The 144,179-nt window shown below is 36.1% G+C and overlaps 2 protein-coding genes and 2 pseudogenes across 9 annotated transcripts in view; 2 read left to right on the top strand and 2 right to left on the bottom strand.

Moving 5' to 3' along the window:
- Positions 1-5,598: 5,598 nt before the first annotated feature.
- Positions 5,599-5,696, top strand: LOC123647908 (annotated as a pseudogene).
- Positions 5,697-42,035: 36,339 nt separating this feature from the next.
- Positions 42,036-125,146, bottom strand: STK31 (serine/threonine kinase 31). 2 transcript variants are annotated; one of them, XM_045564345.1, is made up of 24 exons: positions 125,097-125,146; positions 123,159-123,205; positions 123,019-123,071; positions 117,268-117,366; positions 112,442-112,516; positions 110,479-110,637; positions 104,649-105,007; positions 103,507-103,681; positions 91,774-91,889; positions 90,206-90,365; positions 84,464-84,586; positions 79,245-79,424; positions 78,665-78,781; positions 77,508-77,627; positions 76,318-76,449; positions 74,682-74,783; positions 73,319-73,399; positions 68,543-68,668; positions 67,795-67,920; positions 67,524-67,610; positions 66,673-66,822; positions 63,532-63,654; positions 53,414-53,482; positions 42,036-42,410 (listed from the first exon to the last, which is right to left on the bottom strand). In XM_045564345.1, the coding sequence occupies exons 1-24, from the start codon at positions 125,144-125,146 to the stop codon at positions 42,183-42,185; spliced, it is 3,057 nt and encodes a 1,018-aa protein (XP_045420301.1). In that variant the 3' UTR covers positions 42,036-42,182. The 2 variants fall into 2 exon arrangements, with proteins under 2 accessions (XP_045420301.1, XP_045420302.1); XM_045564346.1 differs by lacking the exon at positions 53,414-53,482 and having other exon boundaries at positions 42,183-42,410.
- LOC123647492 lies at positions 53,516-54,843 on the top strand (annotated as a pseudogene).
- Positions 125,147-133,151: 8,005 nt separating the features above from the next.
- Positions 133,152-144,179, bottom strand: part of FAM221A (family with sequence similarity 221 member A) — a 21,174-nt gene continuing 10,146 nt past the window's right edge. For 2 of the 7 annotated variants that reach the window (XM_045564337.1, XM_045564344.1), the window contains 3 exons: positions 139,595-139,702; positions 137,643-137,725; positions 133,152-133,673 (listed from right to left, as the gene is read on the bottom strand). In XM_045564337.1, coding sequence (XP_045420293.1) covers positions 133,605-133,673; positions 137,643-137,725; positions 139,595-139,702 — 260 coding nt within the window. In that variant the 3' untranslated portion in view covers positions 133,152-133,604. The other 5 variants (XM_045564342.1, XM_045564343.1, XM_045564338.1 and 2 more) reach the window with 4 other exon arrangements.

Raw genomic sequence — 144,179 nt, 5'->3', positions numbered from 1 at the left:
GATCTCTGCTTTTTCCATACAGAAAATCCAAGTGCAAAGAATAACACACATATGTTTGAAATTTTGCCCGGCATAATCTCTGCTTTCCGCCCTGACGTCATGTCATACCACTTTCCCCAACCCACTCTGACCCCTCACTGTTCCAATAGGCCATGTGCCTTCCCGGCTTAGGCCTTCACACCTGCTGTTCCCCCTGCCTGGCACTCTCCTCCTCCTGGTCTCTGCATGGCTGTCTCTTTCTTATTCATCCTGAATGTCTTGTCTTGCCCTAAATGTCATCTCCTAGCCCTTTCCTGGACATCTGCTCTAATGTAGTCATTATTTTTCTGATCTCTCTTAGTTTTGTGCATAGCACTTACCAACATCTGATGTTTTTATTTTTTGTTTTATTTATTTATTTATTTGCTGCTGTTGTTGTTTTTCAATTGTTTGACTTCTAGACTAGAATGGGAAGGGGAACTTGTCTTGTTTACCCTGGCATTCCGGACACCAGACACCTTAAAATAGGGCCTAGCCTATAGAAGTTACTTAATAAATAAGTATTAAATGAATGAATCCTTGGACCCGCAACTTTACATAAAAGGTCCTGCATTGTGTTTCAGTGAAGGATTCTCCCTCTCTCTCAAGACTTGTTTCCCATCCTTCTCTCCAACTAATGCTTTGTTCCAGCCAGACCCATCTGTTTAGCATTCTCCTTTCATGCATGCTGTTTCACCTTCCATTCCTCTCCACATAAAGTCATGTGCCACATAACAATGTTTCAGTCAACAATGGACCACATACATGACAGTGGTCCAAAAGATTATAATGCCATATTTTTATCATACCTTTTTTATGTTTAGATACACAAATACCATTGTGTTGCCATTGCCTACAGTATTCAGTACAGTAACATGCTGTACAGGTGTGTAGCCTAGGAGAAATAGGCTGTACCATACAGCCTAGGTATGTAGTAGGCTATATCATCTAGGCTCATGTAAGTACATTCTATGATGTTCACCCAATGACAAAATCACATAAATACACATTTCTCAGAACATATCCCCATTGTTAAGTGACATATGACTGTACTATTCCCTCCCCTTCTGTTCCCACCCCTTGCCTGAAACCCTAGTTTCTCCACCTAGCAGCAAAGTTTGGTTCCAACAATATTGTACCATTTGAAACAAATCAGCAAGGTAAAGAAGCTGAATAGATGGGTACTGCAAAAATTAAACGAGCTTCAGAAGAGAAATTGTCTTCAAGCTTGCCTTTCTTTGCTGTCACAACATAAAGGTGAACCATTTCTATATGATATTGTTACATGTGATGAAAATTGGATGATTTTTGACAATCACAAGCATTTGGCACAATGGTTGGCTAAAGATGAAGTGCCAAAACACAGTCCAAAACCGAATATTCATCAAAAAAGGCTAATGGTGTCTGTTTGGTGGTCCAGCACTGGTATTATCCACTACAGCTGCATGAAACTTGGTCAATCAGGTACAGAGGATGTCTACTGCAACCAGTTAGACAAAATGATGAGGATTAAGCAGCTGAGATTGGTCAATAGAGACAGGCCAATCCTCTTGCAAGACAATGCTCAACCATATGTCACACAAACAACACTGCTCAAACTACAGAGGCTGGACTTGGAAAATCTCTGTCATCCACCATATTCACCAGACCTTGCACCAACTGACTACCACTTCTCCCAGCCGGGCGTGGTGGCACACACCTGTAGTCCCAGCTACTTGGGGGGCTGAGGCAGGAGGATTGCTTGAGCCCAGGAGTTTGAGGTTGCTGTGAGCTGGGCTAATGCCACGGCACTCCAGCCTGAGCAACAGAGTGAGACTCTGTTTCAAAAAAAAAAAAAAACAACATTACCTTTCCATGAAGAGAGGGAAATGAACCACTCCCTCCATACAGAACCCAGGTGCAGTGAGCAGAGTACTATTGGGTGTGTATTCTCCCTGCAAGCCTAGAACTGGTTGTCCCACAGCTCACTTGCACCAAAAGCTCTTGTTTGGGAGCAGAAGTGGCTATATCTGCAGCACTGAGTAGTTGGAAGAGGGGAGGTCCCTGTCTGCACATCCCTTCCCAGGCTAGCCAGCTTTAAACTCCCAAAATAATACCGTGGACCTGTGACCCAAGAGAGTGGGACCTCTTACAAGCAAGATGCTGGGTGGAGTGCTGTCCACTCCCATCTTGGTCTCACTGCAGCTTGTAGCAGGGCAGTGAGAATTGTCCTAGGAGTATGTAGGAGAGCTTGGGCTGCTGTGTCCCTCCTCAGCTGGGCAAGGCTACAGCTCAGCACAAGGGTGGGGCACTGCCCAGCCTTAGACTCCCAAACACCTTGGGCCTGTCTCCAGAGAGGGTGGGACTCCTTCCAGCAAAAGGCATATGTAAGATATGAGGGGAGTGCCGTCTGCTCACAACTCAATTCCACAGCAGATGATAGCAAGGTGGTGGGAATTGTCATAGGAGACAATGGTATAGGAGAACTCGGGCTCCTTGTCCCTCCTCAGCTGGGTGAGGTTTCGTCAGCTTGAATTCAGCCCAAGGGCTAGGCGCTGCCCAGCTTCAAACTCCCAAAATGGAGCCCTGGGCCTGTGACCAGAGGTGGTGAGGCCCTTCTCAGGAAGGCTGCACCAGCAGGAAACTGTTGAGAGTACGGTTTGCTCAAGGGTTAGTACTATAGCAGCTGGCTGCAAGATGGTGGGCGCTGTCCAAGATGCATGCTGAAAAGCCTGGTTTCTCTGCCCCTCCCCAGCCATGTAGGGGCTGCAGCTACATCAAGCCCAAACCCAGCCTGAGGGCAGGGCACAGCCCAGTGTCAAACCCTCAAAATGGCACCTTGGACCTGTGACCAGAAAGGCTGAGGCCCCACCCAGGTAGGCAACATGGGTGAAAAACTGTGGAAAATGCTGTCCACCTATGTCTCAGTCTCAGAAGCAGCCCAGCAGGGTGGTGGGGACCTTCCCAGGGGTTTGTGGAAGCACCTGGGTTCCTCTAGCCCCCCTTAGAGCCACACAGTGTGAGCCCACAGTTCCTAGGCATCTAGGCTCTCAGAATGGCGCCTAGCTCAAGCTACTCTCAGCTCAGATGCCTATGGGATTCTGTGTGAGCTCCCTTTCTGGAAAAATGTCTCTATGCAATCTCTAGGCAGCTCCCTATGTTAGACCTCAGACCTACATGGACTTGGGGGTTCTCTTGCAGCCAAGATTGTAAAAGCTCATCTGGGAGAGTGGAGCCCCAGGGGCTTCTGTTACTGCTTCACCGAAGCCAGGAGCTTCTCTTGGCTGGTCCCTGGCCAGGCAAGTTCCCCTAAACCCTCTCCTTACCCACTTTCGGTGCTTCCATCACTTCCCTGGTGAATCCTCGCATTCTCTCCTATGTGATCTGCTCAAAATTTGAGAATCTGCTTACTATTCTGGTTCCTGTCTGTGGAGGAAGCACATACTACCTGTGTCTACTGGGCCATCTTGATCTCAAAATCTATATACTTATCTATAAGCTTTTTTCTATTTTTAGAATTGTTTTGTTTTATGCTTTTTAAATTTTTTTTGTTAAAAATTAAGACACAAACACACACCTTAGCCCAGGCCTACACAGGATCAGGATCATCAATATCACCATCTTCTGTCTCTATGTCTTGTCCCAGTGGAAGGTCTCCAGGGGCAATAACACTCATGGAGCTGCCATCTCCTATGATAACAATGCCTTCTTCTGGAATGCATCCTGAAGGACCTGCCTGAAGCTGTTTTACTGCTAAATTTTTTTATAAGTAGAAGAAGTACACCCAAAAATAATGATTAAAAGTAAATACCTAAACCAGTAAATAGTCATTTACTATCAAGTATTGCGCACTGCACGTAATTGTATATGCTATCATTTTTATGACTCACAGCACAGTACATTTGTTTACATCACCATCAACATCATTACTCACAAACAGGTGAGTAATGCATTGTTTTATGTCATTACAATAGCTACAAAGTCACTAGAGGATAGGAATTTTTCAACTCCATTATGATCTTATGGGACCACTGTTGTATGAGGTCCACCATTGACCAAAACATCCTTATGCAGCGCACGACTGTACCTGCATTGACTATGACAGGAAAGTGCACCATGTACTGGCCGTTCTGGGCCCACACCTCCCTAGGGCTGCAGAGTGGTGTGGGGGCAGGTCAGGAGGAGCACCGAGTCCAGGTGCAAACATGGCACATGTTCCTAATGCTCAATTTTACTCTGAGATTTGGAGAGGGGAATGATGTAAAAGAATAGCAAGTAGCTTAGAACATAACTTGGTATAAAAACAACATTGAACATATCATGATGTTTAGTGCAATGTGTCCATGAATTTTAAAACTCTTAAATATCATGGGCTTGCTGTAGCAGTTTCAGGTTTTGACCCCAGTCTCCACTTTCCCCATCCTAACTAGGCTGGTGGTCACTCTCCTTTGCCTCGGGGTATTTTGCAATGGAAAAGTTTGAGAAGGACTGAAAATCCCTATAGTTATTCAGAAACACTGAATGAGGGCTGAAACCAAGGGGACATTTGTGTGTACTTTAAATATATAGAAAATTCAACTAATCAGAATATAGCATCTCTTCTTTCCAGAGTCTGTCCTCCTTTCTTTTTGCTGCACCAAAGTCTCTCCCCAACATCCCTTGCAAAAAGAAAACCCCCACACATATTCCCAACTGCCTCCAAGCATTCTGAGTCAGCAAAGCGTCATTTGCACTGATGATAATGTGCATTACTTGTGGACACGTCCATCTACACTGACATCTTACAATCCCTGTGCTGGGCACCCCCAAGGATACAAAGATGAGTGTGAATGTTATCCCTATGCTGGAGAAATTCACAGGCATGTGAGGAATCCAGATATCAATACTTTCAAATGACTTTATAATGTGATAAATTCACTGATAAAGCCACAAATTGCTGTAGGAGCAGAGCAGGAGGAGTTCCCTGCTCCTCAAGGGAAGGGTGGTCAGGGAAGATTTCTCAGGCAAAGCAGCTTTGGAGCTCCAAAACCAGAGTCTTTGCAACAGCAAAATGAGCCTCCTGGGTGGAATCCAGATGTGCTCTGGAAATTGCTCTGCCCAACTGGCTTCTTCCTCACACCCCTCCCTCACCCCAGCCCTAAGTGCCCCCTTTGCCTGTACTTCACTTTTAGCCCAAAGACATTTTTCCTAATTTTTAAATCATATTTCATTGCACCAAACATTTGTTGAACATTTGCCCTGTAAAAGGCTGCCCTTGCATAGCTTTTACTCTAACATTTACTCCCAGGAAACATATTTTGTTACTGCTATTTCACTCATTGAGGCCCAAAGAGAATATTGCCCAAAGTCACAGCCAGGACATGGTTGTTCTGGGTTTCAAACCCAGATCAGTCTACACTCATTCCACTGCACCCACTGTCTCCCTTGGTTATAAAGCTGCCCTTGCCTGTGGGTATTTGACATGCCTATTTTTATGAATGAAATGTCAACATCAACTCTGGCTAGTAAAAAGATTAATGAAGGAGAGGGTCACTTTTTGATGGAATGGATTTTTAAAATTTTTCCTTTCCACTTTTACATGTTTCAAAAAAGTTTTTTCTCATTCCTTTGTGGTTCACAAGCCTAATGATTGGGTTTTCACACTACTGTGTGAGAGGTGCCTCCCTCAAACCTTGCTACTACACATTACCCATTTGATGTGAAAAAAAATTTTTTTATCTTAGTTGGAGCATGTATTATTTATAAAATGGAAATTGTGCATTATTCATTTCTACTGAAAGAAGCAGTGTCATGCATAAGAAGATAATAGAGGAACCCAAATTAAGAGGTGGGTAGGGAAAGGGAGGTAGAGAACAAGAGAAGGAAAAAACAAACTGAGCAGCCAAAGACATGAAGTGAGGCAGCTTGGAGGAAAAGGTCACATAGCCCACTCTCAATGTCCTTTGATATTTAAAAGGCCCAAAAACAATATCCAGAAAATACTAATCTAAAACCAGGAGGCATCTGACCACAAACCTGAGAAATGTCAGCGATGCAAGGCACCCAAGCCCTGTGGGGTCAATGGTTCAACCAAGCAACCCCTGGGTGCATGGAGCTCACAATGCACAGTTGTGCTCCACAGGGTGGCCAGCAGGGGGTTCTGCCCTGCCATCAGATGTGAAGAAAGAGCTGTCCCCTGTGTTTGTGGTGCTGTTGGCTCCTCTGAGCTTGGATGCAAAGCCAAAGCTGGTAACACGCTGCCCAGCGCCACTGGGCTCAGGGTGAGATCCGTACTGCATCAAAGCTGGGATGAGTACCGGGCCAACTTGGGGTGCCAAAAGTCTACAAGCCAGGGGACAAACATGAAAACATCCTCCCCTTGTCAAATCCCTGCCTTCTACTATGTGCCTGAGGTTGACGAGGGACAGCACTTTGGCTGCCACTTTATCAAAGAGCATTTCTCAGGGTGGATTTGTCAGAGCTTTCTGCCAGAGTCCTCCTCCTCTGACCTAAGTGGCTACAAGAAGCCATCTCAAGCTAAAGACCCGTAAACAAGGAAGCTGAATTTGACATTTTCAACTCCTCTTTTATTTCCATTCTATCTCTGTGAGGTCCTTTTCAAAATCCATGCAGGTTCATTAAATGCTTCCATAGATCTATTAGAAGTTGAAGAGGAAAAAAATTAGTGACTCAACCAAACTCAACCAAGTCACATCATTTCTTTTTTCTTTATCTTCTATATCAAGGAGCTGGTGGATATGGTCACATTTGCCATTTCTCAGGAGCTGGTTATCACATAGGAAAAGGATTTTATTTAAGGTGAAAAAATAAAAGCCAGAAAATAAACTAATTTAAGTTTCTAGGAAGCAGCAAATGCCAGGGGCTGGATGCAGATAAGATTATCTGAAACTAAAAGTGTGGCAGGGATAGGCTATCTCCTAGTCCGTTTCTAATATTCCATCTACTGATAAAGAACTGTCAATTAAAGAAAACCTCAGGCTGGGCGCGGTGGCTCACGCCTGTAATCCTAGCACTCTAGGAGGCCGAGACAGGTGGATTGTTTGAGCTCAGGAGTTTGAGACCAGCCTGAGCAAGAGTGAGACCCCGTCTCTACTAAAAATAGAAAGAAATTATCTGGCCAACTAAAATATATATATACAAAAAATTAGCCGGGCATGGTGGCACATGCCTGTAGTCCCAGCTACTCGGGAGGCTGAGGCAGTAGGATCATTTAAGCCCAGGAGTTTGAGGTTGCTGTGAGCTAGGCTGATGCCACAGCACTCACTCTACCCCAGGCAACAAAGTGAGACTCTGTCTCAAAAAAAAAAAAGAAAAAGAAAACCTCAGCCTTATGCCTGTGTAATACAGAAGGAGAGTCAGTCAATAGCCAAACTGAAAACTCAGATGAAAGGATATCAGCAACACCCCAGGAAGGGAGTTGAGAAAAAAGTGTATGTATGTATGTGTACATATGTGTGTGTGTGTGTGTGTGTGTGTGTGTAGCATCAGAGAGTAGTCCTGCTGGTAAAAACAGATGCACAGCTCTGAGGTATGATTAATCCTTACTTCTGTAACCTCACCAACGCAAAGACTGTTTTCCACCCAAACCCTGAAGACCTTGTTGAAATGAGTTAGACTGGCTCTCCTGACCCAGTTCTCCTGTTATGATGTCGATAGAAAAAGGAGACATGACACAGATGCAGAGTGCTCATGATACAGAAAAGAGGCCCTCTTCATGGGGCAACTTCTGTCCCCCACTCGGTGACAGTTACAGTTAACACTTTCATATTTCTAGGAATGCTTCATATATAGAAGGTGAAATACATCCTTCTCAACAGTCATGACCCTGGAAAAATGAGCCTGAGCTGTCTGATCCTCCCGTGAACCGGAGCTCATAAGGAGCATCTGTGTGCTCTCACTCTGCCCAAGAGTCCTGCACATGGCCTATGTGTCTTGTCTTATTCTCACAGGGTCTCTCCTTGTAGTAATGACTGCTCCTCAGGAACAGTCAGTTGTCTTCTCTTCTCAGTTTCTGTGAGCTTCTATCGAACTCACTTTCCCACCTCTCAGGAGGGATGCTCTACAGGAAGGTGATAGTACAAAAAAACCTCACTGCAATGCAGCATTTCCCCCAAGGAGCAGTATTCCAGAACACAGCAGGGCCATCTGTACCTGCAAAAGAGTAGGAGCTGCCTTTGTGGTATGACTTCAAAGTTGCACCTGTGTTAACTCAAACTGGCCTATTACGGAGTCTGAATTCTACCATTGACGATGATTGCTAGAATAAAACATAATCAAAAGTACCTTATAAAATAAAATTCCACAAATAGAGAACACTTAAAGTAGTTATTAGTGTGAAACAATTTATTTTTCTCAGCTATGCTGTGTGGGAATCTGACAGAACGAGGAAACACTTTTTGAACTTCTACTGCACCCCAGGAAATCCCCGTTCCAGCCCAGCTCCTCCCAACTGGTCTACCTTGGTGCTCAGAAGTCCACAAGATAAATCCCAAAGTATCTTTATATGCAACATCAACTTTATGTAAGTTTTATGTTTCAATACAATATTAAGCTCTCTTCAGCCTTGCATGCCGTTGTTGCTTATTACTGGCCTTTTCCCACCAGTGGTGCCCTTCCTGAAAAACTTCATTCTCCTTCCAGCAACTCCCTAACAAGTATTTTTTCTCTTTCTTTCTCTGTCTCTCTCCCCCTCTTCTTCCCCACCCCTCTACCCTCCTTCCTCCTGTTACCCAAACTTCCTTCCCTTTATTTGGCAAAACTGGGATGAGTTACACTATCAAATATACCACATGAAGCTTTATCACAAATGGATTTCCAAGGAATTAAGAAAAACTTGGAGATAACATTTCTTGTGTTTCCATTGTGCTCATTAAAACCCAGATTTTCATGGCAGATAGTAAGACCACAGGAATGTAACTGACTGCCTAAGGATTGCACTCAACTCTACTAGTAAGGAGTGGGAAAAAGCCTGTGCTTTGGAGACTGTGGGACTTGGGAGGCAGAAACAACTAGACTCAAGTCCAGGCTCCACCTGTTAACAGCTATACAACTTTGGACAAGTTGTTCAATCTTTCTGAGCCTCAGTTTTCTCATCTCTAAAATAGGAATCAGAGTTGTATTAAATGAGGCAATAAATGTAAAGGAATGTAATCAATGTAAATAGTCTTTTTAAAAAAAATTTACTCCTTTCTCTTCCTCTTGATCAAAGTATCAATTTTTTTTTTCAATTTACAGAGCAGAGAGTTCAGTTTCCAGTTCCATTTCTAGGATCCTGTGACTACAGTTAAAAGTGTGGCTTACCACATGAGCACTGGGTATCTAAAGTTATGATATAATAGGATGAAACCAGTGTCAGATAAAGGACATGAAATTAGATGGAAAATCCTGCTCAGGCTCTGTATCAAACTTCTCCCTATTTTTATTGCTAGAAGAGTCTACTTAAGTGATTAAAATCAGCTAAAAATCGCCTCCTCACTGAAGCTCTGCATGATTCATCCTCCCCACTGATTCAAAAGTAGTACAGTCATCCGGACACATATGCTGGGATTGGTTTCAGCCCCTCCCCCATACCAAAGTCCTGAAGTCATCCCTGTGGAACCGAGTATCGCAAAAGTCACCCCTCCATATTCCTGGGTTTTGCCTTCTACCAATATTGGATTTTCAATCCATATTTTGTTGAAAAAATCCATGTGTAAGAGCACTACACAGTTCAAACCTGTGTTGCTCAAGGGTCAACTAAAATTGAAGGTCCTCTGTAGCCAGTAGACAATGTGGATAAATTAGTGAGACAGATATAAGCCCTGCCCTCTAGAAGTAATTATGTATTTACAGATAGGCCTCTTCCACAAGACTCCAGAGTCAGGACCAAGTATTATTCATTCCAAGCTTGGCATATACGTGTTCAAATAAAATTTTTGAATGAATGAATGAATGGTTGACTTCAACCCTTTATAAAGGTTGTGCTTTTCTAAGAGGAAGAAATCAGATCTAGTTTAACTACATTTTTTTTTTTTTCTTTTTTTGAGACAGAATCTCGCTTTGTTGCCCGGGCTAGAGTGAGTGCCGTGGCGTTAGCCTAGCTCACAGCAACCCCAAACTCCTGGGCCCAAGCTATCCTCCTGCCTCAGCCTCCCGAGTAGCTGGGACTACAGACATGCGCCACCATGTCCGGCTAATTTTTTTCTATATATATATTTCAGTTGGCCAGATAATTTCTTTCTATTTTTTTAGTAGAGACGGGGTCTCACTCTTGCTCAGGCTGGTCTCGAACTCCCGAGCTCAAGCAATCCACCCGCCTCGGCCTCCCAGAGTGCTAGGATTACAGGCGTGAGCCACCGTGCCCGGCCTAGTTTAACTACATTTTTTACTTTTAAAAATTAGTAAGTTTATTTCTAATACATTCCTAGTAAATTGGTTTTTGTCTTAGTCTGCTTGAGTTGCCATAACAAAATACCATAACTGGGTGGCTTAAACAGCAGGAATTTATTTCTCACAGTTCTGAAGGCTGAGAAATCCAAAGGTAAGGTACTGGCTCATTTTGTTCCCCAGTGAGGGCGCTCTTCCTGATTTGCAGACAGCTGCCTTCTTTCTTGTTGTGTGCTTACATACATGGTGGAGAGAGACAGAGCTCTGGTTTTTTATTCTCTTCTTATAAGGACACTAATCCCATCATGGGGCTACCTTCATGACCTCATCTAAGCTTAATCACCTTCCAAAGGTCCCACATCCAAATACCATTACACTGGAGGTTAGGGTTTCAACATATGAATTCAGGGGAACTCAGACCTTCTGTTCATAACAGCTACAATCTTTCTTTACCCAAGAAAGGGACACTAGAAGTTTTCAGAGGAGATTTTTTTTTAATAATTAATTTGTTTAAAATAAATTTTAAAAGAAAAGAAAGGTTCCCAGGGACAAAAATCACATTTCATGGAAAAATCAGAGCTAGGAGTAGTAGATTCTAACACCAACTCTGCAACAAACCATGTTAGATTTTGGTCAAGTTACTTCACCTCCTTATTTCTAAAAGGGAAGGAGCTGGACTGAATGATCCTCCGGCTCCTCTCCAGTTCTGCCATGCTGGGATTCTCACGAGTACCTACCTTAAACATTATTTTTTAATTAGTCTCTATTGTCACCTTTCCTCGCTAATCTATGATAAAAATTTAACAGAATCCCAGAAATAAAAATGATAGCTGTTTTCATTCAAGGCTGCCCCATCCATCAGGAAGCAATTGCCGCTCCCCTCCCCCCCCCACCCCCGCCCCGTGTGTTACCATGTCTCTAATTAAAGCACTCAGAGTCCTTCTGGAGGCAATCTGCACTCCCCTTATTTAGTGAAAAGGAAAAAATGGAAACCAAATTGAAAATCTTGCTGAGGGTACCCTGAACTAGAAAAAAATACCTAATTCCACCTATATAGGAGATACTCCTTAAGAGTTTGTAGATGCTTATGTTCAAGCATAGTATCTTTTTTTTTTATTTCAGCTCATTATGGGGGTACAAAAGTTCAGGTTATATATATTGCCCATGCCCCCCCATCCCCCCGAGTCTGAGCTTCAAGCGTGTCCATTCCCTAGACAGTGCTCATCGCACTACCAAAACCATAGAACTTCTCAATTTTTAAAAAGACTGAGGCTGATGTAGTGCTGTAGTTGACATGTACTGTATTTTCTGTTTTGAATTCTGCAAATGTGTGATTGCGGTCAAGAAAGATATACCCACAGAATCCTCAAAGAACAGAAAGCCCCTGGTTAGAGACCTACTACATAGAATATTCATGTTACTAGTTCAGGTTTCCTCTCTGTGTTTCTCCCAGATAGCCTTAATCTCAATTGAGGATTTTAATAGAGGTAGATTGGCAATAAAAATTAAAAGGACTTCTCTCTTTCCCCCTGCTGTTTTCTATTAGCAGTGCATTGCATATTATTATTTTCTAATGTTTACTTAAAAGAGCTCATAAATATTAGATGGAGACCTAAACTGGCAAGAATAGTGACCACAAAATAATGAACAGCTAAAGATTAGAAATTTGAACAGAAAAAGTTTACATAAGCCATACTCATGTGCACACAGGCAGCCCCCACTTCATGCAGTGTATATTGTGAAATCACATGGGAAAGAAAAGCAGATTTATTCTCTTTTGCACTGAACCCTACAGTTACTTCCTTTTAACTGATGGTGACCCTGCAGTTAAAGTCGGAACTGTGAAATCAATGATAAAATTACAAATCAGCAGGCAAAGTGCATACCAATAAAACTGCCTGTTCCTGAGCATCTACCCCACGGCAGACCCTGAGCCAGAAGCTTCCACATATACTTGTTAGGTTTGTTCCAGGTGGGAACCGGAAAAGTATGTATAGGATGGAATGCAGTTAATGGAAAACTTAGGCTTGTAAAACAACAGCCACAGGAGTCTGGACAATCCCTGGAGGTTGTAAAATCTAACAGATAGCTGCAGATGCTGGCATTCCTATCCCCCCTGATAAAGACGAAGCTACCCCAGCCTTATCTCTACAGGATGAGACCAACACAGGGGTTCCACAGATTGGTTGTTTAAAAAAAAAATTTATTACAGCGGCTGTTCTGGCTCAGGTACTCACTCCCACCAGAGAAACCCTCTGTAAAACCCAAGGTTCTCCCCTCACTCGGGAGTGGACACTCTTTTGGCCTCCACCCATCTGCACCCAGATGCTCAAAATAAACAGCATTTTGCTATACATGAGGCTTCATGTGTCTCTCACTTGGCTCCGGACCTAACAATACTGTCTCATACAATTCTCACAGCAGTGTAAAAAGGCAGTACTCTCTCCATTTTACAGATAAAAAAACTAAAAGAAGTTGAGCAACTTTCCCAAGGTCACTCAGTTGGTAAATGATAGACACCCAGCTCTGATGGATTCCTAAACTCGTGTTTGGGGATCTAAACTCTGTACTAAGAACAGGAAGCACAGGTGTCATCATAGCTACTGAGGGATGAGAAGACACCCTATGCTATGGACTGAATTGTGTCCCTCCAAAATTCATATGTTAAAACTCCAACCTCCAATCTGATTGTATTTGGAGATAGGGCCTTTATGAAAGTATTAAGGTTAAATGAGGTTATAGGGTGAGCCCCTGATCCAACAGGATTAGTGTCCTTATAAGAGACACCAGAGAGTTTGCGCTCTTTCTCTCCAGGGAGTGGGGGCAGAAAGAAGAGGTCATGTGAGCACACAGCAAGATGGCGGCAGTCTGCAAGCCAGGAAAACCATCCTCACCAGGAACCAAATCAGCCAGAACTTTGACCATGAACTTCTAACCTCCAAAACTGTGAGAAAATAAATTTGTTTTTAAGCCACCCAGTCTATGGCATTTTGTTATGGCAGCCCAAGTAGGCTAAGACACCCTACCTATCCTGAGAACCCACTCACCCTTCTCCAATCTGGTCATTTCTTCCCTCATGTGTCATACTATCCTCAGTCCATTGTCTCTCCTGCCACCAGCATGATCTTTCTAAATCTGATCCTCTCTCTTCCTGAAACATCTCCATTGGCTTCCTAATTGTCAATAATAAATCCATTCTCATTGAATAAATAATTTCAATGTAATTGGGGGAAATCAGACAGAACAGGCATAAAATCCAAACTCCTGAGTTTATGAGGCTCATCACAAAGTCCATCTGCTTCTCCAGTGTTATCTCTGACCACTCCCCCCAACATATACCCTAACCAAATATAATACGTTCTAAAAGATGTTTCTTATACCATAGTCTCTTCCCCAGACATGCAATTTCCCTTTACTTCATACACTCCTTATCTACCTGGATTAACTCCTATTCACCCATCAAGGCCCACTTTATCTCCTCCTTGAAACCTTCTCTCACAAAACCCTCTGTCCCACCAGGATTCCATAATGTAACAATGTTTGTCAGATGATAAGTATTTGTATGTCTGGTTCCCCAACTAGGCCTTGGCATTTACCCTAAAGCTGAACACATAGAAGATCCTAATGAATGGCTATTGTACAAATGAACAAATGTGTTTTCTAAGGAGATTAAACAACCTATATCAGTGGTTCCCAAGTTTTGCTGCACATTGTGCAGTGGTTCCCAAACTTTATTGGAAGCTTACAAAATTCTCATTGTCCAACCAGTACCCCAGACCAATTGGATCAGAGTGTTTTGAGGAAGAACCCAGGGATCAGTATTTTTTAAGGATGTGCAAGTGATTCTAATATGCAATAAGGTTTGGAAACCACTGGACTATATCTTATCTTACGGACTTGACAGTAACACACATAATAAATGTGGCATAGGATGTTTTCAAAAATGCATTTATAGTTACTATTAATACCTTGTAAACTTGATGTTAATTATATAATATTCTATAATTGTTATATGTGTGTTTTGTCCAGTTTTACCAACAACATTGAAAGCTTTATGATTACAAGTCCTTCATACCCAACGTGACTCTTCTCCTGCTCCTACTGCCCACAGAACACAATGTCTATATTGTCCTCTTGCTATGCTGAGAGGGATGAGGGCAAAGGAATCATTCCTCACTGCTGGGTAGAGAAGTCAGGAAGGCTCTGTCTCACCAGAAGAAAGGCTGTAGAGAAGGAAGACCTTTTACAATTGAGACCACAGAGCAGGAGAAACGGAATGTCTTGGGGGAACTCAGAGACGGCATGAAATACATTTCCAGATCCTAGTCCCCAGTCAGATTGTAGTCCATGTTTTCCCATAGAAATAGTAAGAAATCATAAAACAGCAACTTCGTACTTATCCTCAAGATTGCTAATTGTATTCAAGACTATTCAGAACCGTGTTGTCTAATATAGTAGCCACTAGCCATACGTGGCTATTCCACACTAGAATTGTGGCTAGCAGAAATTGCAATGTGCTTTAAATGTAAAATACACAACAGATTTCCATCTTAGTACTTAAAGAAAGAATATAAAATAGTTCATTGATAATTTTTATATTGATTATATGTTAAAATAGTACTTTAGATATATTAGGTTAAATAAAATACTTTAGAATTAGTTTCACTTATTCCTCTTTATCTTTCTAATGTGGCTACTAGAAAATTTAGAATTATATATATGGCTCCCATTATATTTAGATTAGATGGCACTAATCTAGAATATCTCATTAACGAGAGGAAAATAGATTTCACAGTGACTTAAGTAAGGAAGTGCCTCTATTTATAAGCAGATCTGATTCTGAAAGACTGGTTCTAAGTCCAAGTGTCATGACTTCTAAGTGAGAGTGTCAGTTGGGTTCTCTGGGAAACAGATACCAAGAAGGTGTTAAAAGTGCAAGAAATGTACTGGAGATAAAACCAGTGTAAGATAAAGGAAAACCTTTAATCCATGACGTGGGTCTGACCCATATGAAAGGAGAATGGGGAGGAAGGAGGACTGGACAGCAGGAGGCTTGGACTACAGTGCAGCTCTGAGAAAGTTTTCGCCAGCTCAGTAGGGAGCTCTGGTATCACAGCCGTGTGCATCATTCCTGAGGCTTCCCACGTGTGGGAAATCTGAGTCAGATCTTTAAGACACCTACAACTGGAGGCTATCAACTTACTGCACTCCTTGTGGCAAGTTCTCTCGTAAATAGAGATCTGGCAGCCATATCTCCATGGCCACCACAATGAGCAAGAGGGTTTTCACTTTGTACTCCTTGGATATTCTCCAATATATAGGGACTACTTGACCCACCCCAAAAATTTCCTGTCTCAGATATGATACCTCCCAGTTGGTTGTTACTCTAAAAACCAGCAGTCACCTTTGATTCCTTTCCTTTTCCCCCATTCCTAATCATCATCATCAGGTCCTGTCAGCACTATCTCCAAAATGAATCCTAAATCATTCCAATACCACCTTCCTCATTATAACTCCAGTTCAAGTCACATTCTTTCTCAACTGAGTTACTCAGTAAACACCCAATTGGTTACCTATTTTTACCCTTGGAAATTCTTTTAAACTGCAGATAAGATTATGTCACTTTTCTACTTAAAACTCCCCAATGTCCCCTTATCATACTAAGCATAAAACTCAAACTCCTTTCCATGACCACAGGTACTGTGCCATCTGACACTTTGCCACTCAAAGCATGGCAAGGACCAGCAGCAGTACCAGGGAGCTAGTCAGAATGACATCATCTTGGACCCCCCACCCAGATGCAGTGAATCAGAATCTGCATTTTAATGAGATCCCCAGGTGACTGACGTGCTCCCAAAAGTTTGAGAAGCATTGATACAGTGCTGCTCTCCTCCAGCCTCTCCTCCTACCAATCCTGTCCTCAGTCATTACACTTCAGCCTCATGATCCCCCAGCTGTTCCTTGAACACACCAAGTATGTTCCATTTCTGGGCTTTTCTACTTGCTGTTCCTTCTGCTTAGAATAGTTTTCCCTCAGATCATCACATGCTTATTCCTGTCATTATTCAACTTTTTCTCAAATGTTACCTCCTCCAAGAGGACTTCTCTAACTATTTACCCAAGCAATGAATGTAATGACTGCATAAAACCTCTGTTGCCATTACCTACCTGTTGAAGGAGAGCAGATATGATACACTTGGCTCTGGAGTGTAGTTTTGTTCCTAATCTGTGACATTTAAGTAAAACTGTGGGTAAAAGAGCTTCTGTAGCAATAACTAAGACCACACATTCTTCCTTGTGGAGCCCCTAAATCCTCAGAGCCTGTCTGATTGGATTATAGGCAACTCTGATGAGTAATATTCTCTGTGTTCTCTTCCCATAAGATTGAGAGTAGCACATAATAAAGTTAGAATCAGACACTAATAACAGCCAGAAGTGATGCTTTACAGGAAAGGTGAGGCATCTAAACTATAGAAACAGAAAATAACTCTAAGACCATTTAATGTGGAAGAAGTAGCCTTATATAAGTAAAATGCTCCTGAGGGTGCCATTTCTCACATTACAGCACCAGTAGCTGATGAACCAGAGTCACTAAAATACTAAATTATGCCTACTCTGTTCTTTCTAAGAAGGCAGGACACAACAACAACAACAAAAGGGTTTTTTCCTACTTTTAAGAAGATAGGGAATACCTTGAGAAGGACTTTCATGCTGTATTATCTCATTTAATCACCAGTCACTTTGGGCAGACATATCATTCTCACGTTACACGTGAGATTCAGAGAACTTAAGCAATTGTCCCAGGGTTACTCAAATTCAATCCTAAATGATTCCAAAGTCCTTGTTTTTTACATTATAGCACACACTGTCTCTCGTGCCATGCTCACTGCTATATTATGGATTAAACTGCTATGAACTGACCCAGGAACTTAAATCTCTGTTCATAACATCCTTTCTGTGGGACGAATGGGTGACCTGTGTCAAACAACTCACACATGAACTTTAAAAACCCAACTTACTCACTCCTTGGGTTCTTCCTGTGTTGCAATCGTTACCCCTTAAAGACCTACCTAGCACAATGCAGGTAAGAGAAAAGGCTCTATAATTACTTGCTGGGTTTTTAGACAATTTCCCATGTCTTATTACCATCCATTTTACTGTCCATTTACTTTCTTATTACTATCCAGTTAGACTCCTGTTTGGGGTAGATCCATACAATTTTCTAATATTTGGTGGAAATGTTCTTTTTTATGGAGACATTTTTGTCAATTATATGTTATATATAATTGAATGAAAGTATTTCCTTCCTTAGATTTATTGGCAAAAGTTTCTCTCCTAGAATAGTGCCAGACACACAGTAGGTGCTTTAAAAAGTGCCAATGAATGATGCATAAATTAATGAATATAGAGTGTGGTTTACAAAAAGCAACTCAACTTTGGAAAACTCAACTTTGGTTTGCTTGGGGGATCAGAACCTGGAAATAGACCAATTTACTGAAAATCAATTCACTGAAGGAGCAATTTGCCAATGTCATGGCAAAAATTAAACAAATTGTTGAATTGATCATGTGACAAAATAATTTGGTAAATTGATGTTGGCAAACTAGTAATCAGGTAAATTGGTCACTTGAAAAATGAACTATTGTTTTTAAAGCACTTCTTGATCAACAACTGAGGCTTGCATTAAAAGCAGGGATTTAGCCTCTATGGCAATGTCTGTCTGATCAAGTATATGTCAAAGTCCAGCTATTTAAGTTCTCCTTTCTTCCACCTGGTAACTCTTTTCTTCCCTTTTTTGTGTTCTTCCACTCCTCTAACTACTGCCTCCTGTCATAATAAATTGCCCTTTCCCTTATTTCTGGCATATGTCTCCATCATTCCTATCAGGTCTACAAGTTTGGACACAAAATGTTGAATGTTTATTTCCTTTGTGCTGCCACTCCCTCTCAGCCTAGTTCCACTCTAACCCATCTTCCACATTGTGGACTAGTTGAGGCAAACATTTGTAAAGAGAGAAAAAAAATGTATGGTTCAATCAAACACTATGCACTGTCTAGAAGATACCCCTCCAGGTCAGCTGATTCTAGCCTTTCATTGCTGGGTACTGCCTATATACAGCACATCCTGCCAGGTTATCTGATTCTAGCCCTGTTCATTATCATTAAGCTATCTTACAACTATGTATAAATACGTCTATTCTTTGAATTCTCTTTTGAACCAGTTATTAATACAATATCTGCCTAGTTTCCTCATTGAATGAGTTAAATAAAATCTTTAACATATGTTCATTTTCATATCTGTATAAGAATCATGATTTTATTCTTTTTTGAAAATTATTCTTTAACACATTCCTTTTTCCTATAGCCTACTTGCCTTTGCACAGTATTAAGAGTATTGTCACTGTCTATGGTTTTGAATAGCCATTACAAGCCAGGGTACCTTGGCGCACTGGTGACCTTGTACCAATTACTACCAGTGCTCATGGTTTCTTCTTTGCCTTTGCTTTTTATTATAACAAAAATATGTGCAAATATTGAACCCTGAGTTATTTCTGACAGCTTTATTGATACATAATTCGCATACCATAAATTTCACCCAGTAGAGTATGCCATTCAATGGGTTTTGGCATATTCACAGAGTTGTGCAACCCTCAACACAAATTAATTTTAGAACATTTTCATCATCCCAAAAAGAAACCCCATGCAGATTAGCAGTCATTCTTCATTTGCCCTAACCTCCAAGCCCCTGGCAACCACTGATATACTTTCTATCTCTATGGATTTGCCTATTCTGGCTATTTCAAATAAATGGAATCATGTAATATGCAGTCTTTTGTAACTGACTTCTGTCAGCTAGCATAATGTTAGTCCATGTTATAGCATATATCAGTATTTGATTTCTTTTTATAACCAAATTATATTCCATTATATGGACATATCACATTTTATTTATCCATTCATTAATGATGGACATTTGGATCATTCTATTTTTTAGCTGTTATGAATAATGTTGATGAGAACATTCACATACGAGTTGTTATGTGGGTGTGTGTTTTTATTTCTCTTGGGTATATTCCTTAGGCTGGGTCATATGGCAACTCTATACATAATTTTTTTAGAAACTGCCAGACTGTTTTCCAAGGCAGGTGCACCATTTTATATTCCCATTGGAAATGTATGAGAGTTCTTGTTTCTCCACATTTTTGTCAACACTTGTTATTGTCTGTCTTTTGGATTGTAGCCATTTTGGTAGGAGTGTCATAATTTTGGTTTTACAATTTACAGAGTTGATTTAATCTTCTTGTGACCATTATATTACTTGTGACACTAATTTTTAAAATACCCTCTAGAAAGTTTTTTTTGGAGGAAGGTGGAATATATGCCCTATGGTACTTATTTGTGACTACTGTTCCTGCTATCTTTCCTCTCCCTTCCTGCCTATCCATGAAGATACTGCTGTTCTTCACTACCATTAGCTATAGAGGCTCCATGTTATCTAACTTAATGTAAAAGGGTGAGAGAAGTGAGTTGGTCTCGTGCTCATTCTTAACACCATTTTGGAATGATCTAATTGGCACATATATCTGATTTCTTGACATAGAAACTATTATTGTATACCGTTCTCTTCAAAGTGCTGTTGCTATTGCTTGCCACCATGCAGAAAATACTGTTAGTTATCCTACAGTACTCATTTTCTCCTACTTCCTTCATTAATAGAATACTCAGTTTCATCTGGACACATGGTCACCCACTAAAGAATCTCAACCTCCCTTACGGCTAGGTATGACCATGGGACTAGAGATTATGCGCACAACTTCTGAAACGTTGTCTTAAAAGAAAAGGATATACCCTTCCTTTTCTTTTTTTTTCATCTTTCTTAAACGTGGACATGTGGATACTGAGCCATCTTTGAATGTGCAAATGAGGGCACCACCTAGGGATGCTGAGCAGCAAGAGAGGAGCTTGAGTCCCTGACACCGTGGAACTGCCATAGCATCTTTAAATTATTTATGTTCAGACTGCTATGTGAGAGAGGATAAACCTTTGTACTGTTTAAGTCATTGTTATTTTGGTCTATATTATGGCAGCCAAATCTAGACCCTGGATAATATTAATATATCCTATCACCATAACTCCCCCAACACTCACTTCCTGGCCCACTCGCAAACTTCCTAGGTAATGGTTTTGAATACCATTCCACCCTTTATAGATCTCTTCAGTGATCACGCACACACCTCTGTTGATAAGGTCTTTTAGTCTTGAGATTTCTCAGCTACTCTTGTTCAACAGAACCTGCACTTCCACTTCATATCAATAAAGTGCCAACATATGCCAACCTTAATCAGCTTCTTACCTCTTCTTTCAATGTTCTATTTACCTCTTCTTTAGCATATTCCTGAAAATAGCATTTCCCCTTTTGTGGTAGGTCTGTTTTTCACTTCATTTCACTCTTACACTTCTCAAAAGAGTAACCTATAAATGATATCCCCTTTTTACCCCACATACTGCCTGTACTAATCATGATTCTTCAGAGAAACAGAACCAAGATTGAAGAGAGAGAGAGAGAGAGAGGGAAAGAGAGGAGAGAGAGAGATTTTAAGGAATTAGCTGATATGATTGTGGAAGCTGGCAAATCCAAAATCTGCAGGCTAGGCAGGCAGGGTAGAGATCAGGGAAGAGTTACTGCTGCACTTTGAGTCTGAAGGCATTCTGCTAACCAAATTCCCTCTTCTTCTAGGAGGTTAGTCTTTTTCTATTAAGGCCTTCAACTCATTGGATGAGCCCACTCATATTATAGAAAGTACTCTGCATTACTTAAAGCCTACTGATTTAAATGTTTATCTGATCTTAAAAATATCCTCACAGAAACATCTAGAATAACATTTGACCAAATATCTGGGTACCATGGCCTAGCCAAGTTGACAATAATACTGACCCTCATATTCTCCCCCTTTAATTCCATGAAATCTCACTTCTGTTCCTTCAGCTCTACAAAAATTGTGTCTCTATCCCAGAATTAAGTTGGAGACTACAAAACCTTAAATGCACCCAAAATTTCAAGTGTTTGGAATGTAATCTTTTTTCCAGTGAAAGTTCATGAAATTCTCAAAAGATTAAAAACCACCATCCTAATCATTAAACCCAGTGAGTGTTCTTTCCCATCATCCTATCCCTTGATGTCTTGCCTCCCTGTGGTTGTTTAAGAAGCCAATAAGGTCCATTAATTGTCCAAACTACTTTAGTTTGATTTCTGTCACTGAAAACCAAAGGACTAGTGACTTATCCTCCCAGGGTTAGTCCACTGATACTCTTGCGATACATCTTCTTTGGGAGATTTTTTTCCCACTCTCATAGCTGTAATCCAATCTCTGAGATAGTAGTTTAGAAAGATCTTGGGTATGAGAGCTTTTGGACATCAGTTTAAGCCCCAGCTCAGCCCAAAGCAAGCTCATAATCTTCTGAAGTCAATTTAGCCTCATCATAATTATATTAGTCAGAGTCCCAGCAGGAAACAGATGACACACTATAATTAGGATAATTTGAGGAGAGTTTAACAAAAGAACTTTTTATAAAGATGTTATCAAGGAAACCAATCAACTTGCCCGGAGTCAAGGCCTTCTAGAAGGTTGAGGGATATAGCCAGCCATCAGCAACCAGAAGACTGGGAGATAAATAACCCAACTTTACTCTCCTTACTCCCTCTGATTTCCTGCAGGTGTCCTCTGTAGACTGCATGGAAACCCACTGATGTAATCAACTTCCACAACACAGAGCAAGGAGTGGAAGAGTAGAAGGTGAATCTCAAGGAATAAAGATATTTAACAATGTGAACTATAGTAAAAGTTCTCTAGTTCCTCCTAGGAAATTATACCAAAAGTATTTTCAAATGATTTAATTTGAAATGCACCAAAACCCAAAATGGATTAGAGAGACAGATAGATAAAGCAAGTATAATAAAGAAGCATGGTAACAAGTCAGTTGTAGGATTTAGGGTTGGGCATGTTGCTGTTTACTGCAAAATTCAACTTTACTATATGACTGAAATTTTTCATAATTAAATACTAGGGAAAAAAGTACTTTAAAGAAGCAGTGAAAGTTTCCTACATATATTCCCTATCTTTTCCCTCCATACTCTTTATATTTTAAGTGTAGCTTTATGTTTCAGTTTGTCATAACCAGGCTTCTGAAACCTCACAAGTAAAGTAATTTTGAAACGGTTAGGAAACAAAATATTCATCATGTGCTTATTGTGGTTGTTGTTGAACATCCTATAAATGTGTATATGCTTCTTCCACAGTAGATATTCTAGTCCAATTACACTAGCTTTTCTCTAGTCTTAAAATGTTGGGAGATAGAGAGAGATAGAATGAGAGATCATTTCAAAAAGAGTAGCTTGAGGGTGAACAGGAATTCAGAAGACAGACTGTTCATAAAATGAAGCTTAGCAGCATGAGTTGCCTTTCACCCTCAATGTTTGCAATGCTGTCACAATAAAAAATCAATTATGAAATACTTTTATGCCTCCTAAAAGCCAGACTCTGAAAAAGACTGATGATCTATGAAAGTCCAGTGGCTATTTTCTACTGGCTAGATGTCCATTTTACAATTCCTAGTACTATCATACATATCATGGATTGTGGGGAAGGGAATGTAATGAACTAATTAGATATGAAATGAAATCATTCCCTGCCTTCCTCTCTTCATCTCATGGCAGTGCAAAAGAGACCATTCATTTTTCATAATACTGTGGTTATAATACCTTTACATCCCTAATGAGGAAATAATCTTAACTATTATTATGATGTCTGTCCTGTCTTATGAGAGCAGGAACCATTCATATCTTGTTCTATCATGTGTTCCCAGCATCTGGCATACTGCTAGGCACATGGAGGAAAGATGACTCATAAATCTTTCGGCATGTATTTTGAATTTACAAAACCACAAAGATGGGGGAGGTAGCATTGTTCAGTGGAGAATGGAGAAATTAAGAAAAAATCTCAGTAGACACACATATGGTATAGAGTCCCCTGTGAGCCTAGCTGACTTCCAAGCCAGCTGACCAGACAGGCTTCTCTTCATAGCTGGCTGACTAATCCCCTCTCAGTCTGACACATCTGGTCTTATGATTGATTAAAATAGTCAATCAAATTATAGTTATGTGACCATAGGAGATGACTTTTCTGAGTTTTATATTTTCATTTATAAAATGAGTTCACATTTTGTATGGCAAATGTATGTATAACTTTATAAGAAACTGCCACACCAGTTTTCAAAGTGGCTGCAATATTGTACATTCCCAGAAGTTCCACCTCCTTGCCAACATGTAGTATTTTCAGTCTTTTAAATTCAATGAGAATCTTTTCTAACTGATGTATAATAGTATCTTACTGTGGTTTTAATTTGCATTTCCCTGATGACTAATGTGCATTTTTCACAGGCTTATTTTCCATTTGTCTATCCTGTTTCATGAAGTATCTTTTTAAATATTTTGCCCCCTTTAAAAAATTTTGGGGTAGTTTAACTTCTTAATAGTGAATTATAAATGTTCTTTGTATATTTTGGATGTAAGTCATTTGTCAAGTAGATGTATTATGAATATTTTCTGCGAGTATGGTTTGTTCACCTTTTCATTTTCTTAATGGTGTCTTTTGAAGGGCAGAAGTTTTTTAATGTGATGAAGTTCATTTTTATCAATTTTTTAATGGTTCATGATTTTTATGTTCTATCTAAGAAATTTTTGCCTATTCCAAGGTCACAAAAACAAAGATTTTTTTATGTTGTCCACCAGCAATTTTAGAATTTTTTAGAAAAAAAAGGCAATTGACCAAAATGTGTGGATCCATTTCTAGACACTTTATTCTGTTCTACTGATGTACATGTGTCTATCCTAATGCTAATACCACACTCTCTTGATTACTGTAGGTCTACAGTAAGTCTTGAAATCAGGTAAGTCCTCCAACTTTGATCTTGTCTTTCAGAATTGTTTTGGCTATTCTTGATCCTTTGCTTTTCCATGTACATTTTAGAGTCAGCTTGTCAATTTCTACAAAAATGCTTCTTGCAGTTTTGAATAGAATTAAAATTAATTTGAAGATCATGGACATCTTAATGATATTGAGTCTTTGGATCTACAACCATGGTATATCTCTCCATTACTTAGGTCTTTAAAAAAATTCTCTAATCAGTGTTTTGTAGTTTTCAGGATACAAGTTGTGCAGATATTTTGTTAAATTTATTCTAAGTATTATTAGTTTTTGCATGCTATAAGTAGTATTGTTTGCTTCATTTGAATTTCCTACTTTTGATAGCATATAGAAAGACCACTGATTTTTATATGTTGACCTTTTATCCTGAAACCTTAATAAACTCACTTATTAGTTCTAGTAGCTTTTTTTGTAGATGCCATCAGATTTTCTGCACAGCAACAACATTGTCTGTAGTCAAAGACTATTTTACTTCTTCCTTTCCAATCTTTATGCCTTCTATATCTTGTTCTTATCTTATTGCACTGGCTAGAACCTCCAGTATAATATAAGACAAAAGTGGTGAAAACAGAACTTGTCTTTCTCAAATTTAGAGGCAAAGTATTCAGTCTTTCACCATTCGGAATGATGTTTTTCATAAATACCCCTAATCTGGTTGAAGAAATGCCTTTCTATTCCCAGTATGCTGAGAGTTGTTATCATGAAAGGATATTTAATTTGGTCAAAGGGTTTTTCCTGCATCTACTGAGATGATCATGTAGTTTTCCCTTTTTAGTCTGTTAATATGGTGAATTTTATTGATAAATTTTTAAATGTTAAGCCAACCTAGAGTTCCTGTGATAACCTCCACTTAGTCATGTTATATTTTCCTTTTTATATATAGCTGAATTTGATTCACTAATATCTTTGTTAAAGATTTTTGAATCTATGCTCATGAGGGTTATTGATCTGTAGTTTTCTTTTCTTCTAATGTCTTTTTCTGGTTCTAGCACTAAGGTAATTCTGGGCTCATTAAAGTTGGGAAGAATTACCTTTTCCTCTATTTTCTGAAACATTTTGTGTAAGATTGATATTATTTTTACATTAGATATTTTATAGAATTCCTCTGTGAGACCATCTGGGCTGAGTTTTCTTTGTGGAAATATTTTGAATTATGAGTTCAATTTGTTTATTTGATATAGAGCTATTCCAGTTTTCTATTTATTCCAAGAGAGTTGTGGTAATTTGTGTCTGTCAAGGAATTTTTCCATTTTACCATTTCATCTAGATGGTTAGATTTAGATTTACTGACATAAAATTGTTAATAATATAATCCTATAAACCTGTTAATTTTGGTAGGATTTGTAGTGCTGTTCCTATCTTCATATCTAATATTGGTAATATTATAACTTCTTTTTTTCTCTTGATCAGTCTAGCTAAAGATTTATGAATTGTATTGATCTTGCCAGTGAACCGGCTTTGAGTTTCACCATTTGTATATTGTGCTTTCTTTCTATTTCATTGATTTGCACTCTTCATACAACCCCATTTCTACTTCTTTTGGGTTAATTTGCTCTTCTTTTCCAAGTTTCTTAAAGTGGAAACTTAGATCACTGATTTTAGAGCTTCCTTCTTTTCCATTAACATTATAATACAACTATTTAAAGCTGTAAATTTCCCTGTGAGCACTGCTTTAGCTGCATTCTGAAAATTTTGATGTTGGTTCATTTTCATTCAATTAAATTTACTTTCTAATTTGCCTTGAGGTTTCTTCTTTAATTTGTGGGTTATTTGAAAGTTTATTGAGTTCTCAACATTGGGGGATTTTCCAGACAGTTGTCAATGTCCATGGAGCATGGAACATTATAGTTTTTGCTAATCTTGTCCTAGACCTTGATCTTTAAGCTGCTTCTAAATTCTGCTAATTTGGAGAACTTTAATAATCATTAACTCAACAGTTTGGAACCTAGACTCCTGTTCCACCTTCTCCTACTTCCAGTCCACCAGACTAACCTAATCCTACTATTTCCTCCTAACTTGATTAAACAAACAATATTCACGAAGTTAAATGACCTATGGCATATTTACTTAAAAGAATACTTTTAAAGTCATTTTTTAAAAGGTTTATGCAGACTTAATTATAATACAAAAAAATAGCTATAGTAGTCTTAACCAAAAAGAATAATTATACATACAATATCATAACAACAGGTTTAAAAAAAAAAAGGCTGTGCATGGAAAACACTAAAATGTAAAAAAGTGATTTTTTTTGTAGGTGATTGAAATGCAGTACTTTATTTCCTCTTATTTCCATTCTTCTAGGTTTTTCAATATGTATGCACTTATAGTAATAAAAAAATAAGCATTATAAAAAATATAACTTTAATAAAAAATTCTAAGGTAAAATTTAATATATCTCATTTATTAATTTTTAAAAAGCAATACATAAATAATCAAATTTTCCTTTGTCAATTCAATCAGAATCCTCCCATCATCAAAAGTTCTACCCAGAAGTTGATTCTCAACTTCCAGGCTACCGTGGTCTTCAATGGCCCCAGCTTCTTTATTGCTAGAGGCCAGTTGTCCCTTTGTCCCGGCACCAATTGGTCTCTTTATTCCTTGCCATGTAGGACTGACTATCTTAATATATGCCATAGCTCATTAGTGTACCAAAAACCTTTCACGAGTGAGCCACCACACACACAAAATTTATTTTTGCTATAAGTAAGGATATAAGGATACATACTGTTACAATAATATATATTACACTTATGGATAATATGCAAGATTAGTTCAGAGAACAAACAATTTGCTCCAAGTTAGATATAAGAGGCACAATGCAGCATCTGACCAGTGACTTTGCTAGAACATGATAACTCAATGTCTCTGAGTATGCAGGAGAATGTAGACAAAACAGTCAACAGTTTTAAGCAGTAATAATGAAGTATACAATAACTGTAATACGTATTTTTTATTTCCCAAAACTTTAAGAAAAAAAATCACATCCATATTCTAAATCCATCAAATGATCTGCCAAAAATTATGCTCTTCAAAAATATATAACAAACACAAAATCTTGGGGAACACTGAGGTGAGTTAACAATTCCTTTTTAATCTCACCACATATGATAATGTCTCTGTCAATTACAATGCCTCTCTTTCTCTGAAACTCTTGATAATAAAGTGAAAGCAAAAACTATCTAGCATATGTACTGTGTCTGTTTTCCCTCAAATTGGTATAATTAGCTTACTTTAATCTCTTACTCGAGCCAGAACTGTCTATTTTGTGTTTGATATTTGCTCCACAGAAATAGTCCCTAACAATGGTTTTACCCTAAAAACTTTACTTCAGTTACAAGCCATTTCTATTAAAGAGACCATATCTTCTACAATAGAACATTTTGATAAAAAATTAAACATGCATGGAAATTAAAATTTATTTTTATTGTATAGTGAATCTTTCTGTCAGTTATTCAAGAAAATGATCCTTAAACTTGAAAATAACAAGTTTCTCATTTACCAAGGTGGTTAAGTAATATATGGCTTGATATCTAAGGTAAGAACATTTTATTTCCTGTACAAAAGCTATCCTTCCATGCCACTTCAAGAAAATAGGGGAAATAATCTACATTTTAACACTCTCGAGAATGTAAGGGCAGTAAACAGACTCACAAAAATAGTGGCTTTGCACTTCATTTTGGGCTCCTCTACTAAGATAGAGAGCCTGAGGTCAGCTTGACAACCCCAAGATGGATTCACTTTTGCTGGCAGATACCACTTTAAGATTAATGGCACTTAGAAAGTGATTCTTGACTCATTTTTTCCCCCACAGATATACTATGCCTCAACCATACTGAAGACTTTCTAGAACAAAGACTCATACCTCTTAGTGTCTTCAGCATTTATCCTGGTGTCCCACACATAATTTCAATTATGATAAACGTGATCCTTGCCAAGAATCTAGTTTCTCATGCTTCACTTTCCTTCTTCCTGTGTAAAAGAGGAGTAACACACTTTATAGGGTTGTTGTGAAGATTAAATTAGATAATGTAGGTGAAATACCTGGTACGTACCCCACCTCACTCACTGTGGTAATTGATTCTGTACAGCCTTCAATTATGAAAAAAAATAACATTTCCAGACTTTATAAGTTTTTAACACAAAAGGAGGTGAGAATTGAAAATAATAGATTTAAATGACTGCCAAAGTACACTTTTAAATCAACAGTTATATCAGGGTAAGAGGGTGTATTTAATTATATTGAAGCTGTTTATGGCTACTCAGGCTCAGGTTTTCACTCTAAATATGCTACTTTCATGTTACAACAAACTACATCTCTTCCCAACTTGCAAAAATACAATGACACAATTTTGTCAAGCTCATTAATTAATAATTTTAAAATGACCTCTAAGCATGACTTTATAAACACAATGAAACAGGGCAGGAAAGCATTCATTTAGTAGGGAACAGAGCTTATTGTTAGTTTAAAGAAAAAGAAAATGCTTCTGAAAATTTTTATAGCAGCCCAAAGGAAATTATCTAGGTTTTCCTACTAAAACATTTTCATCACATTTATCTTCTGTGGCTGATGCTTATGTGGGGGTTGAAAAGGATGTAGTGGAAATAAAATTTTGTGAATCATAAATTGGATTGCAGAAGATGATGCAACCCGTGACTCAGGCAAGTACAATAATCATGATCAAAATTATGCTTGCATTTTTCATATGCAGTTTGTCATAGCAATTGTAATTTGCAGTTTACCAGTTGATTGCTATAAATGGAGCTGATATCAGATAAAAATGAATCATGACGTTCAAGGAAAAGCAAATAAATGTCAAAACATTAATCTGCATAATATTTGGGGGCAGTTATGAAAACATGATGGTAATAACTTGAGTCAGGCCCTTAGTATCAACTTTTTCAAGAACTATTTTATGTTTCCAGAATATCAACAATTTAATTCTTTCAGTAGTAACTAATTATCTTTCTCTAAACTAGTAATGGCAAAATGGGGGGGTAAGGAAGAGAAAAGAAGGGAAAGAGAAATAAGGAGAGCAAGAAGGAAGAAGGTATACAACACACGTGTGCAACATAGACATTACTTACCTTTCAAGGAAATGAAGGACAGAAAAGACCATCAAAGTTCCAGCCTTTCAAGCTATACATAACGGCTCTTCCTTGTCAATAAAACTATCACTTGAAAGACTACATGTAAAAGCAGAATACAATGATAAAACAAAAATAGTATGTCAATAATTTAATTCTTGAGCTAAGTATGCTTCTGACCTTGTTTCTCTCTAATCTCCCCTTTCTGTAAAATAAGTCCTTCTAAAAGCAATGGCTCTAATATTTATTCTTGTCTTTTCCCTTGATGAATCTTTCCATCATCCTATCAGATATTCAAAAACACAACACTAAATTTCTTGAGACAGACACCTCCTTAACTTATATAAATATTCTCCTAAGACCTTTTACTCTGAATAACTTTATTTTATGAAAAAAACTACTATATTTCATATACAGTTTATCAATTGCCTTTTCTTTAAAAAAAAAAAAAAAAAGACTTTAAATTAGAAAAACCTTCCTCCTGGTTATTCCAGTAGACAATTTAATTTACCTGACCACACTATTGGATTTTTGCCTCCATGATTTCATTTCCTGGTTGGTGGAAATAAACTGACAGTTGATGATATCCTAACATAGAAATCCAAAATTCCTTTAAGGGGAAGAAAAAAAGAAAATATTTTTGGTTAAAATGGATTTCAATATACAGTTAGGTTCTACTTTCCTTTTAAAACAGCTATATTATTTTTTACAACTAAAGACAGAAAAATATTTTTGTCTAGGAGCTATATTTAACTATAAAGTTTATTTAAAGTTGATCATTAAAAGAAAATAAAAAATGGAACAAGCACATTCTTAAGGAGTAGATATACCAACTGTTACAGAATGGCCTTCTACAGTAAGTTTCAAATCATTCTTTCAATTTATTCATTCAACAAATATTTACTGAATGCCTGGTATTATGCTAAGTACAGTCCCAAACTTTATGGAGTTTATATTTAAAGAGATCTAGGCATTATTCAAATAATCACACTAAAGAAAAATTATAGCTGTGATGAATTTTCATTGTACAAAAAGCCTGAATATTTACATGCCCATGACTTACTTAAATCTTCCTAAAATTATCATTTCAAATAGATGCTAAAATAAACATATTTGTTGCATAACCCCAAAATTTTTACCCAGAGGCTGTAGAGTAGAAAAGTCTTGTTTCAGTTAAGAGAAACTGTGGTAGAGACTTTTTGAACAATAAAGAAAATGTATAACCTAAATCAAGTTCTTAAAATCCTTCAAGGAAGCAGTTTTTGATTCTGTATCAATTTTATTATTTTAGATCTTAATGAAGGATAAATTTATTGTGTCCTCCCTCACCCTAATAAACAAAACAAGTCTAATTTCATTTAGGAGTTGCCTTTACTAAAACCTTTTCTGCAGATGCTCATTGCAGGATGCTATGGGTCCAGAGCGACACCTGGTGGCCATACACAAACTTACAAGAAACTGTTCTGAACCTCTTAACAGAAAAGTTTAAGTTACCCCTCTGTTAATCAAAAATCTCTCAAGATAACAGCACATTATTACTTGATAGCTGGGGGAAAGTTTAAACTATTAATGAAAAAAATATATTAAAAGATTAAAGTAGATAATTATATGATAAAGTGTAACACCATGTTAATGGTAGAATTTAAGTGATGGGCTGGGCGTGGTGGCTCACGCCTGTAATCCCAGCACTCTGGGAGGCCGAAGCGGGAGGATCGCTCGAGGTCAGGAGTTCGAGACCAGCCTGAGCAAGAACGAGACCCCATCTCTATTAAAAATAGAAAGAAATTATCTGGCCAACTAAAAATATGTGTATAGAAAAAATTACTTGGACATGGTGGCACATGCCTGTAGTCCCAGCTACTTGGGAGGCTGAGGCAGAAGGATTGCTTAAGCCCAGGAGCTTGAGGTTGCTGTGAGTTAGGCTGACGCCACAGCCCTCTAGCCCAGGCAACAGAGCAAGACTCTGCCTCAAAAAAAAAAAAAAAAAAGAATTTAAGTGATGAGTATACGGATAGTCACTGTAAAATTCTTTTAACTATGTAGTATTTTGGGAAATGTTCATTATAAAATGTTGAAAAACTAAGGAAATATTTATTTATTTATTTGGCTTTGGTTTAGTCACCTCCTTTATTTTTTATTTCAGCATATTATGGGGGTACAAAAGTTTAGGTTACATATATTGCCCTTGCCCCATCTCCCCCCACCTGAATCAGAGCTTCAAGTGTGTCCATCCCCTAGACAGTGCTCATCACACTCATTATGTATGTATAAACCCATCCCCTCCCCCCCATCTGCCCAACACCCGATTAATGTTATTCCTAAATGTGCTCTTAGGTGATGATCAGTGAATCCAATCTGATGGTGAGTACATGTGGTGCTTATTTTTCCATTCTTGAGATACTTCACTTAGTAGAATGGGTTCCAGCTCTTTTCAGGAAAATACAAGAGGTGCAATATCACCATTGTTTCTTATAGCTGAGTAGTACTCCATGGTATACATATACCACATTTTATTAATCCATTCATGTATTAATGGGCATTGGGTTGTTTCCACATCTTTGCAATTGTGAATTGTGCTGCTATAAACATTTGGGTGCAGATGTCTTTTTTATAGAATGTCTTTTGTTCTTGTTGGGTAGATGCCCAATAATGGGATTGCTGGATCAAATGGTAGGTCTACCTGTATCTGTTTAAGGTATCTTAAGGAGATATTTAAATTAAGGATTTTCATTCATTTTTTACCACAAACACCTATTATTTCCTTTATGTAAGAGCATGTGTGTCTTCATAGTTCATGCTGTGTAACAGTCTATTATACTGATGTACAATATTTTATGAAACAATTCCCTCATTTTACATTTATTCGATTTCCAGTTGGACATTCACACATTTATTTTTGTTTCTGTTAAATCATGTTCTTAAGACAAATTTTTTAAGAATGGTATGATTGGGATCAAAGGAGATAATCATTTTTACGGCTCACAAGACATATAACCAAGCTACTTTATACCAAGCTCAAACTGCTAACACAAATGAAAACCTGAACCAATGTAACTGAGATTATGACCTAGACATTTTTAAATTTTGCATGCTTTACTAAGCATGACATATACTAAAGGTTAATTTGCGTTTCTTTGAATTTTGAAAAAAAATTTACATGTTTATTTTTGCATTTATTGGAATTTTTTTTATTTTTGAGACAGAGTGTCAACAGTGTATAGTGAGTTAGGTCCCTCAGCTTAATCTCTGAGATGGTGGGTGGTACTTGTGAGTACAAATCAGCCACTCCCTGTTTGCTTGAGTTGGAAGGTGCTACGCTTAGGTATGGGGTTGTTCCCCCATCACTGATTGAAGTTTGTGTGGAAGAGCCAGTTGCCGAGATAGTCTTTTGTGCCTGCGGTAAGCTCTGGTCCCCCAGGTGGGGCACACAAATGCCCCAAGCTTTAGGAGGGACCCTGTGGCTCCCAGGGGGTTGCTTGGTCTCTCTGCCCCCTGAGGTGGGGAGAGAAGCAAGCCAAATTGTAGTGGATTGTGAGAGTCTGAGAGGCTTTGCCAAACCTCAACGGGGTTCCGAAGTTACTTATCCAGCCGCTAGGGGGAGCCACTGGTATGAAGCTCAGGGCAATCTTTCCAACGTGGGAAGGCTGTTCTGGAGGGAGGGGCCTAATCACTTGAGTGCTAAGGCCCCAGGCAGGGCTCTTTCTGCCCTGGTCCATTAGCACAATTTCTCTGCTGGGTAGGATGAACACCCTCCCTATTTGCTCCCTGGAACTCCACAGCACTCTCCTATTAGTCTGTGTGAGTTCCCTCACTGTGGGAGACCAGCTCTCAAACTATCCCTCACTCTGTGTGTCTGACCCACTACTATGAATCTCTGCAGGACATTGGCGGGTAGGGGGATCCCCAATTGTGCATGTCTCTTCCACCACAAGGCCCCAAGGGGAGAGGGGTAGGCCTCTCTGTCTGCAGGGGCATGCTCCTGCTGGGGAGAAGCAGCCACTCACAAGTTTCTTGGCTCAAGCTGCACTCCCTATTATAATGAGAAGGGGGGAAGGTGCTGCTCCTGTTCATCCAGCGTGCCTAAGGCATTCAGTTGCCATGGGAACCAGGGCTTAGGCTAATTCACTCCGAGTGCCACACCCCTACCCAATATGGTGGTTCTCCAGCTGGGATGGGGGTGGGCGCGCTTACAGATCCCACTTCCTCAGCGCCCCTCCACACTCTCGCATTGGATATGTTGGTGAGGGCCTCCTCACCACCCAAGTCCAGCACAGAGAGCTCTCCCCTGGGTATCCCTGCACTGTTATCATGTTCAGGGGGTACCAGGTCTGGCCTGCCTGTCTAAGCCACTAGCATGCCATCCTGCAAAATGCCAGCATGCAGGAAGGTCGCAAATTGCAGGGGCCGGGTTCTCAGTGGTAGGCTGTGCTGGGAACACGCACCTACAAGGCTATGGCAACCAAAACAGCATGGTACTAGTATAAAAACAGACATACAGATCAATGGCAAAGAACAGAAAACCCAGAAATAAAGCTTCATACTTACAGTCAAGTAATTTTTTACAAAGTTGACACGAACATATATTGACATATTGGCAAAGGACACACTTTTCAGTAAATGGTGCTAGGAAAACTGGATTGCTCTTTGCTGAAGAATAAAACTGGATCCCTATCCCCTACCAAGTACAAAAATCAACTCAAGATGGATTAAAGATTTCAATGTAAGATCTGAAACTATAAAACTAGTAGAAGAAAACCTAGGGAAAACTTTTCTGGACATCTGGTCTAGGCAAAGAATTCATGACTAAGACTTCAAAAGCACAGGCAGTCAAAATACACAAAGGGGACTTAATTAAAGCTATAAAGTTTCTATACAGCAAAAGAAATAATCAACAGTGAACAGACAACCTATGGAATGGGAGAAAATATTTGAAAACTATACATCTGACAGGCCCTAATATCTAGAATTTACAAGGAACTCAAACAACAGCAAAAAACAATTAACCCCATTAAAAAGTGGGCTAAGGACATGAATAGACCTTTTTCAAAAGAAGTCAAACAAATGGCCAACAAGCATATGAAAAATTGATCAGCATCATTAATCATCCGAGAGATGCAAATTAAAATTACAATGATATATCATCTTATACTAATCAGAATGGCTATTACTAAAAAGTCAAAAAATAGCATGTTGACGAGAATGTGGAGAAAAGAGAATACTTATACACTAGATGAGAATGTAAATTAGTGCAATTTCTATGGAAAATGGTATAGCGATTTCTCAAAAAACTAAAAATAGAACTACCACATGATCCATCAATCTCATTACTGGTTATATACCCAAAGGAAAAGAAATCAATATATAAAATATATATCTGTAGTCATATATCTATTGCAGCACAGTTAATAGCAAAGGTATGGAATCAACCTAAGTGTCCATCAGTGAAGGACTGGATAAAGGAAATGTGGTATATGTACACAATGAAATATTCACAATAGACTATTCAGCTGTAAAAAAGAATAAAGTCATGTCTTTTGCAGCAACATGGATGGAACTAAAGGCTATTATCTTAAGCAAAAACAAGTCAGACACAGAAAGACAAATGCCACATGTTCTCACTTATAAGTGGGAACTAAATAATATGTACATATGGAAGAAGAGTGTGGAATGATGGACAGCGGAGACTTGGATGGGTGGAGTGATGGAAAGAAGCTGGATGATGAGTGATTGCTTGGTGGATATAATGTGTGCTGCTTCAGTGTTGTATGCACAGAAGGCCTTGACTTCACCACAATGCAACATATCAAAGTAACAAAATTGTATTTGCACCTCATGAATATATGCAAGTAAAAAAGGAGGGGAAAAAAGAATGTGTATTCTGTTGCTGATAGATGAAATGCTCTGTATATGTCCATTAGATCCATTTGGTCTATAGTGTTGTTCAAGTCTCCTATTTTCTTATTGACTGTCTGGCTGATCTATCACCATTGTTGAAAGTAGAATATTGAAGTCTTCTACTATTATTGCATTGCTGCTTCTCCCTGCAGTTTCGTTAATATTTGCCTTATATATCTAGGTGCTTTGATGTGGATGCATGTATTAATAAATTTACAATTGTCATCACTTCTTGGCCTTTTGCTAAAGTCAAATGTAGTATTTATAGTTGTCATAGCCTCTTGATGAGTTAACCCCTTTGTCATTTAATGACCTTCTTTGATTGTGATAGTTTTTGAGTTAAAGGCTACTTCACCTAAGAATAGCCATCCCTGCTCTCCTTTGGCTACCCATTTCATGGAACATCATTTTTCATCCCTCCACTTTCAGCCTATGTGCGTCCTCAAAGATAAAGTGAGTCTCTTCTAGGCAGCACATAGTTGCACCTTTTTCTTTCTTAATCCATTCAGCCCTTCTTTTGATTGGAAAAGTTAATCCACATACATTCAATGTAATTATTGACAAGTAAGGACTTACTACTAACATTTTGTTAATTGTTTTTTTGGTTTTTTATTTCTTTGTTCTATTCTTCCTGTCTTCATTTGTTGTTTGATGATTTTTGTACTGATTTTGGCTTTGATTTCTTTTTCTTTAACCTGTATGTATCTACTACAGGTTTTTGCTTTGTGGTTACCATAAAGTTTACATAAACTATCTTATAGTTACCAACAGTCTATTTTAAGCTGATAATACCTTAGCTTCAACCACATATGAAAACCCTACATTTTAACTTCTCCTTCCCCCACATTTTGTTATTGGTGTCACAGTTTATATCTTTTATATATCATGTATCCATTAGCAAATTATTATAGCCATAGTTATTTTTAATATTTTTATCTTTTAACTTTTATACTACAATTAAAAGAGATCCATACACCATCATTACTGTATCACAGCATTTTGAATTTGACTGTATTCTTATCTTTACAGGGAGTTTTTATGCTTTCATGTTTTCAAGTTCATAGTTAGCACCCTTTCACTTTAACATTTCTTGTAAGGCAGATCTAGTTGTGATAAAATTCTACAGCTTTTGTATATATGCAATAGTCCTTATCTCTCCTTTATTTCTGAAGGACAGCTTTGCAGGGTGTAATATTCTTGGCTAGCAGGGGTTTTTTTTTTTCTCTTTCAGCACTTTGAATATACATCATCCCACTCTCTCCTGACTGCAAGGTTTCTGCTGAGAAATCCACTGATGGTCTTATGAATGTTTCCTTGTATTTAACAAGTTGCTTTTCTCTTATTGCTTTTAAAATTCTATCTAGGCTTATGAGATTTATTATGTGCCTTGGTGAAGATCTCTTTATATTTAATCTTTGGGGAACTAGTTCTACTGAGATGGGCCTAACCTTATGTCTGCTGGAACATGGGTCTGCATGTGCTAGCCTGGAAGCTTGCTCCACAGATGCTGGCATAGCACTGAAGCAGGCTAGAGCATGGGGTTTCCCTGGAGCCTAGGGTTGCTGGAGCTAGCCTGGCACTGGGGCAGACTTTGAAGCTGGGTCCTCAGAGGCAGTTCTTCAGCCTGTACCTGTGACAGATGGCCCAGCACCAGGGACTAGTTGAATGGGGCAGGACTCTAATTCTGCTACAGTTTGGGGTCACAGGGGCTGGCCTAGCACCAGAGTCTACCTACAGCCTGCTTCTGGGGGGACAAGCCTGGTGATGAGGTGGGCCTGAAGTCTCAGGCAGGTCTCCAGGCCTGAGTCTGCATTGGCCAGCCTGAGGCCACTGGAGTTAGCCTGGCTCTGGGGCAGGCCTGGAACTAGGGTGAACCTGAAGCCTAGTGCTGCAGGGACTAGCCTGGTCCTGGGGTCTGTTGCAAAGCATGGTGTTCACTTAACTCCCCCCAAGCAGAGATTACCTCTTTCTATGCTGTGCTCTCTAGGCTTGAAAAGAAAGTTACACAGATCAGGTGGAACTGTTCTCCTTACCCTCTTCAATGTGTCTTTTCCTATTTCTGTGGCATACCCAGGTGCTGTAATCTCTCTCCTGGATTCCTTAGCTCTCTGCAAAGGTATTTTCACATATGAATAGTTGTCTAATTGATGCTTCTGCGAGGAGACAAGCACTGGAAAGTCCTATTCCATTTTCTTGCTGATAGCATTCTCTCTGCCTCCATGGCTTCTGATAAACTGCTAATCTTATTGTGGATGCCTTGTATAGTATGAGTCATTTCTCACTACTTTCAAAATTCCCTTTTGGCTTTCAGTAATTGATTATGATGTGTCCAGTTGTGGATCTCTTTGAATTTATCGTATTTGGAGTTCACTGAGCTTCTGGGATACAGGAAATTTATAGCCACTACTTCTTCAAATATTCTTTGTTCCTGCCCCCAATACTGTCTCTCCCTCTGAAATTCCCAGTGTTATTGATATGTTTAATAGTGTCCCACAAACCTATGAGGCTCTGTTTTCTTGATTAGTTTCTATTCCTCAGACTAATCTCAGTTAACCTATCTTTAACATCACAAATTTTTTTCGTTTGTTATTTCAAATACGCTGTTGAGCCCCTCTAACGTTTTTACTTCATTTATTATACTTTTCAGCTCCTTAATTTCTATTTGTTCTTTCTTATAACACCTATCTCCTCATTGATATTCCTATTTGGTGAGATATTATTCTCTTGCTTTTCTTTCTCTTTCATGTCGTTTCCTTTGAATTTAGTTCTTTGAATATACTAAGTCCAACATCTAGGCTTCCTCAGGGACAGTTTTTATTGGCTGCTTTATTTTTCTTGTATATGGACCATACTTTCCTATTTCTTTGCATGTCTTTTTTTTTTTTTTCCTCAAAATTGGAGTTATTTTTTTAAACAAATGCGGTCTTCCTCTGTTGCCTAGGCTGGCCTTGAGTTCCAAGCTCAAGTGATCTTCCCACTCCAGCCTCCCAAGTAGCTGGAACGGCAGGCACATGCCACCACACCGAGCTAAAACTGGAAATTTTAAACACTATATTGTGGCAACTGTAGAAATCATAATCCCCCAAACCCAGGGTTTGTTGTTCCTGTTTTTGTTGTTGCTGGTGATGTTTGAATAGTGACTTTCCTAGACTAATTCTGGGAAGCCTATATTCTCTGTCATGTGCAGCTTTGCTTAGTGATCATCTAAACATTAAACAGATATTTCCTTAAATATCTGGAAACATTAAGTTTTCCAACCTTTTCTAAGAGGTTCCATGCATACATGTAGTCACACCTTCAACCCTCTGCAAGTTTACAACTCTGCCTTAGCCTTCTCATCCTGTTTTCTGGAACTTCAAGGTCAGCCAGAGATGAAAGATCAGGGCTTTCTCAGATCTTTCCTGGACATGTTCACAGCCCTGAACATGTACACAGCCTTCCAGATCCCCAGGAATTTGTCAGAGATTTTCAAGGCACCCTAGGGACATCTCCTTCCTCAAATTTTCCTATTAAATTATTTGTCCCAACTAGGATTCACTGCCTCAAGCAGCTGCCATGTTAAACAACTGCTATGAATATTTTTTAACCAACGTCCTAGGAAAAGGATTTTTCCCACTGAGTGAACTCTGAATCAGGTTCAATAAAGAAAAGCCCTGTGAATGGGGCTTTTCCAGGGAGCTGCCAGAGAAGTCAAATAGTGACAATTCTCTAGCAATGGGGCCTTTGGGGTTCTCCAAACATTCTCTGCTGCTATATGGAGCTGGTTTGCACAGCTATCCTGGTAGTAAGGCTCCTAATTTATAAGGCTACTGCAAAGAAATGGGAATAGGGTACATTAAAACACCACAGAGTTGGCTATTCTTACCAAGATTCAGCCGTTTCTCTTGAATAAATGTTCTTCAGGTTGCTGCAAGCCTTTGGTTAACAGCCAGAACTCTAAAAAAGTTGGTTTTGATGATTTTTCCAGTGTTCTTGCTGTTTTTATGGAAGAGTGGACATTCAGAGTTCCTTATTCTACCATTTGAGAACTGCTTCTGTATATAGTTTTAATAGCAGGAGATATGATTATACCAGCAACTGAGAAGTGATAAAGTACGTTATTTGCTGAGTTAAAAGAGAGATACTAAGAATAAACTCAATGTTGGCATTAAAATACAAACTGAAATGACTTATCACTGATATTATGAAAGGGAAAAAGAGGCTTCTCACAGATTTCTTCAGAGAAAGTTTACACTCTTTATATTAACCTTAACGCTGACCTAAAACATGACCTTTTCTCTGCCTCACTTATTTAGTAAAATGTATCATCCTTGACTTGACTTTTTCCTTACATCCAAAATTTCCTTGCCCAAATCATCCTCTGTGGATATTTTATTCTAAAACAAACAAGACTGCGTAATTCAGATACTCCTAAGTTTATAATAGAGTTCTACCTCTTAAACAGCAACTGAAGATCCTCTGTCCCCGATATACTTTTGCAGGTTCATTTCTGGACTCTCTCATAAATATGCTATACTCCAGCTAATTTCTTGCTCTTTCCCAAATCAAACCTTTGAGCTTCCTTAATTTCCTTGGCCCAAAATGAGGTTCTTCCAGTTCCAAACAAGCAGGATTCTACTGTGCTCCTCCAAAATGAGTCCAATGTCTGTTTTTCATCCTCATCATCCTTTTCTTCCCTACATCTTCTTTTGGTGACATATATTGTTGTTCTTATTACACCTTATTTCATGCTGCATCATCCACAGACTGCCTCCAAGGCAGTGAACACATCTGTTTGCCTTTGTACTGCCCTTACACATACATACACACATATATACAAGAGAAAGTATGTCATTGAACAGATACATAAAATTTATTTCTTCTCATCATTCATTAATATTTGCAATTTTAAAACATGAAGTAAAAATAAATACTATCTTAGTATACCACAAAATCTGATCTTCACTCTAGTTTCACAAAAGTTTCTCTGTATTATGTGGGGGAAAATGGTACCACTGTCTATTGTGGCAAACACTGGGCTAAATAAAACTAAACAGCTTTCTTTCCTACAGAACATTTTAGGACCTTTACTATCTAACATGCATGATCAATCTTCAATTTAGCATTCACTTCGCAAACAAATCACAGAGTTCATTTTTGTGCTGAACACCCCAAAAGAGTAGTATTCAGCAGGTAATAACTCAGGAAACACGGGTCTAATTCTTTATTTAAAATAGTGAGGGTAAATAAAGCGGTTGATCCTTGTTCCTTTTAATTATCCAAGTTTGCTTTAAACCTAGCTGCTGTGCCTTTACTGCTGAACCACGTAAAATTAAGTTCTACCATAAAATAGGAAACCCAAAAGGTAGCAATGGCTTGAATATTGTGGCAATGGTTCACATTAGTATTCATCAGAATGACTTAAAGGGCTTGTTAAAACACAGATTGTTACGCTCCACACACCCCCATGGAGATTCTGATTTAATAGGTTTGGAATAGAGAGAAGAATTTCCATTTCTAACAAGTTCCCAGGTGATGCTGAAGCTACTGTTACAGGAACCACACTTTGATATAGGGGTTTATTATTCTCTTAAATAACAGAGAGGCTAGTAAAGAGGTTCCAGAATGATTAGGGACACCAACTCTTTCTAATTTGCTATTTCATCATCCTAGCTCATGGCATGCATCCTCAGGATCATCTCTTGATCCGAAGGGGCTGCTCAAACTCTAGCCATCCTGTTAGCTTCTAGGAAGTAGGAAAGGGAACACCTTCCAGTTATGTCAGCTCCTTTTAAGGACCCTTATTTGCAAGAACTTAGTCAAAAGGCCTCAACTAAAAGAGAAAATAGTAAATGTAGTTTTACTGAGTAGACTGCCACCTCAAATAAAACTGAGGCTCTATAACTAAGGAATAAAAGAAGACTGTATATTAAAATAGCAAGAAGAGACTCTGCCATACTACTTTAGTCTACATACATTTCAATCACAAAGTCCAACTGATTTTGGCCTATTTTGTAAAGTTTATTATAATTGCCTTCTAACTAGTCTCTCCCTAGTCCCTATCCTGATGGTAGGTAGAAGACGGATTCTGAAGTAGCTAAAGCTGTTTATAATTCTTTAATAACTCTAAATTTCTTATAAGATAAATTAGGTATGAGTCATCTACCTGATTATTCCTTGCTTTATATTTTATACTATTAAATGCAACAAACTGTTTCTCCCCTCAGTGCTTTCATCATGTTTTCTCTGCTAATTAAGATACTCTTGCCCCTCTCTTTACCTTTCCAACTCTTCCTTTAGGATTTAACCACCTCCTCCAGAAAGCTTTCCCTGACATCCCTCCTCCACAGGATAAGGACCTATGCTGTATAATCCCATAAAAACTAGAGCTATCATTGGATATTCCATATTATATTACAATCTATTTATATCTCTGAATATTTCAATAGACTGCAGGCTTCATCAGTGTAATGACCATGTTTTATTTATCTTTATACTATCTTTATATTTCCAGAATTGGATGCAAAGCAAAGCAGATGCCAACTATCATTTCTTGAATAAAAGTCTTAGCTAGTCAACATACTGAAAATCTGTATAGGACTTGTCCAGTGATCTAATAACCTTTCTTATTATAAGTATCACACTCTAATTACTCAATTTCAAAAAGTAATTACAATCAGAAAATCCTTCCTTAAAAACTCCAAGTTAAACAAAATTTCAAAGCATACAATTTTTTGCACAGCCAAATATCTTTTATTTTTCACAATCTGAATACTAAAGACACAACCCAACCAATTCCAGAACTCCAGATTTATTAACCAAAATAAACAAAGATTTTTAAAAAGAACACCTGTAACAACAACGGAACACTACTTTATTAATCAAAGTTGGCTTCACCATTTCTTGTCTTTTCCTCGTATTTATCCAAGTTCTCCAACTTTAATTCTTCTTCCTTTTTATATTGGGTATATTCAGTATCTTTTTCTGGGTTTGGAATTGATTTTCCCTTTGGTATCAAGAAACATTCAGCATTCAGAACTTGCTCAGCCGTCATTGAACTTCTAGAATATATCAAGCTACAGAGGAGGGATTTGACATTATCATCCTGCAAGGAAAAACAGATGTTATAAAACAAAAACAAAATCAAAACAAATGAACAGAAGGACAAACCTATAATGAAAAAGAAAAATTCGATTCAAAAACACTTTTGGTCAATGATATAGAGCTAAATCAAGTTTTCTATTTAGATTTTTTTCTTTTTGAGACAGGGTCTCACTCTGTTGCCCAGACTACAGTGCAGTGGTGTCATCATAGCTCACCATAATCTCAAACTCCTGCACTTGAGCAATTCTCCTGCCTCAACCTCCCAAATAGCTGGGACTATAGGTGTGTCCCACCATGCCCAGCTAATTTTTTTATTTTCTGTAGAGACAGGATCTTGCTCAGGCTGGTCTCAAATTCCTGGCCTAAAGTTATCCTCCTGACTCAGTCTTGAACAGCATGGATTTGAACTGAATAAGTCCACTAACATGTGGATTTTTTTTTTCAATAAATAAAGTTGGGAGGGACTTCAAGATGGCTGACCAGAGGCATCTGGTACTTGCCTCCTCCACAAAGAATAATAAAAATAATGAGTAGATAGTCAACTTTGAATAGATCATCTAAGATGGGAGCACTGAAATTCAACAAAGAAGTTACAGCAAACATCTAAGACGATGGTCCCCAACTCCTCAGGTGTAGAGTGCCTCTGCTGCTGCCCTCCACCCGCCCCCACAGAAAAACTGTCTTCTATGAAACCAGTCCCTGATGCCAGAGAGGCTGGGGACCGCTGATCTAAAAGGTAAGCAAGGCAGCCTGCTCAGCCAGGATTAGCTGGGAACCTAGAGAGACTCCTCAATTCAGGAACTAGGTAAGTGCAAGATTCCAGAGGTCAACATTCTCACCATGGACTCCTGCAATCCTAGCCAAGGGAAAGCCCCTTGACCTTCAAGGACCCTCAGACTAGCCTAGAGAGCTGCCTGGAGACCACACAATGACATTGCTCCAGAGAGGGAGCTCATGCTGGGTCCCACACACCCTTCGAGTCCTAAGCAGCTAGAACACCACAGTGCCATTTTGAGAGCCCAGCCACCACCTGACTGCATCCTGCCCTGGGGCCCAACAGCCCCTGTGTCTCCATATCCCTGAAATCTTATTGACAGCCCCCATCCACAATCACTGATGGTGCTGGCTGCTGCTGCCAGGGCTGAAGTGTGAGCCATTGGCAGTAACTCTACCATCCCAAAGCACAGCCACTGTGCACATACAAGTGCCCTAAAGATAACCACGACCTGGGGCTCCCCAGCTACCTGCTTACAGCTGCTGCCACTGAAAGCAACCTTGCCAACCTCAGCAGCAAAGCTATAATGCACCTGCTCCTGCCCCCACCCATGCATTCCACAGGGAGCTTTGGAATCACTTACCCCTGCTTATCAGAGCCACTGCCTGCAGGTACCACCAGGGGACCTGAAAACAGGCCTCCCTGGCCCAGCTTCACCCCACTCCAGTACACAAGAATGCCATCTGGGGATCTGAGAATCATCCTGTCCCATCCACTACCACTGGCACCTGAGCACTCCACCCAGAGGACTGAGGACAAGCCTACTCAACCTGCCACTACCACCACAGCTAACACCCAACTGCACAGGCCACCTGCAGGCATAGGGACTGGCCTGCCCAGCCCACTGAGACCACCACCACCATCAATGAAAACTGCTTGGGAGCCACAGGGTTATCCAGCCACAGTTACTGCCATCATCCACATCAATCCCACTACCCAAAGGCACAAGAACCCACCCACAATCCTGGCCTACTGCTGGCACTAACGGCACCTAAGAAAGAGTCCTAGAGACCAAAGCAATGGCCCACTTAGACCCGCTAACAGCAGTGCCAATGTATGCCATCCTGGGATCTAAGAACAGGCACACTTGGCCAAAGATGTCACGAGTAGGGCCCACGGTCTGGCCTACCCTGTCCTTGGCAAACTTCCCCACAGCCTCCACTAACAACTGCACCCTAAGCCACTGAAAAAAATCACAGATACCACTGAAACTATTTACAGCCAAAGAAATCTTATTGCTACTACACTCCTCCATGCACCCAGAATCAAAACCAAAGTGCCCTACCCAACCAACACCATAGATACATCTACGGGAAAAAGTCCTCCCCTATGAAAGCAAATCCACAAACTGGAAGCAGCAACTGTTATGCCAGTTGCACTGATAGCAACGTAAGGATACAAAGAACATAAAAAAGCAAGAAAATATGACACCCTCAAAGAAACACAATAATTATTTCCATAAACAGATTCTAATCAAAAAGAAATTTATTATACCCCAGAAAAAAGAATTCAAAATATTGATATAAAAGAAGCTCAGTGAGATATCAGAGAACAAAGATAAATAAAAAGAAATCAGAAATAAAAATTAATATAGGAATGAGAAATTTACTAAAGACACAGATGTCATTTAAAAATAGAAAAGCAAACAAAATTCCTGGAACTGAAGAATTCATTGACTTAAGTTTTAAAAAATACACTCTAAAGCTTAAAATTGACTAGATCAAGTAGAAGAAATAATTTCAAAACTTGAAGACAGGTCTTTTGAAATAAACCAGTCAAAAAAAATAAAGAAAAATTGTAAAAACTGAATGAACAAACTCTACATGACCTATGGGGCCTCACAAAGCAAACAAATGTTCCAATTTTATGTGTCACAGAATGCAAAGAAAAAAAACCAAAGAGAAATAAAATTCATTTAACAAAATAATTGCTGAAAACTTCCCATGTCTAGCAAGAGATGTACACATCCAGATACAGAACCTCAGAGATCCACAAACAGATACAATTCAAAAAGGTCTTCTACACGGCCCACTATAGCCAAACTGTAAAAAGTCAACCACAAAGAGAATTCTTAAAACAATATAAGTTTCCAGTTACTTATAAGGGAAGTCCCCTCACACTAACAGCAGATTTCTCAGCAGAAACTTTACAGAACAAAAGAAAATCAAATGATATAACCAAAGTGTTGAAAGAAAAAAAAAATGCCAGCCAAGGATAGTATCAATACCCAGCAAAGTTATCCTTCATAAATGAAGGAGAAATTAACTCTTTCCCAGACAAGCCAAAGCTGAGGGAATTCATTACCAGGAAAACAGCCCTACAATAAATGCTCAAGGGAGTCCTACATCTGGAAGTGAAAGGATATCTACCATCATGAAAACACACAAAAGTATAAAACACACTGGTAGAATAAACACATAAAGGAGGAAGAGAAAGGACTCAAATGTCATCACTACAGTAAAATCACCAAACCACAATGATAAACAATAAGAGTGAAAGGAACAAAAGATACACAAAACAACCAGAAATCAATTAATACAATGATAAGAATAAGCCCTCACATATCAATAACCATTAATGTAAATGGATTCAACTTTTCACTTAAAAAGATATAGATTGGCTAAATGGATTAAAAAACATGACTCAACTATATGCTGCATATAAGAAACTTAATTGCACTTATAAAGACACCTATAGACTAAAAGTGAAGAGATAGGAAAAGATATTCCATGCAAATGGAAATGAAAAGCAAGCATGAGTAGCTTTACTAATATCAGATAAAACTGACTGTAAGTCAAAAACAGAAAAACCACAATAACTCCAGTAACAATGGCTTTTATCAAAAGGTCCCAGGCCAGGTGCAGTAGCTCACGCCTGTAATCCTAAAATTCTGGGAGGCCAAGGCAGAAGGATCACTCGAGGTCAGGAGTTCAAGACCAGCCTGAGCAAGAGCGAGACCTCATCACTACTAAAAATAGAAAGAAATTATCCGGACAACTAAAAATATACAGAAAAAATTAGCTGGGCATGGTGGCACGTTCCTATAGTCCCAGCTACTTGGGAGGCTGAGGCAGAAAGATCACTTGAGCCCAGGAGTTTGAGGTTGCTGTGAGCTAGGCTGACGCTACTGCACTCTAGCCTAGGCAACAGAGTAAGACTCTGTCTAAAAAAAATAAAATAAAATAAAATAAATAAATAAATAAATAAATAAATCAGTCAGTCAGTCAGTCAGTCAGTCCGTCCGTCCCAAAACAACAAATGCTGGCATGGATAGAGAGAGACAGGAACACTCATACACTATTAGTGGGACTGCAAACTAGTACAACCTCTGTGGAAAGTAGTATAGAAATACCTCAAAGAACTAAAAGTAGACCTACCATTTGATCCAGCAATCCCACTACTGGGTGTTTAGCCAAAGGGAAAAAGGACATTTTATAAAAAAGACACCTGCACCCAAATGTTTACAGCAGCACAATTCACAACTGCAAAGATGTGGAAACAATCCAAGTGCCCATCAATACATGAGTGGATTAATAAAATATGGTATATGTATACCATGGAGTACTACTCAGCCATATAAAAAATGGTGAACTAATATCTTTTGTATTAACCTGGATGGAACTGGAGACCATTCTAAGTGAAATATCCCAAGAATGGAAAAACAAACACCACATGTACTCATCATTAAACTGGAATTGATCTAACAACACCTTATGTGCACATATGGAAATAAAACTCATCAGAAATCAAGCAGGTTGGGAGGAGGAGAGGATGAGTAAATTCACACCTAATACGTACACTGCACACTATCTGGATGATGGGCACACTTATAACTTTGACTCAAAGTGTACAAAAGCAATTTATGTAACCAAAACATTTGTACCCCTGTAATACTCTGAAATTTAAAAAAATAGCAAAAAATAAAAAAGAAGGTCATTATATAATGCTAAAGTGATTAGTTTAGCAAGAGAATACAACAAATTCTAAAAATATATGTACCCAACACTGGAGCACCCAAATATATGTAGCAAATATTATTAGATCTAAAGGGAAAGATAGACTCCAATACCATAATAGTTGGGTACTTCAACACCTTACTCTCAGCATTGTATCATCTAGGCAGAAAATTAACAAAGAAATATTAGATTTAAACTGCAATTGAAACCAAATGGATCTAACAGAAATTTACAGACTATTTCATCCAACAGCCACAGAGTACACATTCTTCTCATTAGCACATGGAACATTCTCCAGGATGGACCATATGTCAGGATACAAAACAAGTCTCAACAAATTTTTAAAAACAAAAACCATATCCAGTCTCTTTTCAGACCACAATAGAATAAAACTAGAAATAAATACCAAGAGAAACTTTGGAAACCATACCGATACGTGGAAGTTAAACACCATCCTCCTGAATGACTGACCACTGGGTCAAAGAATAAATTAAGAAGGAAATTTTAAAATTTCTTGCAACAATGAAAATCAAAACACAACATAACAAAACCTATGGGATACAATAACAATTTATAGCAATAAATGTCTGTATAAAAAAAAGTAGAAGGCTTCCAAATAAACAATCTAACGACACGCTTCAAACAACTGAGAAGGCAAGAACAAACCAAATCCTAAATTTTAGAAGAAAATAAGTAAGAAAAATCAGAGTACAACTAACTGAAATAGAAACTAAAAAAAAATACAAAGGATCAATAAAACAAAAAGTTGGTTTTCTTGAAAAGATGAATAAAATCAATAAACTGCTAGCAAGACAAACCAAGAAAAAAGATCCAAATAAATAAAATCAGAAACAAAAGGGAAACATTACAACTGATATCACAGAAATACAAAAAATCATCAGACTATTAGAACAACTACATACTAACACCTGGAAAACCTAGAGGAAATGGATAAATTCCTAGATACATACAACCTACCAAGATTTAATCAGGAAGAAACAGAAAAACTGAACAGACCAGTAACAATTAATGAGATTGAATTAGTAATTAAAAGTCCCCCATCAAAGGAAGCCCAGGACCAAATGCCTTCACTGCTTAATTCTACCAAACTTTCAAAGACAAGCTAACACTAATCTCCTCAAACTACTCCAAAAAATTGAGGAGGAGAGAATTGTTGCTAATTCATTCTGTGAGGCCAGCATTACCCTGATACCAAGACCAGATAAGGACATAACAACAAAAAAAGAAAAATACAGGCCAATATCCCTGATGAACACGGATGCAAAAAATCATCAATAAGATACTAGCAAACCAAATCCAAAATTACATCAAAATGACAAACCCACAGCTAACATAATACTGAATGGGAAAAAACTGAAAACCTTTCCTCTAAGAACTGGAACAAGATAAGGATGCCGACTTTCACCACTCCTATTCAACACAATATTAAAAGTCCCAGCCACAGCAATCAGGCAAAAGAAACAAACAAAATACATACAAATTGAAAATAAGAAAGTCAAATTGTCCTTGTTTGCACAATGACACAATCTCATATCTATTAACAGAAAAATCTAAGGACTCCACCAAAAAAATGCTTAGATCTAATAAATAAATTCAATAATGTTGCAGGACACAAAACCAACATGTAAAAATCAGTAGTGCTTCTATGCACCAATAATTAACTAGCTAAGGAAGAAAACATCATTAATAGCTACAAAAAAATACCTAGAAATAAATGTAACAAAGGAGGTGAAAAACCTCTACAAGGAAAACTATTAATATAAAATACTAATGAAAAAACTGAAGAGGACATAAATAAATGGAGACATTTCTATGCTTCTGGTCAGAAGAATATTTTTAAAATAACCATACTTCCCCAAGGCAATCTACAGATTCAATCTCTGTCAAAATAGCAATGTCATTTTTCACAGAGAGAAAAAAAAATCCTAAAATTTGTATAGAACCAAAAAAGAGCATGGATAGCCAAAGCAATCCTGAGCAAAAACAACAAAGCTGGAGGCGCCACACTATCTGACTTCAAAATATTAATATATTATTATACAAGGCCACAGTAACCAAAACAGCATGGTATTATCGTAAAAACAGACACATAGACCAATGTGTCAGAACAAAGAACCCATAAATAAATCCACCTACTTATAGCCACTGACTTTCAACAAAGGTACCAAGAATACACATTTGGGAAAAGACACTCTCTTCAAAAAATGGTGCTAGAAAACTGGATATCCATATGCAGAAGAATGAAACTGAAATCCTATCTCACCATATACAAAAATCAACTCAAGATGGATTAATGACTTAAACATAAGACCCAAAACCATAAAACTACTAGAAGAAAACACAGGGGAAACACTTCATGAGATTTGTCTAGGCAAAGATTTTATGGCTAAGACCTCAAAAGCACAGGCAACAAAAACATAAACATAAATAGACCAATGGGACATATTAAACTAAAAAACTTCTGCACACATACATAGCAAAGGAAATAATCAACAGAGTAAACACACAACCTGTTGAATGGGGAAAAAATATTTACAAAGTATTCCTCCAACAAAGGACTAATATCCAGAAAACAACTCAACAGTAAAAAAAAAAAAATCCCATTAAAAAGTGGGGAAAAGACATGCATAGACATTTCTCAGAAGACATAAAAATGGCCAACAAGTATATGAAAAAATGCTCAACATCACTAATAATCAAGGAAATGCAATCAAAACCACAATGAGCTATCATCTTACCTCAGAATGGCTATTAAAAAGACAAATAATAACAGATGCTGGCAAAGATGCAAACAACAGGAACTCTTAAACTCTTATACATTCTTGGTGGAAATATACATTAGTACAGCTACTATGAAAAACAGTAAGGAGATTTCACACAATAGTAAAAATAGGACTTCCACAGGAGCTAGCAATCCCACTACTGGGCATTAATCCAAAGGAAAGGAAATCAGTATATCAAAGGCATACCTGAACCCTCATGATCACTGCAGTACTATTCATAATAGCAAAGACAAGGAATCAACGTTAGTGTCCATCAACAGATGAACGGAGAAAGAAAATGTGGTATATATGCACAATGGAATACTCTTCAACCATAAACAAGAATAAAATACTGTCATTTGCAGCAACATGAATGGAACTGGAGGTCATTATGTTCAGTGAAATAAGCCAGGCACAGAAAGACAAATATCACATCTTCTCACTCATACGTGGGAGCTAAAATGATCTCATGGACATACAGAGTAGAATAGTAGTTATCAGAAACTGAGAAGGGCGTGGGAATTAGTGGGATGTAGAGAGGTTGGTTAATTGGTACAAACATATAGTTAGATAGAAGAAGTAAGTTCTAATGTTCCATAGCAAAGTAGGGTAACTAGAGTTAACAACAATGTATTGTATATTTTGAAACAGAGGATTTGAAATATTCCTGGCACACAGAAATGATAAACATTTGAGGTGATGGATACCCTAAATACTCTGATTTGATCATTACACATTTTATACATGTAATAAAATATCACGTGTACCCCACAAATATGTACAAATATTATATATAAAAATAAAATAAATACAGTCATATTTCCATACCTGTGGCTTCTGAACCTGCAACCAAACACAGATCAAAAATATAGTATTCTCAGAATGCAAAACTCAAGGATAAGGAGGGCCAATTTCTCATATATGTGAGTTCCACTGCACCAACTGCGGAACTAGAGTATGCATGGATTTTAGCACGCGAGAGGGTCCTGGAACCAACCTCCCATGGATACTGAGGGATGATTGTACTTTTTATTGGAAACGGATACCTTCAGTACTGAAACCATGGAATTGAATTAGCGGGGAAAATGTAAAAAGAAAAAGAGAATCACGGCTGAAATCTCTCAAAAACAAGTGAAATGCCAACAAATAATACTTCATAACTTTCCCTTTTTCCTCTTTTTATAGGTTACTGGTCAGAGTTTGACACTATAAAAATTTCACACTGAAGTTCCTCTGCCTGGAAAGGTAACTTTCTTCACATAAGACAACTGTTTCTGATCTCAGTTTTGAAGTGATCATCTCTGGGAACCCTTCTGGCACTGCTACCACTATCATCATCATTATGGGAGCCAGAATTTATGTGCTACTATTTCAAAGACCATTGCATTATCACATGTAAACACCCTATGATGCTGCTTTTCCATCATTTCCACCTTCAAAGGCACCTTAACATGCCTTGTATTTGTCCCTTACGGATTACTTCAATCAGAGGACATATCATACTGAACAAAAGTCATCTGTTTACTGCTAGTGTCCTCATTAGACTGTAAGATGCTTAAGGTTAGAAATTTTAGTTTACCACTTCATCCCCAGAAACTAGTACTGTGTCTGGGATATAGTAGCCATTCAGTAAATATTTGATAAATGAATGAATGCCAATGTTCCTATTGCACTCTACAGAATATGTTTTAAAGCACACTTAAAGAGAGTACCTTCACTAGGTATAAACTTAAAATTTACAAAATCTAAATGAGAAAAAAATAACACATGCTCCTCAAAACCACAAAAGCAGATATGGAACAAAGTCTTACTGCATTCTTGGACAAAAATGACTTATCACAAATGTGTCAATTTTCCCTAATTTGTAAAGGTTACATAATTTCAATAAAAACACAATCAGTTTTTTTTCCTTGAAACTAAACAAGTTAACTGTAAATACCTTTTAGAAAAATGATAAGAACAGCCATGAAAGCTCTGACAAAAAATAGCCAAGAGGAAGGAACTAGCTGTATCAAGTATTAAAGGATATTATGAAGCCTGTTTTAATTAAATTAGTGCAGTGCTGGGGTATTAATAAACAAACCAATGGAACAGAATAGAAAAACTAAAACTATACCCATGCGTGAATGAAATTTTCTACCTGAAAGCACCAATCTTACGGTAACAACCAGACACCAAATGACACCCCTGACACAATACAATGAGACTTGCAAAGTACCACCTATAAAACATACTCATTGTAAAAAAATTAAATCTGAATTTAATCAAGCCTCTATATCTACCAGTTTTTTTAACTGAGGAAAAAAGAAATATATAAAATAATATCATAAGGATACAATCAGCCAACTCTAACACTGTGATTGCAGTCTGTTAAAAATCTTGAAGCAGAAGACCCAAATAAGCTGCCCCTAGATTCCTGACCCACAAAAGGTACAAAACCATAACTTAAATGTGTTTTAAGTTTAAGTTAAATTTCAGGATAACTTGGTACAAGGTAATCTTTTTATCAAACCTGAAAGAGTAGGGCTTCCACGTGTTCACTTTTGGTGAAGCTATAACCTCTGATGTAGCATTACTGTTTTGTTTTGTTTATATCTAATAGTAAGAAATTTTTATCACAGGTTTTTCAAAAGTGTAAAACCATTACCAAAATAGCCAGGAATTATAACACAGATTTATAGTTTCCCAAAAGTTGTCTGAAATGTTTTTTACTACTACCCAAGAAGTGTGGCAAATCTCCTTAACATCATTTCTAAAGTGTGTTTTCTAAAAATTAATTCATGGGATATTAGTAGTTATTATAAGATAAAATATTTCTGTGGTCAAATAAATTAGGAGACTATGTGGAGTTAAACAATATTATGTTTTCATTCATTGTAGTACAAATTATCAAAATACATGAGAACTTTTAGAGCCTGATCATTATACTTTTCTAGACTCATTCACTGTCATATTTAACCTCTTAATATCTAGTCATACTGGATTCCCCCTTTCTCTAAAGAACCCAAATCAGCTTTCCCCAAATTACTTTCTTAATACTCTACTTATTGGCTATTGGTACAATCTTTGTAACCCCAGCAACTGGTACAATTCCTGGTACAGAATACCTACTCAAAATATAAAAACATACATGAATGACAAAACAATCTCAACAACATACTTAAATGACAAATGATACAGTTAAGTAGTTATTTAAAAAACTTATAATAAGACATTAATTTTAAGATAATATGATCTTGGAATGTATAGTAAATAATATTTTTCCTTAATTAATAATTTATATATCTGTGCAACCAACATACAATCCAGCAGTATTAAATTAGTTATCTGGCAGTGGTGTAGGTAGGGCACTTGAATTTTTTTTCAGTAACTCTTTATTGCCAAAGCCATTTTGGATTCTTACAAAAACTAGAGGAAATTTTCAGTCAAATACTTAAGGTCACATTACTGTGTATGTTTCAAACCACTATATGGCAAAAAGGTCACATACCAAATGAAACTGATCCACTTTTGGGATTCCATCTTCATTTGTCTCAAACTCCTGATTTTGAACAGAAAGCTGCAAAAGAAAATAAGAGTACATAAATTCCCAATGTATCAAAATATTGATCCTATAAAAGAATCAAATCAGGAACTTCAGATGCTGGTAAGTAGAGAAGAACTCACTTAAAGAAAGCACACTAACTAACTTTTGCAGGGTAAAAACATTTTCATAATAATTATTTGTTCATGAGCAACCAAAGGGTTTCTGGGGTTCGTAAAGTATCAGTAAGAGTAGATATACACACTATAAACACTTTAGTATTTCCTTTTAAGCAAATGTGTTAAAACTTAGTAGAACTAACAACTGATAAAAGAAAATAATTTTCAACCACAAATTCTATATCCAATGAAACTATCCATCAGGAATGAAGGTGAAATAAAGATGTTATCAGATAAAGAAAAACTAAAAGAATATGTCACTAGAAATGATATAGTCTTAAAGAATGGCTAAAGGAAGTACTTCAAACAAAAAAGACATGATAAAAAAGTCCTGAAGCATTAAGAAGGAAGAAATAAAAATGGAAAGAATAGAAACATGGGGAAATACTGAAAACTGTCCTTCTCATCGTGAGTTTTCTAATCACACACAATGATTCAAACCAAATTAGAACACCATCTGATACTCAAGACCATGATATTTAGAAGTGGGGAGAGCAAAGGCACTAAAACAGGGAGAGAGGTTTCTACACTTCACGCAAAGTAGTAAAATGCTGATACTGTAATATGCAGACCAATCACTAAGAAAACTCTGGAAGGTGATACACTGAAAAAACACCACAAACTTTTCCGCTTGCTTCCTACTCCCTGCAAGTGCCACTCTGGTTGTACCATACTTGCTCCCATATCCCGGTTTTTGCTCTAAGTGCTGTTGTCATCTCCCTCCAGCCACTATCATGATTATCTCTGACGTTTTCAAGATCTGGGTGATCGCAAACAGGCTGTGCCTGGAGGTGGAAGGGAAGATTGTCAGTAGGACAGAGGATAACACAGATGACTTGCTCACTGGTGGAAATACTTCTGCTAAAGGCCCTGAGGGTGATGGTACTGAAAGCACAATAATCACTGGTGTTGATACCATGAACTACCACTTGCAGGAAACCAGCTTCACAAAAGAAGCCTACAAGAAGTACATGAAAGATTACACCAAATCAATCAAAAGCAAATTGAAGAACAAAGACTAGAAAGAGTAAAACATTTTATGACAGGAGCTGCAGAAAAACTCAAGCACATTCTTGCTATTGTAAAAAACTACCAGTCCTTTACTGATAAAAACTTGAGTCGAGAAAGCACAGCTGCTCTGCTGAACTACCGTGAAGACACAGTGTGACCCCAAATGATATTTTCTTTAAGGATAGTTTAAACATGGAAAAATATTAACAAATTTGGGAATTATTTTGGATCTATCATCTGTCATCACAACTGGCTGCAGCCTGTCATACACACATACCAGGACTTAAGACAAATGGAAGTGACATCTTCTCAAGCTCTTCATTTATTCTGATCATGATTTAAAACACATCACATAGGTTGTCTAAAAGTAAAATGAATTCAAACTAAAAAAGAAAAACATAAATATATCAAGATGGACTCTAAAGAAATTTTCAAGTAACCCATAGGAAGCCAAGAAAAGAGAAACAAATGGGTAACAGAGGAAACAAACAAAACCACTAATAGACTGGTAGACATAAGCCCTAATATATCAATAATTACCCTAAATGTAAATGGTCTAAATACCCCCCAATTAAAAGGCAGAGACTGGCCAAGTAAATGAAAAACATGATGTAACCATATCTTATTTACATGAAACTTACTCCAAATTCAACAACATTGGTACCTTCAGAATAAAAGGATGGTAAAAGATATATAATGCAAACATTAATTTTAAAAACATAGGAATGGCCGTATTAATGTAAGATAAAGTACACTTTAGAGCAAAGAAAATTAGTACAGAGAGGGACATTATATAATGATAAAAGGATAAATCTACCAAGAAGGTATAATAATCCTAAATATGTACACATTAAAAAACAAGGCCTTAAAATACAAGGTTGAACTGAAAGGAGAAACAGATAAATCTAAATTATAGTTGGGGACTTCAAAACCCCTCTCTCAGCAACTGACGGAACTACAGTCATGCATTGCTTATGGATGGGAATACATTCTGAGAAATGCAACATTAAGCATTTTCATCCTTTGCAAACATAAGATTGTACTTACACAAACAGATGGTAAAGCCTACTACACACCTAGGGTATATGATATAACCTTTACCTGTTGCTTCTAGGCTAAAAACCTGCACAGCATGTTATGGTATTTAATACCATAAGCAATGGAACACATAAGTATCTGTGTATCTAAACATAGAAAAGGTACAATAAAAATACAGTATAAAACATAAAAAAGGGTACACCTGAATAGGGAACTTATCACAAATAGAGCTTACAGGACGAGAGATCGTTCTGGGTGAGTCAGTGACTGAGTGAGTGGTACAGGAATGTGAAGGCCTAGGCAATTACTGTACACTACCCTGCAGACTTTATAAACACTGTACACTTAGGCTGCACTAAATTTATAAAAAATATTTTTCTTTAATAAATTAACTTTAGCCTAGTGTAACTTTTTTACTTTATAAACTTTTTAACTTTTTGACACTTTTCTAATAACACTTACCTTAAAACACAAGCCACTGTACAGCTAAACAAAAATATTTTCTTTCCTTATATCCTTATTCTATAAATTTTTCTCTATTTTTAAACTTTTATATATATATTTTTACTTTATATAACTTTTCTGTTAGAAACTAAGATGCAAACATACACATTAGCCTACAGTGAGCAAGGACTATCAATATCACTGTCTTCCACCTCCAAATCTTGCCCCATTGAAAAGTCTTCAAGAGCAGTAACACACAGAGTTGTCATCTTCTATGATAATGATGCCTTCTTCTGTAATACCTCCTGAAGAACCTACCTGAGGCTGTTTTACAGTTAACTTTTTTTAATAAGTAGAAGGAGTATACTAAAATAACAATAGCGCCCTAGGCAAAGCAAGATGGCCAAACAAAAACCTCCAGTGATAAAAACCAAATTCAACAATTTGTGGGGCAAACATTGAAACCTAGGGCCGGCCTGGCAGAGGGGAACACAACACAGGGAAGAATTCTGCCAGAGCCCATAGAGGGAGCATTTAGACCAACCCAACCAGAGGGAAATCCTCTGCCCTGAAACCTGTGTTCCAGCTACCCCTCATCACGGGCTGATGAAAAGCAGCCTGGGGCTCATACTAAATTCGTAAGGCAGTTGGGCCACAAAGACTATAGTCCTTGGGCAATTCCTGCAGCTGTGCTGGCTCACAGCCAGTGAACTTGGGGTGGAAATGACCCAATGAGACACCAGCAGCACCAGCCAAGCCAGTACCTGTGTCACTCTTCCCTCAACTCCAGGCAGTGCAGCTCGGGGAGAGTCTTCTTCCACTTGGGAAAAGGAAAGGGAAGAATTCAGAGGACTTTGTTTTGTAACTGGGGTACCAGCTCAGACACAGAAAAATAAAGTACCAAGCAGACATCTGAAGTCCTTGAGTCTAGGCCTTAGTTCTTAGAAGGCACTTCTGGATGCACCCAAGGCCAGAAGGAAACATGCTGCCCTGAAGGGAAGGACTCAGTCCAGGCAGGATTTACCACCTGCTGACTAAAGAGCCCTTGGGCTTTGAATAAACATAGGAGGTAGCCAGGAAACAGTCATTATGGGCTTTGGTTGAGACAGGGCTGGCTTCAGGTATGACCTGGCAATGGTGGCCACGAGGGAATGCCCATGTCACTCTTGCCCCAACTCCAGCAGCCCAAAGCACAGAGAGTGAGGGAAGAGAGTGAGAAACTTTGCCTAGTAATCCAGGGAATTCTCTTGTATCTTCCTCAAGTCCACCAAGGTAGTACCACCAGGAATCTGCAAGAGTCACAGCATTCCTGGGCATGGAATAATACGCAGTGCTGTATGGCTCCAATGATCAAAGACTTAGAACCCAACACTCAATTCCCTTTGAATATTTGGAAAGCCTTTTTAACCAGGACAGGTTCAAACAAGCCCAGACTGTGAAGATTAAAATAAATACCTAACTCTTTAATGCCCAGACATTGACGAATACCCATAAGCATCAAGGAACATCCAGGAAAACATGACCCCACCATCACTCAGTAACCAATCCCGAGTGATGGAGACAGGTGACCTACCAGACAAAGAATGCAAAATAGCTGTCCTGAAGAAGCTCAATGAACTCTAAAATAATATAGAGAAAGAATTCAGAAGGCTTTCAGAGAAATTTAACAAAGAGATTGAAATAATAAAAAAATGTCAAGCAGAAATTCTGGGGCTGAAGAATTCAACTAACAAACTGAGAAATATATCAGAGTCTCCCAACAGCAAAATGGACCAAACAGAAGAAAGAATTAGTGAGCCTGAAGACAGACTATCTGAAAATACAGTCAGAAGATAAAAAAGTAAAAAGAATAAAAAAGAATGAAGCATGCTTACAAGATTTAGAAAATAGCCTCAAAAGGGCAAATCTAGAAGTTACTAGCCATAAACAGGAGGTAGCCCAACCACCAGCTGAGAAAAAGCAGCCTGGGGCCTGTACTAAATTTGTAAGGCAGTCAGGCCACAAAGGCTACAGTCCTTGGGCAATTCCTGCAGCTGTACTTGCTTGGGGCCAGTGAACTTGGAGCACACATGACCCAGTAAGATACCAGCAGTGGTGGTGGAAAGTTTATTCAAAGAAATAATAACAGAAAACTTTGCAAACCTAGAGAAAGATGTCACTATTCAAGTACAAGAAGGTCATAGAACACTAAGCAGCTTTAACCCAAACAAGACTACCTTAAGGCATTTAATAATAAAGCTCCCAAAGGTCACAGAAAAAGAAAATGTCCTAAAGGAAGTAAGAAGAAAATAACATAATAAAAGGGGTCAAATAAATTAGGCAGAAGACTTCCCAGTTGAAACCTTATGGGAAAGGAGAGAGTAGCATGACATACTCAAAGTGCTGAAGGAAAAAAACCTTAACCCTAGAATATTAGATCCTACAAAAATATCCTTCAAACAATAAGGAGAAATAAAGATTTTCCCAGCCAAACAAAAGCTGAGGGATTTTATCAATACCAGATCTGTCCTACAAGAAATTCTAAAAGGAGCTCTTCAATATGAAAGAAAAGGATGCTAACAAAACAATAAGAAATCATCTGAAGGTATACAACTCACTGGTACCACTAAGTACACAAATACATAATATTGTATTACTATAACTATAGTGTATAAACCACTTATATCTTAAGTAGGAAGATTAAAAGACAAACCTATCAAAAATAACTATAACAATTTTTTGAGAGATACGTAGCATAAAAAGATATAAATGGAAACTACAAAAAGTTAAAAAGTGGGCTAGGGATGGAGTTAAAGTGTAGAATTTTTGTTTGATTTCTCTTTGTTAAGTTGTTTGTAAGCAGAGTTGTCCTATGTTTAAAACAATTGGTTATAAAATGTTTCTTGGAAGCCCCAATGGTAATCTCAAATCGAAAAACCTACAACAGATATACAAAAAGAAAAAAGCAAAAAATTAAAACACAAGACCAGTGGAAATCACTTTTAGAAAAGGAAGACAGAAAGGAAGGAAGGAAGAGATGACTACAGAACAACCAAAAATCAAATAACGACATGACAGTAGTAAGTCCTTACGTACCAATAATAACATTGAACGTGAATGAACTAAACTCTCCAATCAGAAGAAATGGAGTGGATAAATGGATAAAAAAAATCAAATGCCAACATATGTTGTCTGCAAGAAACCCACGTCACCTATGAAGACACACACAGACTAAAAAAAAGGGACAGAAACAAATATCCTACACAAATGGAAGCCAAAAACCGGCAAGAGCAGCAATACTCACACAAAAGAAAAAATTTCAAGACAAAAACTGTAAAGAGACAAAAAAGGTCATTATATAATGATAAAGTGGTCAATTCAGCAAGAGGATATAACAATTATAAATACATATGTACCCAACACTGGAACACTCAGACATATAAAGCAAATATTACCAGAGCTAAAGAAAGAAACAGACCCCAATACAATAATCATTAGCGAACCCAAAACTCCACTTTCAGCATTGACAGATCATCCAGACAGAAAATCAACAAAGAAACACTGGACTTAATCTGCACTGTAGACCAAATGGACCCAACAGATATTTACAGAATGCTTCATCCAACAGCTGCAGAATACATGTTCTTCTCCTCAACTCATGGATAATTCTCAAGGATAGACCATATGTCAGGCCACAAAACAAGTCTTTATTTTTTTGTTTGTTTTTTTGTTTTTGAGACAGAGTCTGGCTCTGTTGCCTGGGCTACAGTGCCATGGCGTCAGCCTAGCTCACAGCAACCTCAAACTCCTAGGCTCAAGCAATGCTTCTGCCTCAGCCTCCCAAGTAGCTGGGACTACAGGCATGTGCCACCATGCCCAGCTAATTTTTTTCTATAGAATTTTAAGTTGTCCAGCTAATTTCTTCCTATTTTTAGTAGAGACAGGGTCTCGCTCTTGCTCAGGCTGGTCTCAAACTCCTGACCTTGAGTGATCCTCCTGCCTCGGCCTCCCAGAGTGCTAGGATTACAAGCGTGAACCACCACACCCGGCCAAAACAAGTCTTTAAAACTTCAAAAAAATTGAAATCATACCAAGTATTTTCTCTGACCATGATGAAATAAAATCAGAAATCAATAACAAGAACACTGGAAATAATACAAACACATGGAAATTAAACAATATGCTCCTGAGTGACCAGTGGGTCAATAAAGAGATTAAGAAGGAGAGTTTTACCAAACACACAAAGAAGAACTCATACCTATACTACAGAAATTATTCCACAACATTGAGAAAAATGGTATCCTTCCTAACTCATTCTACGAACCCAATATCACCTTGATACCAAAGCCAGGAAAGGACACAACAAAAAAAGAAAACTATAGATCAATATCCCTTATGAATATAGATGCAAAAACCCTCAACAAAATTTTATCAAATTGAATTCAGCAGCACATCAAAAAAATAATTCACCATGACCAGGTGGGCTTTATTCCAGGGATACAAGGCTGGTTCGACATATGCAAATCTATTAATGCAATTCACCTCATAAATAAAAGCAAGAACAAAGACCATATGATTCTCTAAATAGATGCAGAAAAAGCATTTGAGATAGTCCAGCACACCTTTATGATAAAAACTCTTAACAAAATAGGCAGAGATGGGTCATACCTTAAAATTATCAAATCCATTTATGACAAACCCACAGTCAATACCATATTGAATGGGGAAAAACTGAAACCATTTCCACTTAGAATCAGAACCAGACAAGGTTGCCCACTATCTCCTCTTCTATTCAACATAGTGTTGGAAGTCCTTGCTATAGCAATTAGACAAGAGAGGGGTATTAAGGGCATCCAGATGGGGGCAGATGAGATCAAACTCTCACTTTGCCAATGATATGATATTATATCTAGAAAACCCCAAGGATTCACTGATCATCACCTAAAAGCACACGTAGGAATAACATTAATTGGGTGTCAGGCAGATGTGGGGTTGGAGGGGATGGGTATATACATAAATAATGAGTGCGATAAGCACTGTCTGGGGGATGGACACGCTTGAAACTCTGATTCGGGGGCAGGGAGCAGGGACAAGGGCAACATACGTAACCTAAACTTTTGTACCCCCATAATATGCTGAAATTTAAAAAATTTATAAATAAATAAATATAGTGATAAAAAGCTCAGTGGTTGCCAAGGTTAAGGGGTATGGGAGGATATAACTACAAAGGGACAGCACACATGAATTGGGGGGGTTATGGGACCATTCTGAATCCTGATTGGGGTGGTGGTGATTACACTAATTTATACATATGTTAAAATTCATGGAATGTGTACCAAAAAAAATGGTCAATTGTACTTCATGTTACAATTACAATAAAGTTTTTGAAAGACTTTAATCAATATTACCAAGGAGTAGAAATTCAACACAATAAATTTACTCATACTATCATTTGAAAGGAAATAGGAAGAATAAAGACTGCTATTACCACATGTATATGCTATCTTATGAAAGCTTTCAGAAACATAAAAATATTTGATACATTTACTTTCACCTTTCTGATAAAAGAATAAATGTATTATGGAATCAATGATGAAAACGATCTAGTTTAATCATTTCAATGAGCAAGGTGGTTCTATAAAATCAGACAACTTTAAATACACAAGCCAGCATAGGGCTAAAATCCATCATTAATTCTTTTTTGGGGGTGAGAAGGAGAATTCTCATCAATTGCACCTAGGTAGGTATAAACACCTTTTGGTAACAGCTTTACTGACGTACAACTGATGCACAATAAACTATATACATTTATAGTGTATAATCTGATGAGTTTTGATATTTTTATTCATCTCCAAAAGCATCATCACAATCAAGCTAGTGAACATGGTGACTGCCAAAAAGTTTCATCATGCCCCTTTGTAATCTATTCTTCCCTTCTTTACTCTCAAAGCCCAGGGTATCAATGATCTCCTTTCTGTCCCTATAGATTTGCATTTCTAGAATTTTATATAAATAGAACCATAACATATGTATTCTTTATTTCCTCTGGCTTCTTTCTCTTGGCATAACTATTTTAAGATTCATCCATCTTACTGGGTATATAAGAGTTCGATCCTTTTTATTGCTGAGTAATATTCCAATGGATAGATATATAACACATTGTTTTTCCATTCATATATTGATAGACTTTGAGTTGTTTCCAGTTTTCATCAATTACACATAAAGTATCTTAAAATATTTATATACAAGTCTTTGTGTGGACATATGCTTTCATTTCTCTTGGCTAAATATCTAGGAGTGGAATATCTGAATCACAGGGTGGGTATACGTTCAACCTTTTAACAAACTGCCAAACTGTGTTCCAAAGTAGTTGCTCCATTTATATTCCCCTCAGTAATACATATGAGTTCTACTTATCACACATCTTAGCAAAACTTAGTATGGTCTTTTTAATTTTAGACATTATGATGGGTATGTAGTGGTATCTCACTTCGGTTTTAATTTGCAGTTCCCCGATGACTAATAGTGTTCACAGCATCTTTTCACATGTTTATTTGACATCTGGACATCTTCTTTGGCAGCTTTATTTCTTCACTTTCAAACTGTATGACTTTTATTTCTTTTGGTGACTTTATTATACTGGGTGAACAGGGATCAACAAACTATGGCCTCTGCACTAGATCAATCCCACTACTTCTTTTTATACAGCCCATAAATCAAGAATGGATTTCAAATTTTTTAATGTTTAAAAGAAAATCAAAGGAATACTATTTCATGGCACATGAAAATTACATGAAATTCAAATTTCTAATGTCTATAAATAAAATATTATTGAAACAAAGCTACACTCATTTGTTCATGTACTGTCTATGGCTACTTTTGAGCTACAGCAACAGAATTGAGTACTTACTTGCAACAGAAACCATACAGCCCACAAAGCCTAAAATATTTCCCATCTGGTCCTTTATAGAAAATGTTTATTGACCCCTGCCTGGTATCTCCAGCACATTATTGATTAGAAATGACAACAGACATCCTTCCCTTGTCAATACTTAATCCCTTATAATTCTTAAACCATGGGTAAGAAACAGCTATTAGGTTTACATCAGAAGTAGGAACATTTACATAAGGCTATCTATTTTACACATGCATGAACTGCTTCCACATTAACATAATAGGATAAAAATCATCTTCGGTGTTGACCTTGACTTTAACAAAACCAAGACAATAGCATGATATCTAAAATATATATCAAGCCAATGTGTAGAAAGTAACCAATAGGTGATACGAACTATAACAACAATTATGATTAAAAAAATTTTTTCTACTAAAATTCTGCCACTGCTCTTTAAGGAGAACCACTGTAAAATCATCACTTTATATACTGAAATATATATATAAATGATTGATCCATTTCAATAAAAAATAACATACCCATAATAAAAGGCAGCCATAAGCATATAAATCTGAACTTGGAGAAGCAGGCTTTCCCATTTTCAGTTCAGGTGACATCAAACTCAAGTCACCAACCATCATGTTCACTGAGGCTCGCTGACTCTACAAAAATAATATTTTAAATATTTTAGAGGCAACACCATTGAGGGGACTTTCTGTGAAGTACTTTGCATTTAATCAATGCAAAAAACAAGTTCATTTGAAATATTTCATTCTCTTGCTTTTAAATATTTTTATTTAATTTTTGCTATCATAAATTGCTCTTACAAATTGGTCTCAGACCAGGCATGGTGGCTCACGCCTGTAATTCCAGCACTCAGGGGGACTGAGGCGGGAGGATCGCTTGAGGGCAGGAGTTCAAGACCAGCGTGATGTAGCAAGGCCTCAGTTCTACAAAAAATTTTTAAAAATTAGCCATGTGTGGTGGCACACACCTGTAGTCCCAGCTACTCAGGAGACTGAGGCAGGAGGATCACTCAATCCCAGGTGTTCAAAGTTACAGTGAGCTATGATTTTGCCACTGCATTCCAGCCTGGGCAACACAGTGAGAGCCTATCTCTTTAAAAAAAAAAAACTCACTCATAAAATTAAGAGTGAGACTTTTATTACATTCAGATTGTAGACTCAAAGAGATTAAAAACTAATAACCATTGATTCTTTGATTAAACATTTGATACTTTTTAAAAAAACAAATTTCAAAAGGGTAAGTGGCAGTGCTATTTTTTAATTCTGAAAATTCTAAATAGTGTTTTAAACTAAAATTATTACACTAAAATTCTACAAAGTACTTTACTTCCTTATTTACCCATTCTCTAAATCTAACATTTCTAATGTGTCAAAGGATGATCAGTAACAACAGCATGACCCCTAGATTCAGGCAGACCTTGGTTACAAGCCCCATTATCTTACTTATTAGGGATTTAACCTCTTTCAGTCTAAATTAATTTGTAAAATGGAAATAGCATCCACCTTAAGGAGTTATTGTAAAGGTTAAAATATTTAGCACAATGCCCAGCACATATCACTAAGTGTTAATTATCTCTTCTCCACCTACTCTCTTTATCCTTGCTTTTTAAAGTGTGGTCCAAAAGTCAGGAGCTATGGTATGGCATCAACTGGGATCTTGTCAGAAAAGCAGAATATCCAACCCAGAAATGCTGGATAATAATCTGCACTTTAACAAGATCCCCAGATGATTAATATGCACTATAAAGTCTGAAAAGTAATAATCTTGACTTCAGACTACTTTTCAAATTTCTCTTCCTGATTAACACTTTGATCTGAAGGTAGCATGAAAAATGTAGCAAAAGGTGAGTTTGATCAATAATTCAGAGTAAATAATTTTAACTGAAGATTAAAACAATGTTTTGGGGAATAATAATAGGTAACCAATGAGCATAAAAAAGGAAGAGTAATTCTTGGAGTTGCAATATCTAGTTATGCAAATGGTATGTTCGAAGGTAAACTGACCAGAATCCCTAAAAGTTGAGAACCTTTAAAACTCATACTTTAGTTACTTTTCTTAGGGTGCTCTTAATTTTCAGATAAATTAATGTTTTAAAATAAATATTTCAGCAAATCAATCTGTACAAATCCTGCATAATCCAGATTTTGATTACAGTTTTACATTTTCATTTTCTCAGTTTTTTCAGCTACTATATGAAAACCATTGAGACTACATATACACTGGTGGCATTACCCTGTGACTTACAGATGACCAAAGTATAAAGCATTATGACATAAACTAGTCACAGGGAATTGCTCAGATAATAACAAATGTTGGCAAGGATATGGAGAAACTGGAATCTTTATACATCACTGATGAGAACGTAAAATGGTGCAGCCACTTTGCAAAACAGTTTGGCTCCTCAAAAGGTGAAAAACAGAGTTTCATACCATATGATCCAGTAATTCCACTCCTAAGAGAAATGAAAATATGTCCACACAAAAACTTGTATACTAATGTTCATAGCAGCATTATCCACAATAACCAAAAAGTATAAACAACCCAAATGTCCATCAACTAATGAATATATAAGCAAAATGTGGTATTATCCATACAATGAAATATTTGGCCACAAAAAAGGAATTATAGTCTGATGCATGCTACAACATGGATGAACTTTGAAAACATTATGCTAAGTGAAATAAGCCAATCACAAAAGGCCATTTACATGAGATGTCCAGAATAGGCAAATCCACAGAGGTAGGAAGTGTATTAGTGGTTTCCAATGCCCAGGAGGAGGGGGAAATGGAGAGTGACTGCTAATCAGTACAGAGTTTCTTTTGGGGAGTGATAAAAATGTTCTGGAATTAGATAATGGTGATCAATGCACATTTTGTGAATGTACTAAAAACTACTACTGAATTGTATGTTTTATGTTAATTATATCTCAATAAAACCGTGATTTTTAAAAAGAGACTTGCTGATTTAGCCATTCCACATTATATACAAATTTCAAAACATGTTGTACACAATAAATATAATTTTTATTTGTCAATTAAAATAAATAATTAGGGAATTGCTCCCTCATGATCATGTGTATTTTAAGACTGTCTATTCTAACAAAAAAAAAATTCACAACTCTTTGTCTTATCTGTGCTATCTCTACAAACTGCCTATTCTCAGGTAATATGGCACCAAATTAACAGGCCATTGTAGTTGAATTGGGACTTAAACTAAATGGGAAAGCCCAAGGTTCCCAGGTTTCTAAAAATGTACATTATTAAAAAAATACAAAATAGGTGTATTTAAATTTAATCTCTTGCGGGGGACACCAGTAGAGGGAGGCTAGGAGATAGATGGCCACCTAGTTTTCCCTGCATATTTTCTAGCCATTAAGTATTTCCTGATGATGATAAAATGATTAATGTTGTCAATGCCATTGAGTGTAATGTCAGGATGCTCCTAAGACTTATGGTTAAAATATGCAATTTAAAAAGTTAGAAACTCTAGTTCCAGCACCTAGTTGATAGCACGTAACTGCTTACAATACATGGCACACGTTAACTGAAGGCACAAATCCTATAACAAATTAGCACATGATGTGCAAGTGCTGAACTACTGCCTAATAACATTAAATAAATCTATAACCTATTTGTAAAACTATGATATTTTACCACAGATTTGGTGAAGTCAAAATCTCCAACAATTCCTTGTTCACGGTTTAAGGCAAACACATTGTTCTGATGAAGTGATCCATGAATTATGTCAGCCTTGTGCAATGTATGTAGGCCCTGGGCAACACCTTTCATGACCTTTAAAGCTTCCTATAGGTAAGTACAAACAAAAGAAGTCAGAAGTAGGCAAGTTGTTTAATACCTGAACCTTTTCTCTAATTAAAAGACTGTTCCAGACATGAGTAAAGCTTCCTCCAAACAAACCTTTAATACAAATACAGCATAGAGAAAGAATTAAAGGCCCATTGAAGCCTTGATTATGTAACTGGTGATCTCGCATGTGTATGTGGGTGTGTGTAATCATGTATATTCTAGAGTCTCTTAAGAAGACTTAGATTACAAATAACAACCATGTAAAGCATCTAGAAAAGAAGAGACTAAAATAGTGTTACTACACAGGAAGAATCAGGGCCTCCTTTATTGTTATTACTAATCCTAAATTTACAATGATAAAAATTTAAGCTATCACTTAAGCACTTATAAAACTAAATGCTATACTAAGCAATTCATATGCAACACAGTTTAATCGTTATAAGCTTAGGCTTTGGAACTAGAAAGACCTAATTTCAAGCCCCAACTCTACTTCTGGCAGACAGACCCTGTGCAAGTCACTGTAAGCCTTTTTCTCATCTGTGTAATAGGATAACTCATATCACAGGGTTGATGTGACAATTAAATAAAATAACACAAGTCAAAATTTTACATAGTATATAGCATGAAGTATGCCCTGAATAAATAATATGTATTATTTTCTTATTTAATACATACATGGAAATAGTGTTTTCACTTACTTCCGAAGTTAAAGGCATACTGGCTTGAATAGCACTCAGGTTTGCCCTAGGATAGTATGGGACCATCAGATAAGCCATAGGATCAGACTAAGAAGCAAAACAGAGAATGTGACTCAAAGTGAAAAATTCTTCAATATATTTTTAATATACATTCTTTCTATTAGGTAATTTTTGCTTTATGTTAAGAGGAATGAATTACTGTTCTAAAACTTGGAGTTAAAACTTATTTAAATAAAATGTTTTCTGCAAGAGATTAGCATAAGAACTTTACCTTGCACAAAAACAGGAATATCAATGGTAGTAACCCTGACTCTTCTTTAGCTTCTCTCCAAGCTCTATGATAGGTGGCTGCTCTCTGAATCACTCTGGCTTCTGTGTCAACATCCACAGAATAGCCCTTGTGCCAAAATAAAGAGGTGCTGGTAATTCCAAGATTAAAGTTCTCACTCTAATTATACATCTTCCCAACTTAAACATAATAATTGATTTTTAAGTTAAATTACATTCAACTGTATTTTTTAAGTTTCTGAGTACATTTTCTACCTTCTTTCAATAATATAATTTAGAAAGTAAATAACAATTTTACCTATAGCTTACTACACATTCTAGAATGTGTATCAAGTAACGCCAAACTCTTAATCCTATTATCATAATTAACAGTTTCCCAAATCAATGATGAAAACAAAATTAAGGAGTAGAAGCCTGTACAGGCAACAAAGCTGAGATTTCAAGGAGAAATGCAAGAAAATCAAAAATTTTATAAGGCGACTGGATAGAATATAATAAGTTTACCCAAAATAGGAAAGCCAGTACATACTATTAAAGACATATTCTATTTAGGGAAATGAAGGAACCTTTAGTAAAACTTAGTTCTGGTAACCAAACTGGAAGCACAATCATCATGCCTATCAACTTATATACTTTACAAAACAAACTGATTTTTTTTTCTTTCCTAAAAAGTAACAGTACCACTTCCCTTTATACTGCTGAATCTCCCATAAGGAAGAACTTAGACTTACCTTTAAAAGAATTATCTGCCCATTAACCTCAGAACATACCAAAGGACGCTTGCTACTAAGTTCCTTCATGGGCTCAGCATCAAGAAGATCCCGTTCCAAGCTCATAGTAAAAAGACCACCAGAGTTCTAGGCACAAGTTTTTATTACAGTTGAGAATCCAAACAATTCCAGCACTTTAATCATCAACATAATTAGTTACACACTATTAAATGACTGGACATCATCAACCCTACTGGAAAAACCCATAAAATAAAAATGTTTAAAGTTTTGTATCTTTTCCAGTTCCTAGATCTTGAACAACTCCCAAAATGTAATCAGCATACATTTAATTGCTGCAATAGCTCTAGAACATGATGACTAGGATTAACCAGACATGTTTCCTAGAAACCCTAATGTTTACTTGAGGAAACTCATGCTTCCTAAAAATATTAAAATAATGACAAATAAAAAGATAGTTGTAAAACAGGAATGAGAAGTCTAAAAATTATGACTACTAGGAAATAATTGTAACACTTCTGCCTCTGCTTGGAGTCCTCAAAGGTGAAAATGGCTTTCAAAGATTTTAATGCTCCTAGATGTTTCTGCTACCTTTTCAAACGAGTAATTTGGAGCACTAAAATCTGATAGTCAACATTTTATTTTTCTTTTATTTCAGAATATTATGGGGGTACAAACATTTTGGTTACAAGTAATGTCTTTGCCTCACCCTAGCCAGGGCTAGAGGCGTGCTCTTCCCCCATACAGTGTGCTCCGTCTTCACTAGTTGTGAGTTTGCCCACCCCCACCCCCCACCAGAACGGCACCCAATGAATATTACTACCATGTGAGCACCTTAGTGTTGATCAGTTAGTACCAATTTGATGGTGAGTATATGTGGTACTTATTTTTCCATTCCTGTGATACCTCACCTCGAAGGATAGGCTCAAGCCCTATCCAGGATAATATAAGAGGTGCTGGATCACCACTGGTTTTTATAGTTGAATAGCATTCCATAGTGTACATATACCACATTTTATTAATCCACTCATGTATTGATGAGAACTTGGGTTGTTTCCCCTTTTTTTTTTTTTTTTTTGAGACAGAGTCTCACTTTGTTGCCCGGGCTAGAGTGAGTGCCGTGGCATCAGCCTAGCTCACAGCAACCTCAGACTCCTGGGCTTAAGCGATCCTACTGCCTCAGCCTCCCGAGTAGCTGGGACTACAGGCATGAGCCACCATGCCCGGCTAATTTTTTTGTATATATATTTTTAGTTGGCCAGATAATTTCTTTCTATTTTTGGTAGAGACGGGGTCTCACTCTTGCTCAGGCTGGTCTCGAACTCCTGACCTTGAGCGATCCGCCCGCCTCGGCCTCCCAGAGCTAGGATTACAGGCGTGAGCCACCGCGCCCGGCCCTTTTTTTTTTTTTCTTTTTTTGAGACAGAGTCTCGCTCTGTTGCCTGGGCTAGAGTGCCGTGGCATCAGCCTAGCTCACAGCAACCTCAAACTCCTGGGCTTAAGCGATACTCCTGCCTCAATCTCCCGAGTAGCTGGGACTACAGGCATGTGCCACCATGCCTGGCTAATTTTTTCTATACATATTTTTAGTTGTCCAGATAATTTTTATTTCTATTTTTAGTAGAGACGGAGTCTCGCTCTTGCTCAGGCTGGTCTCGAACTCCTGACCTCAAGCAATCCTCCCACCTCAGCCTCCCAGAGTGCTAGGATTACAGGCGTGAGCCATCGCACCCGGCCTGTTTCCACATCTTTGCAATTGTGAATTGTGCTGCCATAAGCATTCGAGTGCAGATGTCTGTTTTATAGAATGTCTTCTTTTCCTTTGGGTAGATACCCAGTAGTGGGACTGCTGGATCAAATGGTATTTGTATTTTTAGCTCTTTGAGGTATCTCCAAATTATTTTCCACAAGGGTTGTATTAATTTGCAGTCCCACCAGCAGTGTAAGAATGTCCCTATCTCTCCACATCCATGCCAGCATTTGTTGTTTTGGGACTTTTTGATAAAGGCCATTCTCACGGGAGTTAGGTGATATCTCATTGTGGTTTTGACTTGTATTTCCCTAATGATTAGAGATGTTGATCATTTTTTTTATATGTTCGCTGGCCATTATTCTGTCTTCTTTCGAAAAGTTTCTGTTCATGTCCTTTGTCCATTTATTGATGGGGTTGATTGATTTTTTCTTGCTGATTTTCTTAAGTTCTATATAGAGTCTTATTATCAGCCCTTTATCGGATGTGTAGAAAGGAAATATTTTCTCCCATTCTGTAGGTTGTCTATTTGCTCTAATGAATTTCCTTGGCTGTGCAGAAGCTTTTTAATTTATCAGGTCCCATTTATTTATTTTTGTTGCTGCTGTGATTGCTTTGGGGGTCTTCTTCATAAATTCTTTGCCTGTGCCAATGTCTGTAAGAGTTTTCCCAACATTTTCTTCTAGAATTCTTAAGGTTTCACCCCTTAGGTTTAAGTCTGCTATCCATTTTGTGTTTATTTTTGTGAGAAGTGAGAGGTGTGGATCCAGTTTCCATCTTCTGCATGTGGTTATTCAGTTTTCCCAGCACCATTTATTGAATAGAGATTCTTTTCCCCAATGTATATTGTTGTCTGCTTTTTCAAAGATTAGATGACAATATGGAGGATGGTTTCACATCTGGGTTCTCAGTCCTGTTCCAAAGGTGTATATCTCTGTTCTTCTACTAATATCATGCTGTTTTGGTTACTATAGCCTTGTAGTAATCTTGAAGTCTGGTAGACTGATGCCTCCCAATTTGGTTTTGGTTTTTTGGTTTTTTTTGGTTTTTTTTGTTTGTTTGTTTGTTTTTTTGCTTAAGACTTCTTTGGCTATAGGAGTTCTTCTCTGATTCCATACAAAGCATAGAATTATTTTTTTCTAGATCTGTAAAGAATGATGATGGTACTTTGATAGGGATTGCATTAATTCTGTAGATCACTTTAGGTAGTATGGACATTTTAACAACATTGATTCTGCTAATCCATGAGCATGGTAGATTTTTCAATCTGTTTACATCTTCTACAATTTCTTTTCTCAGTGTTTCGTAGTTCTCCCTATATATGTCTCTCACCTCCTGCATTAAATATATCCCTAGATATTTAATTTTCTTTGACGCTATTGTGAAAGGTGTTGCGTCTTTGATTTGATTTTCAGCTTGACTGTTATTCGCATATATGAATGCTACTCATTTGTGTGCATTAATTTTGTATCCTGAGACTTTACTGAATTCATTTATCAATTCCAGGAGTCTCTCGGTTGAAATCTTGGTGTTTTCTAGATATAATATCCTATCATCAGCAAAGAGTGAGAGTTTGATCTCATCTGCCTCCATTTGGATACCCTTAATTCCCCTCTCTTCTCTGATTGCTCTGGCAAGGACTTCCAGTACTATGTTGAATCAAAGTGAGATAGTGGCAACCTTGTCTGGTTCCACTTCTAAGAGCAAATGCTTTCAATTTTTCCCCATTCAGTATGGTACTGGCTGTGGGTTTATTGTATATGGCCTTGATAATTTTAAGGTATGTCCAGTCTATGCCTATTTTGTTAAGAGTTTTTATCATAAAGGTGCGCTGGATTTTGTCAAATGCTTTGCTGTATCTATTGAGAGAATCATATGGTCTTTGTTCTTGCTTTTATTTTGTGGTGAATTGCATTTATAGATTTGCATATGTTGATAGTCAACATTTTAAATCAAGCTAAGTTGTATTGCTGTGTAGTTTTAGAAAGAGGGGTTGTAGGATTGTTTTCTAGGTCTTTTTTTAAATGTCAGTATATTTAAGCATCCCACAATATATACATGAACCTACAAAAAATTCTTAGGCATACATTACAGTTAAACATCTTAAAGTTATTAATGGCTTCCATAAGCCATGATTCAAACCTTTTATAATCTTCTACAATAAGGTATATTAGCATATTTTTAAAAATTAATTTCAAGTCCTATATGGCAGTACTCAATTGTCCACACTACAACAGAAAGTCTCTAAGCTAGAGTTAAATAATTACACGGAGAAACTCACATCATTTTAAAGTCTAGTCAGAAAGACTTTACAGTAATTGTTTAATTCAAGGAACTTAATCTTTTATGATAAACTCAGCTACGTAATTATCCCTTTCTGTACTATATTTAAGCTATCATCATAGTCTCAATGACAATCTTAATGAATAAATACCTCACCTAATCCCTCATATATAAAACAGGCAATATAAAACACAGAGCTAACAGATTCTGCTCTGAGTCAGAGTTTACCAATCCTGCTCCATATAGCCTCTGTCTAATAAGCTGATCTCCCAGACTTTGAATCCTGCCTGCCTAGAAAGCCATACCCATTCTCAGCCTCTCTACCTCAATCAACTTCTCTAGAATTTTGTTCCAGCCTGCTTTTACTTAAAAGACACATTCTGCTTAAATTCTTTAGGTCTAGCAGTATCTTGTTTTCATCCTAACTCTTGAAACAGCAGTTAAAATTTTGTTTTATCATTTCAAAAACACCTATAATTCAAATAAGTGTCATACAAAGTACTGAATGAGGGTTAGGAATAGAGAAAACAGAAAAACATGCAAATTAACATAAAAATAAAAATACGTACTATGCAACTATTAAAGACAGTCTTAAGAAAAAGTTCCAATATGAATAATATCCAAAAAAATCATCAGGAATATTTTTATAAAAAGGATATGATAAATTTAACATTGACACAATTTTAACATCATCATTTTTCAGCACTCTCTGCATAGTAGTAATTGTCAAGGAAAAAAAAGCTTACCATGTACTTAAGTAACCCTATTTCAGGATGAAGCAGAGGCAGCTCAGGGAACCATTTCTGTGCCAAGCTATTCAGCTTCTCCTAAAGTTAAAAAATATTTTTTATTGTAGATCAATATATATTCAATTGTGACATGCCATTCTTCAGGAAAATATAATATACCAGCATCTGCCTTATTACATATCTAATAAGATACGTAATCACTGATTTTTGCCTTATTCAAGAAATATCAAGTGAAAACCAAGAGTCACCTTGCATCTAAATTACCATCTTACTAACAGAAGACAAATTACCAATTTTAAGCTTTGCATATGTACATAAGCACAAATCTTGCCTAAAGTCAAAATCCACATTTACTTCCAAACTAAAATGAAAAAGCATAATATACCAATTTGAATCATAAAACTGTCACTATTTCTCAAAATATTAAGAACACAGTGACTTTTTTTTAAATGGCATGTCATTTAGGAAGAAAAAATCATAAAAGCCTTGAGATAAAAATAAATATGCAGCTCTACGTAAGTCACTTTGAAGCAAACGTGAAAACTGAGGATCCTTACAAAAGAAGTCACTTATCCCATGTTTATTAAGCAAAACTTCTAGATACTTGCAAATCTCTAGGAGATAGCTATTTTAATCCAAGGTTCATAAGATATTTACACACAGTCAGATAAGTTTGCTAAATAAAGCATAACACTCAAAATACCTATTATTTTCACAGTATTTTTATTTTCAAAGCACTATCTCTTAACTAACTTCTTCCTCATAACATCTCTCACACATGAAATACAGTATTATTTGCATTTTAAAGAGAAAATACACTAATTTTTCCAAGGTCACAAAAATCAGTGGTAGAATGAATACTAATTCCCCACCCCTACCCCAAAACCAGGTAGTCTTATTTTGTTCTTCAACTAAATTATGCTGTTCCACTAAAGTTTTCATTGCAATATTATGCTTAAATGATGTTCATATAGATTTTATATTAAAAAAAAGTCTTTAGGTTTTATGTTAAACAGAAAAAAATCAATATGCAAAAGTGTATGCTATAATCTTAATTCTAAAAACAAGCAGAAAAAAAGACCACAAGGAAGTAAAAAAGTTAATGGTAATTACTACTGTTACCACTGAGTGGGAAAGTTACACTGATCTTTTTTCTTTATAATTTTCTGTAATTTCCACATTGGTACAATGGTCATGAAAAATTTTGTCATCAGAAATTAATTTCTAAATTCACATAAACATTATTATGCCAATATAACACCTCTAGCCTTGTATTTATAATCTACTTCATAAAATGGATATTTGAATTCAATTTTTAGAGTAAAATCTAATTTAAAACTTTAAAGAATCAAATACTCACATATTCTTCTCTCTCATGATAAATTTCCTGAAAGACGCTATTGCGTAACTGAGTTATTTCTTGTTTTATTTTTTCAATTTCAGATCCATCATGGTCATCAGACTTTAATCAGAAAGAAAAAGTAGTTTTATAGGCTTATTAAAGCAGACTAAAAATAAATCTTCCTTTACGAATTAATGCAACTTCTATAGTAAATTGTTCTATGGTTTCTATGTATCCTTTAGTACTTAGCAGACCACAACCGACTCTTCCTGACATCTGTTGAATTAACTTAGATCAGTTTATTCTAACAATCACTTTTCTAAAACCTACAAAAGGAATAAAAAATAAAGACATAAAATCAATTACATAGATTTTTCTTGTCTCTTAATTCACTGTAGATTTTTTGTTATAAAGATGGCCAACCGCTATCATAAAATAAATGTTAAGAATAGCAACCAGAATCGATCAACACTTATGTGCACATATGGAAGGTAACATTCATCGGTGTTGGGCAGGTGGGAGGAGGGGGGAGAGGATGGATAAATTCACACCTAAAGGATGAGGTGCATGCTGTCTGGGGCATGGGCACGCTTGTAGCTCTAGGAGATAGCTATTTTAATCCAAGGTTGGACGGTGCAAAGCCAATTTATGTAACCAAAGTATTTGTACCCCTATAATATTCTGAAATTTAAAAAATAGCAACCAGAATACAACTGAATACCCTGAAATTGTTTTCTACATAGATTTGGTTAAAAACAAAACAAAAAAAATGAGTTAATGTGTGACATGTACTAGAGGAAAGATGATATAGGACTCACAATAAAACTCCTGTGATAATAAATAAGCCAACTTAAAAAGTATGTAATATTCTAAAAGTTAGATTTCTCCAAAAGGTGAAAAATTAGACTAAAAAAGATCAACTTCCCCATAGCCAAGAATAGAATAAAACTGGAAAACTCTTCAACTATGAAATTAGTTCTAGAATAGTTCCCACTCCACCCCCAATTAAGTGCTCAGAAGAGGAAGAGGGACAATTCAAGGTGGATTAATACATAATATAGATTTCTTGTGTACATAAATTGAATCCTCAAGGGAACACAAAGAATTACCATCTTATTCACAAAATTTCAAGCCTAAAGGAGGAGCTAAGTACAGGTTGGGGCATCCTAATCCTTCCAGTTTTACTATGATAGGAAAACAACTTAAAATACTTGCAAAAAAAATATGTCTGGCCATAAAAAGAGAGTTTAAAAAAAGAGACTATGATCTTAAAAATACTTTATGACAAAATTCTACTTTCAGGAGAGTACCCTATCTATCACCTTCATGTAGTAGGTTTGTATTATAATAGACATGATAACAGTCCAAACCAAAAGAGTATTAAGAATTATTCTAAAATGTTCATGTTACTAAAAACCAAGGCAGACATATAAAATGTTTTTAAAGAACATTTAATGACATGGGAAAATGTCTACACTATTAATGTAATCTCACTTTTATTTACATACACAGAAAAAAGATTAAGTATATAAAATAAAATGTGAATGTAATGGCTCTCTTTTTTTAAAGTGTATTTATGCATTACTTTTATGAAGCAGAGACCAAGTAAAATTAGGTACACATAGAGTTCAGTAAGAAGTAACTACTTCCTTACTTCTTCCAAATTATTCTTTTCAACCAATTTCCATCTCAGTCGAGCTTTTAAGCTTTTCATTGTCTTCTTAATGGACAGCAAATGATCCACACTGGGGCTCTTATTTAAACATTCAACAGTCTGCTTTTGAAACTGAGGGAAAGAATTACTATATTTTCAAACACATCAGACAACATTTATTAAACACTTACTAACCATTTAGTATTTCTCTATTAAGATTCAACTAGTATTTAATGAGTTCAGATTGAGACACTAAGAAATACTATAATTTTCAACAAGACAATTCAACTAATTGATTTCCTAATTATATATGTTTCTGTTTAGAAGACTATCAGTTCCATCACTCAAAGTGGCAAAGACAAAAGTAACATTTCAAACTGAGACACACACTATTAGTGTGGAGGAAAAGAGAATTTCCAGTGAGAATGTAAACTGAAATCATCTTTCCCAAAAGTAGTTTGACAATATGTATCAAGTTTTAATAATGTTTGCTCCTTTTAAGTTAGTAATTATAATTTTAGAAATCTGAGAAAATACACATAAAAAATTATGTGCCAAGTTATGTACAGTGTTTATGGAAAAAAAAGTTGGAAGTAACCTTAATGTGCAACACACATGAGAGGTTAGATAATGCTGTTGTACATTATCTATACAGGGATGATGACTTAGTAACTCAAAATGACAGTACAGAAAATCATTGTTTTGGAAAACATTCATAATATACCATTAAATGAATAAAATATTTTCAAAATAGCTTACAAGACAATCCAATGCACATTTTATACACATGTGTATATATACATGCATATGTGTGTGTGTGTATGTATGTATGTATGTCATCACCCAGAAAGGAAATACTCTGAAACTATCTCTTAGGCTAAGAAGATTATAAGCAATGTTTTTATTTCTTATTATCTTTCTGTACATAGCAAATTTTCTACAGTAAACTTGTGTAGTCAGAAAGAAAATAATAAAGGTTATGTTCTTAACATAAGAAAATCAAAGACTTAAGACAATAAAAAACAATATGTTTACATCAACAAAAATCACCATTTCCAGTTTATTTCGTGATAGTAAATTCTAGCAATAATAAATAATTTACTGAGTATTAAACTATGTGAGAAAAATTTAAGTATTAAAAAATTCAAAGCATCAATTTATAAGACCAATAACAGAAAGCATAATCCAACCTCAACACTGTCCTTGTACTTAGATTGTACTGTGGCAATGAGCCTTTCCTCTGAACGGATCTTTTGCAGTACTTGACTATATGTATTTAAAATGATCTCCTTGTCTGCATCACCATGCTCCTAAATGAAATCACACACATAGAATTATACCTAAAGGAGTATCCAAAATAGTTAAAACCTTCAATAACAATGGATAAACTTCAAAATTATACCTTTGAAAAATTTCTATATTCATTTGAAAGTATTTCTTAAATACAAATTTTTTCTGGACAGGAGACAGATTGATATCAAAGATGTTCATATGGGAAATTTTACTCCTATTCCATTATAATTCCCAAAGCTGTCTGAAGTAGAGCGTTAACAGAAACCGAGGATACTAATGTACTAAATGTAAAAACTAAACAATATACAGAACTCCAACGCTTTACTTTTAAAAATCATCTATTAACAACCACTTCTAAAATCAAATCTGACAAAACCATATAAATCAGTATTATTTAACAATACGAAAATTCATAATGTATTTTTAATGCCAATATGAATAAAACTTCAAGAACTAAAAAACAAACACATAAAATGACGAGCATGATCACTGAGACATTGGAAAGCAGCCTGAATAACTGGGAAAGAGTCCCAATGAAGAATGTTAAAATTACAAAATACTTTTTGGAGGAGCTACACTAATTTTTACTTTGACACAGCAACACAGAATATACACAATAGAGAAAGGGGGCTACCAATCAATCTAGTGTATTCACTTTCATAACTCTCCCAGATTTTATTTCAAGTTTTCACAAACTTTAAGGAGTTTTTTCTTATAATCATTGGCTATGATGAACTCAAGAATCAAATGATATAGAAAGCCGATCCACTCTAATTAAGAGTTGTTTTACTGGAATTAAATACGAGGTTTTGTTTTTTTAATGTGAAATGTCCTATTAAAATGAAAACGCCACCCTACGGAAGATTAAAACTGCATTATGTTTGGATTATAACTTGACCATGTTACTCTTTCAAACAGACATATAAGAGGAAAGCTAAGACCAGTCTTAATACTAATTAGCAAGAGAAACCACATTATTGCTTAATACTAGCTAGCAAGAGAAGTCATATTGCTTCAACAAAAAAAAGCAATAATAAAGGATATCAGTACTCACAATCAGAGATATCTCTAGCTCTTTGCAGACACTTGACTCAGTCTTCTCTAGGATTTCATCAATGTTACTAATTGTGTCTTCAGAATTCAGTGATTCTTCCACAGATAGATCAAAAACCTCATTTGGAAAAATCAAAACATGAAGTATCTCATTTGGTTAATTTAATTAGCATTCACTGTTCCTGAATGCTAATTTATACCTGAAGCAGAGCATTAGGCTATACCATGGGTAATGTAGGGGAAATAAGAATGCAGAAAAAAGATAAAGTACCTCCTAAGCTTATATACCAGAAGAAAAAAGGTACATACACATTAGTGGTTAAGAGAGATTGAAAGGACAATCCAGAGGAAAAGTATGAGAAAAAAACAGGGACAAGACCAAGATGGTGTTTTTCGAGACTAATAAAAGAAGCAGTCTGAATAAAACCTAATAAAGAAACTTGACTGCTTAAGTGGCAACTTTAAATCTGGTACGTAGGAGGTAGACAGTATCAGCTCTTGAACAAGGAAGAGATATGATTTAAAATATATATATTCCCTGGTCTATGCTGCAAATACCCCTAAGCAAGAGCTCTTATTACCTTTAAGGTTCTCTGGAACCATGCTACAAGACACTGTAGAGAAGCCTCTGTTTCACTTCTAACATTGGTGAACTCCTGTCTTTTATCACATTTCCAGTCATAAAATTTTCTAAGTATTTCTTCAGAATTTTTTCCTTCTCTGGCCTGTCCATACACTGCTTCTAAAGAGGTTGACAAATCCTGCAGAGAGATACACTTCTGTTTACTAAAGTTTATTAACTACATATTAGGATTCAAGCAATGTGTTAGGATCCACGAGGCAGAAAAGCAGTATGTTGAATCCCCATTCTTGAGAATTTTATAGTAAAACTGAGAATCATCACATAGAGATGAAAATATAAAACTACCTAGAAAGTGATTTATCTGGACCATTAATAGTAAAAATTCATTAAGTGAATTAGTTACAAATAAAAAGCTTTAAAGTCTTAGGTTTTTAATTAAGTAGAAATTGTACTCTTTTCCCTAAGTTTAAATAAGGAATCACTATTGTTTGTCCTGACATGAAAGTTTCCAAGACTTACTGCTAGATAAAAATAAACCACACACCAAAATATAAAATAATGCCAATCAAGTAAAGACATTAAACATATGTATGTACAGTCATGTGCCGCTTAACAATAGGGCTATGTGCTGAAAAAAATGCATTGTTAGGCAATTTTGTTGTCCTGTGAACATCGCAGAGTATACCTACACAAACCTAGACAGTATAGCCTACTACACACCTAGGCTATATGGTATAACCTATGGCTGCTAGGCTATAAACCTTTATAGCATATTATTGTACTGAACACTGTAGGTAACTGTAACACAATGGTAAGTATTTGCATACCTAAACATAGTAAAAATATGGTATCATAATTTTATGGGAATACCATCATATATGCAGTCCATAATTAACCAAAACAAGGTTATGTGGCACATGACTGCACTTAAAAGCATTTTTTAATGAACTGGAAAAGACAAGACAAGCAGCCAGCGCAGCCTGCTGGATCTCTCTAGGAATTACACCTAGAAATGCTACAAGACAAAAGTAAAGCTTCATAGATTCCAGAAACTTTTACCACAAAACTCTGAGAAACTCTTGGAAAAGGTATAGGATGGTTGGTGCTCAGCACTGAATGAATACAGTCCCTACAAGTGGGAGAAGGCCTAGACCACAACATATAATAACCTATGGGTAAAGAGAACTTTCTTTCTAGGCCCTTCTCTCTCCCTCATGTTGGGAAGGAAAGTAGCAGTACCAGCAAGAGGCAACAGTTTATACAAGTACAGCACAAGAACACAGATGAGGCAAAAACTGATAACTAGCACAGAAGAGCTGGCCAGTCCCTGAGCATTCTCTTTATTTCCCTTTTCCCCTGAGTAGCTGGTAGCATTGACATCTAAGCGTGGTAGCCCCTGGAAAACAGCAGTGACTGAGGTAGAGGGACTGGGAGGTTTGCTAACAAGTAAGACCATCCAGAAGAGAAGCAAAGGAGGAGTAGGTAAGCCCTGATTGCAACACCAGAAGCTCAGCACCCTGAGGACAAACCCATTCTATTCCCTAAACCCAGCTGAAGTCTTAAAAGTTGTGGTCCAGGCTTTTACTCCTCTCCAGGCCCTTCACACGACTACACAATAGCACAGAACTAAGGTAGCTTATAGTTCCAAGGAATATGAGATCTTAGGGAGACGTAAAGAGGAGAATGAAATGTGCAAATAACACAAACAGTTTGAAAGAAATATAACAAACTAAGCTACCTTACAAAAAGGAAACAAAATCAGTGGCCCAGATAACAGTAAGAACTCAAAAATAAGCATAACAAATACTCTCAACAAAAAGAAAGCATACTGGAAACACAAAGGAAAGTCAAGTACTTATAAATAACAACCAATAGATGATATTAGGTATGAAAGAAATAACCTTTGAAATAAAGAGCACAATGGAATGGCCAAATGCCAGAAGGGATACAGCTAAAGAACCACTTAAGTCAAGAATCCCTCCAAAAATACACAGATAGGGAAAAAAATTACTTTTAAAAAAACAGTTTAATAGAGTATGTAGAGGAAAAAAGTAGAGGTTTAAATATCTAACAGAAGTCTCAGAATGAAAGAAAAATTAAATGTGGGGAACAATATCTTAAGAAATAATTATCAAATACTTCCTAGAAATATTTAAAACCTCAAACTTAACTGACTCAGATTAAATTAAACTTAAATGTGTTTTGGTGCAATTTAAGAACAAAGTCAAGAGAAATTTTTAAAGCTTCCAGAGGAAAAAAAAAATCACAGAAGAACAAAGATGAGACTGATATCAACAATTATGGAAATAAAGAAGACAATGAATTATTACTGTCAAAGGCCTAAAGGAAAAATGGCCTTATTTTATAGCTGTCTAAACAACTATTTACATGTGATACTGAAATAAAATATATCCTGAAACTATAATACCTCACAAAGTCAACTATACACAGACTTCTTTGAAAGCTCTCTTAGAGAAAATACTCCAACACATATAAAGCCAAGAGATATCAAACAAGATATCTTACCATGAAATAAGAATGAGAAAATAACTCTAAAGTTTATTAAATTGAGCTATCATACACAATATTCACAACAACCTGTAACTAAAATCCTAGACAATTGTGGTTGGTTGGTTTTTTGAGAGGGAGGTAGAGACAGAGAGGAAAGACACTAAAGTGAGATGAGAATGTTCTGAAGTATTAGGAGTGGAAGGCAAAAAAGGAAAAAAAAAACATGATAAACAGAAACATAAAAATAAGATCACAGAAATAAGTTCTAATAGAAGAGTATTATATTTATGTAAATTAATTAAGTTACTAATCAACAGACAGATTTAGAGATTGGGGTCTTTGATAACCAGTACAGAAATGTCTCTAAAAACTGGGTATAAAAGGTTAAAATAGGCCGGGCGTGGTGGCTCACGCCTGTAATCCTAGCACTCTGGAAGGCCGAGGCGGGTGGATCGCTCGAGGTCAGGAGTTCGAGACTAGCCTGAGCAAGAGCGAGACCCCCGTCTCTACTAAAAATAGAAAGAAATTATCTGGCCAACTAAAAATATATATAGAAAAAATTAGCCAGGCATGGTGGCACATGCCTGTAGTCCCAGCTACTCTACTCGGGAGGCTGAAGCAGTAGGATAGCTTAAGCCCAGGAGTTTGAGGTTGCTGTGAGCTAGGCTGACACCACGGCACTCACTCTAGCCCAGGCAACAGAGTGAGACTCTGTCTCAAAAAAGAAGAAAAAAAAAAGGTTAAAATAAAGGGAGAAAGAAAAAAAAGATATATAAAACAAGTTTTAACCAAAAAGAAAGATGGGATAGGAATTTAAAAAAGGAAACAAAATTTTATCCCAAAACATCATAAGTGAAATCTTAAGGTTACACAGTAGTTAAAAAGAAAACATATTTTAAAATATACTACAATCATAAATAATACATTAACACCCAACAATACAGAAATTAAATATTCTGAACTAAAAGAACTACAGGAACAAACACATCTATCTAAGACACATATAACAAAAATATCTCAAAGACTAATGTACTGATCAGAGCAAAAACTAAGTAAAGATAAAGAAAACTAAAGATATACATATATTCACAAATACACACCAAGAAAACCTAGAATATATTTTCTTTTTGAACTTAGGAGGCACAGTCAAGAAAAATCAACCACGTACTGTAGGCCACAAAAGAAGTCTTAATAAATGCTGAGGAAGTCAGAATGATGAACCTTAATTCCTTTTACTGATCTTCATATTTCTTAAGTATTTGAAAAATACAAATTATTTCTCAGCAAAATAAAGACAAGTTTAATGAATATTTTGGTAACCTGGGGAAATACCAGAAATGGAGAAAAGCAGATAAGGCAAAAAGTCTTCTAAAACTAAACTTTAAAAATAAAAGAGCTTTAAAGATAATCTTGGTTGCAGACCCTCCACCTATGTTTACTAACAGTTAGTGAGAAGAAATAGACCTTTTCAAAGTAAAGTAGAAGTTGCACTGTAGAAAGGTAAATTCTTTCTATATTACTGCCCTTTTATATGCAAGGCTTACTTCACCACTCTGGAAGAACTTATAATATTTATGCAATTCCATTTAAGAAAATGTTTCAAACCAGGGTTCCAATGGATCCTAAACCACATACAGTGTCCTGAAAACTACATCTTCACCCAGGGGGACAGAAGGAGACAGTGCCCAAATATCCCTAAATATCCTCTTCTCCAAATTTCTAGCAAACTGATTCCCTGCAGTCCAAAACAAAATGGGTAAAAGCTACTGGACAACTCAGTATTAGAGTTACTGACCAAAGCAGTAAAAATTCAAAGATACATAAAAAGTAAATGATTAGAAGAGAAAGGTTTATTGTTTTCAAATGGCAGGACCACATAAAAAGCTCAAAGAGTATCAAGAGACAAATGAGAAGTAAAAGAGTTGAGCAGAGTTGCCAGAGAGACATAAATATATTAAAACCAATAATAGTTCCTCTATTCCATCAAAAAATGGAAATGGAAAGTAAGACAATATTCACAAAAGCAATCAGAAGTATAAATATCTAGGAGTTAAATGAAGAAAAAAATGCATGAGAACTCTTAGAAAGAAATTTTAAATATTAAAGGACAAGAAAAGATCTGAATAAGTAGAGAGAAATAGTATGTTATTAGATGAAATGACTTAACACTGTCACACTCATTCACCCCAAATTAAAGTCATTGCTGAGCTAGCAGAACAGGGCTGAAGTTAAGGTTTCACTACATCATATAGCTATTGTATTCTAGCATGTAATCACCCCAGGAGAGAAACCTCCCTGATCATGCAGCCTAAAAGTGCTATACACTCAAGGATCAGGGTCCCTTCTCTCCCTGACTCTGATATGTGGCCACACTAGATTTTCTGCTAAAATGCAATGGGCAACAGTGACCCACATGCCTGCTACTGCTCCTGTCTTTATGAATTTCCCCAGTGAATACTGCTCTAGCAACGTGGAGTGCCTGGCCATTTTACCTTGTTTGTAGGATAGAGACACATACATACATAAATACTAAATATATTAATATCAACTTTTAATTCCATTAAAAAGAAATTAGAATTAGGCAAAGAAGAAAAACTTTTGCCACCATTACAGTACTACCTGAAATCTAAAGGTAAATTCTAATTTCAACTCTTAAATGCTAAATTTATATTTAATATATATTTAATATAATTTCAAAATTCCAACCTGCAATGTTTTTAAGCGTTTATTAAGAGATAACTCATCTACATCCAGAATAAAAACTTCAACTGCCATGTACAGCTTCTGTTGCACTTCATTTCTTTGGGCAATCAAAATATTCCCTTCACTCTGGAGGAAGAAAAAGAGAACAACCATCATTAATATATCATATATAATATGATATATAATATTTTTACATATTGACCTGTATGAAAAAGTGAACTAAAATTCAACATTACATTTTCCAAACATAGTAAAATTCAGCACAAACACTTCTCTCCTTAGATCACCAAAATGACAAAGAACTTTCTTTCCTTTAATTAAAAATAAAACATTTAAGTTCAACAATCCTGCTCTACTAATCTTTATTTTTCCCATTATTTCTACAACACTGAAGTTTTTGTTTTTCTTTGAGAAAATTATACAAGCTCCTATCAATTACACATTGCCTCCTCCTCCTATTCCCATTCCAAACTCAACTCAATCTAGTCATCCCTCAAGATACAGTTAAACACCAAGATAAAACCTCCCACTTCAAGCTATACTACAAGGCTGTAGTAACTAAAACAGCATGATACTGGCACAAGAACAGAGACACTGACTAACGGAACAGGACTGAGAACCCAGACATAAAACCATCCTCATACAGCCATCTGATCTTTGACAAAGCAGACAAAAATACACACTGCGGAAAAGAATCCATATTCAATAAATGGTGCTGGGAAAATTAGATAGCCATATGTAGAAGACTGAAGCAAGATCCACACCTCTCACGAAAATCAACACACGATGGATAACAGATTTAAACCTAAGGCATGAAACCATAAAAGTTCTAGAAGAAAGTGTTGGAAAAACTCTTATAGACATCAGCCTAGGCAAAGAATTTATGAAGAAGACCCCAAAGGCAATCACAGCAACAACAAAAATAAATAAATGGGACCTGATCACATTAAAAAGCTTCTACACAGCCAAGGAAACTATCATTAGAGCAAATAGACTACCTACAGAATGGGACAAAATATTTGCATGCTATACATTTGATAAGGGGCTGATAACTAGAATCTATATAGAACTCAGGAAAATCAGCAAGAAAAAAACAACCCCATTAAAATGTGGGCACAGGACATGAACAGAAACTTTTCAAAAGAAGACAGACTAATGGCCAACAAACAAAAAAATCAACATCTCTAATCATCAGGGAAATGCAAATCAAAACCACAATGACATTATCACTTAACTCCAGTGAGAATGGCTTTTATCAAAAAGTCCCAAATCAACAAATGTTGGTGGGGATGTGGAAAGATAGGAACACTCATACACTGCTGGTGGGACTGCAAAGTAGTATAACCTCTATGGAAAGTAGTATGGAGATACCTCAAAGAACTAAAAGTACAACTGCCATTTGATCCAGCAATCCCACTACTGGGTATCTACCCAAAGGAAAAAAAGACATTCTATAAAGAAGACATCTGTACTTTATAGCAGCACAATTCACAATGGCAAAGATGTGGAAACAACCCAAGTGCTCATCAATACATGAGTGGATTAATAAAATGCAGTATATGTATACCATGGAGTACTATTTAGCCATAAAAAAGTGGTGAAATATCCCTTGTATTACCCTGGATGGAGCTGGAGCCCATTCTTCTCAGTGAAGTATCACAAGAATAGAAAAACACCATTTAAATTGGTACTAGTTGATCAACACTAATGTCCACATATGGTAAGTAACATACATAGGGTGTTGGGCAGCAGGGAGGGGGACAGGAGGGGATAAATCAATTCACACCTAATGGATACAGTGTGTACTCTCTGGGAGATGGGCATGCTTGTATTTCTGACTCAGGTGGTGCAAAGAATTTATGTAACCAAAGCATTTGTACCTCCGTAATACTCCAAAATTTAAAAAAAAAATTAAAACAAAATGAACTGAAATAAAATAAGAAAAACCACGTAGAAGGAAAAAAAGTAAATTCCTACAAATCATTAAGAAAAAGATAGACAACTCTATTGAAAAACGGGCCAAAAACTTCAATAGATACTTCACAAAATATGATACCAAACAGCTTGACATCATTATTAATTGAGGAAATGGAAAATAAAATCACACCTCCCATTCCTCCATTTCTGAATGGCTAAAGTAAAGAGGTACAGGGAATACCAAGTATAGAATATGGAACAGTGGAGGCTCTCATGCCCTGCTTGGGGCATCTACCTAGGCAGATTATATATGTTCTTTATAACCCAACAATTCTACTATGGGGGTATACCAACAGAAATGCACACATATATGCACCAAAAGGCATGTAGAACAATCTTTATATCAGCATGATTTTTAATAGATCAAAACTATAAACAGTAGAATGAATACTACACAGCCATGAAAATGAATTTCTGCTATATATGGTAACATGGAGGAATTTCACAAACATACTGTTGATTGAAATGAGTCAGTCACAAAATAATATATACTATATGATTCCTTGGGTATAAAGTTTGAAAACAGTCAAACCTAATTTATGGTATTAGAAATTGGAATATAGGTTACCTTCGAGTAGGAATTAATGATTACACACTTAATGATTTTTGCACCTTTCTGTGTATTACACTTCAATTAAAATTAAAATCTTACTTAAAAATAAATTTTCCCATAACTATCTGCACAACTGAAAATTTAAAAAAAAAATACCTCCAATTAGCCCAAGAGGCTATGTTTGGAAACATGTATGTGAAAGACATCCAAGAACCCTATCCATCATCTCTATTATAGTATTTACACTCTGTATAGAAACTATCCATTAATATATTCATCCTGTACCCAAGAAAGATAGAAACGATGTCTTTAAAAATTCATATCTCCATTACCTATAAAGGTGTTTAGCACATACACTTAAAAGCCTGAATTTTACAATATCTTTTCTTGCTTAAGCTCAGACCATTTTATAATGATAAATTTTTTAAAAACCTCAAGTAAAGCTTATTTCTTTCATCAAGAAACAAAAACACATGGCAGTCAAGTTAAGGAATTATGCAAAATACATAAATGAAAGTAGCAATTCTAAAACCCAAATTAAGTACAATAAGGGAAATAAAATGGCAATTTCATCTGAGTGGCAGTTATTACTGTGTATTTATCCAACAGTCTACTCTTCAATCTATCAAATGAACTTTTAAGTCCTAAACATGAGCAGCAGTAGAAACAAATATCTGGTTTAGAAAAAAGTCATATTTGTACACTAGAATATAAAGTCCTAAAGCTATTAATACATATTAAGCCCTTTCCCTCTCCATCTTGAATCACTTTCCTATGCTCAAACTATAAAAACAAAACTTAAAAATGCAGTTCTTTTTCATCTTACTCATGAAAATATATGAAGAAGTATTTTAATATTGATAGTGTGGTTTAAATGGAAAGAGAATATACTTTGCAGTCAGACATGCCTGGGTTCAAATTCCATATTAACATTTAGGACTATATAATCTTGAGTAATTTCCTTAACCTTCATGAGCTTGTTTCCTCACTTATATGATGGGAGCAAAAATGCCCCTTTTTAAAGTTATTGTTAAGAAAAAAATTATAAAGTACCTATAACATCGCCTGTGTTTCATAGAGATTAAAAAATTATCCACAGCATCTGGCACATATTATATGCTCATTAAAGTTTGTTGAATTCATATGCAAAAGAGATTATTAATTCTGGCCAGGCACAGTGTGGCTCATGCCTGTAACCATAGCACTCTGGGAGGCCATGATGGATGATCGCTTGAGCCCAGGAGTTTGAGACCAGCCTGAGCAATACAGCAAGACCCTGTCTCTACAAAAAATAGAAAAATCAGCCAGACATGGTGTCAGGTGCCTGTAGGCCCACCTACTCAGGAGACTGAGGCAGGAGGATTGCTTGAGCCCAGGAGTGTGAGGCTGCGTAAGCTGTGATGACGCCACTGCACTCTAGCCTGGACAATTGGAGTAAGACCCTGTCTCAAAAATAAATTAAAGTTAAATTTTAAAAATAAATAAAAGATTATTAATTCTGCTGTCACTTTTTTTTCTTTCATAATCAGAAGCAACCAGTTAGGATCTAATATGTAAAATAACCAAAATCTAATCCTTTCTCCTAACTAAACATTCCTGGCATTTCCAAAGGCCTAGTTATCCTTCTCACATTTCTCATTCAGAGCCAGTTAGGTTGCCAACTGATCAACCTAGGTATGAACAGGGAGTAAGATTTTCAGGGTATAATCCACAGAGGCAGAAACGACCAATACTTATGATGGGACAAGTCCAAACACACAAGTATAGAACTCATAGGCCCTACGGAAAGCTAAAATGGTTGTGGGTGTTTCTTTAAAGGAAAACAAGGAGTTCTGTTCAGCTTAAAATAATAAACTAAAGAAAACTGCAACAGGAAATAAACATACTTGTACCTTAACTAATAAAGAACTCATACAAAGTATTTCATTTTGATACCCCTCCCCAGCACACACAAACAACTACCTCTTAACAATAGGTGGCTAAGACTACATTTAGTAGTGAGGCAGAGCCCAATCCTGCCACATAAAACACACCACTCAGACCAGAAGACAAGGCCCACATTAGCAAGCTTAGTAACCATCCTGGTTTACAAGCTTAATATTAAACACTCCTCAAAAGCCAGTACCTCTTTTTTTTTTTTTTTTTTTGAGACAGTCTCACTCTGTTGCCCAGGCTAGGGTGCCGTGGCATCAGCCTAGCTCACAGCAACCTCAAATTCCTGGGCTCAAGTGATCCTTCTGCCTCAGCCTCCCAAGTAGCTGGGACTACAGGCATGTACCACCATGCCCAGCTAATTTTTTGTATACATTTTAGTTGTCCAGCTAATTTCTTTCTATTTTTAGTAGAGACGGGGTCTCGCTCTTGCTCAGGCTGGTCTCGAACTCCTGAACTCGATCTATCCTCTCGCCTCGGCCTCCCAGAGTCCTAGGATTAGAGGTGTGAGCCACCGCGCCCAGCCCCCAAAACCCAGTACTTCTTATAACTCCATACTTCCAGGGTCCCTCAATGGGCATGCCCAGTTTTAAGAGTCCCCATCAATTATCTGTAGTACAAATTCCTCCAGTACAGATGCAATTGGCTAATCAAGAATTATATTTACCATAAATAATGCTGCCTAGTAACAGAGCTGAAATATTTTATCAGATTACCAAGGGAATAAAGAGAGGGAGTTAACGAAAGGTCAAATTCACATGTGAAAAGGGAAAAGACTTTTTTAACTCTCTACCCACAATCACCAATTATCTATCACATTGTTCTTATAAGGTAATAAAGGAATCCAATTATTAATATTAAGATACTGTAAAAGTTAAAGATTTTATGCAAATAAAGTATCATTATAACATCTGCAGTTCCTCTGCTTTCTCCAAAGATAGTATTTCCTTATGTTCAACAGATAAAAACCGTAATAGAGAAAATGTATGCCTACATGATGAGTGCGTTGCACACCCTCTGGGGAATGGTCATGCTTGAAGGTGCAGACTCGGGGAGGTGGGGGAGGGAGGGGAAGGAGGTATGACCACATGATGAGTGCCAGGCGCACTGTATGGAGAATGAGAATGGACGCGCTTGGGACTCTGACTCGGGGGGATGGGCGGGACATGGGCAATGTATATGACCTGAACTTATGTACCCCCATGATGAGCTGAAATTAAAAAAAATAATAAATAAATAAATAATTGGAACACCAAAAAAAAAAAAAAAAATTCTCAACTCACCACATTTTGACAAGTTTGAATCTTCTCCTGAGCCTGATTGTACTCTGCCCAAATTATCTCTAATTCATTCAAAGAAGCTGGGGTAGTAAAGCACTCTTCATCCAACACTTGTATAGCATCTGAAAGGTCATTTCCAAAATGAACATTGATGCTCGCACGCCTATTTTAAAAAACAGCAAAAAGGGAAAGGTCAATAAATTAGAAAGCTGGTGTGAGAAAAAATTATACTTAAATAGTAATGATCTAAAAGTTACTACTTACAGTAGTGGCTATAAAGATTTACTTTTAAAACTTTATATAAAATCATTAATTAAAAAACATGTTTGTGGATAGGCTAACTTTATGACAAAAAAATATTTGTGGAGGGGGAAAATATTTGTGGAAAAAAATTTTTTTAAGTCTCTAAAAAGACAACTTCAAAAGTCTGAAAAGTTTAAAATGACATCAAATGGACCTTCAATTTTTGGTCTATAATTAGATTTGTAAACATGTCTTTAAATGAAAGACTCACAATAAAACCAATTTTACCATCGGCTAATTGATATAAACAAGAGTTAAGTTCCTATGGCATATTTCTGGTCACAAAAACATTACCAACTTCTAAATAAAGACCCAAAACACTTCCAACATTAAACACTGAAATACATGTGTGCTATACACACATTTAAAAAAGATTAATAAAAACAAAATAATTATTTACTCAAATTTTGGCGAATCAGTGAGGGACAACAGTCACAGTGGTGGTGGATTAAATCAAGGAATAAATGTGATAGAAGCAAAAATTTTAAGAAGCACCTCCTACGACCACACAGTTCAAAAACAGTAACAAATATGGTGGGCCGCTGACTGCTTTCATACTGCATTGTTTATTGTGCATTTGTATGATTACTGTATACTTTATAAATTTTTATAACAATTTGTACTCATTCATGCACTTCATTTTCCAACCCAATTATTCCAGTTCAGGGTTGCAGATGGCCGAAGCCTACCTTGGCAGCTCAGGGCACAAAGACAGCCCACCCTGGACAGCACACCATTCCATGACAGGGCTCACTCACACACTTAACCACGCTCACTTATACTGGGACAATTTAAACACACCAATTCACTTAACATGCACATCTTTGGGACATGGAAGGAAACTGCAGTACTCCAAGAAAACCCACACAGACTAACTCCAAAAATAGTGGCCCCAGCCAGGAATTGATATTTACACAAAATGACATTGAATGAAACAGTATTACTCAAGGACCCGCTGTACTCATGAAAATAACCCCAAGTTGGACATGGTAGTTCCCCATCAAACTACCACTTAGAAGTTGTGTTGGTTTTTTAATTTCACTCTCAGAGATGACCACAGGACACTATAGCTCCAAGTAGTGACAAGAGAAAACTGATAAAACCACTATAAAATTCACTCAGAAATAACTGTCTTTATTTTCTCCCTTTAAAGCCATAAAAATACAAAGATTAAATTTCAAAGAAAAAATGGTGGGCATTCAATATTTAAAAAGCACCAATTAGCAATTATTTTAAAATGTCCTTCTCAAAAATATACTTTTACCTACCTGACTTCTTTCAATATTTCCACCTTAGCTGCCAGATTTTTCATTCTTGTACCCACACCAACCTTCAGAGTGCTTTCTAAATGTTTGGTCAAATCCATAGCAGCCGCTTTCTCTTGCTGAAACAAACACATCCTAGTAAGACCCAAATAGGAAGCTGTACTTCTGTTATAATTTAAATGATTTTTAGGTATAATTTTAAAAATGTTTTAAAGTTAAAAAATGTTAGGCCATAGGATAACAAACACTGATTTCCCTACTAGGTGGTATCTGAAAAATATAATCTGTTCCAGTTCTCTGCCTTCATACAGATTAGAGACTGTTATATTAAAAAGTGAAACAGAAAGAAAATTTTACATTTTGTACCACTGAAAACTTAGATTTTAAAAAAACAAAGAAAAGATCCCCATAAAAACCAAAGATTCCAAATGAGTATCAATGACAATGTCTTTTCTGATGAAGTCTTATGTCATTCTGCATTATAAAGGAGTCAAAAAAAATTTCCTTACCAAAGGTAGATTAAATTCTCTGATTCTAAGTGATATATCAAATATATGTCTACATGATTATTCAAAATAACATACGGATCAGTAATACAGATAAAGACCTGGCAATTTTAATTATACTACAACCAATTATTACATAGTTAAACACACAACTTTTACTTAACATTTAAACAACATACTCTCCAGTCCTCACATTCTCTCCAATGCTTTAGTAAAATAAAATGAGAGGACCCAGATATACTGAATGCCTATTAATCGTAGGCTATGCTCAGGTATGCTCATTGCCTTCTGCTCCCATTTGCTGAGTATGATGATCATGAAGAATCAGTTATATTTCTTCCTAAAACTGTTATACCCACTGTACTTGTAACAATTGCTCAAAAAATATGTAAATCTAAGAAATAGAAAACAAAAAGTTTTTGAATCTTTGAAAACTATGTTTAATACTTTGCTAAGACTCCATAAAAGCAAATCTTAATAGGCATTTCTAATGAATTACATGTGAATGAGAACTATAACATATTGAAGACAATAATCATTTAAATCTAAAAGAAGTATTAACGCAAATTGTTTCTCAAATGTCTTGTGAGTTTATTAACCTACTTCTATAAAAAACTAGGAATCAGATGATAAATAATGAGTATTGTGTTTAAAACAACAAATAAAACAAACAGAAAAGATAGTAGACTTAAACATAAGCACATCAATAATTATATTAAATGAAAATGAGCTCAACCTTCCAATGAAAAGAAGTGAGATTACCAATCTGGATGAAACAGTCTACACTCGACTCTATGCTGCTTATAAGAAACACTAGATATAAAGAGACAGATAAAAGTTAAAGGATAAAAAGATACACCATGAAAATATGGCCATATTAAGTTAGGAAACATGAACTTCAGGAGTATTCCAAGCAATAAAGAGAGATATTTCATAAAGATAAATGGATCAATTCATCAAGACAATACAATTCTAAATGTGTATATCAATAATAACAGAACCTTATAAAAAATGAGGCAGGCCCGGCGCAGTGGCTCACGCCTGTAATCCTAACACTCTGGGAGGCCGAGGCGGGTGGAGCACTCTAGGTCAGGAGTTTGAGACCAGCCTGAGCAAGAGCGAGACCCCGTCTCGACTAAAAATAAAAGGAAATTAGCTGGACAACTAAAAAATATATATAGAAAAAATTAGCCGGTTATGGTGGCACCTGCCTGTAGTCCCAGCAACTTGGGAGGCTGAGGCAGGAGGATCGCTTGAGCTCAGGAGTCTGAGGTTGCTGTGAGCTAGGCTGATGCTATAGCATTCTAGCTCAGGTAACAGAGAGAGACTGTCTCAAAAAAAAAAAAAAAAAAAATTCTGTGAACCAAAGACTGCTCCAAAAAAAAAAGTCTTTAAAAAACATAAGGCACACAAAAAAAATTAAACATGTGTTACACTTCCAAAAAAGCTTTTTAAATGATATGCACTTCCAACTAAAGAAGCTTCAGGAACAAATAAAACTTAAAAATAGAAAGAAAGAAATCATAAAGAAATCAATAAAATAGGAAAGAGACAGAGAATAAGAAAAAAAATCAAAGCCAAAAATTACTTCTTTGAAAACATTAATAAATTTGATAAAACACTGCCAAAATTAAGGAAAAAATAACAAAAACACAAATGATCAATATCAGTTATGAAAATAGGGACATCATCACAGAGACCAGAGACATTAAATGAATAGCAAGGGGATACTATTGTAAACAATTTCATGCCAATTGATTTGACAAATTACATAAAACGGACAAACTCTTTGAAGACAAAGATTACCAAAGTTTACTCAAAAAGAAATAAATAAAGCATTATCTTAGAGAAATTGAATTTATAGTTAAAAACCTTCCCACAAGGAAAACTCCAGGCCCACATGGCTTCACTGATTCTAATAAACATTTAGAGAAGGAATGATGTCAATCCTAAAATCTTTCGGAGGACAGAGAGAGAAGAAACACTATGCAACTCACTGTATAAGGCCAAGATAATTCTAATATTCCAGAAATATATGGGTGGTTTAAAATTTGTAAATCAATCAATATAATTAATCAGATTTAATAAAATACAGAAAATATATGACCATCTCAATAAATTCAGAAAAAGCATTAGCTAAAGTTCAACATGGGCCGGGCACGGTGGCTCACGCCTGTAATCCTAGCCCTCTGGGAGGCCGAGGCGGGTGGATTGCTCGAGGTCAGGAGTTCGAGACCAGCCTGAGCAAGAGCGAGACCCCGTCTCTACTAAAAACAGAAAGAAATTATCTGGCCAACTAAAATATATATATAGAAAAAAATTAGCTGGACATGGTGGCGCATGCCTGTAGTCCCAGCTACTGGGGAGGTTGAGGCAGTAGGATCGCTTAAGCCCAGGGGTTTGAGGTTGCTGTGAGCTAGGCTGATGCCACGGCACTCACTCTAGCCCAGGCAACACAGCGAGACTCTGTCTCAAAAAAATAAAAATAAATAAAAAATAAATAAATAAAGTTCAACATGTGTTCATATTGTTAAAAACACTTTCATGGATATTGTAGTCTTTAAACAATCACTGAAAAATATAACAAAAGATACAGTCAGAAACATAATAAATTAAAACAAATATTAAAATAATGTTCAAATAACAAAAGAAAGCAAGAAAGGAAAAAGGAACAAAAAGCACAGAGAAAAACAACACAAATAATAAAACGGTATACCTAAATCTAAACATATAATTATATAGACATTGTATAATAATAGATGGTCAATTCACCAAGAAAACATAATTAGTTAAATGTGTATGCATCAAGCTGTAAAATGTATCAAGCAAAAACAGATAGAACTGATCCAGAATATATAAAGAACTCCTAAAACTCAACAACAAAAAATAATCCAATTTAAATGTGGGCAAAGGACTTGAGTAGATATTTCTCCAAAAATATACAAATGGCCAATAAGCACAGGAAAAGATGTTCAACATCACTAATCATTAAGAAAATGCAAATCAAAATCACAATGAGATATACCACACACCCATTAGGAGGGCTAATATATTTTTTAAAAAACAGGTATTGGCAAGGAGGATGTGAAGAAATTGGACACTTGTGCATTGTTAGTGGGAATGTAAAATAGTGCAGCTGCTATGGAAAACAGTATAGTGGTTCCTCAAAAAATTAAAAATAGAATTATCATATGATCCAGCAATTCCACTTCATGGTATATACCCAAAAGAATTGAAAGCAGGGTCTCAAAAGAGGTATCTGTATATCCATATTCACAGTAGCATTATTCACAATAGCAAAAAGGTGGAAACAATCCAAGTGTCCATCAACAGATAAACTAAAAAACAAAATGTAGTTATACAGACAATAGAATATTACTTGGCCTTAAAAAAGGAAGGAAATTCTGACACATGCTACAACATGGATGAACTCTGAGGACATTATTCTAAGTGAAATATTCCAGACACAAAATAACAAATACTGTATGATTGCAGTTATATTAGGTACCTAGAGTAGTCAAATTCACAGAGAGAAAAAGTAAATGGTGGTTGTCAAGGGTGGCAGAAGCTGCTATTTAATGAGCACAGAGTTTTAGTTTGCAAGATAAAAAGAGTTCTAGAGATGGATTGCATGGCAAGGTGAATATACTTAATACTACTGACCTGTACATTTAAGAATGGTTAAGATGGTAAATTGTATGGTATGTGTATTTTACCAAAGTTAAAATTTTTTTAAACTGACAGAACTAAAAGGAGAAATAGACAAATCCACAATTTGTAATTGGACACTTCAAAAGCCCTCTCTAAGTAACTGATAAAACCCCTAGACAAAAAGTCAGCAAGGACATAAGAAAATGAAACAATCCCATCAATCAATATAAGATAATTAACACTTACAGAACATGCCACCCAACAACAGCAGATAACACACTTTTTTAAAACACAGATGAGACAATCACCAGACAATATCTTAAAAACTAATTGTAATAAAAGTCCTAGTCAGTGTAATAACACAAAAGAAATAAAAGGCATACAGATTGGAAAAGAGAAAACGAAACTGTTCCTATTAACAGTAACATGATTTTCTTCATAGAAAAATCCCAAGAAATTTACAGAGAAACTCTTCAACTAATAAATGAATTTAGCAAGATCATGAAATACAAGATCTACACAAAATATCAACTTTATTTCTATATATCAGCAATGGCCTACTGGAAACCAAAATTTTGTTAAAGTAACATTCACTATAGTTTCCAATAAATAAGATATTTAGGTAGAAATCTAATAAAACATGTACAAGATCTATATGTTAAAAACTGCAAAACACTAATAAAAGAGATCAAAGAAGACCTAAATACATGGAGACATACCATGTTGTGAACTGGAAGCCTCAACAGAATTAAGATATCAATTCTCCCTAAATTGATCTTCAGATTTAATACAACTTCAATCACAATCTCAGAAGTTATTCTGTAAATACAAACAAGCTAATCCTAAAATTCACCTGAAAAAGCAAAGGGGCTAAAATAGTCAAAAAATCTTGAAAAAGAAGAACAAAGTTAAAGCAATCGCATCACATAATTTTAAGGTTATTACAAAACTACAGTAATTAAGAGTGTTGTACTGGCATAAGGATAAACAAAATAGATGGATGGAACAGAATAGAGGGTCTACATAAAACAATTCAGTGGGAAAAGGAGAACTAGATCTACATGGAGAAAAATAACCTTAACCCCGACTTCATATTATATATAGAAATTAATTTCAGATAGGTCATATACCTAAAAACTGTAAAGATTAGGAGAGAAAACATAGGATAATACCTTCACCCTGGGAGTAGACAAAGACTTCTCAATCAGGATACAAAAGGCAGTAGCCATAAAAAACTCATAAATCGGATTTTATCAAAATAAAAATCTTCTATACATCAAAAGAAATCATTAAGAATGTAAAAAATCTGGCTACACACTGGTAGAAAATATTCATAACATATATATCTGACAAAGGACTCATATCTAGACTATATAAAGAACTCCTATAAATCAGTACAAAAAAGTCTAAAACCCCAATTTTAAAATATAAGGAAAAGATTTAAACAGGTAGTTGATTAAAGAAAATAGCTCAACAACCAATGAACATAGGAAAAAATTTTCAACATCAATTGTCATCAGGGAAATACAACTTAAAACTACACTGAAATATACTGAAATATAAATGGAATTATACGATACATATTCATTTGTGTCTGGCTTCATTCACATAACACATGTATATAACATCTATCTATGTTATGTATATCAGTGTATTGCTGAGTAGCAGTAAAAACCATATAAACTAAAATTGAAAAGAATGATAATATCAATGTTGCAGAGAATATGGGCAACTAAAACTCCCATACATTTCTAGTGGGAAATGTAAATGACACAACCACTTGGGAAAATTATTTAGAAGTTTCTAATAAAGCTAAACATATATCTCCTCTTTGACCCAGAAGTTCCATACCTATAATCTAAGATATGTGAATTCATAGGTCCACAAAAAGACTTGTATAAAAATATTCATAAAAATATTAACAATGGCCAAAAACTGGAAATAACAAAATGCCCATCAAGAGAATGAATAAACAAATTGTGATACAATGCAATATGACTCAGTAATAAATAGGATCATATACTGATACACACAACATAGATAGGTCTCATACATATGTGTTAAGTGAATAAAGCTAGACACAAATAAATATGTACTGTTATAATTCCATTTATAAGACGTACAGGACCAGGGAAGCTAAACTATGGTGATATAAATCAAAATATTGGTTGCCCTGAGTGGAAGGAAGGGGGAGTAGGCTAGAAAGAGACACGAAAGAACTTTCTAGGATTGAAGGAAATGTTTTATATCTTCAGGAGGCAAAGCAGGCAACGTGTAATCCACTTACTCTCTTCTTGGTAGGGAAGAGAGGAATGCCCCCCAGGGAAAAGAATAAAAATTAGGTAACTAGTCTGATCTCCTTATCAACTAGACCTCAAAATAGGACTATTTTCTGAGAGCAAGAGACTTTGTCTCTGAAATGTCCTTAGTAGGATGTCCCTGACTAAAAGATTAGTCATAGGGGATAAAGCCCAAGATTTACGGAGTTATGCAGCAGAGCTCTCTGGTGAGTATAGCGTAAGTTACACAACCCTCTGAGGTATAAAATGGAGATGTTTCATAACTGGCACATGTAAAACTCTACAAATCTCGTAAGACACATCATCTATTATTCTGAGCCAGAAGTGCATGTCTGAGATGGGAAGACAGGACTTAGGGCCCACCTTTGATGTCCAGACTTCTATTTAATCTGATCCTCTTGGTTACCTGTATCCTTGAAATTACTGGTAAAGCCTGATACTGTGTAAAATCTCTGACTCATGCAAATCTTATTGGACAATCTGATCCTGTATGTTAGCCCTATCTTGATGAGGGTGATTCATGTTATATAAGTATATACATTTGTCAAAACTTATCAAACGCTACATGATATCTGTGCATTTTTACTATTTGTAAATTGTATTTCAGTAAAGCACTATTAGAAAAATAAATCTGTATTTCCTAACTCTATCCACTAGAAATTCTATAACCTAGAAGCAAAGCCTAAATCAACAGGTATGTACATCCTTAGCACCCAGAGTCTAATCTCTAAATACCTCTTTGCCACTAAAGAGAACCACAGCACTTAGAGAAATGACCATTTTCTAGGACCTTAGTAGAAAATGCAGATGAGCATGGAACATCTTATACTAGAAAGCAAAGAAGCTACCAGACTATTGGGATCATGTCAAAAGGATAGAGCAGCTAATTTAAAGAGACTTCAAAGCTGGACATGATGGCTCACACATGCAATCCTAGCACTTTAGGAGGCCAAGGTGGGAGGATCACTTGAGGCCAGGAGTTCAAGACCAGCATGGGCAACATAGCAACTCTATAAAACATTTTAAAATTTAAAAATTTAAAATAAAGAAACTTCAAAGGGGATAATCTGTGCATCAAAAAGAAAAACGGCTCCAGTGGATTAAAACACATCAAATATGCTTAAAATTCATTAAAACCAGACATGGTAGCGCGCCTATAGTCTCAGCTACTCAGGAGACTGAGGTGGGAGAATCACTTGAGCCTAGGAATTTGAGGCTATAGTACACTATGATCACATCTGTGAACAGCCACAGCACTCCAGCCTGGGCAACATAGTGAGACTTGTATCTAAAAAATAATAAAATTCACTAGTTCATAATGATACTTAAAGAGAAAAAAATAACACTCTGGTCATTGTTGGAGGATGCTAAAAAGTAAATTTATCCTAAGTTTATAAGAGTCATGCTTCCATGACTAATAATACCTGCTGATCAGTCTTCACATCACAAAGAGAGAGACAACCAGTATTAAAATTTGTCTTCTGACCTAATGAAGTGATGAATATACTGCACCATCTATAAAGTATTTATAGTACAATAAAAAATAAATATTTGTTCTTTGTCCCTGTTCTTGACACAGAGTTCCTAAAACCTTTGGAATTCCCTGAGTGACAGGAGTGCTTTTTGTATGCTAATGAAATGATTATGGTAGGGGGGACTAGATAGCTTCAGGATAGAGGCTGGTCACCAGAAAAATCAACCATATGAGTAGAGGGTTAGAACTTTAAGCACTACCCATAGAAGGAACATACCTCAAAATAATAAAAGCCATATATGACAAACCCATAGCCAACATCATACCAAATGGGGAAAAGTTGAAAGCATTCCCCCTGAGAACTAGAACAAGACAAGGATGCCCATTTTTACTTCTATTTAACATAGTACTAGAAGTCCTAACCACAGCAATCAGGCAAGAAAAAGAAAAAAAGGGCATCCAAATTGGAAAAGAGGAAGTCAGACTATCTCTGTTCGCCAATGATATGATCTTATACCCAGAAAACCCTAAAAACTCCTCACAGTTTTGAAAAGTGAATTCAGTGAAGTCTCAGGTTACAAAATCAATGTACATAAGTCAGTAGCATTTCTATACACCAGTAACAACCAAGCTGAATCTTAAACTCCTGGCCTCAAGTGATCCTCCCACCTTGGCCTCCCAAAGTGCTAGGATTACATGTATGAGCCATCATGCCTTGCCCTTTAGATTAGCTGCTCTATCAAATCAAAAATTCAATCCCATTTACAATAGCTGCAAAAAATAAAATAAAATACCTAGGAATATACTTAACCAAGGAGGTGAAAGATCTCTACAAGGAGAACTATGAAACACTAATGAAAGAAATTGTGGATGACATAAACAAATAGAAAAACATCCCATGCTCATGGATTGAAAGAATCAATATTGTTAAAATGACCATACTTCCCAAAGTAATCTATCGATTCAATGCAATTACTATCAAAATGTTAACATCATTTTCCACAGAATTAGAAAAACCAATCCTAAATTTCACGTGGAACCAAAAAAATCCCTGAACAACCAAAGCAACCCTAAGCAAAAAGCATAAAACTGGAGGCATCACATTACCCAACTTCAAACTATACTACAAGGCTATAATAAGCAAAACAGTGTGGCACTGGTATAAAAGTAGACACACAGATTGATGGAACAGAACAGAGAACCCAGAAATAAAACCATATACCTACAACTAACTAATCTTTGAAAAAGCAGACAAAAACATACACTGGCAAAAGGATACCTTATTGAATAAATGGTGCTGGGAAAACTGGATAACCACATGCAGAAGAATGAAACTGGATCCCTATCTCTCACAACATATAAACATTAACTCAAGATAGATTAAAGTAAGACCTGAAATCATGAAAATTCTAGAAGAAAACATAGGAAAAACTAATCTTGATATTGTCCCAGGCAAATAATTTATGACTAAGACCCCAAAAGCAAATGCAACAGTAACAAAAATAAATGTGGGACTTAATTAAACTAAAAATTTTCTGCACAGCAGAAGAAATAACCAAGAGAGTAAATAAACAACCTACAGAATGGGAAGAAATATTTGCAAACTATACATCCAACAAAGGACTATTATTCAGAGTCTACAAGGACCTCAAACAAATCAGCAAGGAAAAAAAACATTAAAAAATGAGCAAAAGACATGAACAGTTTTCAAAAGAAGAGACACAAATGGCAAAAAAACATACATTAAAATGCTCAACATCACTAATCATCAGGGAAATGCAAATTAAAACCACAATAAGATACTACCTTACCACAGAATGGCCATTATTAAAAAGTCAATAAACAATAGATGTTGGTGTGGATACCATGAAAAGGGAATGATTACACACTGTTGGTCGGAATGTGATTAGCATAACCTCTGTGGATGACAGTATGGAAATTTCTCAAAGAACTAAAAGTATATCTATCATTCAATCCAACAACCTCACTACTGGGGACATACCCAAAGGAAAAGAAATCATTATATCAAAAAAGACCCCTGTACTTACATGTTTATTGCAGAACAATTCACAAATTGCAAAGATATGGAATCAATCCAAGTGCCCATAAACCAGTAAGTGGATAAAGAAAAAGTATTCCACACCATGGAATACTACTCAGCCATAAAAAAAATGAAATAATGTCTTTCGCAGCAACTTGGATGATGCTGGAGGCCATTATCCTAAGGGAAGTAGCTCAGGAATGGAAAATAAAATACCGTATGTCCTCACTTTAAGTGGGAGCTAAGCTATGGGTATGCATAGTCATACAGAGGGACAATGGGCAGTGGAGACTCAGAAGGGAAAAGATGGGAAGAGGGTGAGGAATGAAAAATTATCTATTGGGTACAATGTGTACTATTTGGGTGACAGATAAAATAAAAGCCCAGACTTTGCCACCATACAATTCATCCATATGACAAAAAAATCTACTGAAATTTAAAAAAAAAAACACTTTCAGCTCTACCATCCCCCACCTTCAGAAAGAGAAGAGGAGCTGGAGAGTGAGTTTAATTACCAACAGCCAATGATTTAATGAATTGTGCCTTTATAATGAAGCCTCAACTTTTAAAACTCGGAATGAGATTTGGGGGAGCTTCCAGGTTGGCAAACACATCCATGTGCTGAGAGGGTGACACACCAGGAAAGGACATGAAAGCTCTGTACCTCCTGCCCCAATGCCCTGCCCTATGCATATCTTTGATTTATTTGGCTGTTCCTGAGTTATATCCTTTATAATAAAACTGTTAAGTGTAGCACTTTCCTGAGTTCTGTGAGTGGTTCTAATGAATTATTTAACCTTAGGGAAGATCATCCAAATTTATAGTGGGTGGGCAGAAGTGCAAGTAATCTAGGGACCCCATTTGTAGCTGGTGCTAGAAGTTCGAGTAGTCTTGTGGAACTGAGTCCTTAACTTGTAGGGTCTGCACTAACACATGTAGTTAGTGTCAGAACTGAATTGAATTATTGGACACCTAGTCAGTGTCAGAAAATTGGTGTTGGAATAACACATTTGGTGTCAGAAAAAAATACACCTTTGAAAACCACATAGTATTCTTGGGGAAAAAAAAAATTTGAACCTGAATCTGAGCAAATTTGGAGACTTAACTACCATAAAAGCAAACATATATGGAGATAAAGAAGCCTCTTAAGCAACACAAGGATACAGATAAAAGCAATTTAAGAGATATATCAACCAAAATGCAACATATGGGCCTAACTTGGATCTGATTAGAGGAAACCAACTGTAAAAGGGCGTTTACGGTATAATATGGGAAATTTGAACACTGCCTGGATATTAAATATTAAGGAATTATTGTTTAAGTGTAAATAGTATTATGATTATGGATTTTTTCCTTCTTTCCCAAATACATATGAGATTTGTTTTACAATAACACAGGAAGTATAAATTTAAAAAAACATTGGCCACGTGTTTATTAATTATAAAAACTGGGTGACAGGCACATGAGAAGTAATTATTCAAGTCTTTCTCTTTTTGGAATGTTTGAAAATTTCCATACTTAAATTTTTTAAGAACACAAAGGGAAATGTAAATGAGAAATTATTAAACTTTCCAACATATCCAATGAAATCCAAAGATGACTGGTTCAGAGTTTAAGAACAAACTGCATCTATAAACAAATACAGGTATAAACAAAGAAGGAGAAAATTGGTGCGGGGGGGAGGGAGAAAATTAAATAAATAAGAGCATATGAGTATACAGATTTCCCAGTTGGATATTCTTTACCTTAAGCCATTGAACATACCTGCAGCTCCCGGAGAGTCTGTTCTACTTTCAATTCTAATGCCTTATGACTTTCAAAAAGAGCATCCTTCTCTGTTTTAAGCTTTTCATTTTCTTCAATCAGTTTCTGGTCCTGTTTAATTTTTGCCAGGCTGACATTAGACCCTAAATTAAAGTCACCAACAGCCAAACTTTCCCTATTAAAAACAAATTCACTCAGTTTAAAAAACAAACCGTAAGGCTGACAGAGATCACAAATCAAAACTAAATTATCTTGGGCTTTCTATACCATATCTTAAAGTCAATTTTGGAAACTAAAACCTTTACCTAGTACAACATTTAAAAATAACTTATTGCTAATGAGATTTTATAACTAAATACTTCAAAAACAATGTCTCCAACTCTCAAAGAAAATATATTCCAACTTCCTCAAAACACTATCAACTCTAGAGAACAAAGTAAAAAGCATTTCTTTATCAGTTTCTTCCAATTCCTCCTCCCCATGACCCTCCTTCCCATTTGACAGTTGAGTCCCTAAGGCATTGATGAGATTCCCCCAAACAGCTACAACCTTCAAGACATAGTATCACCAAGGCTTGGATCATAATACAGAATAATGTTTTAGCATATATAAATATCAAACATGGCTTTCTGCTTTAAGTTGATAATTTAAAATGATCCAGAAAGTAAATTTCTTTTGGAATAATCAGATTTCATCACAAGTTTTCATAGGAAGAAGAAAAGAGGCTCTCTTTTGTTAAAAAAGAAAAGGCAATTCCTTGAAACTTACTAAAATTTTCTTAAAGCCAGCAAAAAAAGCTTGAAATCTCATTTGAAATTTTGGCTCTGCCTGAATAATTCAGATTTAGAGACAGATTTTTATTTTTGACAAATGTATTCATAAGAGTTGGCATGAAAAGCTGGTATGTAAACTAAACAATTCAGGAATAATTTCTCTTTCAAAATGGCTTTTAATGAAAATATTCTGCTAAAGCAGAGATGAATACATGTTTGAGAAAAACAAATAATCAGTATCATCCTCAAAATCACTGACATAGTTAGGGATTCCAACAGCATAAGCCTTAACTTCTAATTCCACTATGACAAGGGCATCTACCATGAATTAGAAATTAGTTAAAACTAAAAATCCCACCACATTCTTACTTTGGAAATGTCACATGACTTCCCGCATCATTTTCATTCTTCAAGTCAAGAGCCAGCCTCCCACTTAAGCGCCCCTTCGGTCTGCTGAAGGTTGACTGATTTGATCTATGTCCCCACAAAGGAATGGGGCTTTTGAGGTTCCTGAGAGCAAACTGACCAGGATCCGATTTTTTTTCCTCACAGATGTTAGTGGTGGAAGTGAGTTTGCATTTTTCTGCAAATCCTTTCTTAGCCACCTCTTCCCCTATATCCACACTGCCATACTCAGCCTGAGCAATAACTGTTCCATCTTGATAGGTTGCTTTAATTCTCATTTTTATTTCCTTTTCAAAAATCAAGCTCCCCAAAAAGGTTCTGCCCTATGAAAGATATGAAAAAAGACATAAATCAGCTATATCAACATGTTTCTCCCCACTTACTTTGTTTCTACTTTGATTCTTTTCCAAGCATCATTATTTCTTCATTCTATATATATGTGGTCTTACCTGGTTGTTGGCTATATGCAAATAAACTTCTGCATATGTATGACTGTATTCTGATTACATACTTCCTAACATCTTCCCTTTCAGAAGTACAGCTAATATTTGTATAGACAGCCATATTCATAAATTTTTAAACATATACTAATTAAATATCTTAATTTTTTTTAAACCCAGCAGATTGTGTTGACTATTTTGGCCCCAACTAAATGTAATGGTGTCCTGGGGAGCAATAGCCCATAAAAATGAATCTGTAATCTAGAAAAGGTACCCAATTTCAAGAAAATTTTAAAAAATAGTTTTAAGGCAAAGTCAGGTACTCTGGTTTTAAAGACAGAAAACAGGAGCAAAAAAATAGAAACTCAAAGCACAAAATGTAACTTTTTAAAAAATCAACAAATTGAAATTATGAAATGTGAGATGTTAAAAATTCCTATATTCAAAATTCTCTTAAACAGATTTTCAAGGGGGCCATACCTGTACAACTGGTATAAGAAGCCATATGAGAAATTAGGTGCTTGCTAACTTTTAATTGTTGATTACCCATCCATAGAACTGAACACAGATACACCCAAAATACATTTGGGATTAGATGATATCTTGAGACTTAATAAGAACTTGTCTACTCCTCCAGAAAACTGTAATTCTTAAAATTATTTTGATATGACCTAATTACTCTTCCCAAATTTCTCTGGGTTCTTCTCCTGATTTTCAGCTTATGTACACTACAAAGTAAATTACTCATTTTTCAGAATATATAATGCATAAACTTAAAACATAAAATGGGTGAGTACTGCTCAGATTTACTGGTTCACATCTTCCTTGAAATAAGACATAATCTGATGAATTATATCTCTGTTAGAGGGAAAAGCTTTATTCTTAGTTATATTCCCACTAGATAAATACAAAAAACAATATAGTTCACACAAATAAAGCAAACCAAATAGGAAATCATACCAATAATAATCAGAGAAACAAGTGTGTAAAGACCAAACTAAAAACCAGAAAATACAAGGTAGCCACATTTAAAAAGAAAAAAAAAGTCAAAGTTCAAGAAACTAAATAATATTAGCAGGGACTATTTTCTGTATCTTTTTTAGCTATACAGCATTATAGAGGGTAGAAGTAAGACCTATGTAAGAGCTCTTAATCTATTTTGTGCCATGGGCTCCTTTATCAGTCTGGTAAAATCTCTGGACTCAAAAAAGAAAGAAAGAAAAACAGAAATCTTTAGACTCCTCTCAGAATGTTTTTAAATGCATAACATACAATTACAAAGAAGTTATTTCATTGTGATACAATTTAATACCACAGTAAGAACCCCTGGGCCTAGAAGAATGCATCTCAACAGGCAGAGAAGGAAATTCAAACTATATATGCTCAAGGATCACCAACTATCACTACCAAAAAAAAAAGAAAAAATAATTTTTTTGATCCACAAGGCAAAATAGGAAAGTTTTTTAGGTTAACAAATACAGGTTTTGTAAATTTTTCAAAGCATAAAATTTAGAAATACACACACTGTATCAAGAGGCTTGAATTCATGAAGAATACCAATATAAACAGCAAATATGGTCCAGAATTCATTACCAATCAAATGGGATCAGGCAGGCAAAGCCAACAAACTCAAAATGTAATTCATTGAAATATATCACATTAAGATTTTAATCAATCAGATATGGTTTTCTGGTTAACCTCTTTCTTACAAAAATCCTTGGTTTCAACCCTCATTGTTGAAAATCTATCTAAAATTCAAGAACAACTTCCACTCTCAGGTAATGTTTGAAAACTACTGCTAGAATATGAGGAATTATTAATATTTGAAGAAACTGTAAAAAAAAAAAAAAAGTAACTTTGTCTTCAGGCAACATATGAATGCAAATGGAAATAATCTACTTTCTACAAAAGTTCCAATTAATTAAAGCGGAATGGTCTAAAGGTCCAGTACTCCTTGCTTAGAATTTTTTAATGCAGAAATCCGATTTTTAGACTTCTCTCTGAAGTCAAATTTCTTTTAGTTATAGTCACCAATCACAATCAATATAAAGTTATACAGTCAGATTCTCCCTGAACTATATCTAATCACAAAGATAGAACCTTGAACTTGAAACAAAATCTGTGTTCTCCTCAGATGAAACTAACAAAAAGAATAACAGGTAGAGATGATACATGGATGTTTTAATACTATACTTTGCCATAAACATATATGCTATATATTCTTTTATAAATGTCAAACATTTACTTTTTTTTTCTTTTTTTTTTTCGCTGTGCTGTCCTATAAACATTTACTTTTTATCATGAGAAATGTGTTATATTTTCTGCTAAATCTTGTGAACTGGAGATAGATACATACATGTACTTTTTTTTTTTTTTTTTTTTTTTTGAGACAGAGTCTCGCTCTGTTGGCTGGGCTAGAGTGAGTGCCGTGGCGTCAGCCTAGCTCACAGCAACCTCACACTCCTGGGCTTAAGCGATCCTCCTGCCTCAGCCTCCTGAGTAGCTGGGACTACAGGCATGCGCCACCATGCCCGGCTAATTTTTTTTTTATGTATATATATATTTTTAGTTGGCCAGATAATTTCTTTCTATTTTTAGTAGAGACGGGGTCTCGCTCTTGCTCAGGCTGGTCTTGAACTCCTGAGCTCAAACGATCCGCCCGCCTCGGCCTCCCAGAGTGCTAGGATTACAGGCGTGAGCCACCGCGCCCGGCCCATACATGTACTTTTAAAACATTATTTAGGTATTTAAAAGGCATAAACTTAACCTTTCAAATAAATCTGGTCATTGATGTAGAAGAGAGCTATCAATCATTTTAAAAAGATTTATGTTACTTTCCTAAGATATATTTCATTGTGTTTTCCAAACTGGTAAACTTTATTCTGAAACAAGAAAGCATCCCTTGCTTTCTAATTTATTCTAAATAATCTTGACTGTATATATTCGAAAATAAGCTAAAAGGCCTTTAAATTGTTAAACTCAAATTCCAATCTCTCGTTTTCATTCTCCTATTCTACATATAACTTTTAAATAAAGGCATATAAGAACAGTAATTTAATCTTCATTTGATCTTCAGCAATTTGTAACCACCATTCTATCAATTCCAACTGTGTGTAACATGGGTGTGAAACTGTTGGTTAAAAAATGTGCTGAAGGAATTTCAGTGCCCAGGACATCTTCTGGAAGTGTGTGGGATTTTTGTTTGTTTTTGTTTTTACTGAATGCCTACTATTAATCCATTTACTCAAATGCTAAATAAACTGGATGCTCATCTAACATCTAACAGACAGAAAGACTAGGCACAGAAAAATGAATAATTGTTCCAACCAAAACAGTCTTGTCTCTACCAAACTCATTAGCCTGTGGGGAAGAAAAAAATTACAACTCTACATGCTTTATATACTGAGTGACCAAAACAGCTGCAGGGGAGTGGATGGTGGGTATTAGCAAAGACTTCACATAGGAGATTACATTTAAGCCTTGAGCTGAAAATTAACAACTAAATGTGGCTTTCTAAGCAGAAATATTTAAGAATTACTATTTTTTTTCTAGAAAACATTCAGTTTGACAATTAGCTAACCTCTAATCAATGATCTTTTTACTGAATTAAGCATCCAAATACAAATGCTTATATATAGTACACCTATAAGAATCTATGAACCATACAAAAACATTCTTAACTGAAGTTTTTTCCTTCAGTTCTAGAACTATAACTTTTTTCCCCTTGATTCCTGTTTCAATCAACATAAATCTGTGTATCATCCTACTATGAAGATAGCATGGACTTGAGCTCTAGCCCTAGTTTTTCCCTAATTAGCTTTATGACTATAAATAAGTCATTTAATCATTCTAGACCACAATCTGCTTACATGTAAAATAAGGTGAGAGCAGACAAATTCAAAGGTCTGTAAATTTAAGATTTTAGCGTTCTAGGCGTGCAGGAAATTCAAAACAAGCCTCTACCTTGGTCAAAGCATTTATGTTAAAGAAGTAATAAACTTTAGATTTTAAACCAAAAACTTAAATTTTACATTAATATTAACACTTTATGAAAGTCTGGGTTTTATACACAGAAATGTTTTTTATAAGTAACTATAGTGCAGTCAAAACTGCACCAACACACCTACAAGATTCTAAAAACAATCAATAAAGAGGCAAATATGATGTTTCTGAATCCCTACTATTCATGCATTTACTCAAATGCTAAATAAACTGCATACTCAACACCTAAATTGTAATTTAGGTTTTATTAAAATTGTTCCAAATTTTAATTACTATTTCTTATAATACTGATTAAACCATTTTTCACATAAGCCACCTGAGCTGCTAAAATAAAACAATTACAAACCTGACTACTTTGCAATGTAATATCCCTCACCAGCACTTCCACTCACCAAAAGAACCATCATTGCACAGAAGATTTAAAAAGAGGTACGACTTCTATAAGACTACTTTTGAAATTATCAGATGTCTTCCAGAATTAGCTTACTAATTCAATATTCAATGGAAGTGAATATAAACTAGAATCCAGATTAGCAGAACATCACTGTATGATGCATCACAGTATAAGCCTCTGTCAAAACGATAAAATCTGATTAAATGACCCCAATTTCAAATGTGTGATATTTATGGTCAAGGCTAGATTAACGATCACTTTTATTTAATAAATTCTTGAAAACAAAGAATAAGAGAATAACTATATTCATTATTTTCTCCATCATATAAGACTGTCCCTCTTAATCTTTTATATCATAAAAAACTATTTACATTTATTCTATATATATATATATACATATCACTCTTATCTGCTCAAGAATGTTTACCTAGCAATGATGAGTACTAAAATATTATATAATTGCTTCTGAATTATTTTATAATTCATATTTTTCACAAATTTGTACAGACGGCCAGGCACGGGTGGCTCACGCCTGTAATTCTAGCACTCTGGCAGGCCGAGGTGGGAGGATCGTTTGAGCTCAGGAGTTCGAGACCAGCCTGAGCAAGAGCGAGACCCCATCTCTACCAAAAATAGAAAGAAGTGATCTGGACAGCTAAAAATATATATAGAAAAAAATTAGCCGGGCATAGTGGCGCATGTCTGTAGTCCCAGCTACTCGGGAGGCTGAGGCAGAAGGATTGCTTAAGCCCAGGAGTTTGAGGTTGCTGTGAGCTTGACGCCACAACACTCTAGCCTGGGCAACAGAGTGAGACTCTGTCTCAAAAAAAAAAAAAATAGGACAAATTTGTACAGACTTTTATGTTAAACAAGGTTAGTGAGACATAACTATATTTATATTTTGTTTCAAACATATAGTTATACTTTCATTAACAAAAATATTTAAAATCTGACTTGCCTGATCAAACTGGGTAACTTCTTGACCAGAAGGAATTTGTAGTCCCCAAAGTCTATACTTCTTGGCAACACTAGAAAATTGCAGCTCCAAAGGAATTTCAACTATATCAGATCGATTTAGAATTTCAGTATTTCCATAGTCAATGTACCTCACCAGACACTGGAAAAAATAAGAGATAAATACCTACACTGAACCTAGGTTAAATATCTCCAAAGAAGATATTTCTGTTAATTATCTTTCTGTTAATTATCTGTTTATCAAGATAGCATTTTACCTCAAGTTGGCAAAATGCCTTCAGAATCCAATCTCTAGTAATATCCTCAAAATAAAGAAAATCCATAGTCCATGAAATTATAGTGATCTCTATATTTGGTACTAGCGAAATTCTAACAGTACCTTTTCTCATTTTGGTTTTTTAAACAATTGGTATTTTAAATATATATGAACCTGTGAGGATTATGGCCCTCTCCTATCTCTCCTAATGTTAAACTCATTCAACATTCTTAAATTCAAGTTAGAAACAATAAAATCTGAAAAGAAAGGCAAAGTTATCAAACTAGCTTTGATAAAATTAAATCCATTCCAGCTAAACCTTAGAAACTAATCAAATTCACCCTTACCTCCAGCTCTGTATCTGTTTAAAAGATTAAAAAAGAAAAATAGTTCATTACAAGGTCAAATATCATCTTGTCCTTTTTTTTTTTTTTTTTTTTTTTTTTTGAGACAGAGTCTCACTTTGTTGCCCTGGCTAGAGTGAGTGCCATGGCGTCAGCCTAGCTCACAGCAACCTCAAACTCCTGGGCTTAAGTGATCCTACTGCCTCAGCCTCCCAAGTAGCTGAGACTACAGGCATGCGCCACCATGTCCGGCTAATTTTTTCTATATATATTTTTAGTTGGCCAGATAATTTATTTCTATTTTTAGTAGAGACGGGGTCTCGCTCAGGCTGGTCTCAAACTCCTGACCTCGAGCGATCCACCCGCCTCGGCCTCCCAGAGGGCTAGGATTACAGGCGTGAGCCACCGCGCCTGGCCTCATCTTGTCCTTTAATTTAAAAAGTTAAAGCCAACCGAAAAGCAAATGCAAAATATCATTTCCAGTTGTCAAATCATGGGGAAAAGGCCTATTAGTAAGGTCTAGCCCACTAAGATAAAACCATTACCTATGATGGTAATAAATAATGAGTTTTAAAAACAAAAAGATATTCAGAGCATTAAACAAATTGTTTCATCCCTCACATTATACCAAAAACATTTTACAAAACACATGTCACATATTTTAAATCCAGAAAGCAGACACAGAAAAAACACTAAAGGCAACTGTATAGAGATGCTTTTATATAGCCTGCAGTGCACAATTGCCATCAAACAGCTATTCAGAATCCCATTTCCCCAAATCTCCTTAAAAAAATCTTCCCATGTAAAATATTCACAATGTAAAAAAATAAAATGGCTTAATACAAAGAAAATTTATCACATCTAACCCAGGCATGAGAAAATAGCAAGCCAATCTTTATTATTAACAATACTCACATCAACTAAGTATCAGATACACCTAACTTCAGGATCAATCAAGTGAGTTTTCCTACTCATCAATCATAACAGAATGAACTTGTAAAAGTTACTCATGAGCAAGAACCAGGCATAATTCTTAAGAACTAAGATATAAAGAACCAACTAGTCACCAAAAATAATCTACAAATCATATAATCTATTTTTGGACAATCTCAGTGATCATATTAAAATTTAAATTCAGAGAAATATTCCCAAATCTCATCTGTTTTTAAGCAATTAATTTCTTTTGTGCTCATTAGGAGGAAAAAGTATGTTTAATCAATTTACAAGTTCAATGAACCACATATTATTACGACTATGAATAAGCAATGAAGAGCTAAATAAGCATCAAACTTTGGAACCAAAATAAATATTCCTTAAAGCAAAAAAACTGAACACTTATTTCCTGCCTTTTCATCACTGATGATTTTCAGTACTTTGCATCTGTACCAACACTTATCTTCAGAAAATAATCCACCATAAATCTACAAAGAGAAAAAGAAAGCAAAATTATTTGGCATTTTAATGAAGCAAAGCATGTGAAGTAGATGAGAATAAAGGTTAGCATTTATTAAGCACTTACTATGTGTCAATAAGTACTTTATATATATTAATAACTTAGTTAATTTTCACAACAACCCTATCAGGTGAGTACTCTGTTTATGCCATTATGTACCCAAAGTCATAAACTAGTAAGCAGCAGAACCAAGATTCAAATTTCTGACTTCAAAGTCCATTATGCTGTTCCACTTATCCAACAAAAAGGGATGAGAGGGTATAAAAAACAAAACTTGAAAAAAAGAAGTCACAAACAACAAAGACTTAAAATCATACTGAAGACATAACTGGTACAATCGTTTTTAAACATAAACATGCCAAGTACATGCCACTTAAGTCTAATTCTCAACCATGGGGTTATACTTTTTTTTAAAAGACAGGATCTCACTCTGTCACCCAGGCTGGAGTGCAGTGGCATGGTCATAGCTCCTGCTATGAACTCTTGGGCTTCAAGTGATCCCCTGCCTCAGCCTCCCAGGCAGCTAGGACTACAGGCAAGTGCCACCATGCCCAATTAGATTTTATTTTTTTTTTCATTTTTTGTAGAGAAGGAGTCTCACTATGTTGCCCAGGCTGGTCATAAATTCTTGGCCTCCAAGCGATCCTCGCTCCCACTTCAGCCTCCCAAAATGCTGGGATTACAGGTGTGAGCCACCACACCCAGCCTGATTTTATACTTTTTTTTATATATAAGGGTCATTGGTTTTTAAGTGGATAAAATTAAATTGGATAACATCCTTAATACTTAAGTCTCATTTATTTTAAGTTTATATTTTAGTTTAATGATGTTTAATAAAAGAGCAAAGAGAAAAATTTATATACTTTCAATCATTTTCTCAGCCTCAGCACTACTGACATTTGGGACTGGATGAGTCTTTGTTTGGGGCAGAGGGGGAGGCTGTCCTGTGTCCTGTGCATTATAGGATGTTTACCAGCATCTCCCCTGGCATCTACCCACTAAATGCCAGTAGCATCACTTATATTTGTAACAACCAAAAATGTCTCCGAAAATTACCAAATGTCTCCAGGGGGTAGCAATAGTGGGGGATACAAAATCACTCCAGGTTGATAACCACTTTAAATCACACATTCTCAGTTTGGGCAATATCATTCCTAAGGAGATGAAAAGTGGTTCTTGTGGGGAGGAAAGAATCTTACATATTACAATGGTTGTAGCTCTCCAAAGTTAAACTCTACTTGACAACATAGATAGATATATAGAATATCTGTGGTATTAAAATATCTTGAGGGGAGAAAGCCCACTAGGAAAAAAACAAGGCTAAAAATGCTTCCTAAAAGGAAATAATGTAAAAAGTTTGAGAAACACTGCATTAGGTAATGGAGTATAAAACTAATTTAAAATGTATCACTGAACTAGGAAAATAAATTTACAGTTTTATTTTAAAGCAAAATAATACACAATGTGAAACCTAAAAACCCTCAATTCACCAACATAACAAAGCACAAATAAATTCAGACACACAAATGAATATCTAACAAAGCAGATGCTACAAAGGATAGGTATGTTCAATTAGTACTTAACTCTAGTTCCCTCAGCTAACATTCAACAACTGGAGAGGAAAGGAGAAGAGAGCACTAATGGCATGGACCCTCTCCCAACCATCTTTTTTATTAGTAAGAAAACAGGATTAGAATAACAAAAACAGCTGATAAACAACAGTTCTATTACAATTTCAAACTCTGCAAAAGATCATATTATCTTTAATTAAGGCTTTGTAATAATATACCAATATGATTAACAATTTGGTATGAGGTAAGGGACAGAAATGCAATGGTTTATTGCCACCCAGCTGAGGCAGGGTTGGGGATGCTTGTATCCAGGAATAGAGCTGGGACCCAACCAAGCTGAGGCATCTGAAGTTCTTGGCCCTGTTATTGTGAATAATCACAACTACCACCATAGCATACAGGTCTGTCCCAAATAGAAGTATTTGTCTTTAGAACATAGTCAGAACTATACATTCACTCCCATTGTGCCTGGACCCAATCTTCTCTCACAACTCCACTATCCATAGCCTATGACCAGCTTACATGGTGAGAGAGGCAGAACCACTTGGACCACTAACGAAAATTTACAAAGTATAATCCATTTATGAATAACCAGAGGTGGCTGATTAATAATTTATAATCAGATGCCTATTATTGGTGCTAGTTTAAATTTTTGATAATGTAAGTAATTTATTTCATATTCAACAGAGGAAAACATTCTGTCTCAATCGATGTATAACAATATTAAACATAGTCATAGACTATAGGGAGGCTAAAATACCTAAAAACTTTACAAATTGCATTACCTTACCCATTTGACACTTAGCTCCAAGCTACATTCCTTCCTCGCTTCTAAATTTTTCTTCTACATTTTTATTTGGATTTTAATTATTTTAAAACGAAACCAATAAAGGTATGTTATTAAAAAGAAAATAAAAGCATATCAGAAGAGGTGAAGAATAAGAATTCCTTCTCATCACTCTACAATTTGGGCTACCAGAAAATAATTTTACATTCATACTAATTCCACATATATAAGTACACTAGCACATACGTTTATGCTTTGTTTTTTATTTAGTCACATGGGCTCATTTTATATACACTATTCTGCACGTTATTCCATATCAGAATACAAAGATTTACTTCTGTCATAGTCTGTTTGAGCTGCTATAACAAAACACCTTAGACTCAGTGTCTTATAAACCATTTATTTGTCACATGTCTGGAGTCTGAGAAGTACATGATCAATGCTCCAGCAGATTTGGTGTCTAATGAGGGCCTGCTCATTACAGATGGTGCCTTCTTGCTGCTTCATGTGTCCTCACACGGTGGAAGGAACAAACAAGCTCCCTGGGGCCTCTTTTATTTGAGGTCTCTTTTATAAGGGCACAAATGCCATTCATGAGGACTCCACTTTCATAACCTAATCACCTCCCAAAGGCCCCACCTCTTAATACCATCACCTTAGGGGTTAGGTTTGCAACATTCAAATTTTGGAGGAACAGAAACATTCAAACAAAAGCAACCTCCTCCCTCATTTAAATAACCAGGGCCTGGAGCAAGTTAAGGCAAGCTAGGTGCCCAGGGCACAAAGTTTAAGGAAGTATTCACTTTCAGGTACCAACCCTGCACTTACTTAAGTGTAGAGTGCCTCCTTAAATTTTGGACTTGCCTCACCCTAGTACCAACCCTCAAAAATAATTACTTAGTATTCCAAAATAAGGATCCAACACAATTCGTTAATTTTTCTAATACAGGGTAACAGTTAAGCAGATGGGCTCTGTGGGTTTCAATACTTGATCAAACATTAACTAGCTAGTGACTTTCATAAAGTTATCCTGGCTGTGCCTCAATTTTCCAAAAAAAACTATAAAATAACACTTGCCTCATAGCATTGCTAAGAGTATTAAATTAGTATATGCAGAGTGCTTAGAATACTGTCTCATGAAGGAAGTAAATACTATTATTATTACCACTACTATTGTAACATATCGAAAGACACTGAATTAACCTGTGGTTTTGCCTATTACAAATAATGCTGCAATAATTATCTTTGTACAAACATGTTTGTGTACTTATAGAAATGTCCAAAGGGTAAATTCCTGGCAGAGAAACTTATGCATCCAAGATTATAGGTATCTATTACTTTGAAAAAGATAGGTAATACTCATATATAGTCACTTGATTTAAAACAAGATGCCAATACAATTCAGTAAAGGAAAGATGGTCTTTTCAACAAACAGTGCTGGCATAACTGGACATGCACATGGACAAAAACTAAATTCGATCTCTATCTCACATCATAACCAAAATATTTACTGGGGATAACCACAGCCCTAAATGCAAAACATAAAAGCTTCTAGAGAAACACACATAAATACATGTGCATACATGCACGTGTGCGCGAGCACACACACACACACACACACACACACACACACACACACACACACACGGGAATATATCTATGATCTTGGAGTAAGTAAAAAGGTTTTAAGTAGGAAACAGAAAGCACATACCAAAAAAAGAAAAAAGTAATAGACTTCAAATGATATCAGTAAAGTGAGTAGGTAAGCCACAGACTAAGAGAAGACATTAGCAATACATATAAAAGACTCATGTCAAGAATACATATAGAACTCCTACAAATCAATCAAGACAAATAACCTAATTTAAAAATGGAAAAAATATTTGAATAGGCATGTCACAAAAGAAAATATTCAAATGGCTAACAAGAATATTAAAACATGCTTAACCTCAGCATACCAACAATGCAATGGTTTGGTGAGGACATGGAGAAACTAGAACTTTCATAAACTGCTGTTAAAGATGTACACTGGTTCAACACTTACAAAACTCTTATGATTCCTGATATAAGTGGAATCATACAGTATTTGTCTTTTTGTGACTAGCTTATTTTATTTAGCATAATGTCCTCAAGATTCATACATATTGTGGCTTTTGTCAGAATTTCTTTCCTTTTTAAGGCTGAATAATATTCAGTCCATAAATATTTTTGAATGAATAAATTTACTATCACAGTTTATACAAATTCTAAAACTCTGCCTCTTCCTTTCAAATATACCAAAAATTCCAAAAGCTATAAAACCTAAGATATAGAAAAGCTAACAGGAGGGAGGAAATAGTTATACTCAAGAACATGGCTCACCTTCTTTGGATCAAGATTACCAAAAACTGAATTGGCAAGAGGACAAACTTCAGACAGTGAACAACCAATCGTCATGATATCCTTATTTCTATTGATATTCTAGAAAGAACAGATATAAGATTCAGTAAAATATTATTTTACACCTGAGGATTCTACTAAGCATGACACTGAAAAGATTTTAGACATTTGAAATTAAATCAAATTCTTACATCATTTTTTCATAATTCAAATGGATTATTTATAAGAAATGAGATTAGGTTACAGAAAAAGTTTACTTCCCAATGAGTTCAAATTACTTGGAATTCAAACAAGATATTAAAACCAAATATTATCAAATCATATGGACAGAATTCCTTAAAGACCTGCTGATCCCAGTGCTAGGACTGGTAAATATGTAATAAAAGATGACATAATAAAAGATGAAATATTTAATAAAAGAACATCTGATGGTGCTAGAAAGTAAAGAAGTACTCAAGAAAAGCCAAGTGCAATGGTATGCACCTATATCCCAGCTACTCAGGAGACTTAAGCCAGAGAATCACTTGAGCCCAGGAGATTGAGGCTGCGGTAAGCTATGATGTCACTGCACTCTAGCCTGGGAGACAAATGAGACTCCATGTCTAAAAAAAGAAAGAAGTCCTGAAAAAAGAATGAGACATGTTTAAGGACAAGCAGCCAACCTGTGTTCTTTGGCCAACTTTGTCCCAATGGCCAAAGTTGAATAATTTAGATAACACAGTAAATAATGACAGCCTTGGATTATAAACTATGTAATAAACATCCATGACTCTATATTAATATAAATAAATGAATGAATAAATGGCAGAGAAGGGACAGCTCTTCCTTATACAAGAATTCCAATGAATAAATGTAAGAGGAATCAGGAAAATACAAAATCATCATTAGGCAAGCACTATAGTAATAAATAATAAAATTCATGGGTGAAAAGTTGAGGAGAAACAAGATTAGACAGTCTCAATATGTCTCCCCCTAAAATATTTGTAAATTACAAAAGAAAAAATAGTAACTTTACAGTGAAAAACCCAGAAGTTGCCAACTTAACCAAGTGGATCAAGGTTAACATCATCGATAATAAGATATATTACACCATGAACCCCCAACATTATATGCTGAGGATACAATATCACTTCTGTGATATTTTTGCCAATCTATGAGAAATCATCAAACAAACCCAAATTAAGGGATACTCTAAAAAATAACTGACTAGTACTCATCAAAAGTGCCAAAAATCATGAAATACAAAGAAAAATTAAGAAACTATCAAAGGTTAAAGGAAACGAAGGATACACAATTAAATACAATGTAGGATCCTGGATTGGATCCTCGAACAGAGAGAAGACAAAAAAAAAACAGTAAACTTTAAATAGAGGCTATAGTTCAGTTAACAGCACTGTACCAATGTTAATTTCCTGGCTTTGATAATTATACTATGGTTATATAACATGTTAGCATTAAGGGAAGTTGGGTGAAGAGTACACAGAAAGCCTTTGTACTAATTTTACAACTTTCCTGCAAATCTAAAGTTTTTCCAAAATAAAAAGTTAATATACATACAAATATATATATCCTAAAGAGATATACCAACAAAATATTCAACAAGGCTGATTATCAGTCATGACTGAAAAGAAACGTTGAAAGAGCAATTCCAGGGACATCATGATGAATAAGAATGTCACTGTATAGAAAGAACAGGAACTGAATTTACACTGACCCCACGAAACATCAGAAGCAGCCCTTGTGACTAAACCCCTAGAATCAGTGCTCTAAATGAAGTTCAGAACACATCAAAATATTCCACATAATTATACTTTGTCACTATACGGACTAAAACAAATGGAAGCTCTTTCTTTCAAAGAAAGAAACAGGTGGAGTCAAATACTTCAGATTCCTTCAGCTGCTACTCATCTGACTGGACATACCAATAATTCTGAAGTGTTCTCTTATAAGTGGCTTATATGGCAGAAATCCAAGTGGCAGGAAAACAGAACATATGTGATCTTCATCCTGACTTGCCTCCACATATTTCTAAATCTCTATTTACTGTTCTCCACACCTACATCCCAACCTACCTCCAATCAAATTTTACAATTTGCTTCTTGAAATAATCATTACATTCATTAGTATACCATTAGAAGTTTTAATTTTTAATCTTTCCATGCATTACAGGCATGTTTCCTAACTTTTTAAAATGTGTTTAAATTTCTACAGGGGCCTCAATTTCATCATTGAAATCAGAAGTTGGCAAATTACAGCCACCTGTTTTAGTAACTAAAATTTACTAGACAACAGCTACACACATTCATTCATGTATTATACACGCTTTTGCACTTTTGCTAGTGCTGCTTTTGCACTACAACAGCAGAGTTGGCAGAGTGCAATAGTTGCAACAGAGACTGTATGGCCCACAAACAGGTATCAGTATTTACTATCTGATCCTTTACAGAAAAAGTTTGCTGACTCTTGGTTTAAATTATAGCTCCAAATTCAGTCAACAGCTTCAAAATAAGATAAACAAATCAAAGTCCAGAGCGGCAGTAACCAATACAACAGCCAATATCCACTTAAAATATGACCAGTCTGATTTGAGGTATGATGTAAGTCTAATACACTAGATTTCAAAGACTTAATATTAATCCTCGTTTGTATAGTGGCGAAAAAAAAAACAAAAAAAAAGAATAACAAAGACTTAATATTAAAAAAAGAAAAATAAAATATCCTGTTCATATTTTTATGCTGATTACATTTTGAAACAATATTTTGGATATACCGGGTTAAATAATATATATTAAAATAATTTCACCTGTTTCTTTTTACTTTCTTCAATGAGGCTGCTAAAAGTAATTAAAAATTACTTATGTGGCTCACGTATTTCTACTGGACACTGTTCTAGAAAATCTTCTTTAAGCTAATAAATGACATTCCTATACAATGAACTTAAACGTAAAATTTATCATCCAACCTGAGACACAAGAGTAATACAGGTGCTATTAATAAAACAGACAAGAACCAGAACATGTGGGCACCCTTTAGAGAATGTGCTTAAGCAGAAACACAAACTTACTTCAAGTTTTCTATAATATCACCCTTCTATAATACATTTTCTACATGCAGTCATGTGCCACATTATAATGTTTTGGCCAGTGACAGACTGCATACCCAACAATGGTCCCATAAGATTTTACTGGAGCTGAAAAATTCCTCTTGTCTCCTGATGTCATGATGTTGTAGGCATCATAACATCCTAGCACAACACATTACTCACGTGTTTCGATGCTGCTGTAAATAAACCAACTCTGCTACCAGTTGTAGAAAAGTATAGCATACACAATTATGTACAGTACATAATACTTAATGATAAAAAACAACTATCTATTTACTATATACTTATGTATTTACTATACTTTTTTCCTTAGTGTACTCCCTCTTACTTATTAAAAAAAAAAATTAACTGTAAAACAGCCTCAGGAAGGTGCTTCAGGAGGTATCCAGAAGGCATTACTATCACAGAAGATCACAGATCCATGTGTGTTACTGCCCCTGAAGACCTCCCAATGGGACAAGATGTGGAGGTAGAAAACTGATATTGATGATCCTGACTCTGGGTAGGCCTAGCCTAATGTGCGTATTTGTGTCTTAGTTTTTAACAAAAAAGTTTTAAAAGTAAAAAAATTAAAATTTTTAAAAAGAGAAAAAAGTTTATAGAATAAGAATATAAAGGAAATATTTTTGTACAGCTGTACATTATGTGTTTTAAGCTGAGTTATTACAAATGAGTCAAAAAGTTACAATAATTTAAAACTTTATAAAGTAAAAAAGTTACAGTAAGGTTAATTTACTATTGAAGTAAAACTTTAATAGATTTAGTGTAGCCTAAGTGTACAGTGTTTATAAAGTCTACGGTGGTACACAGTAATGTTCTAGGCCTTTGACATTCATTCACCACTCACTCACTGACTCACCCAGAGCAAGTTTAGGCCTCCAAGCTCCACTCATGGTAAATGCCCTTCAAAGGTGTACCATTTTTTATATTTCATACTGTATTTTCACTATAACTTTTCTATGTTTAGACATATTTAGATACACAAACACTTATCAGTGTGTTGTAATTGCCTATAGTATTCAATCCAGTAACATGCTACACAGGTGTATAGCCTAGGCTATTGCACATATCCTAGGTAGACAGTAAGCTATACCATCTCAGTTTGTATAAGTACACTCTATGATGTTCACCCAAAGACAAAATCACATAATGATGCATTTCTCAGAACACAGTCGTCAAGCAAAGCATGACTATGTATTTAAAAACTTTTGGTTAATCATATTCTTCTATAACCTGTTTCTCATAACTTTTTTTTTTTTTTTTGAGACAGAGTCTTGCTCTGTTGCCCGGGCTACAGTGCAGTGGCATCATCATAGCTCGCTGCAACTTCAAAATCTTGGGCTCAAGCAATCCTCCTGCCTCAGCCTCCCAAACAGCTGGGACTACAGGCACATGCCACCATATGTAGCTAACTTTTTCTATTTTTTGTAGAGACAGGGTCTTGCTATGTTGCTCAGGCTAGTCACAAACTCCTGGCCTCCAGTGATCCTCCTGCCTCAGCCTCCCAAAGTGCTAGGATTACAGGTGTGAGCCACTGGGCCCAGCCTCATAAATTCTTGTATTTCCCACATTTCCAATTCACCCTACTCCCACAAAAAGGAATCCCAATGCTATAGGAAGTATAGAGAAATGTAATTCCCTTCCTTCCCATATCATGTATAGTTCAAAAAAATCGGCTGGGCGCAGTGGCTCATGCCTGTAATCCTAGCACTCTGGGAGGCCGAGGTGGGTGGATCGCTCAAGGTCAGGAGTTCGAGACCAGCCTGAGCAAGAGCGAGACCCCGTCTCTACTAAAAATAGAAAGAAATTATCTGACCAACTAAAATATATATATAGAAAAAATTAGCCGGGCATGGTGGCGCATGCTTGTAGTCCCAACTACTCAGGAGGCTGAGGCAGTAGGATTGCTTAAGCCCAGGAGTTTGAGGTTGCTGTGAGCTAGGCTCATGCCACGGCACTCACTCTAGCCTGGGCAACAAAGCGAGACTCTGTCTCAAAAAAAAAAAAAAAAAAAATCAAAAATTAGTGGGTAATTGTGTTCATTAGAGGGATTCACGTTCTTAAATTCTGGAATACAAGTACACTGAGGCTTTGCTTGATATTTAAAATTGAATAAATTTATCTGACTTGTAGCTTTCCATAGAAAAGTAGAAATGTTTCAATAGTGCTTCCAACTTTATAATGAGAAAAATACCATATTTCAAATTCAAATTTAAGCCATCAGAAAAAAATGACTAAGATTTTAAAACTTACCATTTTTCAAGAAACAATCTTATAAAGACCCCTAGATGGGGCTGTAACTTCACAGATGCAAGCTTTCAGAATCGTCAGCAATTTACATAGCCATTCTTGGCATTAAACTGTGTAATTCTGAAATCATGATCTTGATGATTTTTTTTTATTTTTTAACTTGGTATATTATAAACATACTACTCATAACTCAGGTAAAATCCCAGGTGTAGCCATTTGTCTTGTAATAATGCCTTGTGCTAAATTATTAAATAAAAATTAGACATTGAGAATGATAATGATAAATATATTTATTCCTGGGGTCTTTTTGGTTCTGGTGGGGAGAACCTGGCTTAGGGGAGGGTAAAGGAGAAGAAAAAATCAACCAGGCTGCTATTTACCTGAGCCCAAAATGTTACTGCATCTTCTACGTGACTTCCAACTACATCTTCAACTAAAACCAAATCACAGTGCAAAGAAAATTAGAAATTAATCAGTATCACCTAGCTTTACATCCAAAAATAATTTTTAGTGTCTGTACCTTTATTGTAATGTGTATCTTCATCCATTTGGACAATTCCTGAAGAACTAAAACAATTCAGTAACTTGAATTAGGTTATAATAATCCATCCACTAATAATGAACAAACACTAAACCGCATAATGTTCAAGTGCTTACATGTATTTTTATCCTAAATTATCAAAATTCAAACTCTGTATTAAAAATGACCTCAAAGATATTTCCTTCAATAATTAATTCTTTTGTTTTGAGTATATTGTAGTATGCAATTTCATCATATATAATCCTCTATCCTTAAAATTATCTCTTTAGCCAAACTTTTATGAATTTATACTGAAATGGATAATTCATGTACACTTTGATCAGTTACAGAAATCAATACTTTGGAACAATGTGCAAATTCTTTTAAAAAAAATTAATGTCCTCCCAAAACAAGAGTAGGACTTCCACAATGTAAACAAAGAGAAACACTATAAGTAACAGAACAAACACTTCAGACTGGTAATCAATTTTATATAAAAGGCACAGTGGTTACTACTTTTGAAGAAACCCCGGGATTAAAGACTGCAAAATAAATCAATTTTGCCCATTACTTCAAAAATAATTTTCATTATATAATATCATACTTTACCAACTGCAAATTACTTCAAAAGAAATGTCTACTACTATATACTTTTATCCTTAATACACTAGAATATTGCACCTTCCATTCATAAATGTTGAAGGAAAATTAAAACATAGATTTTTTTTTTTTAAACACATTAACTGCCATTTGAGTTGTATTTAACTTGCACTAGTTTTGAGCCCCGGGCCTCCTGAAGCACATGTAATTCACACGTCTCTTTACTTTGGGAACTAGTTACTATGTGAACTTATTTTTCAAGTTGCATATAACTCATGCACAGAAAACAATAAAAAATAACAAATTTTTCACTAAACTAGAAAGGATCATTTTATTTTTGAAGTTTTTATTCTATTTTTGTAATAACACACCGAAGCCCTAAGGAAAAAAATTTTTTTCTAGTGTGGCAGTCAACGTGTTAAAGACCTTCAAAAACACCACTTTACCAAAGTTCCAAATACTCTCTCAGCTATGAAGAGGGAAAAGTTATTAACTCTTTAACACAGAAAAAAAGTTTCCTAAAATTTTAAAACTTTATTCTTTCGTTACAGCTTAAAATTTTTTTTCGTATACCAAAGCCCAGACTCTACCACTACACAATATATACACGCAACAGAATTCAACTGTACCCCCTAAATCTATTAAAATTTCAAAAAGGAAAGAAAACAGAAAAAATTCAAATACATTAAGTGGCATCAAAACATCTTCAAAACAAGGATACTTTAATACTGGTCAAAAGTAGTTTTTAAATTCAATCGACCAAAAAGTTACAAAAACAAGTTGGAATCTGTTTAAGGAAATTATATATTTCTCTGGAAGACATTCTAAGTCTTAAACTTAGTAAAAATGAAAATATTTACTTTGGAAATCCCGCCACACATTCCAAGAAGCTACTTCAATAATTTTAACATCTTATTTTAAAATGACTTGCCCTGATGATTATGAAGGAACCGATGCTGTACCCACTTTCTGCAAACCTGGGTCACCTAAGGGAACGACCAAATCTCCACTTCAACACGAGAATTTGTAAGAAATAGGTAAGGGAGCTCCTTGACACTTGCTTTAGGGGGGATTTTGAAGTCTAAATAGCACAGAATTTGCAGGAAGGAGAGGAGAGAATTCCAACCCAGAGCAGGCCTGTGTGTCTTCACCAAAATCACTCAGGCCTGGGTTATTTGCAAGCCAGTTTTGCCTCCTGGCAGGTGGTGGCGGCTCAAAGACGATGGAAGGCCAGGAAATGGGCCTCATCCCAGGCTTAGAGACCTAAACGCAAACAGCGACAAAAACACAGTCCTTGAAGCGGCCACCATCGCACCTACTACAAGGACTACTACTGACCTCACAGTTACCGCCACAGACTCTTTAGAAAAGTGACCCTGGCCCCACATGGCAGGCCTCAACCCTCCGCCCGCCACCGCGGCTAGCGCTCCGCCCACGGTCGCGCACGTGCAGAAGCTTACCGCGCGTGCTTCGCCAGCTGGGGCCCCAAACCGCGCTTGCGCATACGGCGTTCCGCCATCATCCGGGTCTGGCGGGAGCCGCACGCGAGTCACGTGACTGCCAAGGCCTCGGGCCTAGGAAGAGGCCAGGAGGGCCTGCGCGCTGCTGCCGACCCTCACGCAGGGACCGGCGCACTGAGGCTGCGCGGTGGGGATTTATGGGAAGCCGGGGTTCTCCACACCTGCAGGCTAGTAACAGGTGGTGCTTCAAGGCTTCAAGCAGTGACGTAAGAAGGCGACCGACGTGAGGTTTGTTGGTCTTTCCTAATTTGTTCACACAGATTTAAATTTTAAAAACGCCCAAATTAGAAGAATCTCAACATTCTTTTTACACCACGGAAATGACTTCGGTAAATGAAGAATGTGTTTTTCAGATTAGTAGCTTTTCTTAACCCACCGTAGCATCCGTAGCTCTCTCTAGTGTTGCAGCTTTTTTCACATTAAGCAGGGGAAAAAAATGTAGCTTTGCTGTCAGGTTATATGTAGATAACATACTTTGTGGTAAAACTTGCACAACAATTGAAAATTACCTCCAGTTAATTTTTAACAGCTTGATTGAGGTTTGATTAACATACAGTAAACTGCAGATATCAAAAGTGCACAATATGTTAAGAGTCAACATATGTGCATATACACCGTTGAAATCGCTCCCACAATCAAGATAAACTTTTCCATCACCCCCAAAAAGTTTCCTCATGCCCATTTATAATATCTGGTTCCCTGGAGAAGACAGTATTTGTGAAGAGAAAAAAGAAGAAGAAAGAAAAAGGAAAGGAAAATTTAAAAAAAGAAAAGAAACAACATAATATCTGGTTCCCCCCACCTACCTTTCTGCTTTTGGTCACCATACCTTAGTTTGCATTTCTAGATTTTGACATTAATAGAATTAAACAGTGTGAACATTTTACCTGGGTTATTTTAAATAGCATAATTATTTTGAGATTCATCCATTTTGTCCCATATATCAATAGTTTGTTGCTTTTTATTGCTGTTACTATTCCATTGCATGAATATAACACAATTTGTTTATCTTTTTATAGATATTTGGATTGTTTCTAGTTTGCAGTTGTTTCAGATAAAGCTGCTATTGTGCGCAAGTCTTTGTATGGACACATGTTTTCATTTCTCTTAATACCTAGGAGTAGACTGGCTAGATCACAGAGTTGTGTGTGTTTATGAAACTGCCAGACTGTTTGCAAAGAAACTGTGCTATTGTATTAATATATTCTCGCCACCAGTGTTTAAGAGTTAGAGTTGCTCTATATCCTCACCCTCACTTGATATGGTCAGTGTTTAGATATTGTGTATAGTGGTATCTCCTTGTGGTTTTAATTTGCATTTATTTCCTTATTGACTAAAAAGGTTGAGCATCCTTTCATATGTTTATTTTCCACCCATATATCTTGTTAGGTGAGGTATCTGGTCAAACTTTTTTCCATTTTGTAACTGGATTTTTTTCTTAAGTTTTGACAGTTCTTTATATATTATGCATACAACTCCTTTAGATTTGCAAATATTGTCTCCCAGTCTAGAGCTGTCTTTTAATTCTCTAAAATAGGCACTTCAAAGAGCAAAGGTTCTTAATTTCAGTGCAGTCCAATTTATCAGTTCTGCCTTATGGATCATGCTTTTTTTTTTTTTTGACAGAGTTTTGTTCTGTCACCCCAGCACCCCAGCGCTAGGGTGCAGGGGCATCATCATAGCTCACTGCAACCTCAAACTCCTGAGCTCCAGCGATCTTCCTGCCTCAGCCTCCCGAGTAGCTGGGACTACAGACACACACCACCATTCCCCACTAGTTTTTTCTGTTTTTAGTAGAGACAGAGTCTTGCTCTTGCTCAGGACTCAGGCTGGTCTTGAACTCCTGAGCTCAAGTGATCCTCCCACCTTGGCTTCCCAGAGTGCTAGGATTACAACCATGAGCCACCGTACCCAGCTGTATTATGCTTTTGTGTAGTATCTAAGAAATCTCTAACCTACTTCACAAAAAGTTTTCTTCTACATTTTCTTCTAGAAGCTTTACATGTTTAGGCTCTATATTTAGATTTATAATCCTTTTGAGTTAATTTCTTATAAGATGTGAAACATGAGTCAAAGTTCATTTTTTTTACATATGGATATCCAATTTTTCCAGCACCATTTGTTGAAAACATTATCATTACTCTATTGAATTGTCTTTACACCATTTTCAATGATTAATTGACCATATATGTGCAAGTCTATTTCTAGATTCTGTTACATTGATCTATTTGTTTGCTTTAGGCTAATACCACACTGCATTGATTACTATAGTTTATATTAAGTCTTAAAGACAGAAACTAGAAGCCTTCCAGCATTGTTCTTTTTCAATGCTGTATTAACTCTGAAGTTCTATGTGAATTATAGAATCAATTGATCAGTGACTACACACAAACACACACACACACACAGCCTGCTGAGATTTTGATTGGGATTACATTGAATCTATACATCAATTTGAGAAGAATTGACATCTTAACTAAATTGAGCCTTCTGATCCATGAACACAGTATATATCTCCACTTATTTATGTCTTTTTTTATTTCCCTGAGCAATGTTTTGTACTTTTCAATATAAACGTTTTACACGTCTTTGTCTGATATATCCCTAAGGATTTCACTTTTTTATGCTATGGTAAATGGTATGGTTTTCTTAATTTCAATTCGTGGTTGTTTAGTTGCTAGTATATAGAAATATACTTTTTAAATATTGGTTATGTTTAAATGTTTTGAAAATTCACTTATTTCTAGTGATAGCTTTTTTATACATTGAACAGAATTGTCTAGATGATCATGTCATATGCAAATAAAAACTGTTTTACTTTCTCCTTTCCAATATTTTTTTTCTTTTTTATCTTGCCTTATTGAAATAGCTAGATCCTCCAGTATAATGTTGAGTAGAGGTGCTAAGAGAAGATACTCTTCCCATGTTCCTGATCTCAGGAGGAAAGCATTTTCCTTTCACCATTAAGTATGATGTTAGCTGTGGGGTTTTAGTAGATCCCCTTTAACAGATTGAAGAAGTTACCTTTTATTCCTAGTTTTCTGAGAGTTTTTATCATGAATGTATGTTGAACTTTGTCATATACTTCTTTTACATCTGTTAAGATGATCACATGGTTCTTTTTTAGCTTGTCAATATGATGAATTACTTTGATTAATTTTCAGATCTTAAACCAACCTGCATTTCTGGGATAAAACCTAATTGATCATGATGTATTATCCTTTTGATATATTCTTGTATTAAATTTACTAAAATTGTTAAGGATTTTTGCACTTATGTTCAAGAGAGATTTTTGTCTAAAATTTTCTTTTCTTGTAATGTCTTTGGCTGGTTTTCATATCAGAGTAATGCTTTCCACATACAGTAAACTGTAAAGAATTCCCACCTTCAATTTTCTGAAAAAGTCTTACAGAATTGATATTCTTTGTTCCTTTAATGTTTAGTAAAATTCACGATGTAGCCATCTCACCCTTTTCTTTGTGGTAAAGTTTTTAACAGCAAATTCATATTGGGTGAATCAAGTTATCTATTTATTAATTTTTTTTTTTTTGTGACAGAGTCTCACTCTGTTGCCCAGGCTAGAGTGCCATGGTGTCAGCCTAGCTCACAGCAACCTCAAACTCCTGGGCTCAAGCAATCCTCCTGCCTCAGCCTCCCAAGTAGCTGGTACTACAGGCATGTGCCACCATGCCTGGCTAATTTTTTCTATATATTTTTAGTTGTCCAGCTAATTTCTTTCTATTTTTTTAGTAGAGACGGGGTCTCAAACTCCTGACCTAGAGTGATCCTCCCTCCTTGGCCTCCCAGAGTGCTAGGATTACAGGTGTGAGCCACTGCGCCCAGCCTATTTATTAATATTCAGTGAGCTTGATACTTTTTGTCTGTATTGTAAAATTTCTAAACTTTATAATTTCCTGATACCTCAACATCTTCACAGGCTATGAGCACCCTACCCAAGGAACCAGGTGTACCAATGTGATAAGGCTAGTTCCTGCCACAGGTTCCCTTTCTTGCCCTCCCCTGACTGTGACTTAGTGACATTCAAAAGAACCAATGAAATCCCCTCACATCTTTTGCTTGTGTACTCTGCTCTAACCCCAGTAAAGGCTCTCCTCATGGGTTCTCACTCCCTCTCTGCTCCCCACCTACTTGACTGAGCCTGCTCCCTTGGCATTCACTCCTCTGAAATAGCCCCCTGTGTGGCATGCCATGCCTCCTTTCTCTAGGACCTATGAATATAATAAATCCTTTGATTTCATATGCTCCTCTGTAATTTCCATGGCCATATTGGAATGATCCTTAAAGATCTCACAAGGGGGACTGACTTCCATGTTTACAACACAGTGTTTTTCAAGGAATTTGTCCATTTCATCTAAACTGTCAAAATAATTGGCATAAATCTGTTTATAATATTCCCTTAGTGTCATTTTAATTCTGTAGAAGCTATGGTGATGTCACCACTCTCATTCCTAAGATGGGTAAATCTGGTCTACTCTCTCTCACTGATCAGTCAGGCTACAGGTTTATCAATTTTATTGGTTTTATTGGTTTTCTCAAAAACTCATTGATTTCTTCTGTTGCTTTTATATTTCAATTTATGGTCTGGTCTTTATTATTTTCCTTTTTCCATTTATTTTAGTTTTCATTTACTCTTATTTTCTAGTTCTTTAAGGTAAAGGCTGGGGTCACTGATTTGAGATCTTCTTTACTGATATAGGCATTTGGTGCTGTAAATTTCTGAGTACTGCTTTAGTTGCATCACACAAATATTGTGTTTTCATTGTCATTCAATTAAAAATACTTTTATTCCCCTTTTGATTTTTTTTCTTTGAACCATGAATTATTTGCACATATTATATACTTTTCAAATATTTGGAGATTTTGAGATATTACTGATTTCTAGTTTAATTCCATTGTGGTCAGGGGATATACTTTATGATCTGAATCATCTTAAAAGTATTTAGATTTGTCTTATGGCCTAAAATATGGTCAATCTTAGTAAACATTCCCTTTGCACTAATAAAAATAATATGTATTCTCATTATTGGTTTGAGTGTTCTATAAATGTCAATTAGTCCAAGTTGATTAATAGTGTAGTTCAAGTCTTCTTCATTAAGGGAGGCCCCTAGGTCACTAACTCTGTCCTGTAGCATCTAAGAAGGCCTGGGGCAAGAAGCAAGAGCTATCAGTTTAGGATCAAGGGTTCTGCCAGCTTCAGAATCTATCCCAATTATATATACTTAGGGACTGTAGAAATAAAGCATGAGACCAGACCCATTTTACCCACTTTGAGATGGATTTTGGCCAGGACTCCATTTATCACTGGGCTGCCATAAAACCTTACTCTAACCAGTGACCCACGACAGTCTTTTGGGTACTTTGGGATCCATGTTAGCTCAGACATTGTATCCAACAGTCTTTGGTTGAAAAATCTGAGTATTCCTCTTTGTCCACTGCATAGTTGCCCTGGTAAGTGATGGTATATGTCTGCCCCTTTGAGGAAGGATTAGGGGGATATTTATCAAATATATATAAGGATCCTTACTCAAAGGAGTCTGGGTCCTCCCTCCCATCATGGGCTCTAGATCTGAACTACTTTAGATCTCAAAATTGGGTGAGGAACTGTGGTTTTTCGTTACCATGGTTGATGTCAGCCTTTTTGCCAGTTCTCAATATTTTAGAGGCAAGGGGGACAGTTTTATAAGTCAAGTAACATCCTAATTAGCTGTCCTGTCTTTCCCCTTGCAACATCATGAACTTAACCTTATTCATAGGTCCATCCTTGGTGCCCATTAAGTTAATTATGCCCTTTGGGCCTCTGACAGTTAAGTTCCACAACTTGGCCTTCGACATTCCTGCATCCCGTCATCTATATACATTGACACTGCAGAGCCCAGTATTATGGCAGCATCTTCCATCAATTCTAGCCTGTAGAGATCAACCACTGCCAAGCTTCTCAGTTTCCAGTATACTCTTGTCCATTACAGTCCATATTGCCCTAGTTATGAGTGTCATCTGCGCCTTCCCAGGGAAGTCATGTGGTAGCTTTTCCAGTTTCAAACAACAAATCCATTCTAACATTTCCACTTCCTTGAGCTTTCTGACCCCTTCCTCAATACCACGAGGAAGAATAATTTCTGGCATTTACACCCTATCTTCTTGCAGTGTGTTAGGACCAACTCCAGACATCCTTTCCAGGGCATTAAATCATGTGTCAGGAGTGTTCCCATGTCACTCTCGCCTATATTCCACCCCCAGCACATATCTTGATTCAACACCCTCAAGCTCTACACCCAGACATGCTTCCTGGGTTCCTGCCAATACATTTTAACCAGAATCTATAGTTCATTCAGAGCAAAACCTATCCTATCCTCTTAGAGGAAGGATTGTATTTCCCAACTTCGGGTATGCTGAGACCTAAACCTAGTTATTACTTCAATGAAAAGTAGCAGGGGAAGGTCTTGAAAAGGACAAGTGTCACCCTGTGATGCAACTGCCTCAGATAAAGCCTTTGCAGAATCTCAAGGCAAGAGATTTCCTCTAGATCCTCCTCTAGAAAATAGGAGGATGCTGCTTGAGCCAGCTCAAGGGTTCAAGGAAACCTGCAGGTTCAATTCACAGGCTCACCAACACAAATGTCCCCATCCCATGATTTCGGGTTCCATTCTTTTCCTGTCAGCTCATTGACTTTGTTGGAGAATATAGAGGCTGTGCATTCAGTCTCCTTTGCAGCCTTACCACCTTACTATTAGATTTGGACCTGATCATCAACAGTCTGTCCTGCATCTGCAGGAAATGAAAGTTTCCTTAAAGAATGCTGCAGAGGGACTCTGGCTTTCACAGCATGACTTGAGTTAAGTGGCTAACATAAGCCTATGTCATTTTCTTTTTCTAAGGTTTCTAAAGCACTTAATAATACCTAACCAAAACCTCAATCTTTATAATTTCCATTACTCCCATTCCAATGTAATGACACAGCTACTGCATAACCTAAGATTTCATCTTTAACCTGCATGTCATCTAAATCCATGGAAGTAACTGATTCAGTTACAGAATCCCATCCTCAGTGTTTGCCTTCAAAGGCTATCTCTGGTACCAACCATCTTATCCTGAGTTTACCCCCTTCCCAAAAGCAAAGCCTAACACAAATGTTCTTATCTGGGTACTTTATTTGGGAAGTGATCTGAGGGAATGAGAGGGAGGGATGGGGGAGTGGAAAAGGGAAGAAGAGAAAGCTACCATAAGGATGTATTATTGAGTTGGCTGCTGCTATGGGTGTCTGGTGCTAAATGTCATGGGATTTTCTGAGAAACCTTATGAAATGCATTTCAGAATTGTCTTCTCAGCAGGGCGTCCTTATTATCTACTGGCTTTCAAGGATGGCCCGAAGTCATTAGCTCCTCCACATCTTTGGGCAGCACATGTATGATACAGTGGGGTTTCAGTGGACATCCCAAGCCACAGTGTCAGAGGATCCCTGCAAAAGCAAGCAAGAGAGCCATGACATGGGCCCAAGATAAGGTGCCATCAAATGGCTTCCACGTGAAGCTGTCAGAAGCCTGCTTGGAAGTGTTTCAAAGCAGTACTGGGGTAGGATGTGGGGCCATGAAGATCTAAAGTGGCACACAAGAGGTGCCCAATACTGTTATAGACAGTAATAGCTAACAATACAACTTAAAAATCTGTAGCTATCACTAGAAAATGGTTGCATAATTTTAAAATATTAGTTTTTAATTTAAAAACATAAATTAACATTACAAAGTTTGAAAAATTTAAAAACAGTGATTTTAACTTATTATTATTTTTTTTTGACAGGGTCTCACTCTGTTGCCTGGGCTAGAGTACAGTGGACGTCATCATAGCTCTCTGCAACCTCAAACTCCTAAGCTGAAGCGATCCTCCTGCCTCAGCCTCCCAAGTAGCTGGGACTATAGGCGCACACCACCACGCAAAATTAATTTACTATTCTGAATGAAAAAGTGTCCTTACGTATTTGTTCAAAACCCTTGATAGTATCTTTAATTTTTTAAATGGCCTGAAAAAGTTATGATGTACTGAAAATATTTACTGTACTTTCAGGTTTTGACTCATGAAAACAACCTCATTTGTGAGGAAAGACAAAAAATATATACAAAGTCATTAATCAGTAATTTCAACAAAAGTAATAGCATTTTCACTTATTTAAATAAATTAAGGAAACATATAAAAAAGACATTTATTCAGTCAACAAAGTAAATAATTTGAGAGAAAACAAATTGTCGTATTACATTTAAATAAACATGAAAATGATATATTTGGATGGTGGTTTTAATTTCTCCAGTCATCTTCATGAAGGTTTCGTAGAAGATGGCAATGGAGCTTTTCCTTTCTGCTTAGCAGCCTTTTCCATTTTTATCTGTAAATTTAAAATATTTATTGATATAATAATTTGTAAACCATTCTAAACAAAAAAAAGGTTGCATTAACCTCATTTGGATCCACATCTTATTTAACATAGCCATTCCACACAGTTATTAGGCTGCTAAATAGTAAAGCCAAAATCTCATAAAGGGATATAATTGCATATTTTTAAATGATTTGATTTTAACTTTACCAAAGGATTTTTAACAAAAATAACATATAAATGAATACTGCTTTAGACAAGAGAACAAATTAGTTTCAACTGCTACTAAAATTAAAAATTAATAAAAAACTTAAATGCCTAACTTTATATCCAATCTATGCACATTCCCTTTCAAAGTTACAGAATACACCTAATCCAGCTGGATTATCTCCAAAACACGGACTGCTTTAAGGATGCTTTCCTATAACTCTGGTTTCTACATTCCACAGTTAGCTTCCTGAAGGTCTTGCCCTCCCTTCATTATAGTTACAGCAAAGCAGCAGCACACATACCCCAAGCCGTGGCCTTCTCACTTTTTAGACTCATATAAGCCTTTTCCATGGGATTAAGGACCCCAGAGAACACAAAGCCCACCTGTCTCTGACTCGCCACCACTCACATTCACACATACCAGTTTCCAGAGGCAGCACTACTGCCTTACCCCTACAAGAGAAGGGGAGAGAAAATAAGGGGAATGGGTAGAGACAGGGCCTTCTACCATCTAAATTAACAGGAATATCAAGAAACCAGGAGAGACCTTGTAAAACCAGTCTACTCAATCCTATCAAATTGCAAGTAATAAAAATTTCTAGATTAACCTGTCTCTTTCCCATTTTTTCCCTCTCCTCTTTGAGTTGGTTGGGAACCTCACTCAGAAACACTCATTATTACTCTTCACACTATATCCATCAACAGATCATCTCAAGGACTCCCAAAGAATATCCTATTCTAAGGCAAAGATTATATAGATTTTGAAGTCAAATAAAGGAGCGTTTGAATCCTCCTTCTGCCATTTATCAAGCATTTGGGGCAAGGTTATTTAACCAACAGTTTCTCATTTGTTAAAAGAAAAAAAAATCATAGTAATACCTACTTCTCAGCATTGTTCTAAACGTATAAATAAGATTATATATATAAATATATATGTATTATATGTATAAAGATCTAAGCACTCAAGCACTAAACAAATGCTAGTCCCTTTTCCCCTCTCATTTAAGCCCAAGTGTTAGATTTGTAATAACATCAAAAAAAAAAAAAAAGATGCTAAACAACAAACAAAAGCCAAAGGTGTGTTTGCTCATTTGAAACGGTACTTTGCAAATACTCCCTCTGGAGTCTTAAGAACAAAGACACCTCCTCCTCCTTTTCTTTTTTTTTTTTTTTCCTGGCAGGAGCACAGTGCCTTGTACCTAGTAGACCTTTGATACTTGTTTCCTTAATAAAACTCTCCACTCTTGGGGAAAAGAAACCAAGGATCATCCACAGCAAAAGAAAAATATTTGACCTGATTTATTTTTAAAAAAGCAACTTTTCAATAATATCTAAAAGTAGCTGATAAACTATGTTACCACAAAGGCTTCCCTTATCAAAGCTGACTTACATTAATAGATTCTTCTTTGCCAGATGTTACCAAAAATTAGCAAACAATATAAGCAAAAAGCAGATCCACACATGGCATTTCTCTTGAAAAAGGCCCTGAACCATTAGCTTCCTAATCTTCCAAATGGTTTTGGAGTAAAAGGAGTAAAAGACAAAATAGTGAGTATAGTACATGTCAGCTCAGAAAGTTGTTTGGACTTAGGCTCCTTAGTTTTTATACTCTTATTAATCACATAGACTGGAGAGTTTATAAGCTTTATCTCATAAATCCGTAAATCACATGTGCTGGAGAGTTATAAATTACATCTCATAAATCCATAAACTTTAGATATATTTTATAATAAGCAATCTGGTCAGGCCAAGTATATCCTTTAAAACATTCACAAATAAGAATTCCTCTCATTATCTTCCCAGACATACCACTGGCATGTTTTCAAAGCAGTCAATGCTACCCAAGCTTCTGGAGAAAGGACAGGAGTTCTAGAACTTAGTCCCCCATAAGCCTATGAGCAAAAACTTAAATTTGGCTGTGAATGTGTGCATCCCAAGAATGGAGAGTGATCTGATTTTAAGTCTTGCCCTTGATGCTGCTACAAAACAGCCTTTTCTTTCATCATTCTGATCATTTCATCCCTGTCCCTGACATCCTACTACTGCCTCTCTTTCCCCTTTGCTATAGTCTGAATGTGTGTGTCCCCTCAGAATTCTTGTGTTGAAATCTCAACCCCCAATGTGATGGTATTAGGAGGTGGGGCATTTGGAAGCGGATTAGGTCACAGGGGCAAAGCCCTCAAGAATGGGATTTGTGCCTTTATAAAAGAGGCCCCAGAGAGCTGTCGTGCCCCTTCCACCATGTAAGGACACAGCAACAAGATGACATCTAAGGACCAGAAAGCAGGCCCTCACACCAGACACCAAATCTGCCAGCACCTTGATACTAGACTTCCCAGCCTCCAGAACTATGAGCAACAAATTTCTGTTGTTTATAAGGTACCCAGTTTATGGTATTTTGTTACAGCAGCCCGAATAGACTAAGGCACCCTTAGACCAGAGCTTTGAAGAAGAATTTTCTGCAATGATGGACATGTTTTATATCTGTGCTCTCCAATAAGGTAGCCACTAGCCACATGTGGGTACTGAACACTTGAAATGTGGCTGAGGAAGTAAATTTTAAATTTTAATTTATTTAAATTTAGACTTACAGAGCCACATATGGTGAATGGATACAGTGCAGATACAGAACGTTTTCATCATTGCAAAAAGTTCTATTGTTTAGCTCTACCTTAAATCATACCCAGGACTCTCCCCTTCCACTTCAAAACTCTTAAGCTAATCTCTCTGCTTTCCACTTTCTTCCTGTGCTCTTGGGTGGTGAATTTATTTAATGTTCTCCTTTTTCCACACCTTCAGTTACTTAACAAGCTCTTGTCTGAGTTGCAGAGGATAAAACAAAAAGCAACAAGCATGTCTTTACTTTTGTGGAGTTTATTATCTATTGGGAGAGATAATAATGCCCACAAACCAACTATAGAATAATCCTAAAGAAAGCACTTTCAGCCATGTGGCTGAAATACTATTTCGAATGCCTGATCAAGCCAACATTCTTTCATGTAGCAAAAATCAAAAACAAAACTCTCAAATACGAACACTTCCATGAAACTTATCAAAATTGTAAGAAGTTAACATGTATGAAAGTGAGTATCAATTATATGTTATTTTTTCAATGTTCCACAAATATTTATTGAAACCATTAAACACAAGGCACTGTACTAGGTGCTAGGGAAAATACAAAGATGAATAAAATACTATTCTTATCCCTAAGGCATCTATACTACGGTGGAGAACTGATGAAAATGAACATTACTTAAAGCTGTGAACACATCAAAACTATAGTTGTTGAACCCTGGAAGCTGTTAAAATATGTCTATGTTTAGTATTCTGTTTCTTAAAGGCTATTGGGTAATCTTGACTTGAGTCAGGATATACCAAAAAACCTCTGAGAAGAACAAATGATATAATACATATTAAGAATTCAAAATATATTCAATCTTGGACAATTAAATTTTTTAAAATAAAAAAATAAAGGTACAGGTATTAAAAAAAGAACTGAAGATACATATAATTTATAACTCTATTAATGGTTGATGATTATTGATTTTATTTTTGTATTTAGTCAACGTTTATGGCCTTCATAATCAACCAGTGTATTATATATCACATTATTCATTAGTCCTGTTTCTGTCTGAATTATTGCAAATAAGCCTCAAAGCCTAACACCTATAAATTATTTTTAATGGTGTTCCACATTCAATATGTAATAATTCTATAGTGTTTTTATGACAAGTAAATGCTTAATGCAAATGGATTTCCTGAAAAACCTACCCTCTCCTGGTATCGTCTTTCAAAAAAAGCCATATCATCTTCTTTGGGTCTCCTTAAGGAAGAAACTTGGCTACTTGTACCTGCTAACAAGGAAAACATAATCTATGTATTTATGTCATTATATAGTCCCCTGAAATAAAAAACAGAAAGAAAAGTCTCCTCATGCCAGGAGATAATGTTTTGTTTTTCAAACCAGAAATGGCCCAAAAGTACATCTGGTCCTACTATCTAATTCTTTTTTTAGAAAGAACAGCATTACAGGACAAAAGTAATTTTCATTGGCAAACATTCTCCACATATTCAATGGCTCATATTAAATAACGCCACATAGCTATTCCGTAAGAGTACATTTCGTTTTCGCCAACTACTTTTTTACATTTTATAACTAGACATCCATGTTCCACTTTATGAGATAATGCATAGAATTATTGAGGCTTTATATAGGCAACCATAGTGATGATACTACCTGGTTCAAAATTTTTCAAAACTAAAACATTTTAGACACTTTTCATGATATTCACTTTGTAAAACTAATCAAACACTAGTATGTGCTGAAAGGAATTTAAAAGTGCTTCAGTAGGAAAAACCTGGTTTTCTTGTCAAGAGCCTAGTTCATAGAAAATTTTACCTTCATTGCTGGTGAATGTCTTCATTGGGTCCTTTGATTTCCAAAACAAAATATCAGCCTGAACACCTGTTCTACTAGTTTCTAAAGCATTTGAATTCACCCTCAATCAACAACATAAAGACATATAACTCCAGACAATCACCACAGACTACAACCATACTTTGTTGACTATGTTTAACAAAAGCCTTATTGAGAAAAATAAAATAAGAAAGCGTGCTTAGAATATGCGCTATCTATCCATTCCTCTGGAAACTCTGGGTCTATCCCTGGATCATGTTGGGCCAATTGAGCTAAACCTCTTGCAGACTTACCTTTACTGCATTGCATTTTAATGGTACATTATATTTAATGATTTATCTGGTCAAATGGTATATTACCACTCTTATCGGTTACTATTGGAACAAGCAACCATCTGCTGTATTTGCTTAAAAAAAAAAGGTTGCGAGGACCTTGGCCACTGCATCATTGAAAGTCACTATACAGACTTCTTTAAAATCCAGCATTGATATAACACTCATTAGCATTGAGGAACTCAGGCTTCCTCCCTTTCAATAAGGAAAAGTGTTTAAATGACTGTACCTTCCTCTGCTTCTTGGGCGCCACTATATTCAGTCAAAACTGAAGCTTAATGGAGCAATTATATCAACCTTGAAAGTGGCCACAATTGTGTCCTTTTTCTTGGTTTTGGTTTCTTATTTCTATCTATATCTTATCATTACGTACTTCATTGTATGTTGTTTTTGAAGCAGCCTTAAAATCCCTCATGAAGAAAGTCAGCATATGAAAATACAGACAAATCAAATTCTCATCTAAAAATATTTTAAAATATCAAATACCTAATAGACCACACAAATTCTTTCTTTGATGTTTTTATTCTTATTTTCAATAAAGGAAATATAGAATACTAGTGCTTAAAAATGAATTCTACTTGTTCTTAATTTATAAATGATAAAACTCTGCTAACCTATGATTGTCACTGGATTACACCTCTTTGGGAAGCCCAAAGGCAACTGGTCCACTAGAGGGCCCTCTTATTCAAACACTGGAGCAACAACATACACCAGAATAAGGTTTAAAACTTCAAATTATATGTCATTTTATCAGCATACTCAAAATTCTGAGATTTAGCTATATGTCCCAATACGAAATGAAGTTGCTTGCTTTTTCTCAGTGCCTGGCTAATGTAAAAGAAAGTAAAATGATAGATTTACCTAAAGTCAAATTGTGGTAATAATGGAAAAAAGAGAGAAGCCTATGAAACAAATCAAAACTCTATATTCTAACTTACTACGCCCAGAAATATTTCTCAATTTAATTTCATTACCATCTGTTAATGTTTCTGGAGAAGAAATACTTTGTGCTTGAAATGCTTTTAGAAATGGGTGGTCCATGGCTGTAACTGGAGATTCTAAAAGTTCAACTGAAGGTGCACCTGAGAACAAAATATATGGAGAAGGAAAATTAAATCTCTATTTAAAAGGCTACAAATGTGAAATAAATTGGAACCTCAGCAAAATCACCAGAAAATCCTTTCTACAAAAAAGAGATTTTTGTTTAGATTTTTGTCTACCATATAAAGTAAAGGCAAATAGGTAAATGTGCCTTTCTCAGCACATTTCTAAGACCTTTTTCACAGAAAAAAAAATATTATGCACTAATGTAATTGTATGTCAACACAGAAGTGCATAAACCCTAATACAGTTACATAACACTATCAAAAATTAGATATTCACACTAAGGAACTTTTGGTTGAAGAAGGTAGGATAAGTGTATTTTTACTCTGTGCCTTACTGGGAAACCACCTACAAAGTGTGAAAAATAAAACAAACAAGCTCTTTCTTCACCAATATGAGAAACATCCACAACCCCAAACCATAAACCACAAAGACCAACTGCTAAAAACACTGACTTTAGGCACCAAAAGGAAGGAAACTGCAGAGAAAATTTATAACTGTTCTATCTTTTTCACAAACCACCACCTCCCCCACACCCCCATCCCCACACCACAGATAGAGGGAAGGAAATGAACTTTTAGTCCTAATTGGTTTAAAAGTTAGTCCTATCTTATAATGTAAACAGTGTGAGACAATTGCTCAGTCTTTCCCGCTCCCATCCCCAGCTACTGTCTCATAGGACATGTGGGAATATAAGAGAAGGAGCTCAGGTCCACTGAGGTCCTTGTGCTGTTCCCTGGGACTGCACGTGCTGCTGATCTCCAATGCTCCACACTGGTGTAACTTGTAGTTTGGTCTCTCAGCCTGACAGGGCCTGGTAGCCTCACACTCGCTCTCACTAGAAATACAGATCCCCTCAATGCCTGTCACAACCCCTACTGAATCACCCACCTCCAGCTCTGCTCTGAGGTCATCTTGCCCTCTGCTCTGACAGATGCCATAGCAGGCCCACCGCCTCCCAGCTCAGCTGCCTTCCCAGCACCCCCTCAGAGCTGGGACTTATGGATTCCTTTCACATCAAAAAGAACCAAATTCCAGCAAGAGGTCATCACTGTCTAGGTATCTACATGGCTAACAGAGCAGAAGTCCCTCTGGGCTCCTCTAACACCTGAAATCAGGACATAAATAGCTTATGTTTCCTCTCCTCACTCTCAAATTTCGTCACCCCACCATCTATCAGGGCACGAAAGGGGGAGGTTTTCTTTCTCTATAGAGTCATGCATCACAAAAGACATTTCAGTCTCAATTTCAAATTACAAAATATAGCCTGTAAGATCTAAATAAAATTCACATTCTCAAGACTACAAATAGGTTTTGAAAAGCTACTTTATAATCATTAAACTTATTAAGTCTAACATTTTCTTCTTTTAGAGATCTGAGTTACAATGAAGCTCCTATTCTATAAATACAGCCTGAGTTCCTTGTCAATGCTTCATTAACCAGACTATTTCTTAATTCTTAGACTAGGTCTACAGAAGACAAATCTTCCCAGCATAGCCCCAAATGTTTTTTTCCTCTACATTTAATTTGCGGTCAGTAAGTAGCTTTTTCTTTCTTTTTTGAAAACTCCTTTCTTGATGAGAAGAAATTACTTTCTATGTGCAGGATCAAATATAAAGGTAACAGCATGAAATGAATTTTCTTCCAAACCCATATACACATTTTTATTTCTTGCCTTTTGCTTTTTATGTAGTTGCACAGTTAAAAGCAGAATGGACATAAAACAGTATCATTCTTACTTATAATTCCTGTGTTTGTTATTCTGCTATGAATTCTGTTATTATACTCAAAGTTTACACTGTTATCTGACTTACTGGAAAATATGTAAAAATAATGCTATTATGGCTTTTCATAAGTTTACAGTCCATAAACATTCATTTTAATTTAAAAAAAAAAAAAAAGACATTTCAGTCAATAACTGACCACATATACAATCATGGTCTCAGGAGATCATAATGGATCCACACTATAAAAGTGTATCATTTTTTTATCTTTTATACTGTGTTTTTATGGTACCTTTTCTATGTTTAGATATGCAAATACTTCCCTCTGTGTTACAACTGCCTACAGTATTCAGTACAGTAACGTACCATACAGGTTTGTAGCCTGGGAGCAATAGGCTATACCATCTAGGTTAGTATAAGTACACTGTATGATGTTTGCACAATGACGAAATCAGCTAAGGACACATTTCTCGGAATGTATCCCTGTCATTAAGTGACACATGGCTGTACTACGAAGATACTCAATTGATAAAATACCAGAAGTCACAAAAAGGCAAAGACGCCAGCTATTACCTCTACTTTTTGCTTTCGTTTTTTAAGAGACAGAGTCTCACTATGTTGCCTGGGCTAGACTTGAACTCCTGGGCTCAAACGATCCTCCCACCTCAGCCTCCCAAGTAGCTGGGACTAGAGGTACATGCCACCACATCTGGCTTACCACTATTATTTAGCATTGTCCTGGAAGTACTAGCCATTTTGATTAGTCAAGAGCAAGAGGAGTCATAAATATTGGAAAGGAAGAGGGGAAAATATCATTATTTATAAAATAAACTAAAAATTTAGTAAAAACTCTAAGATTAATGAGACTGGTAACAAAAGCAGTAGAAAATTTACTGTTTTATAAACAAACAATAATCAGTTAGAAAATATAATTTTGAAAAATGTCACATATGATATCTATTAAAAAAACATTAAATACCTAGAAATAAACCTAGGAATTGTACAGAACTTCTGGGAAGACAACTTTAGAAGTCCGCTTTGCTGCACAGAAGGCAAATAAATGAAGAGACAATATTTTAAAATATCAATTCTTTCTGCATTAATCTACACATTCAATGTGATTTCAATTAAAACAGTAGAGTTTTATAACTTCATAAAATAACATCAAAGTTTTGAAAGAATTAAAAGGTAAGAGTAGGCCAAGAAAATTCTGAAGTAATAAAATGATGTCACAACTATTAATTTATTTATTCTAAAGCTGCCATAATGAAAGCAATATGATAGCTATACAGAAATAGACAACAATGAGGTAGACTAAGGAGCCCAGGGTAATCTTTGGGTTGAACCCAACCCTACTACTTACTAGCTGAATAACACAGAGCAAGTTATTTTACTACTGTGTGCTAAGTTTCCTCATCTATAAAACAGGAATAACCATCTACCACAGAGAGCTGTGGTGAGTATTAAATGAGGTAATACGTGTGAAGTGGCTGGAACAACGACCAGCAATAAAAAGCTACAATCATCATCAACATCAACATCATATTTTGCCACTAGTAACTGGGCTTTCCATAACTGTTGCATGAGCCTAATACAATCATGCACCCATGAAAGCTGTAAAATAATTTACTTATGGAATTTGACAAACTAGTTGAAAAATCACCTAGAAGAGAAAATGTGCAAAAATAGGAAGACAATCTTGGAAAATGATCACAAACAGGAGGAATTTATCATACCAAATACCAAAACACACCATGAAACTATAATAATAAAAAATATATAATATGGATAGGATAGACAAATAGGCCAATGGTATAAAATAGAGAATAGGATAGAATATGATAAAATTTTGAATTATTTAGGAAAGAATAGTATTTGGATAACTGGTCATCAATTTGGACAAAAACTGAAGTTAGACAGACATACCTACCTCACACTTTCACAAAAATAAATTCCAGATATATGAAAAAGCTAAACATAAAAAATTAAGTATTAAAATAAAATGAAGGAGAATATATTTATAAAATTGAAACAGGGAAGGCTTGTCTCCAAAATGTAAGAAGTGTAAAAAAAAAAAAAAAACTATTTTTAAAGATTAAAAGACAAGTGACAGATTGGGAGAAAATGTCTGCAAAATAAACAACAAAGGATTAGTATACAGGATATATAAAAAGATTTCCTATAAGTCAATGAGAAAAGATAAAAACAGAAAAATAAGCAAAAGATATGAACAGGCAATTCACAGAAAGTGAAATGGCCAATAAATATGAAAGATCCTCATATCACTAATAGCCAGGGAAATCAAAGTAAAACAATAACAATTTCACACATTGGAATGACAAAATCATCAAGTTTAATACTATCGGTGATTAGCCTAAATGTAAGAGAAATAGGTAAGCCAAAACATCACTAGAAGAAGTAAAAACAGGTACAGTATTTTTGGAGGCCAATTTGGCAGAATGTATTAAAATTTACATGTTAACACACTTCAACCCAACAATTTTACTTCCATCTACTCTAGAATCAAATTTATGCAAAGATACAAGGAGGCAAGCTGAAAGATTTTCTTGGCAAGATTGTTTGTAATGGCCAAAAAAAAAAAAAAACCTAAATGCCACAAACAAGGAAATGGTTAAACTGCTTTATCTATAGTGTGGAATACTGTGCAGCAGTTAAAAAGAATGAAATATATTTGTGTGTCATGACATAATAGGTCTTCGAAACTTCACTG

The sequence above is a fragment of the Lemur catta genome, chromosome 11, assembly GCF_020740605.2.
Source record: "Lemur catta isolate mLemCat1 chromosome 11, mLemCat1.pri, whole genome shotgun sequence".
Classification (NCBI taxonomy): domain Eukaryota; kingdom Metazoa; phylum Chordata; class Mammalia; order Primates; family Lemuridae; genus Lemur; species Lemur catta.
This window is presented reverse-complemented; position numbering and strand designations above follow the sequence as displayed.

Bases quoted from the DNA above. Each gene is read 5' to 3' on its own strand.
- STK31 (XM_045564345.1), bottom strand. From the start codon at position 125,146: ATGTGGGGCCAGGGTCACTTTTCTAAAGAGTCTGTGGCGGTAACTGTG. The intron at 77,628-78,664 runs GTGAGTACTGAT...GATTTCATTTAG, and splicing joins AGCTAGAGATATCTCTGATT to GAGCATGGTGATGCAGACAA. The intron at 66,823-67,523 runs GTAAGTGAAAAC...ACTTACCTATAG, and splicing joins GTATGCCTTTAACTTCGGAA to GAAGCTTTAAAGGTCATGAA.